The sequence below is a fragment of the Malaclemys terrapin genome, chromosome 9 (assembly GCF_027887155.1).
Source record: "Malaclemys terrapin pileata isolate rMalTer1 chromosome 9, rMalTer1.hap1, whole genome shotgun sequence".
Classification (NCBI taxonomy): domain Eukaryota; kingdom Metazoa; phylum Chordata; order Testudines; family Emydidae; genus Malaclemys; species Malaclemys terrapin.
In genome coordinates this window covers 31,768,475-31,912,653 of record NC_071513.1, presented here as the reverse complement: position 1 = coordinate 31,912,653, position 144,179 = coordinate 31,768,475, and positions in this window count along the sequence as shown.

Below are 144,179 nucleotides of genomic sequence, written 5' to 3'. Positions count from 1 at the left end.
AATGATGACAAATTAATGGCAACCACTGTTTTAAATATGTTGTGCCAATATATTGTTTACTGTGAAGGAACTAGAAAAATATATATTGGGTTATTAATTTATTTTTATTAATCTTTATATTTGTACACAGTAATTTGTAATAGCTACTTCTGGACCATCAACCCATTGAAGCCTTCATTATGCAAGGTACCTAAGCTGTACTTAATTTTAAGCATTGAAGCAGTCCTACTGAGGTGCTTAAAGTTAGGCACTTAACAACTTTGGTGCATAGGCCTAAATCCATAATTTATTATCTAAAATCTCTTTAAGTACACTGTCTACCATGCACCATAATAAGCCTTTATAATGTACATCATTTGCATTTCAAATACATTGTTTCTGTCAGTCATCTCAGTTTTTAGACACTTATGTATGAAACAAATACATTAATGTACCAAGAGAGGATGTTTTAATGATATTCAAGTTGAGAGTAACAAAGAAAAGAAAAAAATCCAGAAGTAAATCTAACACACCATTTTAAACTGATTTACTGTGCTTGCATATACGGCAGAGGTGTCAGATCACAGCATGTTATATATGTGCTGCCAAATTATGGAACAGCAGGATGAGTTAAGAGAGAAGGCTTTGACCTTTTGACTTTGAATTTTTGAGTTTTTGTCAGTTTTACCATAACTTAAATCCAGAGGAGGTGCCAGGGTATTTTTTTTTTAAATTACTAGACTCTTAATAATTTCAGTCTTACAAATAGGGATTTTATTGCATTGATTCTGACATATACATCATGTAAATTTAAATTCCCTCTTCTTTTAGTGGCAATTAAAATGTTGGTCAGCATTTATAATAAATGCTGACTGGGAAGTCCAATTGTTAAATGAGGCAGTCTCGTTTGTACTGAATTAGCAATTTATTTCTCTATGCAAGGATTAGCAGCCATTTCTGATCTTGATGTTTGATTAACAACTGGCACTTGCCCCCACTTTTTTTAAGTTTGGATAAGCAGGGTTTAATTGCCCATGAATAAATGGACCTGCATTTTTAGTAAGAGAATCTTAGGGAAGATTCAGTAGAGTGTTGTCTATACTTCTCTTTCTAAAGTGTCTCAAATTGTTAATTATGTGAGTCAAAATTACCTGACACAACGTCCATCACTGGCAGTGGAGAAGTAAGAACCAGCAATGAGAAAGTATCAGCTATACCAAATAATCATTTAATGTACTCCCCGCCACTCCAAAATTGTTTGATAGTTTTATACATGGGTGAGATAATCAAATCCTTATGTGGTTCTGAAACTTGGGGGTTGGGAATGCTGCCACACCCCTGTCTTGAAGTAGTAATAACAAACACCAAAGACATGATTTCCATTGCTTTCATCATCAGTACTCCCACTTTAAAAAATGTTCCAGCACCCCTGCTGATGAGTAGATATTTTAGCTGAAAATAAATACAATTTTTCTTCTGGAAAATGGAGACAATGAAGACAATAAAACTGCACTTGTAGAACTACCTGATAACATACTGTTCCCAGAAAAAAGGCAGATATTGTATATGGAAATAAAATTATATTTAGATTTAAAAAAAAATATTTTTCACTTAATCAACTAATGCTTCCTATTGTATTTTGGTTGTGGATTTTCTATGAGGGGAGCAGTTCTTTATATTATTTTAAAAAAAAGACAACCTGTTATTCACCTAAAGGTGAGCTGCAACCAAACCCCAAAATTTTGGGGTAGGTTTTTAGGTTCTGAATTTCAAAGCTGGCCCTTCTTTTTAGCTTGGGGGAGAAGGTTAAAATCTGAATCCAACTTTTGTGTCTTAGGCTTATCTCCATATTCATCTCTTCAATACTACAGAAAAAAAATGTGTTCCCTTAAAGCCTTTTGCTAGGCCAGTGAGCAGCCACAGATTGCAAGCTTTGTTTTATGTGTCAAAGTGTTTGTGCTGATCTACTCAAGGATGTCTCCCAATTACCTGGTATACTGAATATTTTGTATAAGAAGCATTGAATTAAAATTGTCAGTCCTTCTACATGTGGCAATGTAACAGAGCCTAGTGAAGCACTCTATGATATTACTACAGTAAGTAATTGTTTTGGAGAATTGGTGCTCATTATGCAGCTCACCCATGAACAGAAAAGTATTTGAGGGTATACTGAGGATATCTGTTTCAAGTATTGTGACTTTCCCTTTAACCATGTTTTTGTTTTATATCCAGGGCTATATAATGTAAACAGTTTAGAATACTTATATTAATTAAACTTTTCCAATCTTTACCTTAAGTGGTAGCTGGTAGCAGACTGTAATGAAGAGTACCAAATGTATGAAACACCTTGAGATTATCAAGTTTCATTTCCCCTAGGAAGATTTTACAGCTATCCAATATCAAACTAACTTTTCTCTTTTTGATACAATAACATTCAATCTGCAATTTCAGAACTACCATCATTTTCTAATGCTCTTCTTTAAAGAAGGCACTGAAACACGGCATTGCTATTCATTCAGGCTTCTGTTATACATTTTTTTCATACTGTTGCACCTCAAGGAACATAATGAATGTCCCAAACTTTGATTTTTAAGTGTGCTGAAGATATAGGGTAAAGCCAAAAGCATAAAGCCTATGCTTGCTGAGGAATTTATGTAGATCTTATTATTAAGTCCTGTCTGTAATAATGGATGACCTTTAATCCAGTATTTATTGAGTCCTCTAATCTCCCAGATTGTAACTGAGTGATGAAGATACAAGGCTTCATGAAAGAAAGGCAGATCACAAGAAGATAATGATTTTTGTGTAAATCGTGATTTTCCAATTATTCCTCTCAGCTGGGATGAAAAGCCATCTAATTGGCTGTGTGTTCTGATCCAAAAATTAATCCTTTTGCAAGTGTTTCTTATTTTGATTAAAGGCTTCTACTTGTGCTTCTGTTACCAGGCAAAATGTTCTTAGGACCCTGTGTTCATTTAAATTGTTTTTTTTTGTTAGTTTGTTTGTTTTTCCCCTGGGGCAACTGATCAGCATGTCAGTAAAAACAGTTTACTTGCTAAAATAATAGAAAAAATTATTGTGATAAATAATATGAAATCATAAAAAATTAGTATCCTTATATATTGTTTTTAAGAGAAACTAAATAAAAATTTGTTGATGATGCATTTAAAAGGAGATGTCTTTGGGTTGTGAGGACCTTTCCTAAAGCTTTTCTTTTTGAACCACACTAAACAGTTTTTTTTTTTAAAAAGAAAATTAATTTTATGTATGTATTATGATGGACACTGAATGTGGCAGCTGTTAAGAATTCACTAAAATGAAATATACAAAATGAAATATACAAAAGTTTCTGACTTTGCTTTTAGTACCTCTCCACAGTCCTGCATAATGGGAAAAGGTACAGGCTGCCAATTCTATATGCCCAAAGAACCCATTTGCAGAGAGCTAGCTGTAGCAATTGGGGTTAAGGAGTTCCTGGACAATATAGATGTAATAAAGTGGTCATGATAGAATTAACCATGTTACCCAGAGTATTTTGAAAAGGGGTCATGCTCCACCCTCCCTGCTTGTCTGATTAATCAGTGGAGCTCTCCTACACAAACACTGTTGTGATGCAGTTAAATAAAGCAGGAAGTTCCCAGATTAGAGTCCTGTGAGTAGATTTATTTTATGTCACACTTAGTGGTCCCTTTACAAAACTGGTGAGGAGGAAAACAGAAGAATGACAACTTATAGGAGAAATGAGGAATTTAATGCAGAAAATGAGGACTTGTAGCAATATCTTGAAAGACTGGTCCACTATTTTCTTGCAAATTAGATTATAGATTAGGACAAACAGAAAGCAATTTTCCTCAGTATCTGTGGCAGTAAAATCTGCTCCCTGTTAATGAGTTTGTTACAACCTCAGAAACCAGGAGATAAAAATTTAGAAGACCAGCAGAACATTTTAACAGAGCAGTACACACACAAGTCAAAGACAGTAGAATGTTTCAAGTTTCACAGCAGGATGAAGGGGCAAGGCAAAACTGTAACTGTGTATGAGGCAGAGCAAAAACGATTAACTGAATATTTCTCATCTGGAAATGTTCTAGAGGATGTGCTGTGGGACATCTTGGTTTATGGTATTAATAATGAGATAATTCAAAAGACGCTTGCTGGAAGAAGGCAATTTAACTTGGCCCAAAGCAGTAGAATTAGCAACAGCAAAGGAAGCAGTGGTGAGAAATTTACGAGATTTACACTTAAAATCTGGGACAATCAAACGGACTCAGAGGCGCTGGAACGATTTTTATAGTGGGGATGCTGATGAAGGAAACCGTGGAAACCATGTATTTGGAGTTCTTTATTACTACTTCAAGCCCTGGGGTGGGGCAGCACACATACTTACAGCACCACTGAACTGACTCAATAAATAAATGCACAGCAAACTGGAAGGGACTCGGGATCCAGAGATGTGTTTCTGGTGTGGAGCATATTGTTTAGTATCAGTATGTATTTTCAAATTTAAAATGGGCCTGTGTCATAAATGCATCAATATGGGACACTTAGCCAGGAAATTCCAAGGTGACTATCAAATAGCACCTCAACTGACCAAAGGGAAAGGAAGAAAGCAGATGAGAACCCATCCCAGTGGTAGGTCCTGTGCTTGTCTCTGTAAAATATAAAAGCCAAAAGAAAAAATTACAAGTCCTAATGATCAAAAGACAAAGGAAAAATCTGCTAGGCAGAGATTGGTTGCAAGAACTAAAACTGAATTGGGGGAAATGTTCAAATTAGAGCCTATCAAAACACAGCGCTCCAGTAAGTCCTGAACACTCACTCAGCCATTGTTAAAAAAGGGTTAGGAACCTTAGTTGGTGTGTCAGCCAGGATTTACACCCAGGATGGGTCAAGCCAAAATACTTTATAGCTAGACTAGTTATGTATGCCCTCAGATAAGAGCAAGACTGTGAGACAGGCTGAAAAGGGAGAGCATCATTTTACCAGTGGATTTTTCTGAATGGACCATACTGTAGTGCCTGTGGTTAGACAAGACCATCCCATCTACAGAGATTATAAACCTGTGGGTGAATCAAGTCATGAAGTTACCCCATTCTGCAGTCAGAGGACATGCTGGCAGCACTAGCTGGCAGGGGAAGGTCTCAAATTTAGTAAGCTGGACATGTTGCAGGTATACTAGCAGATGAAGTAGGAGGAAGACTGTAAGAAATTTAACACTATAAACACTCACAGGGGCTTACACCATACATAGCTTGCCATATAGAATATTGTCAATACCTGGAATTTTCCAGAGAACCATGGAAAATTTGTTTAAAGATATCCCATTTGTTGTATTCAGGATTAACAACATCCTGATCACGGGGATGACACTGGACAACTGGCACCACTGGAGAAAGATTGGAAGAAACGGGACATGACAAAACAAAGTGAACACTTTTTTATGAGATCAGAACTTGTGCCCTGGGGGCGGGGGTGGCACCCTGTGGCAGACAAGGTCACAGCAATTGAACAGCCTCAGCCCCTCAGAACATAACTTACCGGCAAGCATATTTATGTGTGTTAAATTATTATCAGATATTCCTCCCAAATGTTTCAGCCCCTTTAGAGTACTTGCATCGGTTCCTGAGACCTGGTCTACACTATGACTTTAATTCGGATTTAGCAGTGTTAAATCGAATTAACCCTGCACCCGTCCATACAGCGAAGCCATTTATTTCAAAATAAAGGGGTCTTAAATCGATTTCTGTATTCCACCCCGATGAGCGGAGTAGTGCCAAAATCAATATTGTCGTTTCGAATTAGGGTTAGTGTGGCCGCAATTCGATGGTATTGGCCTCCGAGAGCTATCCCACAGTGCACCATTTTGACCGCTCTGGACAGCAATCTGAACTCGGATGCACTGGCCAGGTAGACAGGAAAAGCCCCGCGAACATTTGAATTTCATTTCCTGTTTGCCCAGCACAGGAGAGCACAGGTGACCACAGAGAGCTTATCAGCACAGATAACCACACAGGCCGATAATCAAAAAAGAGCACCAGCATGGACCGTACGGCAGGTACTGGATCTGATCACTATATGGGGAGAGGATTCAGTTGTAGCAGAACTTCGTTCGAAAAGACGAAATGCCAAAACTTTTGAAAAAATCTCCAAGGGCATGATGGAGAGAGGCTACAATAGAGACTCAGATCAGTGCCGCGTGAAAGTCAAGGAGCTCAGACAGGCCTATCAAAAAATAAAGGAGGCAAACAGTCGCTCCGGGTCAGAGCCGCAGACCTGCCGCTTCTACACCGAGTTGCATGCAGTTCTAGGGGGGGCCACCACCACTATCCCACCTCCAACCGTGGATTCCGAGGCAGGGGTAATCTCATCAGCTACACCTGAGGATTCTGCGGACTGGGAAGAGGAGGAGGAAGAGCTTGCAGAGAGCACACAGCACTCCATTCTCCCCAACAGTCAGGATCTTTTTCTCAGCGTGACTGAAGTACCCTCCCAACCCTCCCAAGCCAGTATCCAAGACCATGACCCAGTGGAAGGGACCTCAGGTGAGTTTACCTTTTAAAATATAAAACTTGTTTTTTAATGATTATTTTGCCCTGAGGACTTGGGATGCATTCACAGCCAGTACAGCTACTGGAAAAGTCTGTTAACATGTCTGGGGATGGAGCGGAAATCCTCCAGGGACATCTCCATGAAGCTCTCCTGGAGGTACTCCAAAAGCCTTGCCACAAGGTTTCTGGGCAGTGCAGCCTTATTCCGTCCTCCATAGTAGGACACTTGACCACGCCATGCTAGTAGCAAGTAATCTGGTATCATTGCATGACAAAGCCTGGCAGCGTATGGTCCTGGTGTTTGCTGGCATTCAAGCAACATCCGTTCTTTATTTCTCTGTATAATCCTCAGGAGAGTGATGTCGCTCATGGTAACCTGGTTGAAATACGGGAATTTAATTAAGGGGACAGAGGTGGCCGTTCCTACTGGGCTGTTTGCCCGTGGCTGAAAAGAAATCCTTCCCTGCAGTTAGCCAAGCACGGGGGGGGGGGGGGAGGAGAATTGGCCCTGAGCTTTTCGCGTTTGGCTAGCAGGGATCTTCCCTGATACCAGTCATGCGGTGGGGGGAGGGGTACAGCGATCATCCCAGATAATTCATGGTGGGAGGGCAGGGCGGGGGGTTAGTTTGGTTTCTGCAGGGATCTTCCCTGATACCAGCCACGCGGTGGGGGGAGGGATAAAGCGATCATCCCAGAGAATTGGATGGGGGGGGCGTTAATTTGTTTTCTGCTGCTGAAGGTTAACAGGAAAACCGCAGCAGTCAACAGGTTTTGCTTGGTATGTGGGAAAGGAGGGTGCAGAAGCCGAAAGACAATGGCTTACCATGGCCACATGCAAGCTGAGTTCTGTTGCCCGGACCTGCGTCTGTGATCTCTAACACCAAAGCGACTGAAATCACATGTGCTATGTAATGTGAATAGTGTTGTTCACCATGAAAGAGTATAAGCATTGTTCTGTAAAATGTATCATTTAAAAACTTTTCTCCTTCTTTTCAACCCTCCCTCCAGCAGCTGCAAATTTTTCAAGCCTCCCTCCTCCGTCCCGAAGGCTATCTCAGATAAGGCGGAGGAGAAAGAGGATGCAAGACGAGGTGTTCTCGGAAATAATGGAATGCACCCGCAATGAAAGAACTCGTTTGAATGAGTGGAAGGACATGGTATCTAAATACAGGAAAGATGCCAGTGAACGTGAGGTCATGAGGGACGCTCGAGATGAGAGGTGGCAGGCTGCAATGCTGGGGCTGCTGCGTGATCAAACGGACATTCAGGAATGGCAGTAGGATAACAGACTGCCGCTGCAGCTGCTGTATAACCTCCCTCCCCGCTCACCATGTTCCATATCCTCCTCACCCTGACGTGTAAGAATGCAGGAGGGGAGGCTCCGTGCACCCTCCCACTCCACCCCAGTGGACAGCCCAACCAAAAGGCTGTCATTATATTGATTTTTTTCAGTGGCCTTTTACTTCCTTTTCTCCTCCAAACCTCACCCAGATTACCTTGTTGGTTCTCTCCCTATGTTTATAATCAATTAATAAAGAATACATGATTTTTAAATGATAGTGACTTTATTTCCTTTAAAAGCAAGGGGGAGGGTGGTTTGCTTGCAGGGAATGAGTCAATCAAGGGGGCGGATTTTCAACAAACAGAACTTTCACACCGTAGCCTGGCCAGTCATGAAACTAATTTTCAAAGCTTCTCTGATGTGCAGTGCTTCCTGGTGTGATCTTCTAATCGCCCTGGTGTCTGGCTGCGCGTAATCAGCAGCCAGGCGATTTGTCTCAGACTCCCACCCCACCATAAAGGTCTCCCCCTTACTCTCACAGAGATTGTATATCACACAGCAAGCAGCAATAACAATGGGGATATTGGTTTGGCTGAGGTCTGAGAGAGTCAGTAAGGAGCGCCAGCGACCTTTTAAACGGCCAAATGCACATTCTACCACCATTCTGCACTTGCTCAGCCTGTAGTTGAACAGCTCCTGACTCCTGTCCAGGCTGCCTGTGTATGGCTTCATGAGCCATGGCATTAAGGGGTAGGCTATAGGATAACTATAGGCATTTCAACATCCCCAACTGTTATTTTCTGGTCCGGGAAGTAAGTCCCTTGCTGCAGCCGTTTAAATAAAGTAGTGTTCCTGAAGACGCGAGCGTAATGAACCCTTCCCGGCCAGCCCACGTTGATGTTGGTGAAACGTCCCTTGTGATCCACTAGTGCTTGCAGCACCATTGAAAAGTACCCCTTGCGGTTTATGTACTGGGTACCCTGGTGCTCCGGTGCCAAGATAGGGATATGGGTTCCATCTATTGCCACACCACAGTTAGGGAATCCCATTGCAGCAAAGCCATCCACTATGACCTGCACATTTCCCAGAGTCACTACCTTTCGTAGCAGCAGCTCAGTGATTGCTTCGGCTACTTGCATCGCAGCAGCACCCACAGTAGATTTGCCCACTCCAAATTGATTCCCGACTGACCGGTAGCTGTTTGGCATTGCAAGCTTCCACAGGGCTATCGCCACTCGCTTCTCAACTGTGAGGGCTGCTCTCATCTTGGTATTCTGTCGCTTCAGGGCAGGGGAAAGCAAGTCACAAAGTTCCATGAAAGTGCCCTTACACATGCGAAAGTTTCGCAGCCACCAGGAATCGTCCCACACCTGCAACACTATGTGGTCCTACCAGTCTGTGCTTGTTTCCCGGGCCCAGAATCGGCGTTCCACGGCTATAACCTGCCCCATTAACAACATGATCTCCAAAGCGCCGGGGCCCGTGGTTTGATAGAATTCCATGTCCATGTCCTCATCACTCTGGCCGCCGCACTGCCGTAGCCTACTCCTCGCCACCTGGTTTTGCAGGTTCTGTTCAGCATAAACTGCACAATATCGCGTGAGGTGTTTACAATGTTCATGACTGCTGTCTTGAGCTGAGTGGGCTCCATGCTTGCCGTGGTATGGCGTCTGCACTGTTCACCCAGGAAAAAGGCGCAAAACGGTTGTCTGCCATTGCTTCCCTGGAGAGCGGGGAGGATGTACCCAGAATCACCCGCGACAATGTTTTTGGCCCCATCAGGCATTGGGATCTCAACCCAGAATTCCAATGGGCGGAGGAGACTGCGGGAACTATGGGATAGCTATGGGATAGCTACGCTCAGTTCAACGCTCTGGAAATCGATGCTAGCCCTGGTACATGGACGCACATTGCCGAATTAATGTGCTTAGTGTGGCCGCATACATTCGACTTTATACAATCTGTTTCCAAAATTCAAATTATATAAATTCGGATTAATCCCTTATTGTAGACATACCCTAGGAGACTCCCTAGATTTGGAGAAAGAGGCAGGAGAGAGCTTTCCAGGAATCTAAAAAGCTTCTTAATCCTTAGAGCAATTTGTTCATTTTTATGTCGGCAAAGAATGCTGTTATGTGATGTGATGCTCTGTCATTTGGGTTAGAGGGAGTTTTGTAATGTAACATGGTGAATGGCAAAGAAAGTCCAGGTAGATAAGTTTCCAGGTCACTGCCTAAATCTGAAATTAGAAAAAAAAATCTATCATTTTGGGAATAAAACAATTCTGTCAAAGCCTGTTCAGGAAGGCTTTTACAACTGATCACAGATCACAAACCACTTACTGGACTCTTCAATGAAAACAAAGGTATGCTGGCCATGGCAGCTGCTGGGCAACACTGCTGGGTTTTGACATTATCCACTTACAAGCATGGAGTAATCTATAACCTGATTACCAACACCAAAACAATCTAGTTTATGAAGCTTTCAGGAGAGATTGTTACACTTGGAATACCTTGACCAGATACCAGATAAAGACTTCCCAGATAAAGAAATGAACTAGACAGGATCCTATCCTGCCCTGGGTGAAGCAGCATATACTGCAGGGCTGGCCAAATCAGTGACAGAGGGAAGAGTTCTGCCTGTATAGGGCCAGGAGCACAGAACTGAGCATAGATAAATGGATGTCTATTGTGGGGCACAAAAATCATCATTCCCCCACTCTCCCTCCCCCCCCCCCGCCCGGACAAGATCAAGTCCTTAGAAATTTACAAGAAGCACATCCTGCAATTCCTTTGCATGAAATCTTTGCCTTGGAGGTATGTATGTAGGTCAAACATGGATGTGGACCTGGCCAATGTAATAAAGGAATGATCTCCATGTCAAGGACTCCTGTGGACCCTATGCACTAGCAACCCTTCACCTTGGGAATAGCGTGGACACCCATTGCTCGGTGTACATATAGACTTTGCAGTCCCATATGTGGGGGAAATGTTTTTAAGCACAGTGGATGCATATTCAAAATGGTTAGATGTCCATGTGATGACCTCAACATCCTTTGATGCTGCTTGTGAAAAGCTCATATGGACCTTTGCCACATATGGGCTAACAGTAGTACTTGTCATGTACAATAGACCAGTTTTTATGAGCATCGATTTTAAAGTCTTTCCGAGGAAGAATGGAATTATGCATATTCAAACATCCCCATATCATCCAGCTGTCGTGGTCAAAAACACCCACACAGTGATTTTAGTTCAAAGACTCAAGCCTGAGGCCAGTTTATTGACATACATACAGTGCACTGGGGTGCAGTCCGAAGACTGACACCCCGAGGACCGCTCGCAGGCGGGTTTTTATTTCATCAAACCGCAAGCAAAACACAAACAATACGTCATGAGTTAAGAAATTGGGGTTGGGGGTCAGCCCCCACCCCCCCAAACCACGAGTTAAGAAACTAGGGTTGGGGTCAGTCTCTCCCTTAAACTGAGAGTTAAGAAATTAGGGTTGGGGTCAGTCCCCCCTCTTCCTCCCCCTCCCCCCCCCCCCGGTACCTTCCTCATTAATTTCCGAGAAGTGCGTGTTTATTTGGGTAGCCACTTGGTGGTTTTCCCCAGGGGTGGTACTTGGCACCAGTTTGGGTACATTTCTCGAGACACATGTTATTTTCTGGGGTCTTTTGGTTAAAGATTGGGGGTGGGGGGGGTTCCATGGGACGCCTAAAGAGGATCTATGATTGGCTATTTTTGCAGATAGCTGGAATCACGGAGTGGATCACAGATCACCCAAAGGAGAAGCTGCATGAGTTAAGAAATTGCATTTAGCTAAAGTTACCTATTGCTTCACACAAATGGTTATTATATTTCATTAGTCATGAACATATTTAATTAGTGCTGCTGCTGGGGCTTTTATTTTTATTCTTTCCCTCCTTGCCTGCCCCTCCTCTGGTCATGACCCTTGACCGAGTTTGGCAGGGAATTGTGCAGTCTAGTCTAGTTCAGGCCCTGGCCTGGGCCCTGGCCTGTACTGCTTTGTGTAAGGGTAGTTAGCATAACAGATCTCTGTTGGAGGGTTTATTTTGGGGCCTTCAGATTCACAGCTCTGGCTATTAAAAAGAGCTCTATTTCCCCACACAGCCTAATGTAGCCTAGCAGAAAGAGCTGTTAGAACTTTTAAAGAGGGATGAAGATGATTAATGGGAGCTTGACAACAATGCTGGCTTGATTTGTTTTGAAATATAGAACGGCTCCTCAAACTATTATGGTGAGAACTCATTTGGACTTAATCCATCCTCGTATGAAGAAGCAAGTGTTAAGGAAGCAAGCTCTTCAAAAAACAAAACCATGACTATCCTGCTGACGACAGACAACTAGGCCCAAAGGTACTTAAGGTTTCAATATTCACCAGCCAACATGGATTCCAGGTACTATCCAGAGCAAATTGGTTTTTTAAAGTCTGTGTAAATCATGGCTGAGTCATAAGACAACATCAGGATCATGTCTGCTTGTGGAGTAACGTGTGAAAACTAAAGCCTTTGTCCTTGAGTGATGACCATCTGAGGAGTTTAGGGGACAGTTTTGGTGGGAATGCCTGAGTCTCAGTGTGCCATTATCCAGGGTACAATCTGGACTGTTGAACAGCTGTGTCCCCTTAACTGTCTAGCCTGGGGTGCCTCTTACACTGATTTACTCTCAGAACAGCTACTCCTGGCCTGCTCACACAGCCTCCAGCATGCAAATTCACTCCCAGCTAAACACATGAGCACTCTGGTCAGTCATTCATGAATTACATACAGGGCAACACCAGCAAATTCTTAGTCCCAGCCTTGTTCCCCCAGAGATGTGGGTCTTGTACGGTCAAGCACACTAATGAACAATACAAGCTCATACAAAGTCTGTCATTTCATCAAAGGAAAATGATGTATACACCAGCTTTGTTATCCCAAATGGAGTTTTCCACCCACTTTAATTCCAACACACTGGTTAAGATTAAAACAATGACATAAGTTTATCAACTGCGGAAAGGTAGATTTTTAAGTGATTACAAGTGATGATCCATAAAACTAAAGATTGATTACAAAAGAAAATAAGAGTAATACACAAGCTAATACCTAAGTTAACAAGCTAAGTGAACTTAAAAAGCAAATGTTTTGTCTCACCATACTCTGTTGTAAATTTCACAGGCTGGTTCTCCTTTCCACTCCCCCTTAGTTCAGTTCTTTGAGAGCTGTTGAGTCATGCCCAGAGAGATGGGAGGAGAAGAGGTGAAGTGGAGGCCACTGTCTCTCATATTTATACCAATCTCCCCTCTTTGAGGATTACCCCCAACTGCGGTGCAGGCGACAAGTAGTCTCTTGTGGATGTGAGGTTGACTGTCTCTGTGATGAAATGTACATTTCTTGTTTACACTTTCCTCTTGCTGAAGAATGGCTGCTTAACCTGATGATAGCTCTTTAGCACCTGGCTGGGTGAAAAACTGGTCTGGTCCTGCTTGTCTTAACCTTGGAATATGTTATAACAATGATAAATTATAGATTCTTATAACTTCACATACAATATTGATATACATATTTCACCAGGACAATAATTTTCAGCAGATTATGATGTTTCAAATAGTACCTCACAAGGCATACTTAGTACAAAATTTATCATAGTCTTGTAAAAGAGGTGAACATAATAGTATAGACTGTGACACTGGGGCATCTACAGAAGTGCTGGACCAGAAGTCTGGAGGAAGTGGGCCTTTGCCCCCAGAGGCAACTACAGGTGCTGAGAAGAGGTGCTACCAAGTGAGTGAGAGCAGAACCTCTATTATTTAAAAGACTGCATCTGGGTTGCCAATTAAGAGGGGCGAAACGTAGTAAAGTGGTCATTATTATGGTAGTATGGATGCACCACACCTTGCTTATTCCCCATTTAGTCAGTGGGAGTTCTCCCCTGCAGTGCTGTATGTGTAAACCTGCCCTTATGCAGGTAGAAAATGACTCAATAGTAGGGAATACAAAGTTATCTCTTTGTTTAGGCCACTGCATATAGAAGTATAGTTCTTTCTATCTCCCAGGTTAAACAAACATAGCTGATGCTGCCTAATGGAAGCACACAGTATCCTTCTAAAATGTGCTGTGGGCTCAAGAGTCACTGAAAGCATTGCTAATTACTCTACATACTGCTCCTTCTATCTCTACTTCTTTTAAGAAACTGCATTAAAACAACACCCAGCCTGAGAATTCTGCCTTGGTACACTAGGAATGAGGTCACTTGACTTCATGCCCTTTAAGATACAAGCAGATCCTTTTAAAGCCTGAAATACTCAAACTCTGTTCAACTTCTCAGAGTATGCATTATCTCAGTTCTGTTTGTTTATAATTCAACCAGTGGGTCATTCTGATACAAAAAATAATCCTTGCCTTTTAGACAAGAAAAAAGTTAGATTCTTCCACACACTGGCCACACATGAGGTTTGTTAACTAACAAAGGAGTAGAATAAGACAACATGCCAGCATGGTGGGTAAAGAAAAGCATATTTCCCCCAATGCACTGCAGAAATGTTTCACCAATAATTCTCCCTTATGAAAATGTCAGCCCTTCTTTTAGCGATGAGCTCATCCTCTGAATGCACCATCTCTCATGTAAGAGTCCATTCCACCTAGCAAAATTGCTCAAGGCTCCATTTACTTTTGCTAACCAACATTTTCCTAAAAAATGCAGAGTTACTAATTCACGACTCCAGTGTTCATTGAACTGACTTCTAAGTGTAAAAGAATCTGATTGTGACTCCAAATTACACAAATGCTAAACAAAGAGAAGTTTGCAGCATGAATTTCCAATACAACTTAAATTAAAAATCAATTGTGGTATGTAAGTTGTACACACATTGATTTCTAATCACTTGAGGTATTGTTTAAGCTTTCAAACTTGCATATAGCATGGCCGTATTAGTAAATTAATCTCCCGAGAAAATTGCTGCTCAACATACCCAGGGTTGCACTGCATAAAAGTATTTCTGTTATCTACAGATTGTCTTGGCATGCAAGATATACCCACAGGGTCAAAAGAATTGCCCTTTGATTACATGAACTATAATCTGTATATCCCAAGGTATTTAACTGGTTAATTAAATATCAAGTAATTGCTAAAACTACTAAGTGACATTTAATTAGTATGTTAATTGATATCAAATTTGCTTTCACTATCTTGTTTTATGTTAATAAAATCCCTAAACATTTCTTCGAAGTAGATTAGGAAACAATATGCTTCAAATGTATTAATACAAAGTAGCCTTAAGCATCACTGCTGCCTCCAGTGTACACAATTATTGGCTTAAATGTTTAGCCAGAATCAAATAAGGGTCAGGATAACTGTAAACAAATTTATAATTAACGATACATTTCATTTTGCAATGTGAGCATCTTTGCACTTGATTGCACATTTTTAAAGGAAAAAGTAGTTCTTATGGAATCATTTTTAAAGGAAATCTAGGGCCAGGCTGTAGCCAGAGCCAGAGCTGATGCAGAGGGATGAGCAACTCACAAGAAGCCCTTCAACCGCTTGTATCTAAGCCACATAGGAGCCAGCCCTATTGTAGTCCTTGAATGCCATGTCTGGTCAGAACTAATGAAGAGACTTGTACCTGCAGGGGGCACATGTTCCAGGCTGCGATGAAGAGGAGGTTGGACCATGGCTGCTTCCTTTTTCCCCTGCAGCCAATCAGCAGAGGTGGCCGGATGTAGAGTGGAGCATACAATGCCTCCCAGAGCTCCATACAGGATTGTGTGGCTCCATACCACCTCCTGCATAAGGCTGTGCAGATGGGGCATGTAATGTGCATACAAGCTAGAAAATTGCTGCCTATATGTTAAATTACCATTTAGTCTTCATTAAAAAAATGATGGAGGTGCTTGTTTGGTTGCACTAAAGATACTGAATGTGCTGAGGCTAGCCTCATCTTCAGAGCTCTCCCCACAGCACTATCCCACCTCACCCTTCAAAATGAGCCCTCTAGACCTCTCCAACACCTTGGTCTGTCTGCTTGAAGAGAGCAAGTTCAGCCCATATATTTGGCCAACTTCAATTTCTCTGCACATCTGATTTCAGGAGACAGCCCGCTTTTCATTATAACTTCATACTGGCCTCTTCTGCAGGCATTTTCTTTAGATGACCCCTCCCCCATGCTGGTTGCTAGAGATACAGTGGGACCTAGCTACAGAGGAAGGTGTCTTGCACTGAGAGGGCCAGCATGGAGCAAAGATGTTTTCAGGCATGAGGCAAATGAAGGAGGGCCAGACTCTATGCAAGTAAAAACCCTGAGCTAGCCCCTCCTCCAAAGGATCAAAGTATCCCAAGTGGCCTTGCCAAAACCATGGAAACGAGCCAGTCCCAATGTTGTACTTGCCTGGGAGCTGGCTAGTTTTCTAAAGGTTAAACTGAGTGACTACTGCAAAAGATGTGCCATGAATATTTATTTGAATTTTTAAATGAATTCACTTTGACTGTGTTCCTGCCCCTTGTGGGTTTGCTTTCTGTGAAGATTGTAACCTAGTTTTACTGGCGCCAGTGCAAACAGAGTGGATTTCATATTCAGGGTTGCAAAAAGTAAACTCTCTAAATTAGCTTTCCATAGACATTCATACCCAATTTCTTCAGAAGATTTACACCCATCAATAGGGGCATGACAATATTATTATATTAATAATCACTAGACTTCAAGTCTTCCAAACCTCAGAATCAAGAATATCCATACAAGTAACTTAGAACCACAGAGAAAACTAAATTCAAGGGGTAGTGGGTAGGTGGGGGATTGTTAAATAACTTTGACTCATGAATAATTTGAAGAAAATCGTGATCTATTTATTCATGGATATCTCACAGGGAAAAAAAAGAAGCCAAATTGGTTGAATAAGTTATTCGTTGAGAATTACTCAACTCTAGTGATGTGTCATCCAAATATTGCTGGTGAAAGGAAGGCTGAAATCTGATCATGATAGGCTAAGGGAGGTGATGATTTTTCAACTGTTTTGATTTAAAGAATATATATTTGCAAGTTCAAAGTTTTTAAATTTATAGCATTAATTTAGTACTCCTAAACAGTTTAGCAACACATTCTGTTGAAAAAAAAAATGAGTTTCCCTTTAAAGGTATAGCAATAATCTCCCCTCACTGATCTGAAAAATACTGCTAGATTGACAGTATAATATTTCTCCCCTATTATAATAAAAAGGGAATTAACCATTGTAACTTCTATGTCACATGGCATAAATAATTCAACATTTTTGTTAATTTTTTTTAAAAGTCTCTTATTTTATTATTTTTACAATTTCTACAGAGAGAAACACTGAATAAATTGAAATAATGAAAATGTGTCAATACTGGCTTTTCCATCACTGACATTTTTCTAGCCCCATGAATGTAAATATACTATACACAAACAATAGCATTTTTAAAGGTTGCATGGATTTAAAACTCTCAAAAATTGGGTAACAGTATAATGAACAGCATAAGGGGACACAAGCTAATCCAGTTCGCTCGTTTTAATTCTTTACAGTAAAAAATATTGTGATGGTGGGAAAAGATGCTCTCCACTCATGAGCCCTTACCTAGTCAACTTCCTCTGATTTTGTTACCTGCCTCCCTCTACTCCTTTTATCACAATGGCTCTTCCTCATCCTTGGTGACTTCAGTTTCCCTATTGAAACTCATCTACTCCTTTGGTCACCCACCTCCTCACCATTACCTCCTAACATGATGTTCAAACATAAATCAACTCTCCCACCTAAATAGCTCTCACTTGACATTCACTTCAACAAACATCAGTCTCTCTTTTATCTCCCAGTGTCTGAATTCCCCCTCTTCAGCTTCTGCCTTATCTCATTCAGTATTATCTATTTGCTTTGTGCCCTTGCTCTGTCACTCCACCCACTTTTGTGATCGCTAAGGTCCAGACCCTACCCTGGCGAGCCGTGTGCCAAATGTTGCTGACCCCTGGGCTAAGGTATTTAATGGTACAGCGTTTTTATTCTATAAAAGCTCATAGCAATCAATTCACTCTCTGGAACAGGCTTCTAAAGCATTGTGTTGCATGGATCTTGGGCACTAAAATTGTACATGGATGCACCCGGGAAGCAACTCCAAAGCAGACATGTGTTACTGCCCCTCATTGTCAAAGTGGTTCCTCAAAGCCTCTCTGATGTTAATAGCAGCCCTCTGGGTTCCTCAAACGGCCCTAGCATCTGGCTGTTCAAACTGTGCAGCCAAACGCTCTGCCTCAGTGCTCCTACACACTTGAGCAAACATTTCACCCTTAGGTTCACACAGATTATGAAAAGTGCTGCACGCAGCTATGATCACAGGGATATTATCCTCGGTAAGGTCTAGCCTGCCATTGAGACACCTCCAGCGAGCTTTCAAACAGCCAAAGGCACATTCACCTATTATGTGGCACCTGCTCAGCCTGTTGTTAAAACGTTCTTTGCTGCTGTCCAGTTGTCCTGTGTAAGGTTTCACGAGCCAGGGCTGTAAGGGGTAAGCCGGGTCTCCCAGGATTACTATGGGCATTTCCACATCTCCCACTGTGAACTTGTGTTCTGGAAAGAAAATCCCCACCTGCAGCTTTCTGAGCAGGCCACTGTTCCTGAAGGTGTGTCCGTCATGCATCTTTCCAGACCAACCTGCATTGATGTCCATGAAACACCCCCAGTGATCCACAAGAACCTGTACCACCATGGAGAAGTATCCCTACCTATTGATGTATTCAGAGGCAAGATGATCTGGTGCTAAAATTGGAATGTATGTGCCATCAATCACCCCACCACAGTTAGGGAAACCCATCTCTGAAAAACCATCCACTATTTCATGCACATTTACCAGAGTCACGGTCCTATGCAGCAGGATGCAACAGTGGACTTTCCTACTCCAAATTGATTTGCAACTGACCGGTAGCAGTCTGGATTTGCCAGCTTCCATACAGCGATTGCATCACGCTTCTCTACCAAAAGGGCAGCTCTCAATCTGGTGTCCTTGTGCCGCAGGTCAGGGGACAGCTCAGCACATAGCTCCATGAAGGTTGATTTACGTATCCTAAAGTTCTGTACCGACTGGTTGTCATCCCACACCTGCATGACAATGTGATCTCACCAATTAGTGCTTGTTTCCCAAACCCAAAAGTGACGGTCTACCATATGCAGCTGCTCTGTGAATGCACAAAGCACTGATAAGTTGCTGCCGTTCATATCACACTTGGGTGCCTGCAATTCATCCTCTGCTAACTTTGTGAGTAACGTTGTGAGTAACTGCGCTGCCATGCACGATGTCCTCACGACAGCTAACAGCACATAGGAGAGAAGTGCAGGATCCATCCTCTCTCACTGAAGATGTTGGCACGCACTAGAAAGGAATGACAGTTGGAAAAATGGCGCAAAAGGATTCCAGAAACCTTTGGAGGGGTGGTACACAAAGCGGTGCATGACTAAACATTTTGCACATCCCAGGATGCCGCGCTCCATTTCCGCACTCCCACAGCACCTAGCGACAGATGGTATTGCCAGGCACTGTGGGATACATACCCACAGTCCATTGCTCTTGTTGTTGACAAAGGTGCCCCACATGTGGACACGATCTGTTGACAGAGGGAGCAAATGTAGACATGCTTCGGGGACTTTGCTTTTGTCGATTTTTCCTTGTCGACATTAGTTTCATTGACAAAATTTGCCAGTATAGACAAGCCCTAAGATCTGTCCTTTTCTTTATCCCTATAGGTAAAACTGATTTAGGTCCTTATTTCCCATCTTGATCAGTTTCCATTTGGCCTCCCTGACACTCATAGCACCACCATCTAATCCATTCAAAACAGCACCTCTAAAATACTCTTCCTTGGCATTTCTGCCATGGTATTTTAAGGATATTGAAAGATACATATTCAAAGCCTGGGTGCATGCATCAAATCCTGTTGATAAAGAAAAGATTTTCAGAGCATTTGCCCCATGTGTTGATGATGGAGGAGGAAGTTGCAGGAGTTCTTGGACCCACAGTTGCCTTCTCAATAGAGTCTGTGAAATCTGGATTTGCTTTATCACATACATTTTTAAGGAGAAATGAAGCCGAGATTCTGGCTTTTCCTACTATAGCCCTGAATTTTCTGATAATAAATGGAAGAAGAGTAATGTCATTCTCATTCTTAACCCCTAGTTTCCCCCTTCAATACACATAGTTTTGTTTTATGCAACTCTATAACCCTACAAGAGGCTGCACAACCAAAACCTAAGTGGTAATTTTGAGCTGAACATGCATTGAAGCCAATTTTTAATCCCTTGTAACATTATTTATTAATTCTTATTATTATTTATTATATTAATTTTCTTTTTTATACTTACAAAAGTGATCTTTCCATAAGGATTAGCCATATGCAGAGTAAAAAGTTCTGATTTTCAGTGGTATGGGGAAAAAGTGGAGTAATATTTTTAAAATGCAGAAAATATATTCACCTTACTCAAAAATGACTGATCAGATTTTAAAAGAAAAATCAAGCAAATGAAGTTTTATCCCAAAAGGAAAGTTTTTGAAAAGCTTCCTGCAGCTCTCATTGGCTGGGAATGGCAAACCTGGGAGCTGCAGGGGGGCCGTGCCTGCGGACGGTCAACATAAACAAAATGTCTCACAACCTGCCAGCAGATTACCCTGTTGGGCCGCGTGCTGAAGGTTGCTGACCCCTGCTCTAGATAGAATTCTTTAGTATCTAGGGCAGTTAATCAGGCTTGTTTCATGAGCACTAGATTCCCATTAGAGAAAAATGTTTAAAACTCTTAGATGAGCTCTGCTGAATTACAATCTATACTACTGAAGAAACCTGAGCAAAGCAATGCTCTTTTGTACTGCTCCTTCACATCTGAAAGCATTCCTGCTGTAATTCATTCTCTTTACTTCTGCCTTGCTAGGTGGTGTTATAATCTAGTGAGTTTCTGAGAGTGGGAAACGTGTCAAACTTCAAAAGGAGCATTTGTGAAGTTTTAATGTTCTGAAGCTAAGGCTGGCAGTGCAACCTAAATAAGTTCTCAATGGGATTCAAGTTTCCTTAGTGAAAAAGTAGTAACAATCAAAACTAAAGTGCAACATCCAAGAGACTGGAGAGTAGAAATCTTACAAAATGTATATTAATGGATGTGACATAATATAGAGACTAATCATAACTCAATGCTCAGTGAGTGGTATCCTCTGATCATATGTCCTAAGCTATAAAAAGGATTTGGCTGCCCTTAAGAAGCCATTGTGCCTTTGATTGTCTCAGGTTGACGGTGGGCAGGGGAGAAGAGACCTCTTCTGAAAGAGCAAGAAAGCAGCAGGAAAAAACACTCCGAAAACACTTTACAACACTTAAATATTTTTGGTGTCTTTTTAACAAGAAATAGCATTATGGTTGACTTTGCGTGGACTCCTGATTTTCTTCCTGACACAGAGAGAAAGTGTGAGAGTATGAGCCAGATATAGTGACTGTCTAGCAAATCTTATATTCCATTTTTTCGTGTCACAATTCTCATTAAATGATTGTGGGTGTCTGCATGTGCACAGAAGAGAAATCAGTCTCACTTGCACAAGTTGTCTGAAAAAAGCAGGAAGTCAGAGTGCATTTTTGGAGCAAATTGTCATTTAGACCCCTCTACAGTTGTTCTCACAGACTAGGCAGCTGAAATATATTTGCTGTCTGCAGTTTCCTTCCCTGGAGGGGGCAGGGAGGTGATCCTGCATTTATGTGCAGACACATAATGGGCCCCCGGGTTAAGGCATGATTAAAAATCAACCCCTGTGGAAATCAGTAGTGGGAATGGGAAGGTTCTGAACATTAGTAGCAGTAGTGAGGGTAACCTGCAGTGGTAAAGCAACAATACCCGCATATTTGAATGAACTCACCACACATGTTGTGTATATGGATACACCCAGGGTTGTCCAGGAAAATAGCATTTTGACTTCTGTCTCTTCGGTATCTCTCTGTGATGGATGAAGTGACTAAAGAATCCTCCATACATTCTAACTGCACAAAACAAATTAGCAAGAGAAAAATTTCTAGTACGTTCACTTATCTTCAAACTGTTTCTCTTTGTTTATTCCCTTGTACTGTGCACATGTGCTGATTTATTAGAGGAAAAGGTGAGAGACTTCTGGAGAGATGTGCTATTGAAAACTTTGTGTGCGTACACTGAAATTATACATCCTCACCTTCCTTTCCTGATCTGATCCTTCTTGAGTGCTTGGTAGGATTTCCTCCTACTGTTGCCAAAAAATATGTTTTCTTCGTGGCAAAACTACTTGTATCAGAAAACCTTTTAAACTGTCTGATTCTCTACAAAATTACTGTTAATGACAATTAAAAAACATGCCAAAATGTTTGTACTGTGCATCAGTGAAGACCACAGATTTCTATGCTGTGTTCAAACTGCTTTGGGTGATAAGGAAAGAGTGTAAAAGTGACTAATTGTGTTAATTTCCCATTTTACAATTAACTTTAAAAAATTCTTCATTTTCCATGGCTACAGTTAAAAACAAAACACAAATATCCACTCAGGAAATTATGTAACACTTGGCACAGTTATTGTGGTGTAGAAGGTAGAGCTAGGCTAGGAGGAGTGGGGAATTATTTGTTAGTCCTAATGGTTTTCTAAAACTCATACAAAATGTTTCTTTTTTCTGATCCATACTAGGCCAGTCTTTGCCTACCTGGCATACATAATGGGTCTGTGAGCATACTCAGTGACATGGAAGTATGACCTCTGTGATTGAATACAGAAACTCTATGAGGCTGAATCGTGCTCAGTGCAAACTGAATGTTTGGAGATTTTTAGTAGAAAGCCTCTAAAAACTATGATGAACAGGTGCAAATGATGATTTTCACGGGCTTATAACTTGGCCAAATATAGATGGATAATCATAGAAACAGCAAAAGGTACCTCTCCTGTGCCACAGGAGCTTCTCTGCCAGATATCAAGCCATGCACCAAAGTGTGAAGGCAGTGGAGGTCTTCAGTGAAGGGCACTAAATAAAAAGAGAAGACATTGGCAAAGCAACCTATTTCCCACCAACTTCATTCCTGAAAATAGCTGAGCCATTTTGTTGAAACTTTACAATTTAAAGGAGATACTCATCATGGAAAACTTCTCATAAGTTAAAGTTTGGTGACGTTACAGGCGACTGAAATGAGGGCCGTATAATAAAAAGTGTTAGGCAACATTATATATTGATATTATTGCCAGCTACACCTATCATGCTTGATAGATCAATATACCTGAATATAATTGAAGTTAGAAGTTTAAAGTTTGAAATTTTAGTTAAGTGGCTCCTTGTATAATTGCTGCAGTACAAATGAACAATGACTTATTACATTGCATCGTTTTTTCTTTAACAGATTTTGAAGCTATTTTAAAAGCTAAATTGTGTTCTCTGGTCTCCCAGCGTTGAGAACTTGACATAATAAATTAATTTTTTATATTGATCCATTTATTAAATTATCAGAAATTAGGTAAGTCCCACATAATACTCTGTTCTACAAGTATACTTAAACACTCTATGAATATTCAGCTACAGTTATGTTTCTTTTAGAAAGATTGAAAGAAATGTTGTAACGTTTCTACTACATACATAGGGTTACCATTCGTCCGGATTTACCCGGACATGTCCTCCTTTTGTGTGCTAAAAATAGCGTCCGGGGGGAATTTGTAAAGCACTCACAATGTCCGGGATTTCCCCCTCCCCCGGCAGAGCGAGCGGCTGGGAGGGCTGCAGGAAAGTCCCGGGCTGGACTCCGGAGCAGCTTCCTCCTCCCACCCCCCCCTCCCTGCATTCTGAGCCGGCCGGCAGCTCCTCCTCCTGCAGCCCGCTCCGGCAACCCTGTGCAGGGCCAGGGACCGGGTTTTGTGTTGTGCAGGGGAGCTCAGCCATGTGTCCGGCTGGCACAGAGCCCAACACCCTGTTCTGAGCAGCAGGGTAAGGGGGGGCAGGAGAAGGGACAGGGAGGTTCTGGAGGGGGCAGTCAAGAAACGGGGGGGTCTTTTGGAGGGGAGTGGAGAAAGTTTTGGGCAGTCAGGGTACAGGTAGGGGGTAGGGTCCTGGGGGGCAGTTGGGGGGGGGGGTCTTAGGAGGGGGCAGTTAGGGGACAAGGAACAGGGAGTCTTAGGTAGGGGGTGGGGTTCTGGAGGGAAGTTAGGAGCAGGGGTCCCAGGAGGGGGCAGTCAGGGGACAAGGAGCGGGGGGTAGGGGGCTGGGAGTTCTGGGGGGGAGCTGTCAGGGGGCAGGAGTGGGGAGAGGGATCGGAGCAGTCAGGGGACAGGGAGCAGAGGGGTTTAGATGGGTTGGGAGTTCTGGGGGGGGCTGTCAGGGGGTGGGGAGTGGTTGGATGGGGCGTGGGAGTCCCAGGGGTCTGTCTGGGGGTGGGGGTGTGGATAAGGGTTGGGGCAGTCAGGGGACAAGAGGCAAGGAGGCTTAGATAGGGAGTGGAGTCCCGGGGGGCAGTTAGGGGCAGGGGTCCCAGGAGGGGGCAGTCAGGGGACAAGGAACGGGGGGAGGGTTGGGGGTTCTGGGGGGGCGGGAAGTGGGAGGGGCAGGGGCGGGGCTAGGGCGGGGCTCCTCCCGTCCTCTTTTTTGCTTGTTGAAATATGGTAACCCTAACATACATAAAACATTTCTCACAAGGTCAGATCAAGAGATCAGACCCAAGATAAATCACTCCTGGGAGGGGTTTATCACATTAGTATTTCTGTGTTTTTAATAGCTTTTAAAGGTCATAGTTTATGAGGGACAAATTTAATAAACAGGTCCCACAAGTATTATATTCGAGTTGTGTGATAACACTGGAATAATAAAAGTGGGGTTCTGCTACACTAAAATGCCACAGTACTTTCAGAGGTTTTGTCTACTAATTGTGAAGGTGGCCTAGATCTGACTATATCATTGATTGGCTATGGCCCTTTCCCAGGAAAAGTCTTATACAGAACCTCTAACGGCTGATTTTAGAAATTGTTAAAATAGGCAGCTTGGACCTGCTTGCTCCTCTTTTGTACGGAGCTTAGAATATACGTTACCAATAAAAGAAGCATAACATCTCTTTAACCACCTGCTGTATACTCAGCAGTTCAAAGAGTTTGGCACCTTTTGAGAAACCTTTGCTGGGCATTGCTGTCTAATGCAGAAAATGACCTGGTAAAAAGCTTTAAAAAATAAAAAGACACTTTTTCGGTGCCTTTTGATTGAAATAAAAAAAGCGTTCAAAACTCCAGTTTGTGACTGGTGATTTTCCTATCAGATAATGGGAATACTTAAAAATTCATGGAATCTCGCATGTCTGATTTCTTGAGGGCCCATTTTCACAGTGGTTACTGAAAGTGATGTATATGTTAATAAAACATCCCAAGTCCAACTAGAAGCATTACAAAGAAAACTAATGTCCACAGAATAAATTAATATAGTGTAATTCTTAAAGTATCTTTATGACTGAAAAGATTTCCTACTTGAAATACATTTTATGTCACGTAAGCATAGTGAATGGTTTGAAATCAGTAGTCTACTGATCTAGCCCTGCCTCTCACACAAACTCCTTCAGCAATGTTGGAGTTGTTCATTAAATGTATTGCCTTAGCTCCCTCATCTGTCAAACTGGGATAGAAATACTTACCTATCTCACAGGAGTATTGTGACTATTAATTAGTTAACATTTGTAACATGCATAGGAGGTGAGAAATGCTATGTAAGTGGTGACACCACAATTACCCTTTTGTACCCCTATTTAATAGAAATGAAAGTTATGAATTAATATAATTGGGCTAACAGTTTTAAGCATAATGTGAACTTTTATATGTTTCTTAATGAGTCTATATAAGTAGCTCTTTATCCTGCTGTAAGAAATAAGGCTAAACACTTAATTAATGTGTTACTTAACAATATTCTCTGTGTTACCAATAGACAGTAACAGACAATCCAGTCTAATACACCTATCTGATTACAAGTTGCTCTTTAGATGTAGGACAAATGACTACAAGATGCCATTGTCAAAATATGAAACATTTAGGCAATGAAATATTAATGAAAACTCATTGCACTTACCGCTCAATGACATCTCAATAGGAATCAGATTTCAGACCTAGAGTGCTTGCAGCAAATTTCTACTATGTACAAAAAAAAAAGTCCAGTGAACTTTAAAAATGTCAGCCAGCAGGGCTTTCAAATACATAATTTACTATTTTGTTGGCTGCTTATAAATGGATAATAATAAACTCCTGGCTGAATGCAAGCTCATAAATGCTGGATCAAAAATGTGAAGAAGACCATGAAATGATAAATGTGGAGCTTTATGATACTAATTTTCATCTAAGTAATTACAGTATGAACAGAAAATGTAGCTGTAGTTTTAAAAATGTGAATGGAAATTTTGACATTCTGCTTGTGCAGTGCAAGGTTTTTATAGAGACAGGCTCAGTGGCAATATTATTTTCTATACCACTATAACAATGCAATATCAGCATTGCTGGTATAGCTGCTTAGGTTGGATGGTCTTCAAAGGGCAATATATTTTCGTAACTATTCTCATTACTATTTGACTTCTTGATGTATTCTCATTTATGTAACCATCTGAGCAATGGACTAATATGTTAATCAAAGAGCACAATGCAGAGATTTCTCATTTGGAGTTTTAAAAGTAAGGCATATGTTATTCAGATGGCACTAACAGAACTGCTCAATATTAAGTTAGCTTACACTAAAAAGATTTATTATCCAGTTTAGCATAATTGTATATATTGAATATAACAAAAACATACATTCCATGTTGGATCTGGAAATTCTGACTGAAAATTTTGATTCTGATTTTCAACAATCTCCATTTTCTCTGCCACTGTGATCATGATCTCCAAAGACAGATACATTTCACAGAAACAATGAAGCTGTCAACCCACAGAAGGAGACAAGAAAATGAGGGAAACAGAACTTTGAGAAAGGTTGGACCTATTTCTTCACTCCCACAAGAAATAAGAATGACAAAACTAATACTTTTCAGAACTAAATTCAAAACTCTTCGTAGGTTTTCCCTCACTAAGGTCTTCACCGACACACATACCAGCATTAAAACAGACAAAAACAAAACATAAAACAAACACCTATATGTATTCTAAAACCGTCACAGCCATAAACTGAGTCTGAGTTACACAAATTGTTTCACACTGAAATTGAAACAAAAATTACACTAGCACAAGATGCTAACCTTAGCAAATTATAAAAACAAAGTCCTTCAAGTGGGCTGAGATTTGGGAATTGTTTCTGTTACGTGCCAGTTGCATCATAACTAAAAAGAACATAATCAACAACAAAAGATGTAATATACGAGCACTTGGCTAGATTCATTGCATATAAATAGGTAGCTTCTGAAACAATAGGACTGATTGTTACACCAGTGTTACTCCACTGTCTTTGGTTAAGTTATATTTCTTTTATTCTGGAGTAACTGAAAGGAGAATCAGGCCTATAATGTTAACTTTGTATGAATACTAGATCGATATTGCACAGTTTCTTAATTTAGAAAAATAAGCGTAGACATTTAGAACTATGTAAAAATCCTATCATAATTAAAACACTCTTATAACAATAATTTAATTGGGTTCCTTTTTCAGTTCACTTTCCAACTTTATCACAAAAATGAGTTACAGTATTATGGACAATCAATGCAATATATATTCTTATTGATATAACACATTGTCATGACAAACCTTGTATCAGGAAAAGAATGGTTCCATTAATTATTTTTTTTCTCCCAAATATTGGATCAGCAGAAACAGGCATAAAACTAATCTGTTATCATGGTCCTGCTTTCATTCTATACATGTGGTAATATGTTTAGCATTGCTGCATGTTTCTGCATTAACAGAAATTGATTTATATGCCATAAAACTCCGTGCTCTCTGAACTAAACACTGAATATTTAACACCATCATAAAGTCAGTTTTACTATATGATTCTGAAACTTGGAGACTTACTGGGGCCTTACTATCTAAACTCCAATTTTTCATAAACAGCTGCATTAGATAAATTCTCAGTGTCAGATGGCCAGAAAAAATCACAAAGAACTCTGGAGAAGAAGGATGAAACAGAGACTGATAGGACAGGAAATTATGGAATGAAAATGGAGATGCTTAGGAAATACTTAAAGGAAAGACCAGAATAACATAGCAAGACAGGCCTTGGACTGGAATCCCCAGGGAAAGAGATGATGAGTTAGACAAAGGGTAACCTGGAAACGCACAATAGAATAAGAATTGAAAGATATCAAAATGACACGGGAAGAAGCTAAGACTGCAGCAATGAGACTGGCAAAGATAGAAGACAGTAGTGAAGGCACTCTGTTCCACATGGAATAGAGAGGCATTAGAGAGAGAGATTCCATAAAACTAGTTTTATTATTTATCATTTGTGTTACAATAGAACCTAAAGGCTCAATTCATGCTATGGCCCCCTTGTGCCAGTTGCTATATGAATATATAAAACATAGAAAGTACAGTACTCAGCAAAGTTTTAGGTAAAGAAGCCTGAAACAGAAAAAATATTCCAAAAATGTAGGTAAATACATTTGCTAATTTTATCAGTTAATATTTTAAATGTTACTTGACATTCGGTGCATGTCTGAAATACAGGAGAATATAAATGGGAACTGAGCATCAGTGATGAATCCTTTGCCCCGTGAAGTCAACAGGAGATTTTCTGATAGAAAATGGTTCTGTCAATTTTTTTCTGACCAGCATTAAAATACACAATAGGGAACTGTAGGAAAGTACTGAAATGTTTTGTCTCCATTTTATTATGAGATAATATGTTTTCATTGAAATCAAAAGCAAAATTATCATTGCCTTCAGTGTTGACCATAGTGACCTTTACCGTTTGCTTTTCCATGAAATTTTAGGGCCTTCATTGTTTTTCATTTCCAAACATGAAAAAACACAAAAACAACAAAAAACAATCTCAAATGATTGTGCTTAAAGAATTTTCTGAGTATACGCAAGTGGTTATTGTGGTCCTATATGATTTTTAATTGTTGGCTTTTGGGCAACGAATGAAAGGGGAAAGAAAAAAAGAAGCTTGATGCCTGTTAATTGGTGTAGTTTGAGAACATGCTAGATTGTTTAGGTAATGCAAATAATAAATAATAATTTGAATGAATGAATGATGCTTCTATTCCTTCTTCCTCTGATCAAGTTTTATTGGCCAGTGCTGATATTGTAGGTTCACCCACACATATCCACTGTTGTCCCCATGTCTGTTGTGAGGTGAATTGTCTTATACATGCAGTGTCCATATAAGTGAGTATAGCAGTAAATCAAGCATGACCATTTTTGCTAGCATTGCATTAGGTACATTGCCATCAGAAAGGCCTCTTTTCTCTGTGGTAAACTCAACATAAATTCCATACCTGGGTTTCTTATATGAAGCAGCAAACTGGAAATTCTGCAGCAGCTTCAAAATGCACCAGTGTGCTACAGCTGTGATAAAAGGAAGTATTCAAGCTGAAGCCCTCTCAGTGTAACAAAACTTTCAGCAGGGTGGCCTCCATGAAGAATCCTCAACTTTTAAACATGCTCCCCTCTTAGTGCAAAGCAACTTGGACCATTTGGCCTTCAGAGCTTATTTATTTAGTCAAGGTTTTAGAAAGAGAGGCATTTGGGGTGGATTGTATATTTTAAGGTCATTTGATTCCCTGATTGTTTTGCTTTATAGGGTGATAAATCTGTATATTGTATTGTGTCATAAATATATTTTCAAAAGGTCCCTAGAACATGGGATAGGCACTTCTTTCTATTTTTTATTGTTAAATGGAAAGAAAACAAAGCAAAGCATTTTTAGCACCATCACTAGATCACTCATCCTGCTCCCCACCTGCTTTATTTTATTTTTTTATAATTCTTCTGACCTGTACTGCACACTGTATAATAAAGTATAATAAAATAATAAACATAAATCTTTAGCATTTTTTCAAAGACTGGGAGAGTAAGGAGTCTATTTTTTCTATCTTTAAATTATATGTAAATTATTTGCTAATTGCAGATTCCATATCAAGATGGATGATATGAAGTTAACTCTGACAGATCCATACCGTGTGAAAAAAAACATAGCCCAACGAGGAGGGGAGTAATGTGGGGAAGTACTGGACATGTATCCAGGATCAACTCCCTCTCACCAATTCACTAACTAAAACAGGAGGGCAGCATTAAGAAGAGCATACAATAAACTTCTTGTACATGTGCAGCAGCTGTGACATCAACAAGCTTCCCCAAGTGCCCCTGAAAGTATTGAATGTGAATTCAATTTTCAGTGGTGTAGAATAAATCAAGAGTAACTTCACTGAAATCAAGGGAATGCCACTAGTTTAAAATTGGTGTGACATCAGAATAAGACTTATAATGCCTTAAATGGGAAAAAAGAGAGCTGCCACTGACATTCAAATGCTACAGCTCCCATTGTATTGCTCCAATGGCACTACAATCCATAATTTAGCCCATAGTATCTAAACCCTATTAGTGAATATTCAGTGGCTCAACTGAAATTCAGAAAACAAAGGCACTTTTGAGTTATACATGCACAGAAGGTTAGCTTCAACTAGAAGACTTCTAATTTTGTGTATTTCAGTAATGTAAATTGGCCAAATTGATGTTATTTTTTTAAATTGCTTAAATGGACTCCAGAAGATAGACATACAGATGTTTGAACACCGAGCTGTTTCTGTTTTGCAGCTATTAGAAAGCTCTGCAAAACGAGGTTTATAGTAAGAATGCTATTAAACCTTAACAACACTATTTCCAGGGGCACTTATATTTCAATAATGATATTTCAATGTACTGTAACTACCTTAATAGAATTATTAAGTTTGAAATTATATAGTGGACCATTCTTAGCAGTAGAAGAATATATAAAGGCACAATAAAAAGGCACCGACTTGCATTTCAATAGAAGTGACAATCAGAGTAGAAGTCACAGTTGTTGTTTGGTGAAGCATAACATAGTGCCAATCTGCAAAATATTTTTCCTTATTACATTATAATCTTGATTTTGTGTTCTCCTTGCCCCCTTTTCTACCATCAACAGCATACTTTTTCCATGGTCTTTGTGAACTGAGTAGGTTAGTTGATGTAGTGTGCAAATTACTGTACTTGAAATGTAGATAGACATGTAAGACAAAAAAAACTAAAATAATAGTGTTCATCTGGAAACAGTTCTGCCAGGAATTCTATTTCTTGGCTTCTTCTGCTTCTATTGATAACTTTCATTACTATTATTAGTTATTATTTGTTAATAATAATAAATCATTAAATGCAATTCACACACAGTTTTTCCCTTTTGCTGTGGGTGGAATGAACTTTGTGCACTGTAGATCACAGATCTTTTTGCACCCCTTGCCTTCTAGAATGGCGGGGCGAGAGCTAGGGATGGGACATTGACAAGGCCAGGAAGAGGAATGGAAGGTTGTTGATGCTGCAACTCTGCAGCTCCACCAGCCTTTTCCATGCACATACAAGGCCAGAGCAAATTCTACTGTCACCTAGACCACAGAAATTACTACGAAGTGGTACCACTATTGATCTCCAGCCACGAGCCAGGTGTCCAGGCTGTGCACTGGAATAAGATATTGGGTCATTGGTTCTTTGTTTACAAGGGCGCTTAAAACACTTTATAGATTTAGAGGATAGATTATAGATTTAATTCACCCACATGATTGCTATGGGCAGCCTGTCCCATTTTCTGAGCTATGAGGTCAGCTCTAAGTTTCCCCAGAGTTGTGACTCAACATCAGAGCAGGCTTCCCTCCGCCAGGGGCCCATTCTGCCACTGGCACCTTTGCAGTGAATCTAGTCCAAGCTTTATATTGTAGGAATCTTTTTTCTTACTACTGAAATGAGCTAACTTTGAGTTGAGATGTGGCAACTGTTTCGCAGTGCCCAGCAACATTACATAGCACTGTAGAACAAGAAGTGAAGAAGAATATATTAGCCAATTGAAACTACAGGGGAAAGTTTTTAATTATGCAGTACTTAATTACCCATGTTGGAATTTGGCCAGCATAGGGGTTCACATACTTATACAGGCAGAAATGTCACAGTATATTCAGACAAGTCAAGACTTTGGTTTTACATTTCCCTGTTTCACATTTCAATATATACATCTTTATAAATGTAAAAAGAACAGGAGTACTTGTGGCACCTTAGAGACTAACAAATTTATTAGAGCATAAGCTTTCATGGACTACAGCCCACTTCTTTGGATGCATATAGTGTGGAATAAATATTGAGGAGATATATATACACACATACAGAGAGCATGAACAGGTGGGAGTTGTCTTACCAACTCTGAGAGGCCAATTAAGTAAGAGAAAAAAAAAACTTTTGAAGTGATAATCAAGATAGCCCAGTACAGACAGTTTGATAAGAAGTGTGAGAATACTTACAAGGGGAGATAGATTCAATATTTGTAATGGCTCAGCCATTCCCAGTCCTTATTCAATCCTGAGTTGATTGTGTCTAGTTTGCATATCAATTCCAGCTCAACAGTCTCTCATTGGAGTCTGTTTTTGAAGTTTTTCTGTTGTAAGATAGCCACCCGCAGGTCAGACATTGAATGGCCAGACAGGTTAAAGTGTTCTCCCACTGGTTTTTGAGTATTATGATTCCTGATGTCAGATTTGTGTCCATTAATTCTTTTGCGTAGAGACTGTCCAGTTTGGCCAATGTACATGGCAGAGGGGCATTGCTGGCACATGATGGCATATATCACATTGGTAGATGTGCAGGTGAATGAGCCCCTGATGGTATGGCTGATGTGATTAGGTCCTATGATGATGTCACTTGAATAGATATGTGGACAGAGTTGGCATCGGGCTTTGTTACAAGGATAGGTTCCTGGGTCAGTGGTTTTGTTCAGTGATGTGTGGTTGCTGGTGAGTATTTGCTTTAGGTTGGGGGGTTGTCTGTAAGTGAGGACAGGTCTGTCTCCCAAGATCTGTGAGAGTAAAGGATCATCTTTCAGGATAGGTTGTAGATCTCTGATGATGCGCTGGAGAGGTTTTAGTTGGGGGCTGACAGTGACAGCTAGTGGTGTTCTGTTATTTTCTTTGTTGGGCCTGTCCTGTAGGAGGTGACTTCTGGGTACTCGTCTGGCTCTGTCAATCTGTTTTTTCACTTCAGCAGGTGAGTATTGTAGTTTTAAGAATGCTTGATAGAGATCTTGTAGGTGCTTGTCTCTATCTGAGGAATTGGAGCAAATGCGGTTATATCTTAGAGCTTGGCTGTAGACAATGGATCGTGTGGTGTGTCCGGGATGGAAGCTGGAGGCATGTAGGTAAGTGTAGCAGTTAGTAGGTTTCCTGTATAGGGTGGTATTTATGTGACCATCGCTTATTAGCACAGTAGTGTCCAGGAAATGGACCGCTTGTGTGAATTGATCTAGACTGAGGTTCATGGTGGGATGGAAATTATTGAAATCATGGTGGAATTCCTCAAGGGCTTCTTTTCCATGGGTCCAGATGATGAAGATGTCATCAATGTAGCGCAAGTAGAGTAGGGGCGTTAGGGGACGAGAGCTAAGGAAGCGTTGTTCTAAGTTAGCCATAAAAATGTTGGCATACTGTGGGGCCATGCAGGTACCCATAGCAGTGCCGCTGACTTGAAGGTATATATTGTCCCCAAATGTGAAATAGTTGTGGGTGAGGACAAAGTCACAAAGTTCAGCCACCAGGTTAGCTGTGACATTATCGAGGATACTGTTCCTGATAGCTTGTAGTCCATCTTTGTGTGGAATATTGGTGTAGAGGGCTTCTACGTCCATAGTGGCCAGGATGGTGTTTTCTGGAAGATCACCGATGGATTGTAGTTTCCTCAGGAAGTCAGTGGTGTCTCGACGATAGCTGGGAGTGCTGGTAGCGTAGGGTCTGAGGAGAGAGTCCACATAACCAGACAAGCCTGATGTTAGGGTGCCAATGCCTGAGATGATGGGGCATCCAGGATTTCCAGGTTTATGGATCTTGGGTAGCAAATAGAATACCCCTGGTCGGGGTTCTAGGCATGTGTCTGTACAGATTTGTTCCTGTGCTTTGTCAAGGAGTTTTTTTTAGCAGATGGTGTAGTTTCTTTAGGTTATCCTCAGTGGGATCAGAAGATAATGGCCTGTAGAATGTGTTATTCATCCTAACAAAAGCAAGCTAACTGAACGTTACAGGCTATTTGCTCTCCAAGTGGCATTCTAACATCAAACCTCCCTTTCTTCACATACACTGTGTCAAATTACAACTAATATGTTTATATTCAATAGGAAAGGAACACAATAATGGTGAGGATTTATCTCAGAGAGTACATTCTGGCACATGTAATTGGCTGGTATTTTAGTGCCCTATCTTAATCTGATAGCAGCTCTGGTAGTCTGGAGCCTTGACTATTTCAAGATTTATTTATTTATTTATTTATTTATTTTGTAAAGTCAGGCGAGCTTTATGTCATGAGGTAGATTTACATCATGAGGAAACATGCCTGATCTTTTCAGATCTCATAAAATTTGCGTAGATCAGGAAGACAGGCAACTTTAATTAGAGTCAATGGAAAATGTAAATGGAGGGTAATATTATGTATATAAAATATTTGTTTAACTGAAATCCATCAAAGGTCTACAAATGCTCCTTTCTACTTGGGCAGTTTTTCTTCTGCTATCCTCTGACTTACTGTGTCTCAAAGGCATCAGATCTCTAAGAAATATAATATATTTCAGATAAATCAAAAAGGCATTATCACTCTTGAATGCTTTCTGACAATGAAAAGCAGAAGCAAATTCAGAACCTGCTCCTACTCTCATTCTGATCATCTTACTCACTTTAAGCAGTACGATATTCTGAGAAGAAGTCCCATTAAAATCCACTAGATTATCTTCAGCGCAAGGTACACTCAACATGAATAAGTGTATCAGAATCTGGCCCAACCAGGGCAAGATGGTCCTATAGGCATTATTCTGGTCCCCTCTTCTTCTGACATAACTGGCTTAGCTTCATACTCCCCTTTTCTGCATAAAATAATATTCAGAATCAGATCTCAGTACAGAATCTTATCCAAAATGCGATCTGTTCTTTCAGCAGTTCTGTTGCCTACCCAAGTTTGCAAATGTTTGCATTACTCACAGTCACAATGGAATGAACTTTCTTTTGCAATATATTTATGTTTATAAAATTATGAGCATATTATGTGAATGTTAGGAAGGTGTTTCCAATAGTGCTTCACTGAATGTTAATCTAGTTTAATCAGGTTGTACAGCACCCTTGGTTTTTTGACTAGAGGAGGGAAATTTATAAATTAAATTACTACTATTTGTAAAGTATCAGGGGGTAGCCGGTCAGAGTGACATTCGCACACACCTTCTTGTATGCTGCTAGTGAATGGTGAACTGCTCCAGATGATGCTTGTAGAAGCTCCAGGAGGGATATGTCCACCATCACTTGAGAGAGTAGTGCAGCATGTAACTCCCTCTACTTGGCTAATTCTGCTGGCCTAGGTAAAGATGGGTAGGGGTATGACCTCATCAAGTCCCTGACCCTCATAAAGTCTGATCCTTCACCCCTCATTTGTATGAGTAGTCCTTACTCACATGAGTAATTCCATTGAAATCAATGGGACTACTCACATAAATAACAGTTGGCAGAATTATCTTCTTAGGACTTTGCAGAGTTCAGTGGGACTCCTCCTAAATGAGTATGATTACTTACATGTGTATCTACAAGATCAATCCTTTAAAGAACTGTAAAGTCTTCAGGAATAATCTGATTTTATGAGTTGCTAAGACAGACAAGGTAAGGCTGAATTATTTTAATTATAGCTTCAGTTCTTTCATTCTCTATTCAGCGAACACTTTACAAAACAAAAGGCAAATCAGTTCACTATTACTAGTTAACAAAACTTATTGCAAATATCCATTTTAAACTGTAAAGAGAAACAATGCTCTTTTCTCTTGATTTAAGGTCAGATGAATGATATCAGGTACTTATATGAGTTCTGTATTTGAAAATGCCCCCTAGCACATCACAAACATGAATATTTTACACCTGTATTTGTTATTGTTTCAGACTTCCCAAAGACTTTCAACAACAGTCTTTAAATTTTCCCATGAAAATGTCATTAAAATAATATTAATGGCCTGCTATGTAACAACAACAACAAAGGGAAGGAAATCCAGTTAAAGATCCTCTGCCACTTTAATTTATTGTGCAGCTAAGGAGTAGCCTTTTGGGAGTAGGTGTTAGATGCCTTTTAGAGTATGACTAAATCCTATTCACATTATCCAAGTGTGTAGCTCCAGTGGGTTTAATAGGATTCTTCACAATGAGGATGGGCAAATTTCCAAGTTTTCCTCTCCACTTTAAATCCGTAATTCTTTTCCTTCTTAAATTTCATCCCTTAATGGATCCTTCAATTGTTTATCTACTGACATTCTAATATTTGTGTTTTTCAGGGTAACAAAGTGTAAAACTTTTGTAAAGCAAATGTCGTTTTATGGATTGTAGGATGTTAGCTGGGCTCCACGGAAACACCATTATCAACCTAAACTCTCCCTGTGGGTTATGGGAAAAGAATCTTAGGGCTGGGATACATTTGAAAAGGGGAGACATAAAAAGAATCAGAAACCATATAAATCCATACATTACAATATAAATCCAAAATCAAACTCCGTTCTAAAGCTGGGCAGATGATATAGTGACAGAAGAAACAACATTAACTGTAAAGTGAAAACCTTCACACAGTACTACAAAATGTGCTCACATATCTCTTTTCATTTTCTTTTTACCCACAAAAAATGAATGAATGAATAAATAAATAAATGTTAGAATGAGAAAGTATTTCAAATAATACTACGAAAGAAACACTAAGGGATAAGTCCTACCAATATGTTGAACTTTCAACACCATCTTATATGAAGTAATTTTTCTATTCTATTCTGTTCTATTTATTTATTGATTCACCAATAACTCTGGGATCTGAATGCTAGAGTGTGAATATGTCTGCTTAGCTATATGCATTCTTGGCCCCCACCTCTGGGTTAGTTCAGTAGGGTAGAATTTCAAATTATAGGCTGCATCAAGAAGGTTCCTTACATTTTCATGGCAACTTTCATCCAAGAATCTCAAAGCACTTCACATATGTTCACAAATTATAACCCGGGGGCTGCCAAAAGTGAACAACATCATCTCCATTTTACTGATGGATGTTAAGAAACAAGACAATTTAGTTATATGCACAAATAAGTCAGTGTCAGATTGAAGAGCAGAAGCTGAATCCAAATTTCCTGACTCCAATTTCTTGCTCTAACCTCACTAGATCACAGTACCTCACTATCTACTGCAGCTAGCCAAATAGATGTGTACTTTTATGACTAATGCTATATGGGATGTCCCCACTTAAAATTTGCATGTACTAAAGTGGCGTTGGAAAATGAGAGCACTGTGTCTATACATGTATTCATATTTCAAAACAGTGATTTCTAAGAGACTGTTCTATTAATTACTGTAGAAAATGTGAAGAAATTATTGCATAAAACCTTGAAATGTATGGTGTAATATACATGTCACTTGTTGGCAGTATGAAACCCACTCAAAATTGTAAATGTTTGAACTGGGTGTGTTGGGGTGCTGCCACACCCCTTGGCTTGAAGTGGTTTCCATTATATACAGGGTTTACCATTTGGTTTAAAGGCTCTCAGCAAGCACACAATACAAATTGTTCCAGCACCCGTGCCCAAAATATGCTACCATCCCAAGGCCCCTCTGCTGCAAATTTTGGCGTATAAAACATGCAGCTCAGCGTTCTAGTTTTCACAGAGTAGGAATCAGACACTTATTTCTTCTAATTATATAACTTAAAATCAGGATGATTTTACATCCTGCTGCAGGAAATACTACTTCAGAAGAGAACCATTTAAGGTCTGTGTTTCTGATATATTTATGCTTATTGTTAGATATTAATGTTTAAAAATGAATGAAGCTGTGAAGCTGGCACAAATCAGAAAGTGGTGGAAAGAATTCATTTGGTCCCATCATCATTGCTGAGCTGATGGATGTGATCATCATAAATGTTGTTTAACATTTTCAAATCATAAAACTGAAGCAAAAACAAAGAAATAAAGTGTGCCTGAATCTCCTTTCATTTAAACCATTTTTACACTGGAGTAATTCTGTTGACTTCTGGGCAGTTACTGCCGATTAACCCAAACGTGAGTGAGATCACAATTAGACCCAATAGATTGGCAAAACTCATAAGGAAGCAACAATGCAAATCTGCTTGTATACATTCTGGGCTTAATTCTCCTCTCACTCCACTTTTCAACAAGAATAACTACAATTGTGTCTTTAGTGGAGTTACTGTAGCCCCACACTAGTTTAAATGAGAGGAGCATCAGGCCTTTATATGCAAAAATGTGTGTGTGTGTGTGTGTGTGTGTTCACTTTTGAAAGATTCTGCTGATTTGAGAGAGATTCTTAATGAAATGTTCACAGAGAAAAAGCAATTTTACTAAAAATTCCAAATTTTCAGATAAAATGTCAAGCATTTATTTGTTTGTTGTTGGGTTGTTTTTTTTGTTGTTGTTTTTTTTTTTGGCAACGAGGATGGCAGTGGAAATGCTGTGAGAAAGTTTTTGTCTTACTTTTTCGGCATTCTGGCTGAGTTGATTGATTGTGACTGATCACCAAACACACTTGGGTTTAGGTCTGATTCTTTGATTATCTATGTGGTATGGAAATTTATCAAAAGCCATTTACTTTGATTCAATTTTGCAGAAGAATTAGCTCCATTTTGTGTTTACTAGGGAACTAGTCAGGGGGAAAAAATCTTGTCTGTGGCATCTGCAAGAAGCAGTGCCAAAACTGTTTTTCATTGGGAATTTGGGGGTTTTGACATTTTTTGTTGGTGGTGGTGGTGAAAAGTGTCTACTTTTCACAAACAAATTCAACTTTTTATCAAAGGTTTTCTATATCTTCCATTGAAATGAAATGTTTCTACAGTCCCGAATTGAAATGTTTCATTTCTGCTTGGTTTACTGCTTTTCTGAGCAGCCATGGTGCCTCACGGGAACTGTAGTTCAGGTGCAGTGTGCTTCCCACTCTCATATATCAGGTGGGGCTAGTTGACTGGACTACATGTCCTGAACAGATACTGATCCTGAGCAGTTGTTGGTCTCAGGATACTGCAACTGGGGTAATGGGTAAATGCAGTAGGGGGAAAGGATCTATGTGTCAGCCCAAGGTACATATATGAAGTTTCAGTAATTCGTTGAGGACAATATCAGGACCTAGTCAGAAAATGGCTCTTATACTAGAGCTTCATACTCCAACAACAAGTACAATTATGCTCTTAACCACAAATTCTCTTCCCTCAGTCCTGCTGCTCAAATTCTCGTTTAAAATCACATCTTCTCAGTGAGCATGGGCACGAAATGGCATAGATCTATACCTCTCTGGTCATGGAAACAGGTTGAAGATATGTCTTGCCTCTTCCATCCCCACCTGACACAGTGTGCTTTTGGGTGTTGCTTTCACATTTTCCCCAAACGCTATTGCACTTCATGATACTGAGTGGAGAAGCCTGTGAATAGTAAATGAAACACAGTCAAAAATACTTTGTATAGAGGTTACACTGCATGTAGCATAATGTGAATATGCATGTTAGTTTCTCTGTGTTGCTCTAGCTGTCCCTTACTTTCTTCTTTCCACAAAACTAAAACTTCTACAGTAAGGGCAGTGTGTTTATTCCTGCATTACAATTTAGTAATCTCACAATAATTCTGAATAAGATTTTATTACCATCCATAGAGGATGGTAACAAATAATTCTTACCAAAAAAATGAAATGAAAATGACAATTTGGAAACCCAGAGACTTCTATCATCTGGATTGTATTCATGTCTTAAAACATGAGATTAGCAATAACACTTATCTCTCAGAGCTGCACAGATTAATGTCAGCAGGAAGTGTGTGCATGTATGCAGAGCAGGATATCAGAGTCAAAATCAACCAAGAAGCTCTGAGAGGGGAATGTTGGGCAACAGTTTTGTTTTAGTGCATTCCTTTTTAAGGCATTTTGTTTATCAAGTTGATTTACATTTTATTATTTCTGTTTATTATAGAGTGTGGGGCACATTATCTTTAGGAAATTTTTTTGCACATTTTCTCATTATCATCTGAGCATTTAGTCACCTTCCCCGGGCCTGGCTTTATTTGTTTGTTTTAAAAAAAGAACAACTGGGAAAACCATAAAAATAAAATGTACATGAAATGAATTCTTTAGCAATCAGGTTACTGTTCATTAATCTCTGTGAAATGATCTGGTGGTCTCTTCACATACTTCCTAACATTTAGGTATCCTTTTTACAAACAGACAACAAAGCCATCTACATTTAGCACCAATTCCCCAACTCATTTGCAATTTCAGTAACTAGGTCAAGGACTGCAAAATCTAAGGTTGGTTTCTCCCAGTTAGGATGAGCCACACACATGGAGCAGCATGTGCAAAGTTTGCACTGCTTCTGCCGATACTTGTATGTTCTCTGAGTAAAGAATGACATCATTGTGTGCAATATCAAGCCAACAACTGCCATCACTGTTTTTGATTTGTTCCTTTTTATTAGTTGGCCCTATCTTTTTGGCCCCTCACCTCTATGGAGGTTGTGGCCAGTGTTACTGCAGTGGGAGGACTCTCATGGGAGATCTTCCTCCCTGAACTGGAGGTAAAATCAGTTATTATGTTCCCTTGGTATTTATTATTCACTTGGAATTTTAAACAAAACCAGCCATGTTAGGGGGAAAAAAATCCTAATACAATGCCCAGACTTTTATTTTGACTTTCCAGCAGGCTGGATTTAAAATGTCCCTATGTCCATTTCTTAGTTTGAACTACTCTTTCCTGGAAGTGAAGTCCTAGAAACCCTTCCTCCCACCCCCATCCTCCTGTGCTCTATTGATAGGCAAACTAGTCTAGAAATCAATCTTTAAAAAATGCAATATAGGGGAAAAGAATGAGTGCAACACACTCAAGTTAGTTTTCAGGGTAAAATAAATACTGAAATGCAGATATTGAGAAAGGTAATTATAATACATTTCTACTGATGATTTTTACCCAGATACAGACTGTATTTCAGCAATAAGCCTTTTCATGTCTGACAAGCTACTATAGGAGATAAGGATAATTATGAGTTTTTCTGTTGATAGGAATTACAATTAAGTATTTAAATTCTCTTTCAGCATGATTTTGCCCTAGACGGGTTACCTGTATCGACTTGAAACAGTTCTTTTCTTTTTTTTTAGAGCAAAAAACCTTTTGAAATCTGTGGGGTTGTTTTTTCAAAGAAGCCATTTCTTTAATGATATTTTTGAAAACACAAAGTGTTTTCTTAACACTTTCCAGATAACCTGTTATTTGAATGTCTAGCATGGCCCTTTGTGCTAGCAAATGGTGCACAGGATTAGAAGGAAACTTTGCATATTGTCAAAAATGTTCTCTAAACTTTTATTGAAAGTAAAATAATTTCAAGATTGAGAATAAACAAACAAGAGGCCTTCCTTTTCTAAGCGACTTTGCATGGGAAATGAGTCCCTTCTCCTGAGGTTGCCTTTTTATTATGAGCATGTGCAGTTGGTTAGTTCTGAGTCAGTTGTTGGCTATCAGTTCTTCTCCTGCTTCACATATTCTTTTTTGTAAAGTGTTGCTAAACAATGATATTAAATGGGAGTAGGAATCCTTAGGCTTTTGATTTAAAAAACCCCAAACCCCGAAACCAACCAAGCAATGAACCAAACAAAACCCATAATGCAACAAGCAATGAAAATTACTTGTTTTGAAGTCAGAATTAATTGTAGAGCCAGTTGAAATTTTTCTGATGGACCAGTTTCTCATCAGAAAATGTCATATTGTCAACATACAAACTTTCCATGAGAATTTGTTGATTTCTATGAAATTTTGTTGTGAAAAAAAAAATTAGACAAAGCATTTTGGTGATGACATTCTCTTTTGACATTGGAATAGAATGTTTCCATTTTTCATTTTGAAATGACTTTTTTATTTCAATTTTAATATTCATTTCTATTATGTAATAACATTCAAAAAGTCCAAATCAAAACATTTTGATTGACCCAAAACAATGTGTTGTTTTTTTCCAAAAATTTCTTTGCAGGAAATTTCTTAATTCTTTGTTTTTGTTTCAATTTGGAACAAAAACAAATTTTGAAATTGCAGGATTTCCTGCGAAACTCAAAATCGGGTTATTGTCCTGCTTTAGTCCCTAGATAATTGTAATGTTTTCAGGACAGTTCTGTTTTTTTAATGAAATATCTGCTTTTTGATGTTTTTTTGTTTGTTTGTTTTGTTTTCCCTCTGTAATATTTCAGACTTAATCTGGAATTGTGTGTGTGTGTGGCAGAAGGCTGAATTTGAAAGGCAGACATAACTGACTAATTAGCAAATATATTAGAAAAGTCTATGCAGGGCAGACAGTCACTCGCGGGTGATTGCTACAAGGATACAGGGTGTTTGTTTTTGTCACTCCAGTTCCTAGGAAGCAGGAATAAACATCAGAAAAGCAGATCCCTGCATGGCACTTATTGCAGGATTGAGACCCATTTTGTTGGCACTGAGTATTATCCTTATTGCCAGTCATCTCAAACTACTTGCCAACTACTAGACATAATCCCTCCGTGTCAAGGTTTCAGTATATGGATGGGATGGCTGTGGTAAAGTTCGCCTTGTTGCTGTCTTTATTCCATGAATAAACAGAGGAGATCAGTTTTCTGGTCTGCACAGTTTTTCATGAAAATTCAATATTATTTATTTAAAATAATGTATGGTCACTGTGGGCTGCAAGGTAACATTTCTGGAAATGATGTTATCATTTAAATGGAAAAAATGGTTAAACTTCTTCTCAGATTTTATCAAAAGATAGAGTTTTAGAAAAATGAGATTGGAGCGGATAAACAATTTGCCTGTCCTTTTCCCTAAGATCCCAGCAGACTGCTTGTGTGAAGGTGAAAATCCTTTTTTCTGTATCGCCTTCTGATGTAGAATCAGGTTTAGTTTACTAAAGATTTCCAGCACTCCCAAGCACCTGATCAAGTTGATTACTGCTGAAGATGTTGGCTAAACAAAACTGCACAGCATATCACTCTGACAAGAGAAACTGCTAGCTTGTAATCAAGACTATAATGAGTGATTTATTTGTTCCCTTCTCTCTGGGCCTACCCATCATTACATGTTCATTAAGTAATAATTGTCATTGATCGACAGGCCTGCGTATGGATGACGGTAAGAGAAACAGGGCTATTAAACCTTCACTGGGTAGAACAAGCGCATGCCACAACCAATAAGGTAGATTAATGAGAAGAATTAAACTAAAGATAGTTACATTATGGACCATTTCCTTTCTTCTCGTTTTATTTATGATTACTGTCAAATATATAACATCACAGAGACCTTCAGAAGTGGGAGTATAACAATGTAAAATAGAGGCATGGCTTTATAGTGTGTTGCTCAAATGCTTTGATCCTCAAAAACTGATGCTCATAATTTTTAATGTAGTAACAACTAATTGGGCTGGGAGTTTGGGGGACTGTGATGATGATGCAATTCGTTTTCGGAGATATTTTTATTTGTTATATGTCTTTAACACTTTCCTTTTAAGTTGAAAAGAGGAAAGTTTAATTCGGGACCTGGGAAAGCTGGCAGCGGAGACCCAGCTAAAACCTGTGGGTGTTGCAGCACCCCGTGCACACTTATGTCCTGTGCTTTTGCAACTAAGGGGAACTGTGGTCCACTTTCCATGGTAAAAACAAAGGAGGACAAATGCATCAAACAATTATGTGAGAGTGATGGGTTTTTCCTACAGGGCATAGATCAGGTTAAGGAGAAGAAAGGACAAAAGGGAGCACTGTAAATTCATTTCAAACTCAAATTCAAGATTCTCATGGGAAAATGTAGATGGGTTTTCCATTTCCCTGCATGAGCAATTTAATAATCAAAGGAACAGATTGCATATCAATAGAAGTCAATGACAAATCAATGCAGATTAGTATTTTAATGTATTCTTTTATTATTTTACTTCTTTATTTAGAAAGGTTTAGTGAACAGAGCATGGGAATGGGAATCAAGAGAACTCCTTGTGTTCCTCACTTTGCCACTGATTGCATGATCTTGAGCAAGTCACATAACCTCTCTGTGTCTTAGTTTCCCATCTTTAACAGGGGCATGCTGGCATAAAACCACTTGGTATAGCTCTATGCAGGGCCTGTCCCACAGCCCCAGGTTAGAACAGTCCAAGACAGTTCTAACTTAGGCTAGTGTGAAACTTATCCAATGGGCCAAAAGAATAGCCAGATATCTGTGTGGAGGAGAATCTCAGCCACTTCCCTCTAGTCATGACAATTCTTCCTGCTTTGTGGGCAGAAAAGAAGGGGAAAGGCATAAAAACCCTTATGTTAGATCAGGGGTTGGCAACGTTTGGCACACGGCTCGCCAGGGTAAGCACCCTAGCGGGCCGGGCCAGTTTATTTACCTGCTGACGCAGCAGGTTCGGCTGATCGCAGCCCCCACTGGCTGCGGTTCGCCGTCCCGGGCCAATGGGAGCGGCGAGAAGCAGCGCAGGCGAGGGATGCGCTGGCCGCGGCTTCCCGCCGCTCCCATTGGCCCAGGACGGCGAACCGCGGCCAGTGGGGGCTGCGATCGGCCGAACCTGCCGCATCAGCAGGTAAATAAACTGGCCCGGCCCGCTAGGGCACTTACCCTGGTGAGCCGCGTGCCAAAAGTTGCTGACCCCTGTGTTAAATCGATCTTAGCATTATACTGGCTAAGGGCAAGTTTACACCAGTAGAGGGATGCAAAGTGACCACACTACACCTGAACATCTGACCCAGTGTGTTTGCAGGAGGTGTCCTGATTTCCATTTGATAAATTGCATCAGAGAGTTAAAATACTTGAAATATTTTCCTAATTTTAATTTTCCATACAAGTAATTGTAATTGCTACTGAGATATCATCATAGCTGGATGATCACCAGCGGGAGGCAAGGTGGTTCACATGATGATGAGGGGTAAGAGATATGGCCTATGAGACAATCTCTCTTAAGATATGGCATGAGCTGGTAAGAACTTTTTTTCATCAAAAAACAAAATAACTAACAGCTGATTTTCAGTTTTTGGAAAAAAGATCTGTTTTCTGGTTGATGAAAATGAAAGAAATTTGAGAACACTAGAGACTTTCCAGGCATGTTTTTTTGTTAAACTGATTATCTAATTTTCTAGCCAAGGTTTTGATGGAAAATTTTCGACCCAGACATAGATATGGCCCAGGCTATGAAAGAGTTTAGGAAGCCTAGCCCCATCTGATTGACCACTTCCAATAGGCTTCTTCTTCAATAAGCCTCTTACAAACTCTTGTGTGTTCGTATTGCTGGCTAGGCAACAGCCAGCCTCAGATTTATTGCTCTCAATACTTCTACAGAGCAAGACACTTCTTTCCATTTTCTCATGTAGAAATACAGCAGCTACCTATAACCTTTATCTGAAATGAAAAACCAATGGACCTGCTCCAGCTGTATATTCAAGTCTGAATAGCATTATTGAAAGCTTTCCATTACACTGCATGTGTTATACTGTTCTGTAACACTTTATAGCATCGTTTAGGGAAAGCTTCATTTATTTATTTATTTTCCTTTGGCTTCTTTGAAACATTTTTTACTTTTGTTGCATCCGAAAGCAAGAATATGCTAATGCTACTAGCGGGCATGAAAGCAAAATGTCATTGGCTGTCTAACAAACTTGCTGTGTCAGGAGCACAGATTATTTTCTCCTTGATAAACCTCTTTTCCTTTCTTTTCATTGTGGTCCCAGGCCTCCTGCAATCAATCTTTTAATAAAAAGGGAAATGTCTATTTTTTTTTATTTTACAGACCAAAAGGTCAAGACAACACTTATCAAGAAGATAAGATGGAATAAAAACAACAACATGAAAAAATCTTTGGAGAAATAGGAGATGGCTAATAGAGTGGACTGATTGCAATCATTTTATAATCTCAGAAAGAATTGTCTCACTTTAGTGTTTTAAAAATGCAATTTTAATTATTATGATAGGTCAGAAAACCATCTCAGGGTAGCGTCTGCCTGTGCTTTCCAACTGATTGCTGCAAAACTCTAATATTTCAGTGGCGTTGCTACCATTACAGTCGAGATTGTCTGCAAACTTCCACTGTAACTCACTGTTTATAATTCAGAAGCAATATTAACTCTCAGCAGAAGCTTCCCAGGGTGGATCTCAACCCATGATCAATTTTAAAGATGAAAAGCACCAAACCCTCTCCCTATAGATGGTCAGGTTGTAAGAATATAAAACAAAAGAGAGAGATTGGTGGGGTTTGACACATTTCTATTTTCCTTTAATTTGGTCTTTACAAATAGAGAAAAATTATTGAAGGTTTTGAAGGTATTCTTTGTATCTGATTTGTGTAATTGGGACAGAGGAATGGGGAAATGACTTCAGTCAGCCTGCTTTGTCCCATGTTTCTTTGAGCATGTGGAGTGTCTGAGAGAGGGGAATTAGAGAGTCTGAGGAGCAATTATGTTAATATATGGCTAAAGATGTTTCATAATAAGAATGTATGTTCTTTGTTACATTTACTATTTTATAAAACTTCTTCTTCTTCTTCTGCCATGGGAGAGGGATACACGAGTGTGATCTAACAAAAGGAAGGTTTGTCCAAATCGGACAAATTTACTCTGTAGAAGAGGAAAGTAAGGGCCAATTCTAATGTGATAGCTGCATAAACAGTAGCAGCAGCCTCATCTAAGGCCCATGTAATTTTACTGGCATGCTGGCAGCAGCAATTCACACAACCTTTGGGAAACCACATCTCTATCTATTCCCTGGGAGCCTGACACCAAACTAAATGCTTATTTCATGGGCGAAAGGCCAATTCAAGTCCACAATTTGTGTAAAATTAATAACTAGGCTCTTTTCATATTTAATAAATTGATCCTTATTTCTCTGCTCTGTCAAAAAAGAGTCAAAATCATTAAACAATGAATTTTAGACACAGACATGGTATTTTGAAACATTGAAATGGTTTTAAGAAGAGACTAATAAGTAAGTATCAGAGGGGTAGCTGTGTTAATCTGGGTCTGTAAAAAGCAATAGAGAGTCCTGTGGCACCTTTAAGACTAACAGATGTATTGGAGCATAAGCTTTCGTGGGTGAATATCCACTTCGTCAGAGGCATCTGACGAACTCTGATGAAGTGGGCATTCACCCACAAAAGCTTATGCTCCAATACATCTGTTAGTCTTAAAGGTGCCACAGGACTCTCTGTTACTAATAATTAAGAATGACTTGGATCAGATTCATAGCTGATTGTCTTAAATAATAAAATTGATTGGCCAAAATGACCACAGCATTATAGGTCTAGAAACTCAGCTGGTGGAAATAGCCATAACTGCACTGGCCACAAGTGCTGTGGAAGACTCGGTTTTAGGAATGATCTCAGGTATCTCAGTGCTTAGGAAAATGGAGTTCAAATTCGTACCACATCTGTGCTCTGTGGAGAGCGGTAAATGTCTGTGTTGACAGCTGTTTTCAACATGACTACATTAGGATTGTTTGTGGTAATGCTTTCCACACGGAAAAAGAGTTTTGTTATCAGAAGAGCTCAAAAAATGTTATAAGGTCAGTACAGCAGGCTATAAAGTGAGGTAGTAAAGATTCTCAGAGATCTCTCTGGTGTAGCTGTGGCCACAGTTCACTTGGAAACAGGCGGAGAGAAAACCTGATCCAGAAATGTACAGAACTATAAATTATGCTCCAACATACTGGAGAAAAATAATGGACATTTTATGGAAACAGCTAAAGACATATTTCCTTGGCTGACCACATCACAGAAAAGCACATGTTATATTTATCCTAAACCACGTGTTCAAAGCTAGCTATAAAATATTTGTTCTTCTCATTCTTATAAACCATGCTATTTTCTATCATCATAAATAAACTCTCTCTGTGTGTGTATATATATATATAATGTTAAACATGGAGTATAAAATGTGTTACATTTACAAATCCTGCTCATCACACTCCCCATCTCACCTTACTTCATCCTATAGAAGTAAATGGGATTTCTGTGTGAGGATGTATCTCTTCTGCCCTATACAGGACATCACCTCGTCACTGTAATACCCTCCCAGTACTGCATTAAGTGACATTACCAACATGTCTCATGTGGGATTTGTTTTGTTTCTCTCATCTGTGTGTAAAGAACTGGCGGTGGAGTGGAGTGACTTAGAGAGAAACAGAGAGTTTTGTACCCAGATGGAACTCTGTTTTATTTCCAATCCATGTAATAGGCTCTCAGATACTATAGCAATAAGTGTAATGATAATGCATGTGATAACACTAAATAGTGCATGAAAATACTGTTTTAAAAATCATAAAATCTTATGTTAAAATATTTCTTCCTATTTTTTGTCAAAATTAATATTTTCAACCCAAACTTTTACAGAAAGTAATGAAATATGGAAAGTTTCAACCAGCTCTGGGAAAACCACTTAGACATATGTGTAACTTGGCTCATTGATTAGTCCTACTGAATTAAATGGGGCTACTCTGTGATTAAAATTCTGCACATGTGTAAGTGTTAGGAAGATCAGGTCCTTAGGGTCTAAGACAAAAGTGTGTGTGTGTGTGTGTAGAGGAGTGGATGGAGTGTGGAAACCATTGAGTGGAGAAAGGAGGAAGAATTGTTGCATTTTTGCTTGGAAAGAAATAAAATAGCTTGTTTCCCATATCAGATTAATCAATATTGTGATGCTATAGTGTGTCCTTTTTTCAGCACCTACCTTTTCAAATTTCTAACTCAGAAACCACTCAGCAAAAGAGATAAAGATGTGTTTCTTCCAGTTGTCCACATGACACTTTGACCCACTGTTATCAAAATATCCATCAGTGTTTTTTTTAATATTTGTATATGTGTCGATAAGGAGGTCACAGGCTTTGAGGACTGCCAAGGCTGGAGTTAGCAAAAGGAAATTAAATACATAAAAACCTATGCTTAAACATTGCAGTTAGAATAGAAACTGATTAAACTCAAATGATAGATTCTCTGGTCCACTACAAAGCTTTGATGCCAAGAGGCCATAGAGGCCCCACTATATAATGGTTCCCTGGAATTGGAGGAATCCCTGGGTGGTGATTGAAGTGGCTCTGTGCTACCCTTCTCACAGCCCTGGAGTAGGGGCATCTCTAGGCAAGAGATGGGCTTGCTTATGTGACCATAGAAATTAGCTATTGATTCACTCCAGCATTTTTGCTTTCCTCATTTGCATGAGCAAAAGAAGGCACATCAACCTTTATTTTACATTTCCTCATTTCTTTTGTTATGCTATACAAAGCACACAGGATCTTTTCAGGGGAAATAAGGCAAATATGCCGCATTTATTGAAAATACAACAGTTAGCATATGCTTTTCAGTCACACACACACACACACACACACACACACACACACACACTCACACTCCTGCCAGTTGGTGTTTATAGTTACCAGTCTGTTGTAGCTTGAGTCTATCTAATGGCCAGCTAGTTTGAGCATGAATGAGGATCTGGGCTCTTGTCGGTCGTGATCCGATGCTCCGAGGCTTTGCAGGACTGAACCCAGAGTTCCATGGCAAAACACCCCAGCTTTATAGTTGTAAATTCCTATTTGAGTCCATGCATTTTGCAATGTCATCCCGTAATCATTAGTCCTTAAATGGTGTTAATCTTGGGGTTTTCTGTTGTTATCATTTGATGGTTATTGTCGGGCTTCCCATCGTTATCTTCTATTTGTTGTCTCGGCTTCGGGGGTACCTGCCTCACCTCTGAAGTCGTCAATGCTGCTAACATGTTTAACATCGGATACAATGGATGTTTTCTGATTGTCTCCTGGTTTTTCCAAGTCTCTCACTTTTTCTTGACCATCTGGACATTTGTGATGGCTTTCACACCTTATCGTCTCCTGATGCATGCATTCCTCATTCACACAAACAATCTCTTACAGAAACCTTCAAAGGTATACAGACAGCAGTATTGTATATTCAGCAGAATACATTGTAAATCAAGCCTTGCTAAATCTTATAACTAAAACAATTCACATGGGGGCTTCAGGCCCTCAACAATTCTCTAATCTCCGTAACGTAGACACAATGCAAGATCCTGTCTCTTACTTTCTAAACCTTAAAACAAAGAAATGTATATTTAACTAGAGTGCCTAATTTGTAATACATATAGGAAACCATTGTGGACATTATAACTTATCCTAAAACAAAAGGGTGACCATAATCAGTCATAAGGATTGTTCTGGTCTGTCATTCCTTTCTGCTATTCAAAAAGGGTGGCTGGCAGGATGAAATCAAATCATACATTAATTCTCATAGTACAATTATAAAATCCTGCTCCTACAGTTTGTCACATCCCTAACAGTATTTAAACTTAACTTTTTGTATTTAATTATTTGTTATACTTTTACTGGATGCTTAACAGACGACTAAATCCTCTCTTTGTTTTAATTTTGTATTTATTTTCTTTTCTTTTCAATGAAGAGATTAAAATAAATACCAATTAGTGTTAGGTTGACCTTTACTAAAGAACTGCCTTATAAAATTGGCAAGCTGCCATACCTTCCCTCTGTCTGGAACCAAGCTAACACATTACAAAAAGGCACAAAAGGACCCTGCTTTAATCACATGGTGAACAAGTATTTTTGACCCAACCATGCATATTTTGAAGCCTCTGAACCCTGTTGTGACTAATTTATTGCCGTAAACAACAGTTACATTAAATTGTGGCACAAACATCACAATAGAATCCAGAGCAATTTCATCCTTAGCCCTGAACTTCAGCTCACTCCCAAAGAATAGCATTAACTAAATAAACTGTTCTGTATTTAATATACTTTTTTAAATAATATTTTCATGGGAAAAGGTTATAAAATAATCCATTACATTAAGTTGGTCTAAACTACTCCATCACCTTTGTAGAAAACCAAACCAGCTCTAAATGCAGCACACCTTTATTGCCTGTTTTGTCCTATTTATTTTCATTTGTGCTGTTCCTGTACAACCCTTTCAGGACATTAACTTGTTATTAGGTTTGGTAGTTACCATCTACTGTTTAGCATATTGCCCATACAAAGTGGAAAACTAGCTGCTTCGATGGCTTTTTGTGGAGGTGAGGTGGGCATCCTGTGGCTACACACCAGTTCTGCCGTACAGAACCCCCTGATGGACAGCACACAGAGGACAAGGGAGGCAGGGCCCATATGGGCCAGGGATGGTATGGACCGGATGATGGATTCTCTGATCTTCTCCAAGTGAGGTTGAGCCACATGATGACATATAGCAGTTACTTTAGTCATAGCGGTAGGGCTATCCATATTTGCTCAATGCCCAGATGAGCCACATGGACCAGACTCTGGATTTACCCCAATATTTCAGCTAAGAAAGGTGTAAATATAATCATTATTGTTATTTAACAAAGAGCTGATTCAAATAGATGGTCTGGATCAGCCCTAGTACGTATTTAGCCTTTTTCCTGGCACTGTTCTTTACCTCAGTTAATATATATTTTACTGAATAAATGTTTTAACGTTTTTCTGATCTGTTTTGATCAGTCCTGTAAAGTCCTCCAACTCTGTAGCCACAGAGACTGCCTGGCAGTGGAACTCATATTATTCTGCACAGAAACATAGGGCTGCTTTCCAGAGAGCCAGCAGGGATTACTACCTATACCTGGAGATTCCAGCTCCTTGCGGCTTCTCTTAAGGGCAGCATACAGGAATGAGCAGGCATGGATAAGCGATAGGAGAGGGGATGGCACCAGAGGATCTGCTGCTATGCAGTTCCTATTGCCCTCTTTCCTCTGGAGGGATTGTGTTGAAGATTAATCTAGCCCTTTCCCTCCCTCCTCATCTCCCCATCTGGCTGGACACTGGGGTTGGGGTACATATGGACTTTAGTCTATGTGTCGGACTTGTGGAAATGTATATTATACATTCCTGACATAAGTCCAGAGGAAGAGCTCTGTGTAGCTAGAAAGCTTGTCTCTCTCACCCACAGAAGTTGGTCCAATGAAAGATACTACCTCACGCACCTTGTCTCTCTAACATTCCTGACAGTGAGCTCAGAGGTCTTCTGGGCCATGCAGTCACCTCTCAAGGAAATTGATGGAAATGCCAGTGCTTGGAACATATAGGAAGACTGGATAAAATACAATTAAAAGAGCCATTTGGAAAGAACCTACATCAGCAGGGAGCTGCGTTGCAGTAGATGACCCCAAAAGTCATTTCCATTGCTCAAGTGATCAGCATGATGTGTAAATAGACAGATAAATAGTCATAGAGAGAGATTATTTTCCTGAATGAGTTTAGTGCCTTTGATTGGAATTAGAAAAGGTACAGGAAAGGGCAACAAAAATAATTAGGGGTATGGAACAGCTTCCATATGAGGACAGATTAATAAGACTGGGACTTTTCAGCTTGAAAAAGAGATGACGAAAGGGGGATATGATAAGGGAGAATATGATAGAAGTCTATAAAATCATGACTAGTGTGGAGAAAGTAAATAAGGAATTGTTATTTACTCTTTTTCATAACATAGTAATTAGGGGTCACCAAATGAAATTAATAGGCAGCAGGTTTAAAACAAACAAAAGGAAGTATTTCTTCACACAGTGCATAGCCGACGTGCTAGAGGATGTTGTGAAGGCCAAGACACTAAGAGGATTCAAAAAAGAACTAGATAAGTTCTTGGAGGATAGGTACATCTATGGCTAGTAGCGAGGATGGGCGGGGTTGGTGTCCCTAGCCTCTGAAGCTGGGAATGGACAGCAGGGAATGAATCACTTGATGATTACCTGTTACGTTCATTCCCTCTGAAGCATCTGGCATTTGCCACTGTCGGAAGATAGGATACTGAGCAAGATGGACCATTGGTCTGATCCAGTATGGCCATTCTTATGTTCTTAGATATGTAATAGTATATTTTAATGATTTTTTTTTAAATCCAGCACACTAATGCTTCACAGTTTATGAATTATTTACCTTTTATTCCTTTGCAGCCATTATGCTGCTATCACAACAATCTGGTTTCCTGGTATTCATTTCAGGGCCCTGTTTTATATCAAGTCTTCAACTGCAAGTATATATAATGGTTGGACGCATATTTAATATAGGCCCAATTATGTGCTGACTGAAGCCAAGGACAAAACATATTATTTCAGATTTGTTTTATATTAATGCCTAGAACCCCTATTGAGCCTGGGACACCATTGTGGTAGGCACTGTATAAATATGTGTGAGACAGTCCCTGCCCCAAAGAACTTACATCTAAACAATCAGAGGAAGGGACAAAGGAAGTACTATTATCCCTATTTCACAGATAGGGAACTGAGGTACACAGATTAAAGGATTTGCCCAGGTCACAGAGGATGTCTGTGGCAGAGCCAGGAACATGCTTTCACCACAAGATTGTCCCTCTCTGAGGGTATGTCTACACTCTGGAGACTATACTAGTATAGGTATGCCAGCATAGTCACATAGTGTAGACACAGCCTATGATGACAGAAGGGTTTTTTCTGTTGGTATAGAAACACAATCTCCCTGAAGGAAGGAAGAGAGCTACATTGGCTGTGGAGGGTGGGTGGGGGTCAACTCCCCTGACTGACATAGCAATGACACTATAGCTTTTCAGTGTACACCAGGCCTAAGCTGACTTCAGGGGCAGCAGAATCAGCCCCTGCAGTATGTAGTGCAGAATACAGAGTACAGCAACTGTGAGGTCATTCTGGTTCCAGAGTCAATGTGATTTGAGTTAACTTACTAGTGTTTCTGTGCTGATTTGTCCAGCTAGTTCCATTTCTTCCATTTTTTTTTTCATATTTTTATTCGTCCCTACTTTCTCAGTGAACCATTTTGACAAATGAGCAATTTCACTCCTGTGGCTTAGAATTAAAATAAAGGCTTGACTTTACCTGGGCAAGGGGTGATTGGTAACAGTGAGGCTGGTTGGTCAGCTTCAGAATCCCTGATGTTCAAAGGCAAATTTCTATTTCATGTCCTGCTGTTAAAATAGACTCTTCCTTTGATACATTATTTTTATTCATTGCATGCACTGTTTAAGAATTGCTTTTCACTTAACACAGGTGAATGTCATTGGTTGATGAAATGCCAAAGCTCTAAACTCTAAAGAATGTGCTTGCATAGAAATCTGGTAGGTGTTTTAATTTTTCTCTAATGCATTCAGACTGCCATTCAGTGTGTAATTAATAACACCAACCAGATAATCACAACATATTTACTTAAAATTTCAGAAGATGAAGCTACAAATTATAATCTATTGGAATTGTATCCATTGTTGCCACTTTCGATTTATCATACCAATGCAAGTAAGGAAAATGGCAGTTCCTTGAAACAAAAGCTGTAAAGAAAATGGATAAATATTCAGTCCTATGCTCCTCAATGTGCTTTGGTATGCAGAATCTATTCGAATTAAAAGGATTTTTGCACGACTTTAAATTAAATGTCTCAAATTTTACTTTTAGATTTCATCTGACTTGTATAATAATTAAATATCACTCAAAACAAAAACATCAACATGCCCATTAAAGCAAATCTGACACTTGTGTTTGATGAGATGTCAAGCTAAAGATATTCAAAGGACACAGATCAGTAAAGAGTGAAGTTGTTTACTGAAGTACTATTTAATGTACAAATTTCAAAATATTATGGCACGGCACTGGGAGTCCCAGCCTGCTTGCAAGTGAAATCAGTCAGTTTGCCATTGCCTTGAGTGGAAGCATAAGCAAATCACAGTCATGGAAAGAATTGGGTGTTTTTCTTCTTTCTGACATAGTTACATCCACATGCATACTGATATCAACCGTAGTTGCATAGTCATAAACTTCGTTGATGACTAACCCAATATTTCTAATATATACTTTACTGGCACTGTCTTGTTAAAGGAAAACTTCTGTACCCACATTTTGTATACAATTTTAGGGTCATTATCATATGCATATCACATTTAGGAACATATACTACCCACAGTCCCATTCAAAATGGAAGTTTGCTTGCAGATCAAGGGAACAATGTAGCCCTTAGTGACTTTGGTATCATTCACATAGTTAAAAGTTGTCTATATTTTTTTCATATATGCTTTTTGTGCTTTAAAAACTGTCCATTTATAAAAGTCAGTGCTTTATTAAAGCACTTATTTGTTTTTAATTAATGGGAAATTGGATGATTATAACAATTAGCTTAGAATGTTTTTTTTTTTTCTAATCATGCTGCGAGTAGTTGGTAAGAAAAATGAAAGATAGTTATATATAGCCAAGCCAGTGGAGTAGACTAAAGTACAGGGCACTTAATGATTAAATATATATTTCCTAGCTAGAGAGAAAAAAAACAAAGCATTAAAAAATTATAACAAAGCTAATATTCTCTCAAGTCTAGTGTCCTGCCCCCAGCAACAGTTTATACATGATGCTTCAGAAGTAAGTGGAGGAGAATAATAATAATATAAAAAAATAAGAAAAACTGTTTAAAATGCACCTGATCAACTTCTACACCATGAGGGTAAAATTCCTCCCAGACTGCAGCTGGTGACCAGTTTATATCCTGGTGCCTGAGAATTTATAACACTGGTGTAAAATGAAGAACTGTCCCTCTTGATGCAAATATTGAATCCTTCTGTAAATCACTTATTTAAAACATTTAAAAATGTATTTCCTATGAATTTTGGTGGTTTAGATCAGACAAATATTTCATTCTTCCTGTAATGAATGGCTGTTTGTTTGTGACATGACAAGATGTTCTATAATCTTTGTTTATGCACCAACAGCCTCAGTTAAATATCAGCACATTTTCTGCCCCTGAGGCAGCAGCAGAATCCTGCATGATATGATTAAAATATGAATAACTGCTTGGAGAAACGTGCTCTAAGTGGTATTGGAAGCTTTACTCTAGTGATTGTTGTTTAAATGACCCTGATTAAACTGTTTATTGTAGCTAATCACCAAATATAATCATTGAAATGTTTCAGAGTAGCAGCCGTGTTAGTCTGTATCTGCAAAAAGAACAGGAGTACTTGTGGCACCTTAGAGACTAACAAATTTATTAGAGCATAAGCTTTCGTGGGCTACAGCCCACTTCTTCGGATGCATATAGAATGGAACATATATTGAGGAGATATATATACACACATACAGAGAGCATGAACAGGCTGTATGTGTGTATATATATCTCCTCAATATATGTTCCATTCTATATGCATCCGAAGAAGTGGGCTGTAGCCCACGAAAGCTTATGCTCTAATAAATTTGTTAGTCTCTAAGGTGCCACAAGTACTTCCGTTCTTTTCATTGAATTGTGTTATTTATTGTTGTGGTTAATTCATATGTGTGATGAATAGATTTAAGTTGTAGGTATAGAAATGAGTAGGCTAGTATTATATGTGTATGAGGTTGAGAAGCATTTATAAGTGATAAGTGTGCATTAGGTAACTAAGCAAAGTAACACTGCAATGCAAGGCCCGCAGGGATGCCCTTTATGATTTTAGCTTAGTCACATTAGATCTTAGGCCTGAAGAAGGGTGGACATGAGGAGGTGACCCAGGAATAACCCTGAGCCAGTAAAGTAACAAAAATCCTCAAACTATGTGCTAAGAGGTGACGTTCGGGAAAATAACCACAATGTACCCTCAATACCACAAGGTGCCCAATTTAACATCAGGGGAAATTCTTGAGTGTCCGCAGGTTACCATAGCAACGTGTTGAGGTAGATGGTAATGAAAACAAAGGGAACTAAGGGTGTGTTTACACTGCAATTAGATACCCGTAGCTGGCCTGTGCCAGCTGATTTAGGCTCATGGGACTCAGGTTAAGGGGCTGTTTAATTGCAGTGTAGATGTTTGGGCTTCGGCTGTAGCCTGAGCTCTGGGACCCTCCCACCTTGCAGGGTCCAAGAGTCTGGGCTCCAGCCTGAGCCTGAGCATCTACACCACAATGAAACAGCCTCTTAGTGTGAGCCTGAGTCAGCTGGCACAGGCTCCGTGTTTTTACAGGCATCTAATTGCAGTATAAACGTATCCTAAGAGCAACGAGGAGTCCGGGGGCACCTTAAAGACTTATTTAACAGATTTATTTGGGCATAAGTTTTCGTGGGTAAAAAAACCACTTCTTCAGATGCATAGAGTGAAAAATAACAGATACAGGCATAAATGTACTGGCTCATGAAGAGAAGTGAGTTACCTTACAAGTGGAGAAGCAGTGTTGACAAGGCCAATAGTGGATGTGGTCCACCCAATAACTGATGAGGAGGTGTTAATACCAAGAGAGGGAAAATTGCTTTAGTTTGTGAGCTGGCCACTCCCAGTCCCTATTCAAGCCCAAATTAATGGTGTTAAGCTGGCAAATGAATAGTAGCTCTGCAGTTTCTCTTTGAAGTCTGTTTTTGAAGGTTTTTTTGTTAAAGGATGGCTACTTTTAAATCTGTTATTGAATGTCCAGGGAGATTGAAGTGTTCTCCTACTGGCTTTTGTATGTTACCATTCTTGATGTCTGATTTGTGTCCATTTATTCTTTTACATAGAGACTGTCTGGTTTGGCCAATGTACATGGCAGAGGGGCATTGCTGGTAGATGATAGCATATATCACATTAGTAGATGTGCAGGTGACTGAGCCCCTGATGGTGTGGCTGATGTGGGTGGGTCCTCTGATGGTGTGTAGATATGGGGACAGAGTAGGCAATGGGGTTTGTTACAGGGATTGGTTTCTGAGTTAGTGTTTCTGTGGTGTGGTGTGTAGTTGCTGGTGAGTATTTGCTTCAGATTGGGGGGCACTCTGTAAGTGAGGACTGACCTGCCTCCCAAGGTCTGTGAGAGCGAGGAATTGTTTTCCAGGATAGGTTGTAGATCGTTGATGATGTGCGGGAGAGGTTTTAGCTGGGGGCTGTACATGATGGCCAGTGTGTTCTGTTATTTTCCTTGTTGGGCCTGTCCTGTAGTGGGTGACTTCTGGGTACCCATCTCGCTCTGTCAATCTGTTTCCTCACTTCCCCCGGTGGGTAGTGTAGTTTTAAAAATGCTTTATAAAGATCTTGTACATGTTTGTGAGTATGAAAACATTGATGCTGGACAGCTTATGGTACAGGTCCATCTTCATTTATGTATCTATAACGGTGGCGTTGATTATCTGCGTCAGAAGGTTTTTAATAACGGGAAGATTGATGACTTCTGAATTTTTTTGTGGTCACTGCCTTTTTTCCTTCTGTGCTCCTAAAGTCTCCAGACCTAATGACATATCTAATGGTGGTTCTCAGTCTGTTAATGCTAACACTGTAGCCCTTAGGGAGCATGAACCTTTGACCCAGGTTACTATGGCTTAAGATACCGTTGATAATATCAACCCATCAGTAATATAAAGGTTACATCACAAAATTAGAGACCAGGAAGGAATTCCTCTCCCACACTCCCATAGCATATTGACAGTGACCTGGGGTTTCCTTCGCCTTCCTGAGGCACTAAGTGCAGATCACTTGTTAGTACATATCCCACAAGATAAGTTTCTGTCAGAGAGGTTGGAAGGCAGTGATACAAGGCACTATGTTTCTCGGGTGTCACTCATGGACATAGTTCCAGTACATATAGGGTTCTGTTATTCAACCCTTATTCACATTTGGGATTTCACTGATTTAATCAGGATTACTGGTTTAAGTAGCTTCTTGCCAAGGTAAGGGTGCATAAGGAGGCTCATAGTACTTAGATCCAGAGGATTTTCCCATCAGAGTAGAACTACTTTACAATAGGAGAAACTGTGAGTTTAAAAATGTAACAATTTCTCTTTCACTGCTACAATCTTGAATACTTTACTGGATCCTGGGCACGATCCTTAGCTCCTGAGTCCAATTTGCATTTCTCTGCAGCACAGAAGAAATGCAAAACTGGTCTAACGGGGCAGCTGGGATTTCTGTTTTGTGGTGGGACACTCTGCTGAGTGCAGACCCCACATGGGGGAGCGTGTCAGAAGGGAAAAGGGGCATGGCTGAAGTGCACCAGGAACCCCCAGTTATGTAATAGCCCAAAGAGGGTCATTAACAGATGATGTTAGCTGCCAGAAAACTGAGGCTGCTCTAACTTACATCAAGGATCAAAGTGACCACGGGAAGTCCGCAATAGGGTTGCCACCTAGCCGATATTTGATCAGCGGGGCCAGGCTTTCTTATGGATTTGTCAGTTGCCAGAAAAATAATTTAATCTGCTGGGTTTTTTTACATGGGTCTAAATATTTGCATTATTTTCACTAGGATATCTAATGTTAAAAGTTTCTGTGTCCAGCTAAAAATGTTGCAGTGTTCCCACTTCCGCAGTTTAAGTGATAACAGATCAAAACCATTGAAAATACAGTAGCTGTCTACCCACCAATATGCAAGCGCACTGCACACGTATGTGAAAGAAGGTTTGAGTCACACGAGAGTGAGGAGATGTGCAATCTCCTCAATCTGATTCACGACTAGGGCTCCTACGTGCTATGGTAATACAAATAATAAATTATAATAATTATAGAAAGTCAGTGGCAGTTTTCAAACTGACTTCAGTGGGCTTTGTGTCATGCCCCTCCCGGCGAGCTGTGTGAATAACTGTTTTTGTGGGGTTTTTTGGTTCAGTGGTTGAACTAAAAAAGTCGAAAAAAATTCTACAGCGTCAAACAAAATATTTTGTTCAACTTGATGGGATATGTTTAATTTTCAGGAGGCGGGCATTAATGTTATTTAATGAAAATAAACTAAATTTCAAAATAAAAGTTATTTAGAATGGGGAAAATGTTTCAAAAGTCAAAGCTAAATGAAAGAACTCAGTCAATTTGACAAAAAAATCACTAAATGTTTCAGTCTACCTAAATCTTCATTCATTATTAAAAAAAAAAAAAAAAGTCTTGACTGAAAAAAAAATTACCCCACTCTATCCTACTGTGAGAAGCAAATCTCAAAAAGTTTGGAAAGTGAGCCAGAAATCAAGATTGTATGGGTTTTAAAAAGGACTGGAAATCTAAAAAGAAAAGACAGCCTTGCAGTCTCTCTCTCATTAGGCCAGAAATAACACAAGAACAGACTGATATTTTTATACGTCCAGTTCCAGAAAATGCTGAATAAGAGAAAACAGTATTTAAAAATTTTTCTGAATATCATAAAGGTTTGGTTTGGATCTATACCTATCTCCTCCAAACCAGTTTCCCCAAACCTAGTTATGAAACTGATTTTTGTTTGTTTCTATACATTTCTGATATCTCATGTATGTCTGAATGATCAGTGAGAAATCTCTTGCTTTTCCCCCAAATAAAAGAAAATACTGAATTTATGAACTTTTGACATATTATTTTTGGTTAATGTATCTGAACACAATTTTAATGGGACCACACCAAAGCTCACATAATACAAATGGAAAGACCAGGCTCAATATCAGGTGATCACCATTCGTATTTTCCAGTGAAGTCAGTGGGAGTTGCGAGTTTGCAGCACCTTGCAGGATTGAGCCCATTATTTCTGAAGCAATTTCTAAAGAACTTCAGGGTACAGAAGCACCTTTTGAAATTCTGGCACGTAGGCCCTCTGACATCACACAGTATTTTACCTCAAACCCTTCATTTTATAGAATCACCAACAGCTAAAGAGCTGGAAACAGGGACCAGTTATTAATTAAGACACCCTGTATTAAAAAGAAAAATCCAAAGTATGTAACATTTTCACATTGCGGGTGAATCTTTGGTGTACTAACTTTATATATGCAAGTGACTAAATTGTGATCAAGTTAATCCCTAAAGGATGGGATGATAATATATAATTCTGTAGAACAAGATGTGCAAATTAGATCACTTCAGCTTGGCAATTTGGTATAAGTTTTCACACCATATCAAGTGAAACTCCACTAAGATTATTTTTAAATACAGGAGGCAAGTTTTCTATCAAATTAGATTGGAATCACCAGCCAAGAAAACATTGACTTTTGGAATGAGATTGAAAAGGAAAAATTCAGCTGTTAGAAAAATACTCTATCACGGATTGGAACTCTTCTCATGTCAGTAATTGTATGTATGGTTGAATACTACTGTCTGTCTGCAACGATTGTTTAAAAGCCTTAAAGAGTCACCATTGGGTTGGGGGATGTACTGTTCTAATTGTTTCCTTCAGCCAGTTGCCTCCCTTCTCTGTTTTATGGGTGTGTTGAGCAAATCTGCTAGACCATGTGAAAAGGGTCTTCCAAGTATGTGTGAAGAAAAGTAACCGCAACAGACAGTGAGACGCCATGCTGGAGAGAAGGCTAGTTTGGAAGAAAGCTATTGCCCACAGACCAGTAAGGTCCTGGGCAGAACCATGGGATTGGTGATTTTTCTGGAGCATTCAAAGATGCACAACTGCAGGATGGAAAAAGCCATCATCATAATCACTGCTATCACAAGCCCAAGTCTAAGGTAAAGGATGCATCCAAGATTTATGGAGTCAATGACAACTAAAAATATGCAGCAGGAGTTACTGTTGCCATTGGATTTGGGGGCTACTTAATATTTGTGTCTTCACGCAAAAATGAGGAAAAGTGATTATATTGTCTCTGCCTTATTATTGCCATTGTTAATACTGCATAGCACCCAGCAATGTGCTAAGTGCTTCACAGAAAACACATAAGAAAGGCCCACGCAGAGTTGCCAGCTCTCATCATTTTACCATGAGCCTATTGATTCTGCTGCTGAATTGAGAAGATTGCATGAGAATCTGTTTTTATTTTTTTATTACAAAAAAAAAGTAAGTTACTAGCCCCTATGGTTATGCAGAAAAGCTTGAAAATATTAATAAAGAGTATCTGTAAGGGTCAGAAACTAGAAGGCAAATAAAAGAACCCTACATTTACTATTTTAAAAATATCTCACGATTTTGGGATCAGGACTCATGGCATGTGAATTTTTGGGGTTGGAAGTCTAATCTTATAAAGTGGCTCTAGAGTTGAGGGGAAATTTCTAAGAAATGCCACAGTATTTTATTTGTGTGTGAATGAAGTTGGTAATTGAACCATAGCTGCAAATATCTACTGCCAAGTGATAGAAATTTAGGATTCAAATGCTACACACAGAGTGTTCAACATTAAAAATAAATACAAACTGCATTAAATGTAAAAAAAAAAAAGATTACAATTGACAGGATGAATTTTATAAACAAGTCAATATATATTGACTATATGCAACCATTCCTACCTACCACACTGTCTTGTGAATGATGATATATGAACTATCATTTTGCATCTGTAGTATCAGGAAAATCTCTTGTCTAACTAATTCCCAATCAGAGAAACTGTTCTATATTTAAGATATTTGCTTCAGAAGGCAAGAAACACAGAGAGAGAAACTATTCAATGGCCTAGATCCAGGGAGCCAGTGCTCATATAGTGCACTGTGTGAGGGGTATGATTGGAGAGAAAAATAATCTTCTTTCTGTTCTGAGGCCATGGATACAAAGGATACTTCTACAGAGTCACTGGAGCAACCCTCCATGATTCTAAATTGCCCCTGCCCCAGGAATATGATAGGGAGGGCTGGTGCTGTTTAGATTCTTTAAGTCCATCCCCTCCCTTTCCTCTTCCAGCTACAACCCCACTGCATGCCTGTCACAAGACCTTAAACCTCTTCAGCCCTTGTATTGGTGAAACCACATTGGGTCCACTGGGCAGGGAAACATCTGCTTTTCAACAAACAGCAAAGTGGGGTATGGCATAAACACGTATACTACCTGAATGCTGAATTGCTACAAATGATTGAGATGGCTTGTAGCACTGAGCATTTAGTATTACATGTAGCCACAATAACAGGAAAACAATGAGCATCAAACAAAATAAGTTTTGTTGGTTCAACTCTGCATTCAAATAAGGGGTCTTTCTTTCTTTTCTGTCTTGGTAAAGTTATTGAGGCAAATGCCTATCTACATTTAAATCATCAGTCCCCTAAAACTCTAACCAGAATCACTACAGTTAGTAGGAGGGGGCATGAAAAATTACTAATTTGGGAAATTAACCATTTTCAAGTGAAATCCCTATTGGGAGAAACACTGGTATAAAATTTTAGTTGAATTATAGACATACCATATGAGAGAGACAATAGCTAATTGTATGTTGGTTATTTCTTGTAGCTTTAGAGCAGATGGAACATAAATAGTCAGACTCTCAACTGGTGTAAATGAATGGAGCTCCATTGAAATCATTTACTCATTTGTAATGTCAATCTGTGTTCCTGTTCAGATAAATAGAAAACACAAAGCATATACAGAACCAAACAAAAGGCAAATTAAACTGAGCCTGAGATTTTTATACATCCCCTCTCTAGGAAAAAATATCTGAGATTCCACATCAATGTCAAAGTCAGAGTTGTAGGAAGTTTTATTAAAAATCTGTCAAATGAATATTATTTTATTTCAGAGTAGCAGCCGTGTTAGTCTGTATCGCAAAAAGAAGAACAGGAGTACTTGTGGCACCTTAGAGACTAACAAATTTATTAGAGCATAAGCTTTCGTGGACTACAGCTCATGCATCCGAAGAAGTGGGCTGTAGTCCACGAAAGCTTATGCTCTAATAAATTTGTTAGTCTCTAAGGTGCCACAAGTACTCCCGTTCTTCTTATTATTTTATTTGTAACCTAATAATGTATCATTTTCATCATTGCTTTTGGACCCACTGTTAAAATGTCTCCTGTGGGCATCTCAGGAACTCCTAAGAAGATAATACTTATGTCGAACACATTTATTGTAAAGCAAAGATTGTATGGTGCTGTCTATCTACTCTACCAGAACTGGAAAATGTAACTTGGAGAAAATAGACTGATTATGACAGCTTGATTATTGATTTTAAAAAAGTTAGTTTATCATTCTCTATATCCTCCGAAGGATCTGTGGCAAAACTACTTTAACACCCAAATAATAGGAAAATCTGCTGTAGGGGGCTTCATTACAATCTACATTAGTGAGATATGATTTGATCCTACAGCTGCAGTCTCAAAACACCTGAGCCATGACACTAATGATTGCATTTGCTGCCCATTAATGTTAATGTGTATATTAATGAATCTCCTTTCCCAGTCATCTCTACTCTGAGGGAGAATACAGGAAAGGTGTAGTGCATTTGGTAATAACTTTTTTTAAGAGATAAGTTGGACACAAAATATATAAACATGTTTCTTATCTTTTACCAGCCATGTTTCACAGTAGTTAACATCAATACCATAGGACTGCTGGGTTATATGTTTGATGCTTAGAGTATTTTTTTCCCGTTGTGAGTCTGGTTTGAATCTAACCTTGATTAGTGCAGAGGAGGAAATGGATAATTACCCAGGAAGCCAAAGTAAAATTTGCATTCTGAAATCTTGATTCTTGTTGAATTACATGCAGCACATCTGTTGAAAAAATTGACAGTGCTGCCTCAGAAAAGGACAAAGACTGAATAAACGCTCAGATAAAATGTCTATCACATTCAGCTCAGGTGGTCATTTAATATTAAGAGTGAAGAGACATCAGCATAACAGCACGAGGAAGCCCTCCTGCAGTGTATGTGTCTGTTCTGCACTGATTGAGACACTAGGGATCCAAAAGTCATTCATACACATGCACTGAGATTCTTCAATTAAATATAAACTACACAAATATATGCAATGAAAACAAAACTTTATGTGACTGGATTGGAATTTTACCCTCTGTTCTGCCAATGATTACTAATCATCCAAAATAAAGAAAATAAGCATTCATGGTTGATAAAACTAAGAGCAAGATGAATATTTACCCCATCATTTATGAGAATTGCTGGGATTCACATTCACATCAGTCAATGGCAGAGTAAACATGCTAAAACTATTACTGTGATGCAATGCATTTTTTCTTTAATGCAGCAGATGGGGGCAGTGTGTGCGTGTGTGGAATAGTCACAAATCTTGAAGTAACTAACACATAATCCAGGATTAAGACATATTGAAAAACAGAACTGATCAGAAAATTTTAAGTATTCATTTCCCCAATAATAGGACTAGCATAATATTGCTTTCATTTTTTAATGCAAGGCCTAAATTAAATCTCAGCAATGTAAAAGTGTATGTTAAGAGTGTCACTTACATTTTTGAAGGATCTCCATACTGTACAATTTTCTGGTACAGTATTATTCATGGGGAAGTGAAATGATTTTCGATTAATATGAAACTGGATGACAGTTAAATTTTGAAATTAGGCTCATTTTTGTACAGAAATTTATTTAAAAAAATCTGTTTTGCACAATGTAAGATAGTTTAATTCTCCCATCTATAAAAACAAATAAAGGAAGTTGCATTTTTAAATCTCTTTTTGCTGCTTTTTTCTATCTCTGCAGTAATTTTATTAGCTTGTAACACATTGCTCCCATGATAGCACCAGCTGGGTTTTAAGATATGATAGCTTTTTAACAATATTCTGTCATCGGTGACTGCACCTCTAAGTGCTCTTCTGTTCATTCAAAAGTTAAATGGACTCTTAAAGCATGAAAAAGAATAAACAGTTATTACATGAGCATTAATAAGACTGAACATGAAAACAATCAAATAAATTGCAATAAACCATATGAATATAGTTGTTTTCTGAAATCTGAGAGATAGGATTCAGAGATTTCTTTCTAATGCATTATGGGCATCTATCAAGACAATGGCATATTTCTCCGGTATGTTGCTGTCATAGAGAATTTTTACTGTTACACTTAGCAACAGAATGAATAGTCACAGTAGTTGTTTTACTATGCATTAAACTAGCTGTCATGTATGAGAGCTGGTAATTCATCTCCCAGAACCAATGCAATGCCAGCCTCTCAGCACAGATGTGCATTCAGAATAAGGTACCTCACTTGTCAAGCTGTGTCCATTAAAATGAGAATACTCTTTTATTAAATAAAAAGGAAAATGAACTTTTAGGCTCCAGTAAGGATAATATTAATTAGGGCAAGAGGGATGTAAAAGCACTCACTGATTCATTTGAATATACCTCATCTGTAATTAATTCTGAATTAAGAATGTTTTTTTTTAAGCTGAAACCCAGAAAAAAAAAATCTGAATAAAATGTGAAGTTCTGGTAAAAATACTGTTATTTTGAGGATGATACAGTTTCATGCATAAAACACTGAAAAGCTCTGAGTCAACATCTTATCTCCATCCCTCCATTTTTGTGCCATCAGAGATAACAGCATTTCTGCCTAGATATGCTGTGCTAGACAGTATTTCAAAATGCAAAGTTTAGGGAAAGGCATAAAACTCCAGCATAGCCCCTATGTTCAGCCCCTAGTAGTATGATATTTTTCTGGAGGAATAAAAATTATTCTCAAGCAATGCAACCTATCCCTCTAGGACACACTGTCTAATATCTAAGGCTGCCTTCCTTTCCAAAGGAGATATTCTCTCATGCTGTTGAATCTTCCCATTTAAGGAAAAAGCCTACAGAGAGTGTTTTAAGAAAAACTGCTACAGCAGTTACTTCAAGGGTAAGGGTGGATTTTTCTGTGTGTGGAAAAATGAATTAACATTAACATTCATATGCTCCTTCCCAGCCTTGGTCTGTCTGGTATTACAAAAATTTCCTCATTTACTGTGTGAGTAAATCCTAGAAATGCTCACTTACTGTGTCTGATTTTGGCTGTCATCCACACAGTGAGAGAGCACTTTATAATACTACAAGCTGCTAAACAGCCACTGCTGCAGCCTTAGAACAGTAGTAACTTCCCACTGAAGATGCACACCCTCACCTCCGGAGTTGTGTTGTGCACATTGTGGATCCAACAACAGTATCACCCTTGACTCAATTCACACATCCAAATGTGAATTCGGCTATGCTCTGTGTAGTGCAGGTCATATTGTTTTTCATTTAAACAAAAATTCAATGCATACACATTTTCCATAAACAGGAGCACCCAACTTTTACTCTAAGTGCCTGTTGGGACATTTTAAGAATGCAACTAGATAAATAGACTACTCTGCTTTTGCACAATAATAAATATCAATCATAACCCAGCACATAAAAACATGCTGTCAATCTTTATTATCTCCCATGAGAGCCCCCCTTTTCCCCTAGACTCTCATCTTGGGGAAAACAAAAGTTCCCTGATGTATGCCCTGAAAAGTAAAACAAACAAACAAACAAAACAAAAAAAACCCCACAACCCCACAACACATAATTAAGACCATTTCAAACCACAGTTCTAGTAGGCGACCAAGATCCAACACTGAAGAGCCCTCACAGCAAATGCCTTGCCACCAGTCCATTCTCTTTTTTACAAAATTGGGATTCCACCTCATATGCCTCCACTGATCAGTGTATTATGGTGAGAGAGTTTGCCCATCAGGGCCCAGGTCAATTGGAGCTTCACTGGTCAAAACCAACACCTTAACTTCAACCAAGTTCATAGTAAATTCCCTGGGCTGATCCAAAGAATTGGTATCACCTGCCCTCAGAAAGCTGTGTGTAACAAAATTCTGCACTAACTTCAGGATCAATGTAAATTGTACTTCCACCTTAGAGTGCACGGCAGTAGTCTCTTCGCCAGGTGGCAAAACTCTCAGGTCACAGGTGTAAGGGCTGCATCTGAAAGAAATGGGGGCAATGTCCTGGGAATATGTTAATGGGAGCAGGGAGTGTATATGGACATAGTTGCTCAGAGTCCAACCAAAATCACCATTTATGAGGCAGCAGTACAAACAAACCTCCTCAAGCAAAGGGGTGAGATTACCTCTGCTATCCCTCTGTTTGTTTCTTCCAGCCAACCAAAATCACCCATAGCTTCTATTGATTGAGCCATCTAGCTCTCATCTGTTTCTCCAGACTCAACCAAACACAGTGCAAGGCAATTAACTGCTTTGATTGAATCTGGGTGCCATCAGTTTAATGAAGGCATGACAGCCCTTTTCTCCTCTCTATCCTCCCAGCAGACCCACAGTGAACAGAATGGTGATAAAAACACCACTATCTCAGGGATATCTCAGGAAGGAATAATTACTGAGCTATGTATTTTGGTTTTGGACCTGTTCTCAGTTTTTTGTTCCTGGTGGCCTGTGAGGCTACCCAATTCAGATAAATTTCTCTCCATGAAATAAGCTTGAATTAGAGGTAGTTTATGTTTACAAAGTAATTTATAGTCTGGAAAAGTTTTTGGGGGCACAACTTGCTGATTGTATGAAAAAGGTAGATTAGATTTCCTCACAAGAGTGGTATAGGTTTGTAGAAATTCTTTGTGACTGAATGTGTCTTCTCATATTTTCCATCTCTGATGCTTGTTTTCTCCTTTCGTGTTTCTTTTTGTTATGGGTGATCCAAGAACTGTGGCAAGTTGTGTGAACAATGGATAGGGAATGTTCTTCAGTGTTGGTGTTTCTATAGCCACTGTCAGGAAATGGTTTTAATACCTCAATAATTCTTCTACTCCTTGGCTTCATGGTTGTGTAATGCCTGCCAATAGAGACACATCAAGTAATATATGGCAGGGAAGAACTTGAACAGGAATGTGTTTTTTACCTGATTTATTCTCTAGGGTTTGAGAAATTATGAGAGAAGTACAAAGTGGTTTGTAAATCAGTATTGACAGGCAAAGTTGATCATTTGCTCTGAGTTCCATTGCATGATTGGTTTTGATCTAAGCATCCCAAATATTCAGCATTGAGTTCCTCTGGATATGTCATTTAAATTGTATAAAAAGAGGTTGTCTGAGATGGAAAAAAGCCTTTTTGTAGAGTTTCTTAAGTTTGACTTTTTTATAATGATTACGTATATTGAAGTGACAGATAATAAATGACTTGTGCTATATTTTTATTAGGTTTTAAACAGCTAAAATATATTACCAGTTTAAAATGGTGTTCCTTTAAACTAAAAGGTGAGCTGGTTCATTTACTCTGCTAGAAGTACAGTTTGTTCCCACACTTGGGAGGTCTAGTAAGTGACCTTGGGATTCTTGCTCAGTGGCCCACACAGAGGGAGTACTGCAGAGGACATGATTTCCATAGCATAACGCTTTGGCAGTGGAATTAGGAAGATGTTAAGAAAAAATAAGGGATTATAGTTCAATTCACTGGCTTTGTGTGTCTGAGGATGATTTAGGTCAATCAAAGCTTCCAGGTCAAGAATTCTACTCTGCTCTGGGCATGTTATACCTAATAACTGAGACATAGCTGTAGCACATACATTAAATATCAAAGCTACTCCAAGGTTTGGTTTTGTTGTAAGTGGGAAAGGGAGACTTCTAACTTATCGGCTGTATTACTACTGGTAAAATGAGACTAAGAGATAAATCTGGATCAAGATTCAGATCCAAACTTTCCCCAAAATCAGTGCCACACTGTTTTGGGGGTGGAGGGGATTCAATGGACCCAGTATAAATAGAGAGGAAGTTTATGAAGTTCAGATATGACCGTTCCCAAAGTTTAAGGATGTTAAAATCTGGGCTTTTGGTTCAGACTCATCTCTGAGGACAGGGTGTACCACATGTGTTTTTGGATGTGCTACACATACTACTCACCATAGAATATCGGGGTTGGAAGGGACCTCAGGAGGTCATCTAGTCCAACCCCCTGCTCAAAGCAGGACCAATTCCTAACTAAACCACAATAATAATAATTAATAATAACAATAATAAAGGGATTGCAAGGATGAAAATTATGACGTAGGATTTCAAAGGAAGATAAATATACTGTATAGCCATTTGTACAAAAAATGTAAATAGTAGTTTGTTCACAGCATATATAACAACTGGTGCCCCCGTTAGATTCTGAGGACAAGATTTCCTGATTCTCTTCCAAAATAAGTAGCACACTACCCTAACGATAAGTTTGAAAGAAGCCTGCATCTATAACTGGGTAAATGCTGCAAAAAAACAATTTACAAATTGTTATGTTCATATAAAGCCATGCATATCCTGCTTTTGCTTTTATTCCTTTTCTGCAACCGTTCATGGAGTTGATCATAAACATGTTCATGTTTCTAATATTGATGCAGATACATCTTCACACAAATGTTCATCTGGCTATCTTGAAAGATGTGTGTGAGTTATCCCACCAGGGAGCAGAACTAATAAAACTCATTAAATAATTGTGATTTATAAGTTAGTAAAATCAAAGCTGGTTTGTGGAAAACCAGTCAATAAAAATAGGGCTATAGTAATGAAATTATCTTACTGCACAAAGTTGAACTGACGGGTGGTATATTTGTGATAGCATATTTTCCGGCAAAGAAATCATAAATTCTATAGCTCATATTTCACAGAATGTCAAGAAGGTAATTTAATTCAAGTGCAGTAGTAACTTTTTTTTTTTTTTAAAGTGGCCAAATATTCCTTTTGAATGATTTCACACAAATATTTAACTTCTAGTAAAACCTTTACTGTTCTTTCAAATGTAATTATTTTCAGAAAAGTGATGCAGTAAAAATGGCACTCCCTCTCACACAAGAAATCTGCCCCTTGTGATTATTCAGAATCTGATCTGATTACTGTAGTGACTAAAATTAAGCTATACTACTTTATCTCCAATTAAAGCAAACACAGCTATGAGAGAGCGAGCTGGGTTCCTTACTGATTTCTGAATCATCAACAGGACCAAATAATTAAATTCCAATTGCAAAATGTTTATTATTGGTGACACAGAAAGAACCCACCTCAACTTTCATATTTCAGGTTAGAGCTTGCAGAGCCAGCAATTAGGAAAACGATACTTTTACCTGTAAACTAAGAAAATGGTCTATGGAAATCACTGGGAGACAATGAACATGATACTTTGTGTGATTTTATTTTATTTTATGTCACATTTCAGAGCAGAGTTACATATTAAGGTAGGGATTTTTCAAAGCATTTCAATGGGATATAGGCTCCATCTCCTAAGGGCATATCTACACTGCAATAAAAGATATGTGGCATAGCTGTGGCCAGCCTGGCTCAGCTGACTCAGGCTCACAGGGCTCAGGCTGTGGGGCTGTAAAATTGCAGTGGAGTTGTTCTGGCTCTGGCTGGAGCCCGAGTTCTCACACTGTCCTCCTCTTAAGCTCTCAGGGTCTGGTAAATTCTGAGAGTAATTAAATACTCACAACAAATGCATAATCTCTTTTCCGTAACTCTGCCCTGTCTCTATCTAGCTGCTGAACGGTGACAACCTTCCAATAAGTACTGCTTTTCAGTATTTCTGCAACTGAAAGAAACCAATATGGGATGGTAAAATATCAATCACTACCCTATCTAGACATGACCTTATATTTTTTATTGTATGTCTGAAACAGAGTTTATAGATAATCTTTAGAAATCAAATTGTTGTGGTGAACAAAGTACATAAGCAAAGAAGGAAAAAAAAACCCACAAATATTTTCTCTTTGCTGCTGGAGACACAGAAATGGAGAGATGTTAGAAATCCTTCTGGAATTCTTTTCTTTTTAGGCTAAAGGTCAGCCTATACCTTCGTAAAGCTGGTTTTCATTTGCAACTGCTTGAGGTACTAGCTGGCATTTAATCCCTTAGATCATCATGCCATCTGGTATTCTTGTGGTGCTGATTCATGTCACTCAATAGAAGATTGCCAGGAGATTTCTGAAGGTGTTTAAGTTGCTAGGAGAAGACAACTTAAGCATACACAAATGAGCAGAAGCCAGCAATCAATGTCTCTGTGTGGCCTATATACTCACATCTCTCCTTCCTTCTAAATTACATAGCTCTTACCAAGTCCAATATTTCTCTGTGTTTCTGGCCTCATTCTATTAGGTACTGTCCCTGCTATTTTCTCTTACCAAATTACGTCTCTGAGAATCTTTTCAGTCATTAGCATAAGTTTGTGCAGGGTGACTGACAATTAGAAGTGCTCAATTCTAAAACTGGCTCCACTTATGCCAGTCCACACCCCCACACACACCCAAATTCCCATCTTATCAGCCAAAAACATTATAATAGAGGAAACTGAATAAATAACATAATTTTAGACACCAATGTAAGGTTTATCTCCTTTGGCTTTTTTCATTCCTTTCTCTTATTACTATATTTTTCTCTCTCCTTTTTATTATTCTCTCTCGTCTTCTATTTCCCTCCACATTTTCTAACTGAGATCCTTTCCACTCCATCCTCATCATTCCCATTTCTCTTCCTGGAACTTGCCCATTGCCTTCCCTCCCCTACTACTTTTGTCTCCTGCCTCTTTCTGCAGCCACCATTTAATTGAGAATCTCCATTCACCAGCAGCCTCCCACTGCACCCAGTGACCCAGAGGATGGGTTTCTTGCTCCAGAGTACACCCTGCTGGCTTTCATGCTGCCCATAGCAAGGCCTTTCAGAGCCCAGGGAAACCCTAGGATTTGCAGACAGGTACAATGGACTGATGTGTCACTTAGGCAACAAATAGCAGCCCATCTGAATTTCAGCACTATCATTCATGTTTGTCAAAGATCAATTATTGCCCACAATACTAACAAAGTTTCTGAATAATTCTTCTCCCTCTCTCCTCTAGTATACTGAGAATATGCCCTATTGTTTTCCATTTTCTCCTGTCACCCATTTTTATGCTAGCACTGTTCCTGTCATGTGCAAAACTAGATGCTGATTTCCTTTACCAAACGGGAGTTGTTACTGTGCCTTTTCTTCCTTCAGTCCCTCCAATGTCACTGAACTCTGATTCATCACCTTTAGCAAAAATATGCAGGGATTGTTTCAAGTTTTCTCTTTCATCTGCTGCAGAACTTTGTGAAGATGATTTTGATGTGTCTTGGCTGAAACTGCATGAGCTTGGCTACTAAAATCATCCTTTATCACTGCAGGTAATACCTGAACAGATGTCTTTAATGATTTGTACCATCCTTTCTGTACTTGATGCTTTTATCGTCTACTCTTGGCTGCATTTGGAGATATGATGCTTCTAAGCAAGGACTTCATTACAGGGCTCTCTTTAAAAATCTGTTATCCACTTTTACAATAGGGGCAGTACAAAGTGATTTTTTTTTTTAACTTCCAGTAAAGAGGGACAGACAGACATCTTACACATTTGAAGACCACAATGGTTTAAAAAAATGGCAATGGTTTAAAAAAATTCATGGAATTTATATTTTAAAAAATCAGTGTCTGACTTGGATAATTTTGTTAGGAGATAATATATAGCCTTATTTAAGAATATCCCAGTATTAGTAAATTTTATGCTTCCTTCAGAGAGACTAGTAAGCAGCTGATTATTCTGGGCTCTTCATTCTTTGGACTCCATGTGGCTGTGGTTCTAATTTATTCAGGTTCTGCTGCTGCTCTCTCGCCCATCGGAGTGCCTGGCAGACATGCATTCAGCAATGTTGACTAGAAATTGTGATTCTCCCTTTCTTCCTTCCTCTAACCAGGGGGAAAATAATGTGGGAGCTGATCCAGTTTAAATTTGCTTTACTATCTGGTTTTATTTTTGAAGAATGGTGAAAGAAGCAAACCTTGTTTTGAAATGGAAAGTGGAATAGTTTGAAGTCAATCTTTGATTATACAGGAGTTCATTCAATAATACTAGACCAGCCCCATTTCACGTTTGTATGTCCTGTATCTCTTCCCTTCTCCTCTGTACCATGCTAGAGGTTTGAATATTGGTCCTGATGTCAAATTTGTCATCGCTGTGCCTCAGACTGAAACCCAGATAGGTGATCTTCCCATGTAAATAACCTTAGAATTAAAGAGCTTTCCACCCTTTTTTCCCTTAAAAAAGAGAAATCTTCTATAGTGCTTTTGATATAGGAGTCAGGAAATCTCACTGCATCTAAGGAGCATGTCTCTGGTGACCACAGTAAGAAAATATGAACACTTCTGATGTAATAGAAAGCTGTCTGCAGAAGTCACCGTTTGTATGTTTTGTAAAGGCCCTAAGGAACTGAGGCACTAAGAATGCTCATGTGCTCAAAAAATGCACAGATGGAGCATTTCTTAAATCCCATAAGATACATAATTTAAAATCAAAGTAATTTAGAAAGCTCTGCAAACTCTCCTAATCCAGCAAGTCTCTTTAACATGATTTATGTGAGATGTTCATACCGGAGATTGTAAGTCTGCAGGGATATGTAGAACCTCATTGAATGCATGATTGGTGGAGCAGACCAAAAGCCCACTGTGTTCAATTCTTTCAGCAGGCTTGCAAAGCAAGTGTACGAATGAAGAGAGGATGCTAAGGAGCAGGGCACTGGAGTATCTGAGGTACTACCGCAATCAAGGGGGAGGAACAACCTTGGAAATAGAATCACAGTGAAATACATTTGTATTCATCCCAGTGTTATGGCTATCCACAGCCATCAACATAAAAGGAAAATATTTCCAAATGTGCGAGATACATGAAGGGGACTGTTTCAGCACCCCAAACTGTGCAGCACACCTGCACATTCCCACAGGGAGATCCAAAGCAGAAGCAGCAGTGGGAGCAGAACTTCATTACACAACAAGGCAGTTAGAATATTGAGGAACGCTTTGAAAATTGCTCTGAGGAAATATGCAGCCAAAGGGAGTTACTCACCTAAATGCTGACCAAAGCACATAACACAAGTATCTCTTTCCTTCTAGCACATATGTTACCATCACTGTTATCCTCCAGCCAGAGAAGCGATTATGAGAAATCTTTTCTTTTTCATTTGAAAAAAATGATTTTTTTTAAATTGTCAGGAGAAAAAAAGATGAATATTGAGAGCCACACAGTAAATGTAGTGAAATATAAAGAGGTCTTTTCGATTTTTCCACCAAATAAACATTAGAAGATTAGTAATAGAAAATTAATTCATTAGACCATTCATTAACAGTAAATCTGCATGTAGGAAAACACAGCAGTGAACTTCCACCTCTAGTCCATAGACAAACCAAGCTCTATACATGTGTAAGTGAGAATTAATATTGCTTATTTTAATATCACATTTCTCCAGCAGAATTAGCACATTTATTCATTTTTTGAACTTGCTGTGCTTATGACTCCCAAAGGGGTAAGCTGACTTCCAGTTTCATTTCCTGCATGGACAACTAGTGACAGTTGGATTGCTAAATGGATATTTTGTTTTGTAATCAAATCTCTCCAATCTATTTATGCAATCAATGAAACTGTGAAAAGTCTTTTAGGATCACCATGTATTTTCCTTCAGAATATTATACCTTAGCCTAATAAATTTGCCAGTTTGATGTTTGTCTGCTGAAGTCTTGCTTGGATGGCATAACCACGTATAGGAACAGGTGAATATGAGATAATACTTCCCTCCATTGCAAATGTGTCAGATCCTTAAAGAGGAAAACAAAAAAAACCTCCTTTCTCTGTAAGTGGAAAATCCTATCCTTCCCCATAGCACAACATAACTCCCATCAGACAATATAAACTCTATCCAGTTACAATTAGAATCCCTTGTGTTATTATAGAATTGATTATTTCTTTCCTCTTAGAGGACATAATTTTAGTTTTACTTATTTAATTGAGTTCTGTTTTTTTTTTTTTCTTTGCTTCTTCAGCTCTGTCTCATAAAGAAATCGGGAAATGCCATGAGACCGAAGACTGTCTACAGATGGCATCTGTGCTGAGAAGACCTTGCTTGATATTCCTCTTACATACATTTTGAACTGCTAAAGATTCCAGGAAGGACATGGGGTTTGGGGGAACCTGGTTACTTTGTGTTTCATATCTCATACCTAACCCTAAGAAGATAAGGAAGCCAATAAATGACAACACTGCCACTTGTTTGTGTTTGCCTTGTTTGGATCATCCATTCCTTACAAAGTGCAAGATGGGATCATAGTATAAGTAGTAAAAAGCAAACTTTATTTTAAATTCATTTGGTGACATGGAAGCTATGTTCATCTTTTATGAACAAGAGTTCTAGATAGCTGAAAAGCTTGTCTTTCATCAACAGAAGTTGATCCAATAAAAGATATAGTACCTCACCCACCTTCTCCTTCAGCTCCCAGTCTGATTGAAATGCCTATCTCTTAGATGCACAGCAAGACATGTGAATGTGATTGCTGATTATGAAGACTCAGAAAAATTTTGTAGCTCTGCCATTGTGGAAGCTACTCTGCATTCCATGTGGTAGGCACACTCTGTCTAATCCACTTTTGTGCCCTTGTTAGAAAATCTATAGCCATATCCTTTCTCAATGGAAGAATCTGTTTCCCCTCCCTTAGTCCAGCCAATCATCTATGATGATCTGGCTCTTGAGGATGATAAAGGACCTCACTAAGAACATTAAGGATCTCACCATTCCTATTAGTAACTAATATTGGGAAGGCGGTTACCCAACTCACAGTGAACCTCAGCCACATGAGAGAATTTCTAAAGGCCTATATCAGAGGGCTAGCCTGGATCTGTAAAAAGCAACAGAGATGCATCTGACGAAGTGGGCATTCACTCATGAAAGCTTATGCTCCAATACATCTGTTAGTCTTAAAGGTGCCACAGGACTCTCTGTTGCTTTTTAAAGGCCTATAGATCTACTATACAAGGAGTTCCCTACTAACAGCTCTGATAGGCAAGTGAGAAGAAAAGATGAACCACTTAGCTGGGAGCTGTTGCTTCTCTAGTATTCCTGCTTCCTATAGCTGGTCAGTGATTAATATTGGAGGTAGAAGTTCCTTGCAGCAGAGTGATCATTGGAGAGGACAACTACCACCTGCACATACTGCTGAACAGATGAGGACAATTCCCTTTTCCCTGTCTGATTTTAGTTTAGCTGATGGTATCCATCCATGAACTATCCTTCCATCTGCCAGCTTCTACACAATAAAAAGGTGGAAGGAGGAAAGTCTAGGGAGAGAGAAGGTGAATGGTTATGAGAATTAGGAGTTGGGCATATGGAAGGTGAGAGCTCATTCGCCTGTTTGCAGCACCTCATTTTTGCTTGTGGACAAGGATGATTGAGTGGAGATAATGTACTTAGATTTTCAGAAAGCCTTTGACAAGGACCTCAAGCTCTTAAGCAAAGTAAGATGTCATGGGATAAGAGGGAAGGTTCCCTCATGGATCAGTAACTAGTTAAAAGATAGGAAACAAAGGATAGGAATAAATGGTCACTTTTCAGAACAGAGAAAGGTAATAATGGTGTCCCCCAGGGGTCTGTACTCAGACCAGTGATTTTCAACATATTTATAAATGTTCGTGAAAAGGGGTAAACAGTGAGATGGCAAAATTTGCAGATATACAGAACTACTCAAGATAGTTAAATCCAAAGCATCCTACAAAAGAGTTACAAACGAATCTCACAAAACTGGGTGACTGGGCAACAAAATGGTAGATGAAATTCAATGTTGATAAATGCAAAGTAATACACATTGGAAAACATCCCAACTATACATATCAAATGACTTGGTATATATGAGGTATTACCACTCAAGAAAGAAATCTTGGAGACACTGTGGATAATTCTCTGAAAACATCCACTCCATGTGCAGCAGCAGTCAAAAAAGCTAATAGAATGTTGGGAATCATTAGGAAAGGAATAGATAAGATGGAAAATATCATATTGCTTCTCTATAAATCCATGGTACACCCACATCTTGAATACAGCATGCAGACCTGGTCAACCCATTTCAGAAAGATATATTGTAATTGGAAAAGGTACAGAAAGGGGTAACAAAAATATTTCCATATGAGGAGAAATAAGATTGGGACTTTTCAGCTTGGAAAAGAGATGACTAAGTGGGATATGATAGAGGTCTATAAAATCATGACTGGTGTTGAAAAAGTAAATAAGCAAGTGTTATTTACTCCTCATAACACAAGAACTATGGGTCACCCAATGAAATTAATAGGCAGCAGTTTTAAAACAAAGAAAAGGAACTATTTTTTTTCACACAACGCACAGTCAACTTGTTGAACTCCTTGCCAGAGGATGTTGTGAAGGCGAAGGCTATAACAGGGTTCAAAAACAAGCTAGATAAACTGATGAAGGCTAGGTCCATCAATGGTTATTAGCCAGGATGGACAGAGCTGCAGAGCCAAAACCATGGCTTAAGTGGATGCCCCTACCATTTTCCTGTTCGGCCATGGAGCGAGCATTAACAGCCCTCAGATATATTAGGCTAAATCAAGACTGACCCCTCAGTTAACAAGAAATCACTAATCAAACCACAAACAAACCCTGTCACTGAGAAGTCCTTTACACTTACGTGACTTCTCAGTCTTCTAGTAGTAGTATATTGCCTAGCTTGGCACCACTTGTATGTCTTCCAGTAGGCTCAGCTGTCAGCAGTATATTTCCTTCTGCTTTATTGTTCTCCTATCTGACAATGGGATTCCTCAGAGGTTCCCCTGTATGCTAGGTATCTTGTACATACATAAGAATTTTAAAAGTAAAAGGAAGTCAGTAAAGCCTTTTGGAAGTTGTAGCAAGTGTGCTGCTGTTGTTTAATGTCTATGCAGCATCCAGAGCACAGCAGCATACAGTTCACATAAAATGAAGACAAATTTGCCTTCTCTTGCTCTGTCATTTTTCACTGAAAGTGACTTAAAAAAAGAAAGAGTGAAAGAAGATAGCTCTCCTGACAGATAAGAATTAACGTAACTACTGCAAACAAGTCATTCTTAGCTCTTATCCTGGAAGTAAACTGTTGTGCACTTTAAAAAAAAAAATAGCTTTTGGCTTTTCCACCCTGTCACAGGCTTTGACTTTAGAATCATGTTTCAAAGAAGGATATTTTCTGAGCACAGGGAAAGTCAGACTGAGATGAAAATTAATCTGTACATGACAACTTGTATTATCTAATTTTTGCATAATGAGGTGGTTAGTCATTGTTGCTAGGGACAGAAGTGATCCTAATCAAAGTAACTACGTGACTCTCTTCTTTTTCTCCTTCTCCCCAAAATAAGAAACTCATTATAATCACTTTGGGTTCAATCTGGCTTTTAGAAATGTCAGCAGGAAGACATCCCCGTGTATCATGTAAAATCTGCTAATGCACATTTGTATGCAAAATGCAGAAACAGACTTTACAAGATTCACATATCCAAGAACTGGGTAGAGAGCACTTAATGTGCCATATATTATTTATACTGTTATTTTAGTTCACTGTTTAATTTGTGTGATGTGGCCTGAATTGGAATCTTTGGAGAATGAAGTCCTGTCTAGGTCAGGGGTGGGCAAACTATGGCCCATGGGCTGGATCCGGTTCACCAGCTGTTTTAAGCCAGCCTTTGAGCTCCAGCCAGGGAGTGGGGTCCGGGGCCGCTCCAGGCGACTCCCAGAAGAAGAAGCATGGCCCTGCTCTGTGGCGCCGAGCAGGGTCGGGGACCGCTCCACACCGATTCTGGGAGCAGTGGCATGACCTTGCTCTGGCTCCTATGTGTAGGGGTAGCCCGGGGACTCTGCCCCCACCCAAAGCACTGCCCTCACAGCTCCCATTGTCTGGGAACTGCGGCCAATGGGAGCTGCAGGGGTGGTGCCTGCGGATGGTGCAGCGCACACGGATGCCTGGCCACAGCTCCATGTAGGAGCTGGAGTGTGGACATGGCCGCTGCTTCCAGGAACTGCTTGAGGTAAGCATCGCCTGGAACCTGCACCTCATGCCCCAACACGGTCCCAGCCCTGATCCCCCTCCAACCCTCTGAACCTAGCCTGGAGCACCCTCCTGCACTGTGGTGACGACGCAGGAAAGGAAACAGAACGCCAGGTCTGTGGTAGCTAGAGAGCTTTACAAGACTCTTGCAAAAAGCCTCCTAGGAAAACTTTTCCTGGGGTTTTTATTTCTCTCCTTACTTTGTTTACAACTCTTCTTAGTGGTTACATTCTTGCGCATAGAAGAGCCAGGCAGTATACATGCACATAAGATAACGAACCCATCTCTTGAGCGCGTGAACACCAGCTGCGAGGGTACAATCAAATCAGCCAAATAAGTTTCCCAAACACAAACGCTGGATTGAAGGTCACTCCTGCCTCGTAGCCATGGGAGCAGTTTGCCGCGCCTGTGGACTGGCGATTCGGGAGCTATGCATCTCTACATCTCCCCCTGTTTTATTTTATAAATGCGGTGTTTAAACAAAACACTCTCGCAGGGTAGCATACACAATGCCACTAGATTGGGTATACATTAAACAAAGCAGCAAAGTAAAACGTCAAACATCAAAACTAGGACCCCATACTATAAAAGGGTCTTCATCCACTCTAAGGGTGGCTATAACTAAATATAATCCTACCAAGGAAGAAAAACGTCTTGGCGGATGACTTAAGCATAGCATTTCAGCATATCAATTTGCTATTGCATACAAAACTATTATCAGCAAGCTTAAAACAGCACATTTCTTTCACTGTCTCACACCCCAGATGTTGCTGGGTGGTTTACAGACAGGAACAAGGCAGGTACTTAACAGACCTTGCATTTCCGGGGCAACGGCCAGGCAGAAATCAGATTGATTTAATACTTCTGCCAGGTGGACCCAGGTGTTAAACTGCAGCCGCTGCTCCATCTGGGGTTCGCCTTGGCAGCTAGGGGCCAACAGGAAACTCCCCAATACACACAAAATAAGGAGTGAATTAGCATTAAGGCAAGCTAACAATGTCACAAGGTAATTTTCTGCGGTAGGTTCTAGCTGCTGCTGCACTCGCAGCTGCTCGGCCTGCAATGAAAGGGCTTTAACCTGTCCCCAGGTTATGCGCTGCGGGGGCCCCCGCGGGGGGCGCTGGCGAGGACGCTTGGGATCCTGCAGATGTAGGTTGAACTGTGGAATGGGGTTCGATAGTCCCTGGTGCCAGGCCATCGCCGTGCCACGGGCGGACGTTACGCGCCGGAACCCACAACGGACCTGTAGGAAGAGAAACGGCAGCATGCCCTCGTCCCCATGTTATAAGGGGCACTGGGCCATGCCACTGAGGGTCTGGGGCCTTGCGATATTTAACAAAGGGGCGGGGCAAGGCCTGGTAGCTGCGAAAATGACATTCTGCTGCAGAGTAGTTGTCAGTCAAATTCAAATGATTCAGGGTAAAAAGCACTGCAGCCAGCCATTCCTGGCGGGGAGGAAGGCCTACGGGAATCCCCCCTTTCTGTTTTTGGCAGACCAGGGCTTGTTTGAGCGCACGATTGGCTCGTTCCACAATGGCCTGGCCTGTGGGGTTATACGGGATACCAAACGTGTGGACAATGTCCCACGTGGTACAGAAAGAGGCAAAGGCCGAGCTACAGTAGGCGGGGCCGTTGTCGGTCTTAAGATGGGATGGGTGACCCATGATTGCCATAGCGCGAATCATGTGATTAATAACATGACGAGAGGCCTCACCCTTCTGGGGGGTGACCCACACATAATGGGAAAAGGTATCTACACACACGTGAAGATACTGCCAGGGGGCAAAGGGAGGGAAATGTGTAACATCCATTTGCCAGAGCTGGTTGGCCGAGGTTCCACGAGGGTTAACCCCTACCTCCGGGCTATTGGAGAGAGAAGCGCAAAGGTCACACTGGCGAACAATGGCCTGCGCCTGATACAATGGGAGAGTGAACTGCTTGGCAAGGGCCTTGGCGGATTGATGAAAAAAGGCGTGGCTTTCGATTGGGGAGGAAAAAATTGAGGCCACCGATTTGACCGCCTGGTCGGCCACCGTGTTGCCTTCTGTTAATAGGCCCGGTAGTGTGGTGTGACTGCGAATGTGTGCCACAAACAGTGGGCTAGAGCGGGAGGAAAGGAGCTGTTGCAGGGTAAGAAAAAGGGCCAACAAATTGTCATCACAGGAGGGCGACACATAGGAACCTGGAAGAGACTTAAGAACATTAGTAACATAAAGACTGTCAGTAATCAAATTAAAAGGGTCATCCTGGAAGCATCGGCAGGCCAGGATGACAGCAGCCAACTCTGCGCGCTGTGGGGAGCGCTGAGGCAGGGTAAAGCGGACTTGCCAAGTGCCTTGCACCTGCCAGCTGACCGCACCTCGTGTTGGGCCGCCGTCCGTAAAAAGGGTAAGTGCATCCTTAATGGGGACGGTTGACAAGGACGGCCGGAGGTGAAGGCAACGTTGTTGTAGGAATGAAAGACGGGGGTCAGGGGGAATGTGATATTTAACTTCCCCAACATAGTCAGCAAGAGACAATTGGAGGGTGGCACTGCAAGAGACAGTGCGTTCCCAGTCTTTAGCCGGGATGGGGACAATAATGGCAACGGGGTCCCAACCCAAGAGGGTACGGGACCGTTCTCGCACTTTAAAAATCAGCTCTGCGGCCTGTTGAGGGAGTGTCTGAATAGTATGCGGAGGGGAGTGGGTCAAATAAATCCATTCAATTAAACGAAGACGCGCTGCCGCCCCCTCCTGGGCGAGGACAGCTGTCGGTTGTGAGAGTGTGGGAAGCAAAATGGCAAAAAGGGGCTGTTCCCTTTCTCGGCGGTCGACCCACACCTGGGCCAGGGTCTGGTTAATGAGGGTGACCGCTTGGCGCTGTTCCTGGGAAACGGGAATGATATCTCCGGGGAGACGGCCCTGCCGAAGGCCAGAAAAAAGAGGGGACAGCATGGAGGTAGTCAGAGGGCAAAAAGGACGAATCCAATTAAGGGACCCCAATAACTGTTGAAGCTGTACAAACGTAAGAGGGTTGGGCAATACCAACTCGGGACAAACTGGACGGGCATATGACTGGAGCATGCGGTGACCAAGATACAAAAAGGGTGGCTGACGCTGGATCTTGTCCGGTGCCACAACCAGGCCACACGCCGCAAGCTGGTGGCGCAGTTCGTCCAGCCAGTCATCAGGGAGGACGGGGTGAGCCACCAGGATGTCATCCATGTAGTGGTAAATTAAGGCATCTGGGTGTGCTGCGCGGAAGGGCCGTAGGGCCTGCGCAACAAAATGCTGACACAAGGTGGGGCTATTCAACATGCCTTGAGGGAGCACATTCCACTGATAGCGTGGAGTGGGCTGGGAGTGATTCAAAACCGGAACAGTGAAGGCAAAGTGCACCCGGTCCTCAGGGTGCAAGGGGATGGTAAAAAAAACAATCCTTTAAATCTATTACAAATAACCGGTAATCACAGGGAATAAGGTTGGGATTAGGGGTACCACACTGCAGGGGACCCATAGGCTGTATAATTTTGTTAATGGCGCGAAGGTCCTGCAGGAGGCGCCACTTGCCAGATTTCTTTTTAATCACAAACACGGGGGTATTAAAGGGGCTAGTGGACTCCTCCAAACGTCCTGCCTTCAGCTGGTCATTAACCAAGTGCTGGAGGGCCTCCAGCTTTTCTAAAGGAAGCGGCCACTGCGCAACCCATACGGGTTCGTCAGTGAGCCAACGGAGGGGGAGGGCCGTATGCCTAATCATTGATATGGATGGTGGCAGTGAACTGTGTCAATAAATCACGGCCCCACAGGTTGAGGTGGACGGGGAGAATGATAGGCCGGATACGGGCGCGGCGGATGCCTTGGGGCGCCCTAACCTCCAACCATCGGGCACTTCGTTGTGAGTCCTGTGCCCCGCCCACACCCCAAACTGCCGGAGCCTGCTCTGTGGGCCAATGGGCGGGCCACTGCGCAGCGGCAATGACGGTAATGTCTGCCCCAGAGTCGATAACACCCTCGAACGGCTGATCGTTGAGGCAGTAAATGCGTTTGGGTTGGGGTGCTCCAATGTCTTTAACAACTGCTGCCACTTGTGGGTGAATAGTGCGCTGGTCGGTGGACCCGAAGCCTCCGGTTCGGGGAACGTTTCTTCCCCCTGCCGGAAGGGAGTAGGGCACAAGTATGAGTTGCGCCCAGGCATCTCCCTGAAACAGCCGTTTCGGGAGATGACTCCACAGTTGAACATGGATAATTCCACCATAGTCCGAATCCACCACCCCAGGCACCACAAACAGGCCCTGCTTGCTGGCGGACGAGCGGGGTAGGACAAGGCCCACCATGCCCTCCGGCAGCGGGCCCTGAATCTGGGACGGCATGAGGAGGACCTCCCCGGGGAGAGTGATATCCATATTTTCCTGATTAACAAGGTCAATCCCCGCACTGCCCCTTGTGGCGGCGGGGGCGTCGTGCACGGAGAGGGGCGCGGCCTTGGGTCTCGGGCTGGTCGCAGGCCCGCCTACTAGTTTCCCGGGGGGTTGTCTCGGTTAGCAGCCAAGACCCGGCTGTCACCCCCGGCCAAGCGACACTGCGCAGCCCAATGGTAGCCCTTTTTGCATTTCGGACACAGCGTGCGGGGCCTCTGGTCTGTCCGGGGCTTGGGTTTGTTTTTACACATGCCCCCCGCAGGGGCCCGACACTCCCGCCAAAAATGTCCGGGCTTCTGGCAGTTAAAGCAGTTCCCCTGAGGCTTCTGCCCCTTGTGCAGGGCAGCTGCCAGCAGGGCCATCTGATGGGTCTGAGTGCCTACGTCAGCACACGCCTGCAGCAATTCTGCCAGGGTATACCCGGGGCGCCCGACCACTGCCTGCATGGCACGGCGGCAGTCTGCATTGGCATTTTCGTAAGCCAATTTTATCATTAGTTCAGTCTGGGCTTGCGGGTTATCAATCTGCCTCTGGACTGCCTCTTGGAGGCGGTCAATAAACTGGTGGAATGGTTCGGTGGCACCCTGCCGAGTAACCGCAAAGGACTTAGAGGACTCGCCTGCAGCGGGGACCCTGCGGAACGCGCGACGGACACACTGGCCAATGATGGGAAAAGCTACCCGGGGCGTGCCCGCCGCCTGCTCGGGGATGCTCGAAAACTGCCCTGTGCCATATAACTGCTCAGCAAGATAAGCCCCCCCACCTTGCGCTGCTGCTGCAAGCGCCTCTCGCTGGTACTCGCTATCCCACACAACGTATTGCGCGGGAGACAGCACCATGCGACACATGTCTTTCCAATCTTGGGGGAGCAAGAAGTAACCGTTTGACACACCTTCCAAGATCCCCAGGGTGAAAGTGGACCGCACCCCGGTCTCACGAACTGCCTTGCGGAGCTCGCGCAGAACTGAGTAGGGGAGAGCCTCCCAGTCCACTATCTGCCCCCCATTTCCATTATCCCGCCAAGAGACGGGAAACGCCTCGAACCCACACTTGGATTCCTCATCGGTCAAGAGACCGGCCTCACGCGCTTGCCGCACCGCCGCGGCGACAGCGCCCCCCTGCCCGACCGGTAGGCAGGGGGGCGCCGCCACGGGCGGCGGCGCAGGGAGGGTCAGCTGTGGGCAGGAGGGGGGTGGCCCATCACCTGGGGGCAAAAGGGGGACCGGCTTGGGGCTGTTGGGGCCGATCCCCTCCAGTGCCTCCTTACAACGCTGCCAGAGCAGCAGGCACTGAACTGGGGCACGGGGTTTACTATACAAGGTGATCCCAATCTGTATCCAATCAAAAAGCTGCAATGACCCGCAGTCTGGATACCAGGGGCACTGGCGATCTATTTCCCTTAGGAGGTCCTCAATATGAGCGACCGGGACAGCGACACATGATCGCTGTCGTATAATCTCTTGTAACTCTCTTGCGTGCTCCTTCTGGGCACTGGAAAGTTTCCCCCCCATACTCACGAATAAGGGGCGGCAAACAGCCGCGGGCGCGCTCGGCGTATCCAGCCGGTGAGTAGAGGGGTATCACGTCGGGGTCACCAGCTGTGGTGACGACGCAGGAAAGGAAACAGAACGCCAGGTCTGTGGTAGCTAGAGAGCTTTACAAGCCTCTTGCAAAAAGCCTCCTAGGAAAACTTTTCCTGGGGTTTTTATTTCTCTCCTTACTTTGTTTACAACTCTTCTTAGTGGTTACATTCTTGCGCATAGAAGAGCCAGGCAGTATACATGCACATAAGATAACGAACCCATCTCTTGAGCGCGTGAACACCAGCTGCGAGGGTACAATCAAATCAGCCAAATAAGTTTCCCAAACACAAACGCTGGATTGAAGGTCACTCCTGCCTCGTAGCCATGGGAGCAGTTTGCTGCGCCTGTGGACTGGCGATTCGGGAGCTATGCATCTCTACACTGCACTCCAAACCCCTGAGCCTCAGCTCCACCCTAGAGGCCGCACCCCCAGCCGGAGCCTGCACCCCATGCCTCAACACGGCCCCAGCCCTGATCCCCCTCCAACCCTCAGAATCCCTTGGTCCCAGCCTGGAGCACCCTCCTACACCCCAAACTCCTCATTCCCAGCCGGAGCCCTCATCCCCCCTGCACCCTACTCCCCTGTCTCAGCCCGGAGTGCCCCCCCCACACCCTGAACTCCTCATTTCTAGCCCCACCCTGGAGCCTGCACCCCCAACCAGAGCCCTCCCTCCTTCCCTCACTCAACCCCAATTTTGTGAGCATTCATGGCCTGCCATACACTTTATATTCCCAGATGTGGCCCTCAGGCCAAAAAGTTCGCCCACCCCTGGTCTAGATGCATGCAACAGGAACAACACAGGTAGGCTGAGCAGCACTCTCCACTTGAGAGGCGAGTGTGTGGGTGTGGAGGGGTGTTTTTAAGGTTTTTGGAATCAAGGAACATTATTAGGATTTGACTTCTGAATGGCAAGAGACAAGCTTGGTGAAGGTCAGATGAGGCTTTCTCAGCATGAACACACAGGGCTAGATCTACAAAGGATCTAACTACTGTTTTAGGTGCCTAAATCCAAAGTTAAGAAACTCAGATTTCCTGATCAATTGCCACCTAAACCTGCAGGCACCTAAAGTCTTCTAAAGATTCATTGGTATTGAGACTGGAACCTCATGTGCATACCCTAATTACCAGGCTGTGTACAGTAATTCTTACCCTCTCTGTGGCCCAGTGGATATTTAAGTATTTTATACAGAAGAGAACAGCTTCAACAGTATAGACCAAGAGAGCCCTACTTCAGGATACCCTATAGTCCCGGGGTTAGGGCATTCACTTGGCAGGTGGGAGGCCTGGGTTAAAGTCCTTGCTCCAAATCAGGCAAAGTAGAGATATGAACCCAAGTTTCCCACAGTCTGGGGCAGTGTGCTAACCACTGGACTATTGGGTATATGAAGTGGGAACCAATACTACTATTTCATGAGGAAAGGCCAGACCTGACTTAACCCCCTACCCCAGGAGAGAGTTTACTGCTGTGAATCTTGAGTGGAGGAAGGCACCTCTCTTCAGCCCAGAACTAGCTAACTAATTCCCTCTGAAGGGTAAGGCTTAGCCCACACACCTCTCCTTGGAATTTCCTACTGGCTACCTAAGGCAGCTACTCACGCAATGTGCTGGCTTTTTGGAATCCCACTTTTAGGTGCCTAACTCTCCCTATAGATTATGTAGGGAGCTGGGGTACCTAACCTGGGGATGTAAATTCCACTGGGTAGCAGGGTGCCTAAACATTAGACATTGCACCACTGAGCCTACGTCACCACACTAGATCTAGCATCTTAGTACAAGAATTGCACATGCTTTTACAAAATGGGTTAGATGCCTGATGCAATGGGAAGCTACACGCCGCATCCTGTAGGGTGAGCTAAAGTTTGGGACCTACATAGATGGTGATGAGCTAAAGCATCCATGTATGGCTGCGATCTTTAACGTAGAGGATGCGCTAAAGCAGGTTGGCCTAGGGGCTTTTCTAAGTTCATACCATAAACTTAACAGGTACACCACAACTCTTGGAAAGAACTGAAATAACTGTTTAGCACAGAAATAACAAATATGATACCTAACCACAAAAAGGTCATGGTAATGAATGGACGCATATGATAATAAGTTGAGATCACTGATATACTAACCTATAGAAAAGAGACACTCCAACATTGGTAAGGTGAAGAAATACAAATAAGGAAAAGGGGAAAAAATCCCCTACTGAATATATATCAAACATAGTGGTGTCAGCATAACATATAAAAGTGGCATCTCAGTCTAGGGGTGGTAGGAGAGAGAGATGTAGTCCTAGGGAAGTGCCAGAATGATAGCCACTGGTGATAATGGGGAAGGTGATGGTGATGAGGAAGATGGTGGCTAACATTTCAAGTTCTACAGGAGATGGTGTGAGCATATGGATGTGCAAATGTACATTCTGTAGTATCTCTGCCTACTTTACTAAGTTGGGGTGTTTGTGCCTATGCTAAATGTACTAATAAACTATATTTATAAATATAAAAGTTCCTATAATGTGAGTGTTCCAGCTGTGCATGTCAGAGTTCCCAACTGTATAATTTGAATAATTATTGGGCCTGATCTTGGGCCTGACAACCCTCAAAGTGATAATTGGGGATTCTTAAATAATCAGTATAATTATTACATAATATAAAGATTGGGCAACACATTAGATGCATAGTAGTCATATAGGTACTAAGATGGACTTTCTATTCAATTGTAAATGTGTGGAGTGGACTGGTTTGTGTATTAAGGAAAAAGAAAACTAGTGTGACTTGAATGTTCCATTAAAACCATTCATTTGTATACAGAAATGGTTACTTCTGTTATACCTATCTCATAGAGCTGGAAAGGACCCTGAAAGGTCATCAAGTCCAGCCCCCTGCCTTCACTAGCAGGACCAAGTACTGATTTTTGCCCTAAATCCCCCAGTGGCCCCCTCAAGGATTGAACTCACAACCCTTCATTTAGCAGTCCAATGCTCAAACTACTGAGCTAACCCTCCCCCCTTGATGCTAATGTGATATGTTTTATTAGAAATATAAAACTGCCCATTTATTACATAATTTTATTCTTAATTGATATTTAAACTTGCTGTTTGACTTCTGATAAAATTTATTTGTGTATAAATGGATTTTATTAAGGCAACAAAATCAAGGCCAGAAATTGACTTCTGAAAGAAAAAAGTTCTGAAAGCAAAAACATTGCCCCCTTTCTACACTGTAATGACAGCAGAATCCTGGGTACACTGTCTTTTCAATTTTCACAGATCTCTTAGCAGATTTGGCTAGAGGACAGGTTTTCACTCCAGCATTTAAGAAACATCTAGCACATCTACTATATTATGCTGTGAGACTGGGCATTATTATGAGTCTTCTAAGGATCCTCCTCCTTCTAAGCCAAATCTCAAGATGCATTTTAGCAAAATGAAAGTACAATAAGTATTGACAAACTTGTAAGAAATCATTTTTAGCTGTGGGTTTTGTTATTATAAAGTTGATCTACTATAATACATGTTTCTCACTGCAAAGGATTTTGTAACTTAATTTCATGGATCTGTCCATGATCCACCTATTCTCAATTCATTTGATGTACAAACTTGTACCATTAAGTTAATGGCAGTTTTGTCTCTGACATCCATTATCTTGACAACAAGGATATGATCAGGATCTGAGCCCGTAATAAAATACCAAACTCTTCTCATACTAAATCCATTTGTGATGTATGATGTTAAAATTAAGATTAGTCTAATGATGAATAATATGTAGGCATACTAGCACATTTGGAAAATATTTGTTTTTAATTTTTATGTAGGAGGCTTGTGAGCAACAAGATTAACAATGTAGAGCTGTAATAATTTGTTAATTGTGAAATCACCATTTTTAGTTTTGTCATTAAAAACATTTATGTAGGTGGTATTGTATTATTCCAGTTTACTAGTTTATAACAATGTTGCCATGTATTAGCAACTTCTGAAGATGGTGTATGAGTTTATTGCTCTGTATAGTTTTAGTTTTTAAAATTATCACTTAGAATTGAGTTTAATAACACATTACATAACATTGTTTCATCTTAGCTGGTAATATACTGAACACATGTGATATCAAAATGTCTGACTTTAACTGCTTCACTGCTGGTTTTCCATTTCTGTCCCTGAAGATCTATCACATGTATCAACCTTGTATTAGAATATAATGATGTGCCTGCTAATTAGACAAAACTCTGTGTGTTTTGCTTGAAGTACCTGGCACATTAAGAAAGAGGTAGTGAGGTGGCTAATGAGCTTGAAAATCATTCTTCTTAGAACCAAAGGTCAAATTCTCTGCTGGTGTAGATTTGAACATCTTAATTGACTTCAGCCTATTTGGCTTGATTTTGCTTGTTTTGCATTATCACAATCATGCTGATCTAGCATTTATAGAGAGTCTTTTACAAAAGTGAATCACAAAGTACCTTAGTTATTGTTTTTTTTTTTTTTTAAATTGACCATGGATGGTGTGTAACCTCAACACTAACACCGAAAGCGTTAATGGGAACGTGAAGGCTTAATTAGTGCTCCTGGTTGCACCTACAGGGTGGGCCAGGCCCAATTAAAGACGAGTCACATGTAAGGGAGGAGCTGGTGGCTCTTATTAAGAGAGGAAGAACAGAGTGGAAAGGGGCTGTAGGACAGAGATGGAAATAACTATGCAGTTACTCTCTTGGCAATAGAAAGAGTAGTAGGGTTAAAAGAGAAGTGTAGGGAAAGAGTTGGCCTTAGGACACTCTTCCAAGCAGACAATTCTAGGAAGAGGTCAGGAGAGAGATCAAGAAGCTACTGGGGCAGAGCAAGCTCCAGAAGTGAGTCCTGACAAAAGGGCAGGACCCAGACCTTCAGGGAGGTTTTCAAAAGGGAACAGAGCACAGGGGAAAGTTAAGAGGGACAAAAGGTCAAGCCTAAAGAAGGTTGAAGTTTGTATATGTTTATATTTTCAGTTAGGATTTGTTGGAGGACTGCAGGGAGCCCTGTGAGCTTGGGCCATGAAAGGAGTCTGAGAGGAACACAGTGGGCCCCAAATGGTACTTTAGAAAAGGCCAGCTGATAGGCTGAATTAGGAAGAAGCCCAGGGAGGTTGTAGGGGCCAAGTCTAAATAGACATACCTGACCTGATCACTGCAGGGTCCCTTGGCTGGAACCCACAGGGAAGAGAGGGCTGGGGTTCCCCAACTAGCCACTGGTATGAAGGTCCTTAATATAAGAGGATAAGGACTTTTTGAAAGCCCTGAAATAGGAGGGCTTAAGGACCATGGGGCATTGAAGTGGGGGTCTGAAAACCTAACAATAAGACATTGGACTATTTTTGGTGGAATTGTGTTACCATGGAAAGGGTGAAACTATATGTGACCTAGTTGGAGGGCTGAGTCACCGGATGAGTCATGGCCTAGGTATACTTGGTTCTGCCTCAGCTCAGGAGGCTTGACTAAATATGATATCAAGGTCCCTTTCAGCCTTACATTGCTATGATTCTAAGAAGACCACCTCTGCAGGTCCTGAGCAGCTGCCAGCAGGGGGCACTAAATGAAGAGAGCCTGCTATGTCATTCCTGCCATTGGTGAGTCAACTCTTTAATATTGACACTTGACAGTCTTATGTCCTTATGCTCATCTCTGCTTTCTCAAGTCGAGGGGATCCTGCATCTGTGGCTCATGCACTGTGAATACAGCTGGGAGAAGTTTCACCTTCCCACTATACTCTACTTTTTGAACTTCTATTCTCTGCTGGCCTTGTGTCTGTCTTCTCAAGACTTTCCCACTGCCTCTGATCACTTATTCAGAGTTGTATTGGGAGGACCATTGATCCATCACAAGTCTTCAGCTGGGAGCAAGCTCTGTGAGTGGGTCAGGAGGAGCAGACCAAGCTCTGCCAGATTCTCTCCCCTCCCCTGAAACCTGTAGGCCAAGCCAAGTAATTTACTAGAAAATGAAAATCTCTGTGTGGGTGCTGCATGTCTCTGGCAGACGGCGGATCTTGAGGGCTCAAGGGGTTTGAAGAGTGGAATGGAATTCCACAATTGGCATTGGGGGGACAAACTTTGCCTCTCGTTACTAGGACTATTCACAGGAAACTCTGAGTTAACTTGAAAGTCATGGAGTTTCCACTCTCCTATGTGGGCCATTTCTGCTGGATGGAGAACGGAACCTGTGATTAACTGATTACATACAATTAATCCTGGATTGGATTTGCTTTATGCAGGCAAATTGTGGATTGAAAAATGGCATCTGATTGTTCATATCTATATTGAGAGTGTGTCTCCCCAACTATTAGCTATAGACAGTTTTTCATGAACAAGAACATAATCCTGTGGAGCAAGTAACATGAAATGCTGACAACTATGCAAGAGTTTAGAATAAGAGTTAATGAATAGGAGTGGGGCTAGTTAACATGTCTGGGGTGAATCAGAAGATTCCTATGCACAGTTAGGATCTATGTGGGGTTTAGAAGGTTAGAAAGTTGTGCTGAGCCAAGTCAATCAGTCTTAATGAGTAGGCTCTTCTTGTTTGTTATAGTCAAATGCTTTCCTTTCCAGAAACACTTACAGGATATGAAAGTCATTTTACTTTTATAAAGTATCTATTTTGTTGGTGCAGGTGCACCATTCAATTTCCATTTGGATCTTCTAACTATGTCAGCTATCATAAAAGCCATTTATAGACATGCTTTTCCTTAGGCATTTTTAAACAGGTGTGGGATGAAGAAGGTGGCTGGAGAAGGAATTTCTACATGAAAGTTTATAATGTATAATGCTAATAATTTTGGGGCAGAAAATTCTGAGCGTCTGTGCCTTCATGCAGATGCCCTTATGAATTAAAATGAAGCATGAGTAATGAAGATTAGTATGTGATATATGCTGGCCCCAGAAATAGCTCTAAATATATTTTTCAAAGGTTTTCAATAATGAGTCAGCATCTCTTTAAGGAAACTCATTTTCTCAGAAAACAAACTTAGTCAGCCAACTATATCAGAAAAATAAGCATTGACACATGAAAATAGAAACTTTGAAAATCCCTATCTGACTGGTCACTTTAAGAATTTGATGTCTTCAGAAATTTAAAGTAAATGTTCACAATTTTACTAGTAGGAATAGCATTTGGAGAAGGTACACAATAACCCTTTTTATCATTTATATTATTCAAATAGTAGTTATATACACCACTAACTTGATATAATGCGACCCGATATAACACAAATTCGGATATAATGCAGTAAAGCAGTGCTCTGGGGGGGTGGGGCTGCGCACTCCAGTGGATCAAAGCAAGTTCAATATAAGGCGGTTTCACCTATAATGCGGTAAGATTTTTTTTGGCTCCCGAGGACAGTGTTACCTTGAGGTAGAGGGGTGTGTGTGTGTGTGTGTGTGTGTACTGTATACACGTTATTGCTACTTTTGTTGCCCATACTACCTGAGTAGCTAGCCAAAATCCCAGGGCCTTGCAAAGTCCATCCTATTAGGATGATATCTGTGAAATGATGCAGATATATTCTTGGTATAATCCTATTTAGAAAAACATGTACACAAAATGTTGTTTCTCTGAACAAAATAGAAACCAAGGACAGCAGATAGGCTCCTTACTGAGCACTGGTTTACACTACAGAATTACTTTGGAATGCATACGTTGGTCACAGTTATACTGTGTCACAGTTATACTGACCTAAGCGCTGATGTAGACAGAGCAATGTTGGCGGGAGAGCTTTGCCTGCTGACATTAGCTACTGCCTCTCATGGAGGTGGATTAACTAAAATGACGAGAGAATGCTGTCCCATAGGATTGGAGCATCATCACCATTAACGCATTACAGCTGTACCGATGCAGCGTTTTAAGTGTAGAAATAATGTTAGAACATCCCAAGTCTATGTCCAATAGGGCCCGTCCATCTGCTTCCACCTGGGGTCACACTCAGAACTTTCTCTATCTCTCTCTGCCTCCAACACATACCGCCTGCAACCAGTATCTTAGCCTCTGTATTTGCAATCAGGGAAAAACCTTATAATTTAGCTCTGACCTGCCATGTAGATTAGTGCCTTAGGACACAGGTAGCCCCACAACCCCTGCCCTTTTTAACATATTAAGGGACTTGATTAAGTCTTCGGTTTAGCCTAAAACAAGGTGTTTGGCCAACCCATTAGCTGTAATGAGACCTGTGATTGTCTTGGAAGCCATTAGCACCTTTTAGCATAATGTTTTATTATTTGTCTTACAGAAGAGTCTAGCGTTTATGGCCCACATAGTTTAGAGCCCCATTGTGCTAGACACTCTATACCCATAGAAGAAACAATCCTCGCAGTAATGCATTCCCAGCTGTGACGGGGCAAGGCCAGATGGCTATAGAAAAGTAGTGGGAGATGGATAGATATAATAGCCCCAGGTTAAACAAATCCCTGGTACCAGGATAAGAAAATGGCAGCGGCTCCAGGTCAATTAAGACACCCAGGGCCAATTAAGAGCTTTCCAGAAGGCAGGAAGGATGCTAGGTTGATTAGGACACCTGAAGCCAATCAGGGGCTGGCTGAAACTAGTTAAAAGCCTCCCAGTTAATCAGGTGGGCGTGCATTTCAGGAGCTGTGAGAAGAAGTTGTGCTGTTGGAGAGACTGAGCTGTACACACCATATCAGGCACAAGGAAGGAGGCCCTGAGGTAAGGATGAAGTGGAGCTTGAGGAAGTGGGGGCTGCTGTGGGGAACTACTCCAGCCCGGAGTAGAAGGCGGGCCCAGGTTCCCCCCTTTTGTCCCCCTGATTAATCACGGAGACTGGGAGACAACAGAGACTGTGCAAGGGAGGATAGCTTCTCCTCACCTCCCTCGCTGGCTTATGATGAAAATGGCTCAGTAGACCCTTGTCTCCTTGTCCGTCAGGAAACGCAGGGCCCACAGAGACAAGGACACGGATTTGTCACACAGTCCTTTCTTTACTGAGGATGACCTCCTTGGCCTGCATAGTGCCACAGCAAAGTCAGCAGTGTTCCTCATGAGCAAAAGGAAGTGCCTATATGGTTCTCACTGCAGGATCAGTGCTTCTTAATTCAAAGTACTAAAGCAATGTAACTACATAGCCTATATTAAACTTAAATTCAATGCTGGTGCTTTTGGGTCCCCAGCTATGGGTCACCTATTGGTACTGGTGCTTCAGGAATTTGCCACTGATAATTAGATAATGGTCCTCCCCTCTTTTGGTGGTCTACATTCCAAAGCCTCCCATCTTGCAGCCTTAATTATGAAATTAAGGCCCAGCTGCTGTGTCTTGCACACTCATCCAGTTATGAGCATGGTAACTCCCACTAGAACTCCATCAGCTTTTCAGATCCAGTGGAATTTGGAGTGCCCTAGCCTCCACTGTAGGTTAGTGTGTATTACAGTCAAGCAAAGAACCTACAGCAAATCTACCTCACACTTTATTTGTTTCATGCATTGTCCAGATCTTGAGTTTAATTGTTGTTCAGAACATCAATGAATACTTTAATGATTTTTGTTTGTTGCCATTCCAAGTCAAGAATTCATTATTCTATTTATACTGTATGTACATATGTTGTATATTGACACTTCGTCAGATCAGGATCTCATTGTACAAGGCACTGTACCAAAAAAAGCAAATCCAGCTACATTGTTAAGTTGTGATTTAGGTCACATGAGAGTCTTTTACTGGGTTGGAGATAACATAAATCTTACCTGGCTACTGGTGCTAAAGCTCGTGGATTTGGAATTTATCTCCTGTAAGCATTAGAGTGCCCATTTCAAATTCATGTTAAGAGCATCTGTGAATAATAAAACCTAATTGTATGAAAGATTGCAAAATGGAGACCCAATAGGCATGTAAATACAGCTAATGCTGATAAAAATCAAAAGAAGCAGTTTTGCAGTTTTCCCCTATTTCTAATTTGCACAATTGAATGTGAGGCAGGAAGAGTTCTACTCATTTGACCCAGATGGTTACTGAATTCATCATTAAGGGCCACTTTTGCCTGAACCCCTGGATGTGTGCAAGAGGCAGAGGAGGGTGCAGAGCAACTTTGTTCCCCCAGGCTAGTAGCTGGGGACAACCACAGTGCTCCCCGAGCACCAGAATTGTGTGGGATTAGCACTGCTAGCTAATTCAAAAGATAGGAGTTACCTCTTCTTCACTATGACCCCACACATACAGTCCAATGGCTGAAGACACAAAGGAAGCCACTTTGTACCCCTGTGCACTGGCAAAGATTTGTGCCAATCAGAGGAACAATGATTCAGAGCTCTTGCTGGGGTGTTTTGATTCTGAATTACCCCCAATATGGTCTTGTGCATATTTGACACAAAAGAGCCCTAAAGCCAGATGTGGAAGAGGTATCTGGCTACATGGGATGAGTTTGAGGAGGCTGCTGGCTGGTAGAAGTGTAAATGATTTCCTTATCCAAAAATGATGGGGAATCAGTGTGTTAGTGTCATGTTCTAGGATGCAGTCCAACCTGGTGTGCGATTGTCAGCACCTTTCCTGTAACTGCTGGGTGCCATGAATACTCTGCTGCTGTGATTTACAGCCTGGACGCTTGCAGCCAGCAAACAAGCATGAGCTGAGTGTCCGTGTTAAGCAGCTGTGAACCAGCAACTCTGATTCCAGCAGCCTGCTTAGAATCATAGAATATCAAGGTTGGAAGGGACCTCAGGAGATCAGACAGTCCAACTCCGTGCTCAAATCAGGACCCATCCCCAACTAAATCATTTCAGCCAGGGCTTTGTCAAGCCTGACCTTAAAAACCTCAAAGGAAGGAGATCCCACCACCTCCCTAGCTAACCCATTCCAGTGCTTCACCACCCTCCTAGTGAAAAAAGTTTTTTCTAATAGCCAACCTAAACCTCCCTCACTGCAACTTGAGACTCCTTGTTCTGTCATCTGCCACCACTGAGAACAGTCTAGATCCATCCTCTTTGGAACCCTCTTTCAGGTAGTTGAAAGCAGCTATTAATTCCCCTCTCATTCTTCCCTTCTGCAGACTAAATAATCCCAGTTCCCTCAGCCTCTCCTCATAAGTCATGTGCTCCAGCCCCCTAATAATTTTTGTTGCCCTCTGCTGGACTCTTTCCAATTTTTCCACATCCTTCTTGTAGTGTGGGGCCCAAAACTGGACATAGGCCTCCAGATGAGCCCTCACCAATGCTGACTAGAGGGGAATGATCACGTCCCTCGATCTGCTCACAATGCTTCTACTTATACAGCCCAAACTGATGTTAGACCTCCTGGCAACAAGGGCACACTGTCAACTCATATCCAGCTTCTCGTTCACTGTAACCCCTAGGTCCTTTTCTCTTCCTCCTGCTGTTGATGCTGTCATTGTTGCCTTGGCGGTGCTGCTGTTTACCTTTTAAGTAAACTTCATTCCCATTGTCTTAATGTACCTTGGCAGTGCCTCCAAGATGGCAGAACCACATTTCTTTGTCTGGGGTGGGATAAATTCAGCCCTACCTGGAAAAGACACTTTGAGAACATAATTTCCCATATGTATAATTTTGAATTTGTCCTCTATACATACACCATGAAATAATATTAATGATCAGTATGCTATTAACTTTCTATTGGTATCTTACATGACACCTTTTAGTTACAAGTTATAATATTGGTGAGTTTAATACACTGAACTAGTCAGAGCAGCTGAAATGTGTGACCAGATACCAGTGAGTCCCCTTCGTTCTTGCATTGGGGTTGTTGCTAGGGTCATTAGTCATTTGTAATGGCAATAGTTGCTTGTTAAAATGCATGCCTGCTAAAATATACATGTTACATATTTACCTAGCCTCAATGAAATGATTTGTCAGTAGGATAATATACATTAATTCAATTCCAACTTTAAACTGCATTTTTTTCAGAGCTGTATGTGGTTTTAGCCTTTGTAACTATTAGCTTTTATGGGAGCAACTGAGCTGAAACTACATCATTCTGCTCATGTAAAAGAATATGCTGAATAGTAACATGCATGAAGAAACCGGGTGTAGATGTGATAGTCACCACCTTTTACAGAGGTGAGAATTTCTGATTGCCTAAATATGATAGAGTGAATTACTAACTATTGGGAGAGGAAAGATAAGTTTTGTATGGCTTCTCTCAATTTCCAGGGAAGGATAGTAAACTGGAAAAAATGTTGTCAATGATGAATCAAGTTCAAACTGCAGCAGGGATTTTTAAAAAGATGTTTAAAACAATCATAAAGATTCAAGTGGGACAAAACACTGCAAAGTTCTAGAAGTGTTTTAGAGAATCACAAAATATTTTTTCCAGATAGTTCTGCTCAAGTGATTCATATGGTGCATTGAACAGGAAGTGTCAAGAGCCTCAGGCCAAATAAATGACCTTTGTATGGTAGTCCAAAAGAGGAATCGTCATGGAGAATATTTCAAGAGCCAAAGGTGCTGGGTGTGTGACATGAAAACATGCTTAAGAAGAAAGTTTAAAATAACAAAGGGGCTGTTCGATGTCTTCCTTAAAGATACATTCATTAGGGCTGCATGTTGTAGGAAGTTGTCACTGAATTCAGTGACAACAGAATTTAGCCTTAGTTAACTTAGTAAGTTAACAATTAACTTTTTTTGTAAGTGCAAGATAGCTGCTGTGGTACATCCATTATTAAACTGAATTTCTTCTGCAAACAATCTGGCTTATAAAACATGGTATGCAAAATTGATAAGATTTCTAATTAAGAAATGACTTGAGAATTTATTATAAATGTTTTTGCTTCAGGGGAACCCCACCTTCCCTTCCTTTTCCTCTTCTTGCCCTGCCCCTCCTGCTTCCGATCAGGACTTCCCCCAATAAGGACAGAGCATAGATTACAGTGGAACAGTTGATTTTACGGGATAATAATGCAACATATCTCTCTTTTTTTGCATAGGATCTCCAGATTTCCAAGCCTTCATCCTGGGTAAGTCCCATAATTTCTCTGCATCAATCATACTCTTCCATGCTATAATGCTTACCTCACATAGAATATGAAGATTAACTAAAATGAGGCTCCAAATCCCTTAAACTGTTCTTCTCTCCCTCCCTTCCATGGCTTTGCAGAACCTTAAGGACTTTGATGCAATTCCACAAGTGTCCTGGGATCTGCGCTCTTGAAGCAACTTTAATGCTCTGGATCTTTAATGTTTGTGAACTACAGAGATCTTCAGATGAAAAGTGTAATTATTTTCAGTTTCTATTAATCTTGACTCCTGGTGTTTATAACATTATGTAGACCACAAGATGAGCAAAGTTAAAGTGGTGATGAGTCTGAGATTATAAATATGCAATCTTTGAAACATCTCAGTCCTATTAGCAGAAGCAACTGCAGGGAAGACCAATTGCTCAAGACATAGTCAACTAGATTTAGTGTGTTAACTTTGGAGAAATACTTAAGTGGAGACCAGGATGTTCTCAAATGGTGCAGAGGGCATTGCAATGGCTGAATGCATAGAGATGCTGTTGGTTTGTTGGATAATAAAAAAGGATAGTGAGTTTAGACTGTATCCAAGCAAAATGAAGAATGTGTGATAGGTGTAAAGAGAAGCTTATTTTGAGAAGAGAGGAAGTGAATGACTCTCAGGATATGGAGTAGTTGAATTAGTCAATGCTTTTCCTTCTCAGATTTCATTATGACTTATAAAAATGTGTGTATCCAGTGTTAAAGGCACGTTCACAGTCCCATTCTTTAACACACACACACATATTGTAGGCTGACCCAATGCCAATATGTACCATTGTGCTAGAAATAGGATACCATTGGTATTTCAGGTACTGCAAGGTGTCACTGAAAAGTTATTTTCATAGGGCCAGGCTGTCTCCTCTGCAAGGAAAAAGCCATGCATTTTATATTTATTTTGATCTATACTTCATCTACAGTCACCCATCATAAGTCTCTGGGGAGCCCTTCCAAAAGTTTAAAATTCATATGATACGGTGTTGTTCAGCCATTGTATAAACTGCCCTCCTTTCCATATAACTGTAGCTAGCCATTGGCCACAGGTGAATAAGAATAATGAATAAAGATGAATTAATTCCTTACAAAGCACAAAGACTTGGCATTTGTAGCTTATCCCAAAGGGTAACAAATTCAGGTTCTGGCCAACCAATATGGTGGGGCACAAATTCTAGATTCTGGAATCCAGCTCCCTCTCATTCTGTTATAAAGAGCTCCAACTAGAGCTCTCCACTGATCTCAACTGTGCCAATACTGCAGGGGGAGAGAGGAGGTTCTTTTAGGTAACCCAGATCTAAACCATTAGACCTTCATAGGCTAACACCAGCCATTTTAAATCTAGCTGGAAATTTACAGATAGCCAGTGTTCAGCTCAGTGCTCTGACTGTGATGCCCGACTCAAAGTATGCTGGCATAGTCTTTAGTTTCCAAAAAGCCTCAGGACTTTAGGCCCACTTGGAGCAGTCTCTCTCTTGGACATGACAATTGTAGTGAAGTCTGCATACCATGCAATAGTCACCATCTCAAAAATACAGTTTGAAAAGAACAATTTTAGTCATAGTTGTTACCTCAGCAGTTCTAGGCCTGGCACCCCTCTCCTCAGATTGTGTACTTGTGTTGCTAATGGCTGTTTTGCTCCATCTGTCAAAGATGTCATTGTAATTTTTGCCAGCTCTTCTGGTTGCTTCCTCCAGTGTATCAGCTTTATCTCCAGTTTGTCTAGACTGAGCATCTGCCAGCTAGCTTTCACACAATCCCTAACAGAATTGTGGAAAAAGGTAGGTATATTTCAATGGTTGTGGACAAAAGACTATTGTAATAGCCCACCAGACCATTGATCTATTGTAGTCTGTTAGCAAAACAGTACATTACCTCAGAGCCCTCTGAAGTCTAGCAGGTTCCATTAGTCTCAGTGGCTGGACCATTCAATCAGGATTTCTACCCAGGAATTATGCCCTGTCAGAATAGGAACATGTGACCCTTAAACTGTGGGGGAGGCCAAATTAAAGTAATTTGGAGCTCTAGGTACACCCTACGTGCCATCCCCATATGGCTGCACCCCTATGCAGTAGCAGGTTTACGCATTAAAGTGGATGAGATAGGCCTCTTAAAGCTATTGATACAGGCTCTGACCACAGCAACCGATTCTGACCTTGTGTGATTCCGAGAGCAGCATCTTAAGGAATGGGTATATAGTGCGTATGCCTTAATTCATTCGTGACTGCAGGAGGTCATAAATGGCCAGTGACAAAAGATTAATTTTATCTCCTCTGTTCCTAACTGTACCCTGTGATGCTGTATGATTGAAATATGGCTATTTATATCAAGAATATTGCCTCTTTTAGTCAATTGTAACAAATCTTATACAAATTGTCATGTAAGGAGTCAATGGAAAAGTTATTTCATAATATGATTATCCTGTTTATACATGTATAAATTTTGTAACTGAAGTTATAAGTATTGACTATGTACTGGCATCCTACATATGTGCTGTATTCCTTAGTAATACCCGCCAGGTAAAATCAACATTGAAACGAGACAACATATTGTGAATGGACTAGTCAAGTTGATGACCCAGTTGATGAATACTTAACTCACAACGGGCCATAGTAAAAGCTTGTCCCCAGCCAGTAAGCCTTCCTGTGAATGCTTTAGCCAGAGAATAGCTAATGGCTGCTCCTGTGAATCGTCAAATTATGCAAGGGCATGTGGCCAGCTCATGTGACCCTAGACTCCATTGTGTGCCTGTAATTTCTCACAAACTAAGACTGAGAGTGTTCCCTCCACATGCGAGAAGGTATAAAGGGCCATGGAAGCATCTCCCATTTTGCCTCTTTCCTGCTCTGATCTTTGGGCTATGGACTTAAACTAAAAGGAGTATTCCAACCAATGGACTGAGGACATTCCAATGAGAGACACGCAAGCCAGCAGTTTATCCTATCACTGCTTCAAACCTGGTATAAGAACTCTGCAATTATGTGCATTTGATTTTACTTAACCATTTTAACTCTCTCCTTTCTTTTTCTTATAAATAAACCTTTAGATATTAGATACCCAATAACGCTGTTGCCAATCCTTTAGTAAGATCTGAGTTGTATGCTGACCTGGCTGTGTGGCTGATCTCTTGGGATTAGAAGAACCCTTTGTTTGATTAAATTGATTTTAAATAACCACTCATCATAAAGGCTATTGTCTGGGTGGTGAAATGAGCACTGGAATGCTTAAGGAGACTGTATTTCTGACTACATGTTAACCAGTATGATGAGACAGAAGTTTACTTTTGTTACTGGCATGATGGTATACCTTATGGAAGAATAACCACCAGTTTCAGGGTGAGTCTGCCCTATCTCACCAGTTAGTCATGAATCTGTTATTCTCAGCTCTGGCCCACTGAGTCATGGTGACATACCACAACCACTAGAGCTGGAGTCTGGTCAGATAGACCCAGAACATCCCTACAATAGCCCCCAGGACTTATTGAATCCATCTAACCTGATGAAATATTTTATTAGTCTGATTTACACACTAATTTAGTTGAGGTGTGTGGGGCGGAACTTTGAAATGAGCCACAGCTGCAGAGCCTGGGATGGGCCCATAAAATGACAATGTGATCAGCTGGTGGGCCTCAGCTTTGACTGCAGATTTTTATTGAGGGGAAGGGGGGATGGTGCACAGTTTGTATTTAAGAAATGTAAACATTAATCATTCTTGCTAACCTGAGATTTGTCATGTTTCTGTAACTTCATGTCATATGATTTATATTACAATACAAGGAAATTATGATTGCTTATATCTTTTGTATATGCTTGGTATATATTGCCATTTCTGTTCTCAAGCACCACCACCCCCACCAAAACCTGAATTCCTACCCTCCAAGTTCACTTTCTGCTTTTGCATAGTTTTCTTTTGATATCCTGCAAAAAATAGCAAGTGAAGAATGCAAACTGTCAATAAGAAAATGAGGATTAAATAATTTAGCAATTAGATGAATTGTGTGCAATTTGTTTAACAAATCATGCTCCATAATTTGCAACATGACTAAATTAGAACCCTAATGCTCTATGCTCCCTCCAGATGTGTTAGAAAACTCAGAACATTTGTAATACTACAGTATAACTATGAAAGATAGAGAAGAATCACAGCACTCTCTTCATTCAGTTTTTAACCTGTTTTGAAGATTTAAATGGTTAATGCGTTTGAACAAATTTCCAGCTATTGGAACTGGATAATTTGGATACTTTCCTAATGTGGGTTGCCATTAGAAACTTTATTAGTATAAAGTCATTATTGCTAGTTGGTACTCTAAGAAGCACTGTTAAGAATGAATGACCACACAGGATATGAAGCAGTCCAATCAATGTAAAATTTCAGATTGTTATCCCCCACTGACAAAAATTGGTATTTTTGTCTATGGCTCACAACAGGCTTAATGGATATGGCGGGAAGACAGTGTGCAATAAAGTATGAAGCAAAACATTAACTGCAAATAAATAACAGAATTCTTCTTTAGTTGTAATAGTTTAAGGCTTTTAAATGGCAGTGTTCTAAATTTATACCATCATAATAGTTAAAGGTGTGAGGTTTTTCTACACTAACCAAAGACTGAGGTTGTTGCTAGAATCATTTTTGGTCTCTATTCTCAAAGCAACTGTTTATGCAACAGAAGTAATATATTCCAAAATACTGATTTGATATTGTCTAAATACAGAATTTATTCTTTATCTAAAAATTGACTGAAATTAAGGAACAGCTTGGGGAACTTGCAGAAGGAGTCTCATCCAGTCCTCCAAGGCTAGAAGGATTCAGTCTGTGGTGTGATGATGGAAGGAATACAGAGCAGGTAAAACCTAGAGCAGGACAGGAATTTTTCAACAATAGTCTTCCCTGCTCCCCCATTGGAAATGTCCATTTATCAAAACAAATAGGAAAAGGTTGTTTTGATAAATTTCCCATTTTGGAAGAAAATATTTTTAAAGTTTTTGATATTCTTCAAACATCCCATTTAGACTCTCTCAAAGGAAAAAGAAGGGAGTTTTCAGATCAAAACAATTTAATTTTTTTTATAAAAGTAAACTTAAGGTAAAAATAAACTAAAAATGTCCAAATTGAAAATGAGATCTTGAAATTATCAAAACAAAAGGTTTCAATAAAATTTTGGTTGATGAAAATTTTCCAAGGTTTTTTTTACTCTCCTGAGTCCGGATAGGAAACCTTGTAGAGTTCATGAAAACCATTCCCCATCCAGTTAGTAAAACCTGAAAAACCCTGAAAGTATTAGAAACACAAGCCTTCTTTATGGAAGAAAAAGCGAAAAGCTGCAGCACAAAGAGACTTTGGGTAAATTAAAAGCATAAGGATGAAGATACTTTTATCATGTCAATGGATATTCTGGTTTAACTTGATAGTTGTGATATTATTAGTCAGCTTTAAACTAGGGCTGTCAAGTGATTAAAAATCATGATTAATCATGTGATTAATTGCATTGTTGAACAATAATAGAATATCATTTATTTAAATATTTTTGGATGTTTTCTACATTTTCAAATATATTTATTTCAATTATAACACCGAATACAAAGTGTACAGTGCTCCCTTTATATTTTTGATTACAAATACTTGCTCTGTAAAAAAAATAGTATTTTTCAATTCATGTAATACAAGTACTGTAGTGCAATCATTAAAGTTCATTAAAGTTGAACTTACAAATGTAGAATTACATAAAAAAAACTGCATTCTAAACTAAAACAATGTAAAACTTTAGAGCCAAAAAGTCCACTCAGTCCTATTTCTTGTTTAGCCAATTGCTCAGACAACAAGTTTGTTTACATTTGCAGGAGATAAGGCTGCCCACTTCTTGTTGACAATGTCACCTGAAAGTGAGAACAGGTGTTCACATGACACTGTTGTAGCTGGCGTCACAAGATATTTATGAGCCAGATGTGCTAAAGATTCATGTGTTCACTCCTGCTTCAACCACCATTCCAGAGGACCTGCATCCATGCTGATGACAGGTTCTGCTCGATAACAATCCAAAGCAGTGTGGACCGACACATGTTCATTTTCATAATTTGAGTCAAATGTCACCAGTAGAAGGTTGATTTTCTTTTTTGCTGGTTCAGGTTCTGTAGTTTCCACATCAGAATGTTGCTCTTTTAAGACTTCTGAAAGCATGCTCCACACTTCATCCCTCTGATTTTGAAAAGCTCTTTCGATTCTAAAACCTTGGGTCGAGTGCTGTAGCTATCTTTAGAAATCTCACATTGGTTCCTTCTTTGCCTCTTGTCAAATCTGCAGCAAAAGTGTTCTTAAAATGAACATATGCTGAGTCATCATCCGAGACTACTATAAGATGAAATATATGGCAGAATGCAGGTAAAATACGGCCAGAAACATACAATTCTCCACCAAGGAATTCAGTCACACATTTAATATTTTTTTTTGATAAGCGTCATCAGCATGGAAGTCTAACCTCTGGAATGGTGGCTGAAGCATGAAAAAGCATAGAAATGTTTAGCATATCTGGTATGTAGATACTTTGCAATGCCAGCTACAAAAGTTCCGTGTGAATGCCTGTTCTCACTTTCTGGTAACACTGTAAATAAAAGGGCAGCATTATCTCTCATAAATGTAAAACAAATTTTTTTGTCTTAGCGATTGGTTAAACAAGAAGTAGGACTGAGTGGACTTGTAGTCTCTAAAAGTTTTGCATTGTTTTCTTTGAGTGCAGTTATGTAACAAAAAACTACATTTCTAAGTTGCACTTTCACGATAAAGAGATTGCAAATATTTTCACTCTAAAAATGATAAACAAAAGAAACAGTATTTTTCAATTCACCTCAAAAGTACTGTAGTGCAATCAAATATAATAGTGAGCACTGTACACTTTGTATTGTGTTAACTGAAATCAATATATTTGAAAATGTAGAAAAACTCTAAATTTAATAAATTTCAATTGGTATTCTATTTAACAGTGCAATTAAAACGGTGATTAATCATGACTAATTTTTTTGAGTTAATTGTGAGTTGACTGGGTTTAAAGTAAAACTGTCGATTAATCACAAAGTCTGGAAAGTTGAAATTATCATTCTGGCTTTATGACTTCTGCCTCAGTCTCCACATAAAAAGGGTAACTCTAGCCTCTCTAAACTCTAACACTTACCATGCACAGTAGCAGAGAACCATAGATTGCTACATACTCTCATGAAGCTACTACTTAGACTGCAGAACTTTGCCTTTTTCTCCCAAAAGGTTTGCAGAAAGATCAGTCAAATGATATTAGCCATGCTCTAAACTTCAGTTTTCATACTTTTTTCCATTCTGTATTTCACTTCTTTTCCCATCACTCTAGCTAATTTCCACAGGTTTCTTTTAATGAAGCTCAAACGCCAAACAATAAATGAAAATAACGAAGGAGGAAACTGTCACAAGCACAGCAGGGAATCTCAGCCTCATGTGCTCTAAGTTCTCTCGGTTTGCCCATGATATTGTATGGCCCTCTGGTGTCAATTGTTGACATGCTATCTGATTGACAGTTCTAGTTAACTGCACTGTCCAGATTTGATGATAGTGAAGACCACAAATAATTCAAAGGGACAACTAATGCAACTCCTTCCTTTTTGGAACAAATTCTTAGCTGGCTGACACCCCAGTTTATATTCTAGTATCACAGATGAAAAAACTTGCTGCAGGTATCACTTGCATTGTCTATATAATTCCAGCCAAAACCATTTGTATCAAGCTCACGATGGATAAGCATTTATGTACAAGGACAGGGTTATGTTTGTGAATCAACTGACAGTGACCTTGAAGTTTTGAAGTCTGGCAACAGATGAAAGTGGCTATTTAGGAAAGATAATCTATGACACATTTATGCCAGGCATTGACTCTTCTAATATCCATCTGTTAATACATCTGCAAAACCTAACAAATGCCTTATGATCTATATGCGTTTGTATAGCAGAGCCAGATTGGTCCCATGTTCCTTTCAAACAAAAGTCAGTAATTCAATGTGGTAATTCTCACTTACAACTTTACACATTACTTGAAAATGTGGATCACAGCAAAGGTAGGCCTGTATTTGCATCCTGGGAACAGTTATGGCTCAGTGTAATTGCTTTTTTTCTTGTTTTTATGTATATATTAGAAGCCATGGAAGTTTAAGTTATTTGGATTGTTAATATTTAATATGTTAAGTGAGGAACAAATTCAGGGTTCGGGTATATTGAGCAAGCACTGTAAAAACTTTCCACAAATGTCCATTCAAAACGTCAAATGAAATAGCTTCAACCATTATCACTCTTAAAGTGTCCACTTTTCCATGAATAGTTGTGCACTAGAATTGTATTTGAAAATTAATGCAGAAATCAAACTTCAAAGTCATGTGTGCAGGCATGTTGAAGTAACCAATTTCTAAATTCACATAAATGACTATTTGAGCAAGATGCTTGCATCCTCAGGCAGTCAGGGAGCTGAAACAATACCAGGTGAGTTAACTGAATAACCACAACTAACCAACACAGCTTGAATAGCAAATTCTGTGGCAACTGTTCACAATCATTTCAAAGAACTAATACAATTCTTCAAAACATTTCTAACAAACATCAGCTTGGGGACATTTCTGAGCAAAATATAAAGGCATTGGTATATTATGCACAGCAAATTAGTCAACATGGTTATCTCCTTTTATTTTGTGGCAATAATAATTGGTCGTGTTTACCTGACCTCTTTTTACATAGTGCTTGACTGGCCCCTCACTAATTTTGTATGGATGAAGCTGTGCCAACATATTCAGTGATTTTTTTTTTTTTTTTTTAAATGGAGAATTGTTTATATGCATCATGTGTATCAAAAAGAGGAATTACTGTTTTAATGAAAGCTGCATGATTTATGTCTGTGTTCAAATATTTGTTTTAAATGGTGTTTGAATCGTCATTTGAATCACTATCATTCTCGTCAAAAATTACAAACTGAAGTGCAAAGTTTTGCTGGCCACATGTTCATCCCCCTCATAACTTTTTTAAAACCAGTTAAAATGTATGTTCCTTGACAGAATATAAAAAGTAAAAAACAAATATTTTTCCCCTGTTAGTCTTGGATATATTATTGAAATCTAAAATTAACAAATAGGGAAGATTTCTCTTGTTACAGCAGTGTAAATCTTGAGTGATTCCATTTAATGCGGGGTCTTTCAAAGAGAATGGTGGGAGGGAATATCTGTTATTAAATGCAAATTTACATTATAACATAACTTACTACAATAGTTATTGATTAAACCTTTGTAGTGAATCAAAATAATGGTACAGTCAAACTTTGCAATAACACGCCCAATGATAACACAAATTCAGATATAACGCCATCATAAGTTGGCTCCCCTTTAAGTCTGTAATACTGTTCACATTTTGCTGGAATACTGTACTTTTTTTAAGACATTTGTAAATAAACCACGTTCTTCCGGTCTCATAGGATAAAGTGACTCATGGCCATTGCAGGCCCATTGCACTTGTACATGTATATGGTGTATGCCTATGAACTTGTTGTTAATTTCCTATATTTTTAAAAATATTTTACCATTATGGATACGCCAATTCGCAAACGCAAGTCGTTTTCTGCCCAAGAGAAATTGTACGCCCTGGATCAACTAAAGAAGAGGAAACAACAAACTCAGCTTACTAGAGATCTAGGAATTAGCGAGTCCACTCCGCGAGGGTGGAAAAAAGAAGATATTGGCATTTAAGCAAAACTATCATCACAAAATGATCAAGTGGATGGTAGCGGATAACAACTCCTCCAGTGACACATTACTGGCGTCACTCAACTTGAAAGAAGTCTGTCACCTCGGCGGGAAAGCTCGGGATGCTATCTCTGCACATTGCATTGAACTGTGCTGGATAAAGGGTCTTGGTCCAGCTTTTCCATCATCTACACACGATGATGGTAATGATGAGCCTGAATTTACAAGATTCATTGAAGATGATGTATGTTTAGCTGAAGAAGCACCCAGAGAATATGAGCACAGTCATCATGATATCCTCAACTGGTTTTCAGCAGATGACATCTGCCCCATATATGAACACCTCTTAGATGATGAAATTGTTACAAATGTCAGCGCGAAGAATGAAGCTGCACCACCAGAGCCCGAAACCAGTGGCGCTAATGACAACCAGTTGAAATGGTAAATGTTCGTAACCCTGCTATAAAGCGACCCCGCATTTATTGTGATCAAATTTTTTGGACCCCAATTATCACGTTATAGCAGAGTTTCATTGTAGAAGTACTAAATAATTTGGTATATTTATATTAAGCAGTTATGCCATTTGTCTATTGCAAATCTCATTTGGCAAAAGAGTTGTTGAGAAACTTTATTCATCGTGGGCATGGGGGAATATCTGTTCTCTTCTCCATGCCTGCAAATTATTTACATTAACATTAATAGGAGTGGTAGTCCATATTATGCATTGACCCCTTTACTCAAAGCAGGTGCCCTTAAAACTAAGTTGCCTTAGATAGAATAAGATAAACCTGCAATCTTCTCCGGGCCAGAAGAATCTCATAAAAATGATCTTGCTTTGCTTCATTGCAGCACCTGCTTGCAATAAGATGAAATCTTATGTATTTCTGTAATAAAATGCCATGCTAGAGCTGTGCTGGTAATTATCCTACTAAATAATGGGACATATTTAAAGCCTTTCCACTCCATCTCCCAGTGCTCATTAGTGTCATTGATGACTTATATTTCAGCAAATTATTGCTTTTTTCAAAATGTTAGGATCAAATATATATTGATATAAAATGAACACATAATTAAGAGTCCTGTCTGTTTCAGAATTTCTTAGTATTTTTTCTGCTATTAAAAACTTAAGTGTTTACTTTGCACTGTATTATCTTTCAGTGAATCTATGTATCAATATCACAATAACTTATATTGTTGGGAGAAGAAGTGGTACCCAAATACACCAGGACTATAGGACTATAACAGCGTTTAAAAAAACTGGATAAATTCATGGAGGTTAAGTCCATTAATGGCTATTAGCCAGGATGGGTAAGGAATAGTGTCCCTAGCCTCTGTTTGTCAGAGGGTGGAGATGGATGGCAGGAGAGAAATCACTTGATCATTACCTGTTAGGTTCTCTTCCTCTGAGGCACCTGGCATTGGGCACTGTCAGTAGACAGGATACTGGGCTAGATGGACCTTTGGTCTGACCCAGTATGTTCTAACAGTTCTCACAGCTTAAGCAAGGGTTATTAGCTAGTGATTTTGTAACTACTCATTTTCTCTTGGCATGTGAACAAATTGGGTATTTTACAGTTACAAAGGATTTAGGCAACTGACCTGGAATTTAATGTATTAAATAAAAATGCATGATAAGTTAGACTTGTACTTAAATCATTATAGTACACAGATTTTATGTCTGTCAAGGGATTACATTTAAAATGGCCACTAACTGGTTTAAAAACTGTCCAAAGACCTTTTTCACATTATCTATTGTGATATTACAGTTATACAACATCTAAGTGGGCTGTAGCCCATGAAAGCTTATGCTTTAATAAATGTGTTAGTCTGTATCCACAAAAAGAACAGGAGTACTTGTGGCACCTTAGAGACTAACACGGCTGCTACTCTGAAATCTGTTCTTAGCAACTGTTTAACAGTATTAAATGGGAATCAACTTCTGTCAATCCCTCCTATGTCAATAAAAATTTTGCACTGCCAATAACCACTTTACCAGTGGTCATTATTTGGAAGGTAAGCCTAAAACAAACCCACCTATCACTTCGGTGAGCACATAATGGATTTGTTTAATATAACTGGGAGAAATTTATTGGAGTTTCATTTTAAAAAATGCTTTCAATATTTCTGAATGTTGTGAATAAAAATAACTTTAATTCTCTGGTCAAAAACCAACCAGTCTTGTACTATTTGGGTGGTCAAGGATGAAAAAGGATATGGAACTTCTTTCTCATTCTCCATGGCATGGGTGGAATGCTGGATCAGCAATTGCTTTGCATGGTAGGGCTCTGAAGTTGAAACACTTCCATGCTTGACTATATGGGAACCTGATTCTGCATGGCCCAAGGAAAAAGACCAGCTACTTGCCTAGTGCCTGAGTGAGTGAGAGGGAAAACCTTACTGCAGCAGGAGGAGAAACTGATTGGACTCTTGTTTTCCACCAGTTTAGCTAAAGGTGTGTGTGGGGGGGCAGCTCCACTCCCCCACCCTTTCAGGCAGAAGGCTTATTAGGCCCAGAGGAGTGACCTAAGGGACAGATCAACACAAAGTCAGGCTCTGATAGACAGCCCGAGCTCCTTGCCTGACCTATCTATGGAACCCGCCAGAAAACCTGGCCAACCAGGAGTCTGTAGGGATTAAAAAGGAGCTGGATTGAATTCCCCACATGATTCTCCTTCTCTACCCCCCAACCCCCAGGAGAAAAAAACATCCCAGAAGCTACGGCACAAAATCCACATTGCCATTTAGTAAGTAAATGTAAACAAATAAAAGGTGGGGATGAGCATAGCCTTTGTGGCAAAGGAGTGGCTGAAATTGTTCTGCCCACCCTTAAGCCATCTTTGGCCTGACTGATGGACCCAAATGTAACAATAGCTACCCAGCCAGCTAAAATGTCCAGCTCACTCAATCCTGGACACATGGCTTCAACCACAAGTTTCATCCTGTTCTGCTGAGTCTGCAACTACATTCACTTCTTCCCCTGGAGAAAACTGATAAAGAGCATCAGCTTTTCTCCTCTCACCTCCTAAAGTGGGGTCCTAATTTTGGTCTCAGACGTTACTCCATTGAGGTCAATGAAGCTATGCTGGTGTAAAAGTGAGATCAGAATCAGGGTATAAATTACTACAGATTTTGCTTGTCTATTTACTGAATGTGTGTCACTGTAAATAAATCTAACACCATAAAATAAAGGGGAGAAAGGTTTGTGCACAAACCTAACAATTTAGAGCTAGTCTGACCTCATGTTTAAGGATCATTTGCAGGATCATTTTTGATACAGAAGTGTCGGTAAAGCCATCCAAGGGACCAGGCAGATACAACATAATTATCTGATTATAATGTAGCTTGGAAAAGAAAGTAGATACACTAAATCAGAACACAAAATGCAATAGTCCTAGAGAAACACTGGGTATCATGTAACATTACCAATGGTGTACGTTATCTGAATTTATCTTCTGGCTTTGTGCTTTCAGGTGTTTGCAATTTTGAAAGGAAAAGTGACATGGTATTTCTTTGCCAACTGATTCATGGATCTTGATATCACCAGGGGGCCAATGGTGGTTATTCCTGGTTAAAGCAGTTATTTATTAAAACTGATGTCCCTCACTACTGAATGTAACTTTTCTTTTATGCTAGCTTATTTTGGTAATATATGAAAGAACCTCCATGAACATGTGGCAGAAGTGTCGCCTGAAAAAAAAACATAGAAATAATATATTTTTTAAATAAATAAGACATATCAAAAACAGTTGTTGCCTGATTCTCCTTTCATTTATTCTGCTGCAAACCAGGCAACACTCCTGAATGTAATGAAAGCCTAGCAAGTACTACTGATGTATTAAATCAAGGCCTGACTTTGGTTTCCTAGAAATAACAACGTTGTTGTTAATGAAGTAAATCTGATGTAAAACTAGTATTAATCAGATAAGAATGAGGCCTTACATTATTCTAATAACTGCTTGCTTATTGACTGACTGTACAAGGTCCTGTACATACATATGGCTTCCTAGTAGGAAGGAAAGACAAGTTATGTGCAAGCATAAGGTAAAGAGGCTAAACTGGGGGACAACTCGTGGGTTTAAACATTTTCAGGATCAGACACTTGGCTTCTAAGTTTATGGTACAGGGATTCTGCAAAAAATTATACAAACTTATTGTGCAATATAAGCATTTGATAGCTAATGATGAGGTTTAAAAGAAGAAACCAAAAAATGCTGATACCAAGATGATGGGGGGGGGGGGGGTGGAGGAGGAGAGAGAAATGATTAGGAGCATTCACAAAAGAGACATATCAACATTGTCTGCAGAGAAAGTGAATTTAATAAGCTAAATATGAAAACCATTATCATGGATAACATCACACTTATTCTCCATCTAAAAAACAGCTTTGAACATCCTGATTTTGCCATTGTATCCCCACCTGGAAAACTAGAAGGAACAGGACTTAATTAAAAAAATAATAATGATAAAAAGTGCTGTGTGGAGCTGGGAAATCCTAGGTACATAAGTTAAAATTAAAAAAAAAAAATCAAAACACTGTACTGTATTAAGTATCAGGGGGTAGCCGTGTTAGTCTGTATCTACAAAAACAACAAGAAGTCTGGTGGCACCTTAAAGACTAACAGATTTATTTGGGCATAAGCTTTCGTGAGTAAAAACCTCACTTCTTTGGATGCATAGAGTGAAAGTTACAGATGCAGGCATTATATACTGACACATGGAGAGCAGGGAGTTACTTCACAAGTGGAGAACCAGTACTGTATTAAATACTTCACTGACAGTGGGAAACTAAAGTGATGAGGTTTTTTTCAGTACCTGCTTTTAGGCAGAAAATTCAACTAGAAGAAAAGTTCACGTGGCATTAGGTAATATGAATTTTCCATCTAGCAGCATGCATACAGAAAATCCTAATCTGCAATCATTCACTATCCATGTCTCTAAGTACCTCTCATTTGTGTTATATCTGCAAGTTTTCCATAGTATTTTCATACCTTTCCCAAAACCGTGTGCTTGAGTCAGACTGGGGAAAAATCATGGCATTTAGAAGTCACTAACAAGACTCCCACTGACTACAATGGGTACATCTATGCCTCGATAAAACCCTCCGCACCGAGTTTCAGAGCCTGGGTCAGCTGTCTCAGGCCAGCCGCAGCCATACCGCGGGTCTCTGCAATGTAGATGTACTTAATGAGGCCAGGATTTCATCCTGGGTCATCTTATCTTCCTCAGAAGAGGCTTCCCTAAACTACTTGTTTGTGTAGGCAGGCAAGATCTGATCATTTATTTCCAGCCAATCCTGCAATATAAAGATTGCTTGATTTCCAGCCAAATATAATTGGCCACATATAACACATTATCAAAATAAGGAGCTTAATGAATATACTCAGAGTTAACACATTATCATTACATGATATCCTACATTGTTAGATTGTGGTATATTGCTCTGGATGGTAGGAAAATGACATGTAGAATTTATATTCTTGTATATAGGTGAAAATAGGAAAAAAAGGGCTTGACATGATTTTATGTGCCTTGGAAATTATTTTAGATTAATCAAGCTGGAGATTTTATAAGAATTCAATGCTTTTAAAAGCCTCAGTATGGAAACAAAAGAGAAAAAATAAACTAACAATTATTAAAGTCTGTCATAAACTAAAGCTCAGTGTCTAATATAGAGAATTACAGACTACAAAATACCAAGGCAAAAGCAATAAAGATGTCTGCAATTCTAATGGTTTTATATAGTTAATTCCTTTTCAATATGAAAGGGAGAGAATACTTAGAAAACATGCTTCAAAGCATGCTACAAGTGTTAAAGAAAAAGGCATAAATATTTTTAATTTAAAAAATGTTACATAATCTATAAACAAAAGTTTATGAATGAGACTATAAAAATAGAACAATCTAGTCCATCAAGAAAATGTGTTAAAGTTCAGCAGTGTAAAACCATCCTGCTGCAGATTAAAATGTCTGTTAAACAATTACCAAATCATGCTCACTTTACTAATGCAAGCAGCCCCATTTAAATTGATTGGACAACATGTGAGTCAGCTGAATGATATGGCCAAAGTCTCTTGATATAGCTATCGGGAAAATAAACTGTATTCAGAAATGCAAGTAGCCATCTGTTAGCTTTGTGTCATGGAACAATCAAACTGTTTTCAATTTCCAGAGTGCTATTTATTTTCTCAAGAACTATTACTAAAGCAGGCTTAATTCATATCTTAAAAATAAAACGTATATCCTTCAAGTTTAATTTTTACTGGATACTTTTTCCAAGGGCTTCTGCATGGGGTCAGGATCCAGATTGAAACATCATCATGAAAGCAAGCTACCAGTGGTAGTATCTGACAACTGACTCCCAGTCCTGAAGAAGAGCTCTCTGTAAGCTTGAAAACTTGTCTCTCTCACCACCAGAAGCTGGTCCAATAAAAAGATATTACCTCACTGCCTTATCTCTCTAATATTCTGGGACTAACACAGTTACAATACTGCATTCTTCTGGTATGACAGCCAAAGGAGAAATGTTAGCAAGCACCAAAGAGATGAACTATAAAATAAAAGGTAGCTTGCAAAGCTTGGGCAGATACATGCTTTAGAAGGCAGAGAGTGGCAAGAGAACAAACCAAAACCTCCACCACTTCAGAAAGCCATCAGTCCGGAGGGGTTATTCAGAAGAGAGGGGGTAAGATTTAAGAACCCAGCACATAAAGTCTGCTCTCCCCACATGCAGTGACACTTTGCTCAGCAGTAGTTCCTGATACTCAGTGTGCAGAGGTAGTGATGAGGGGCAGGTTAGGCCAGGTGGCACTTTTCCACAAGTAGCTCTCCCTGTGTACCCCCAAAAGGGGTAGTACACAGTTTTCAGGTGTTAAGGAAGTCTTAAGGCTTGGTAGCCTCTGTGGAGAGGCAGTAGTGAGGAATTTCCTTTGGGCCATTTGGACTGTCCGCTGGTTCCAAGATTTGACCCTAACACGACAAACCAAAAGGAAGATATTCTCATTAGTGACAAATTTTGAGAAAGAATGGGTGGACTGTCTCATTGGATGAAGGAACTGAAAAATGGACAGCATTTATATGGACCTGGAGACCAAGAAATTTCAAGAGCTGTCAGAAAAAACAATAGAGTTGACATGTTAGGTTTTTGCAAGACTTACTTATTTCAGTTTGATGTTGGAGAACAATAATATTTGTTGACGTCATCTGTCTGTCTTCACCTTGTTTCATTTGAGATATCATGATGATAATCTAAATTAAAAGCTTTTTTTTTTTTGAGACAAGTTGAAATCTAATCAATACAGATTAATTTAGAGCACCTGTTATTCACTAAGCAGGGACACTTTAATCACAGGAGAATTTAAATCCAACTTACGTAACATAACCTGCAGTATATTTGAATACATTTTCTTGGTCTCTGCAGTACTGTAATTCTGTTAAATTCTGTGACATCTATCTCGTACAAACAATATATTGTAGATCTTCACTTGTTTATGTTCTCTGAAGTTGCTTTTTTCTTGAGACGTAGGTCATGTAAAACCATTAAACCCTCCAGTGTAGGTAAACAAGATGAAATGTATGGAATGCTGAACACTGTGCTCTCAGAATGAATCAGGATAGGTGCTTTTGTAATTATGATGCACTGGAAAGAGTCACAGTGTTCTCTGGCCTTCACCCTCACAATTCCATTTATGGCTGGAGTACAAAGTATGTACATTGTATTCACACTCACTCAAGGTTTGCTGAGGGTTCCCCCCCCCCCCTTTTTGCACTTCAAAATTGCATTTATCGACCTAACTCTTAAAGTAATATGTGGATTAATGTGTGGACACTTAAAATGTATTGGCTATGAGACAGATTTTAATGTTAATTAGGTGCCTAAAGATGCAGACAGGCTCCTAGGCACTTTAAAAAAATTCACTAGACACCTATTTACATTTTTTAAAGGTACCTAAATACTCTAAAATATCTGGCCCTCGGATCCTTTGTTGTGGCCAAGGAGTACTGTGGCCACTAGTCTGAATGAGTGGTGCAAAAGTGATTTAAAGTCACCTTTGTGCTTTCTCTGTGCTGGGCTGCCTGTGTCCCCCATGACAGAGGTGAGAGCTGTCTGAGCCTGTTTTAAATTACATTGGCTGCAGTGTTTCACCTGGTCAAGACAGAATCCAAGGATTGTTGGAAGCTCTGGCGACACCTTTTTTCCATCAACCTGTGGTTAATTATGCTGGCTTTGGGGCTTCATTGTTCTGAGCATGTAGGCAAAGCAGCCCAATCACTAGGGACTATCTGTCCCATTGGTTCCAATTAGGTTCTCATAGTGGTGTAAATCAGAAGTAACTCTGTTGTGCAACTTCAGTGACCATAACTGTAAAATTTGTGTAAGTGAGGTCAGAATTGTGTCCCATGAGTTCACAATAACATGAGGGGGCTTGGGCACTGCCACACCACATGAATCTGCAGGCCCTTCTCAAATATCAAATCCTCTTGGTGGGAGGGTTGCAGAATTGGTAGTAGTCAATGGGAGGGCTGCAGAATTGGGCCCATAGTGAATTATCATATATGTATGGGGCTACTCCATGTTAGTTGCAAATGGTTCCAATTCAGCTAGTCATGGACTTAGAAGTGAAATACAAAAATATAAGGAAAGTTATCTCCCTAGCTCTTGGATGCTGAAATCTTCCAATGAAACCAGCAGGAGTTTAGCATGCAAATGCAGGTTTGAGCCTAACTGTTCTTTATTGACCTCATTATTCTCTGTTTAACCCTGTAACCTGATTGACCTTGAGAGCAGTAGTATGTATGTATTTTTTCCAATCTGCACGCTCTTTCCCTCAATTCTCCCATTGAAATAGGGAGGTCTCTGCTATTAAACGGTTTGTGGTACAATTATTAAAGGCCAACATATGAAAATTTAACATTTTATATCTTACTGTTCTACAGGGGACTCTTAGGATAAACAGAATTCAAATAAACCTTCTAAGCTAGAAAATGAAAAGCAGAAAGCCATTCAGACAGAGATGTTTGCTTTTTTCATTCATATCACAGCTGAAAACATAGTCTTTCAGGGTGTGTTTTTGTTTTGTTTTCCTGAGTTGGCTGGATTCTTTTAATAAATCTTTAATAGGTACTAAACAAGTCTGACAAGGCACTTTTCTCTCATCTCAAGTTTCAAGTCTGGTCAAACAAGTATGGAAGTTAATCTCCATCATGTGTAACATTTGTTTACCAACATTTGTGTACCAAGGTGATGGAGCTTGCTCTTTAATTGTCATATGCAATTGATGCTGCTAATACATATTAATAGGTTATACTTCGAAAAATGGTAGCATTTGACAATGGATGGTTACATGCTCAAGTGTTCTGTGTGCAGGGAAAAGTAGAAATCTGCAGAGAAGAAATCCACCAGTTGTTGATGACACTAGAAGTAAAACTACGCTTGAATCAGTATCAGGTTACTTGTCCAATATAATATCCAAAGTTCAAACTCCTGCATCCTATTTATAAGTTAATAATCTTAATTTATTATGCTTTTATGTAAAAGTTTGGGAAACAATTTTTTTTTTAAGTGATGGTTGATTTTAGTGGTTCAGAGTTTTGGTTTGGTTCAGCCAAACTTTTGGCAGCTTGGACTCTTATCTGAAGGTTATGCAAACTATTAAATTACTTGAATCTGGTCCTTCAAGAAACTGAGTGCTTTCTGCTGAGCAAACGCAACATCCATTGACTTCGGTGAGCTAGTTTTCTTGATAAATACATTACATAATTTAGTACTGATAGCAAATTAACATAAGCCCAAATTATTTATGGCTATGAAGGTGGTGTGATTTCATTTTTCTGTTACATTCAAACTGAACTCATTAAACAATCATATATTTTTAAGGCCAAAAGTGACTGGTCATTGGATCATCTAGTCTGACTTCCTGTATAACGCATGCCATGGAATTTTTCCCAGTTGCCTCTATATTGAGTCAACTAACTTGTGTTTGCTAAAGCACGTATTCCAGAAAGGCATTCAGGGTTGATTAGCAGATATTACGAGATGGAAAATTCACAATGTCTCTTGATAGCTTGTTCCAATGGTTAAGAAACCATTAAGGTTTAAAATGTGTATTATTTCTAATTTGAATTTCTCTGGCCTTAACTAAGCATCGAAAGTATTCTAAAAGTTAAAGATACTATAGCAATAACACAAAAATCTATTTTTACAAACTAAAAGAATAAAATACAATTTTGAAAAAATTGGCTAATGTGAAATTTATCACTCTCTCATTCCTTCCCAGGGGAATTTTTGCAGGACAAGTCAGCACGTGTAACAATGAATATTAAATATTTTCCTATGGTACCCCTTAAAGTGCGGTACCATTAACCGAGCAGTAATTCCAGTTGTGCAAACTATTCACAAAATGCTGAGTATTGTAAGCCACCAGATCCATAATAACTAGATGACTGAATTCTGATGGTTCAGCAGAAGTCCACTTGATATCTAAATAAACACCCACATTTTTTCTCTAGTAGTTATTTGAATATCAAAACAGTGTTTCAAAGCAGATTAAGAAACAATTCAACTTCATAGTATTTATAGGCATGAAATTGGATAATTTGGATTTAATTACATTGCTATGTTTTCTTACATAGTTTGACAATTAAAAAAAACACACCTGTTAAGATTAAAATTCAGTACTTCAGTAGTTTTTAGTCCAAATGGTTGCTGGGAATATTTCCTGGGTTTTCAACAGAAAAACAGGGATATATTTGGTTGGGATTTGTAGTAGCAGAGTTTAGAGATGTAGACAATGATTTAGACAAATCCACTTAACTAAATTAAGAAATACAGTAACTATTTGGTATTTTGAATGGATATTTTCCCTATTGTCTAACAATAGAATGGCTTGAAACACCCGTCTAGGTTGGTTAAGTGTACCCAGTTTACCTATGTATACATGCAATACTATGAAGTAGCTATATTAGTTGTTTGGGTTTCTTTAAATATTTTCAAAACTATAGTATCCAGGAGTTTATAGAGAGAATGTGTATCCCACAACTCATGAATTCATTATCTTCTGGGTTTCTTCAGGATATTTGAAGTTCTTAGATAGTCATCCGAGCTGCTTAAAACTCTTGGGCCAAGTTCTGACCTAGTGTATCCAGCACAAATTCAGTCATCTAGATTGTGCCCACTTACACCAGGCAGGAATTTCATTTTTTACCTCTTCTGATAGCTAATACATAGCACTTTTCACCCTGAAGGATCTGAAAGCCATTTACTAATTTATTAATCTGTATACAGGGATTACTCTGCAACACACACTTGTTGAAATGCAGCAATTGTTTCAAAGATGTACACCGAAACCACATTTTAAGGCAGAGAGAGAAAAATTGCAAAGACGAGTGCAGAAGACTGGTGCATTACATAAAGAGAACTACCACGTACTGACTTTATTTGGAGTTAACTGTATTATTGACACATTATGGTCTTAGATTTTTTTCCCAGCTTTGAATCCTCCTATGACAGGTTATGAGAAGGTCCAAGGAGAAAATTGTGGTAACATTTTATTTTGACTCACTTATTTCATGATTCTTTTGATCATACAATCATATATAAAATCTCTGATGCCAAATTTTATATGTATCAATTATAATGTAGACAGACTAGAAGCAGCACAGGTATTCTGTAAGTTAGAGGTACTAAAAAAATTTCTTTCATGTATTTCAATGATGATCTCTCTCCCACTTTAGAAGTGGAAGAGAGAAGATTTTTTTATATATTACGTTGATTCATAAGATCTGCTCTCCATTAATCCTGTGGACTGAGTAGCTTGACAAAAATTACAATGAATGAGCCTGCCCTATGTAACAATTGGTTGACTGCTCATTCCATCAGTGATGAGATGAGCTTTATTGTGTGACCAGAAGATGAACAAATCCCAGGCTCTGCAGAGCCAAGGGGGAAGTAATTCCAGAGCCTTCATGAAGGCTCCACTGTCAGCAGCTACCTCCCTTTTAAACTATTGATCTGAACTATGGCATTATGGTTCTAGGAGAGATGCTGTGTCTTAGGAAATCAGAGTGTAAACCATGTTGGTGTTTTTGGCTAAAGAGGTGGAACTCTACCCAGAAATTCATCATAGTCAATAAACCTGCTGGAGCACTGGCACCATATTTTCCTGGTGGAAAGCTCCACTTGGCAACTGGGCCACTGACTTATGCCCCAGCTTCAATTTCTGAATGCTAAAAGATGTTAACTTCTATAGAATTTATTGCTATATTTATCCTTGAGGTGATAAAGGCATGGGTACGTAGTTAGGACCACAATCAAAAGAAATGGTCATACTTCCCACACCAAACACAGGTGGAAAAACTCTTGCCTATGTCTCTTACTTGCACATCTTGCACAGCAACCATGGGTTTACCTAAATCTCCACATTATGAACTTCAGTGGCAAGTGGCAGTTATATTCTCTTAATCAGAAGAGCTGATATAATAGGAAGGATGATTCAGAATTAGCCGCAGACAAAATCCCCTATTCTGCCACAGATTTCCTGTCCTTTGTGACCTTGTGCATGTCCCTTAGTGAGATGAGGCACACAGAGATTATCTGTAAAATGGGGATAAAAGCACTTCCCTTGCTCACAGGGTGTAGTGAAGTTAAATACATTAAAGTATGTGATGCACTCAGCTCATACCTATTTATTTACCTTAGAAACAGAGAATAAGAATAATATCTTCCAGCTACTTCCTGCAACCTAGGAACATTTCACAGGGGTGCGGGAAAGGGAAAATCTTTGTTCAGGGGTATGACATAATAGTCCACCCTTCTGAGGCTGCCACAATGATATAGAACTACAGTTTAGCCAACTAAAGTTAGCCCTTCAAATACACAGTTTCTGCCAATACACACATGAGAGGAGATTTTAGGACTAGAAAGAACAATTGTACACACAATATTATGATATGACATAAAAGTACATACCATGCATATTCACAATTAATAACCAAATATTATTATTATGTTGTATTATTATTATGGCAGAACATGTGTAGCACTTGAAAATGGCAAAGTGAAGGCATAGCAGGATACAGGAGTATAACAGATGTTAGGTAAAATTGGGGGTGAAGGGGAAGAGATAACAGAAATTTTCAGCTAGACAGGGTAGAAAATTAAAAGATAAGGTAATCTTACTGAAGTTTATTAAATCTTAAATGGTATCTATAAAATCAATGTCAGTATTGTAAGCACAACAAAGATGATAAGACTGAGAGCATAAAATGAAGTAAAAGAAAAACAATTTCAGACCACATAAGGGCAGGCCTTTTTCACTCACACTATAATATATGGTTAGACTGGCCTACTGGACAAAGATGTTGGAACGAGACATTGCAGTCATTCAGGAAGCAATTACCGTATATACTCGATCATAAGCTGATTTGTTTATAAGCTGACCCCCACTCCCAAGATGGATAAGCAAAAATGAAAATTTTTTATGATCCGTTCATAAGCCAACCCTATAATTCCGGGGTCAGCAAACTTTGGCTCTCCGGCCCATCAGGATAAGCCGCTGGCGGGCCAAGATGGTTTGTTTACCTTTTTTTACTCTGTGGTTCATGAAGGCTTCTTCAGTCATAACTTCTGTTTGGCAAAGACCCAAGTCTCTCTCCCTTCTGAGTGGTGTTTTTCCAGGCTGCATAGTTCCCTGCCTATACTGCAATGTCCCCAGTGAGCCTGACTGGCTAAACAGGCCAGCATCTTTACTTTGTTTTCTCTTTGTAGGCGATGAACAACATAATTGTCAGCAGTTTTAAGTTACCACAAAATGTGTTATAAGCAAGGTCAAAGTGTTACAGGAAAACCTATTAAAACAACAAAAGAACCTATATACATGCTAAAAGCTTACCAGAGCTTACCCATAAATCTTATGAGAAGTCAGTAGGCCAAAGTGTTTCCAACCCTTCCCAGGAAAGATTGGAATCCACCTCCTTGGACAGATGGTCCTGTCCCTTTGTGGGATCAGATGCAGGGGTGCAGCTGCATTCAGTGCTTTGTGAAGATACTACCTATGCCAATGGGAGAGCTGCTTCTGCAGGCATACTCCACCTCCTTGAGAGGTGGTAGCTATGTTGACGGGAGAAGACTTCCCCCTGAGCAACATAGTTCTACTAATGAAAGTCTGTAGCGTAGAGCAAGCCTTAGTATATGCAAGCCTCTCGAGGTGGTGGTACTTCTCTGGAGTTGTTACAATGTGAGAGAATATACCTCATCACCCCCCTGTTCCTATTTCCTGGATGAGCTGTGGCCACCATAAATCATACAGAAATTAAATACATTACCCAGGTGGGCCAGGGATTGTATGTAATTTCATGAGGTATGGTGGCCACAGTTTCCATAGATCTTAATGAAGATTAAGATTAATGTGCCCCTAGATCTTAATACAGTAAGATCTCCCAAAGTTATTGTTGGAAATTACCAGATCTGAACATGTGTATTTGCCAGGTTTCCATACACATTACAAATTGGGCCCTATACAATCTTCTACAGCAGTTGGAAAAGATTAAATGATTTAGGATGGAAATAAGAGGAGTAGAGGATATACTGAGAGAAGTACACAAACTAATGATATGGAGAACACCCAAATATATATAGTAATCATCAATCCTGTCAGAGTGATGCCTATATTCCTGATGAGTAATGGCAGTGACACAAATTATGGCTGCTCCTTTATGGATGCAAGTCACTCATTTGCACACAATATAGGGAAATGAATAGAACTTGATGAAAGTGCTAGGCAAGCTTGTTGTAACAGCATAGCATATCCCACTGCCCAGCACACTCTACTAGCACCTCCAGACTTCATGCGCCACCACTTGGGCAGTAAAGCAACTCCCACAAGTCTCTGCCTCTAGAGAGGCCTAATTAAACTCCTCATAGTCCATAAACTTCTGCCATGAATTGTGAGTTTCTATCATCTAATATATAGAGTCTTGATGTTGGGGGAAATGCAAATGTTTATCTAATTGAATTACATTGACACTCCAATTAGCCAGACTTCCATTATCCAAATTCATATGAGCTGAAATTCGGAAACATCCTGCAAAATCAGAGCTTAGACGTAGTGCTGTGTTTTGAATAAATCATACAGAATTTCAGAAAGAGAAACTTGTACTAGCATATCTGTGCACTAATGTGTCCTACAAGCTCTGTTATCCATCTCAAATTTCTTCCTTTTATTGGTGCTAATTCCCCTTCTATTGAACAGATTTTGAGCAACAGTACAGCAATAACACTGACTTATGGGCCATTTTTAAAACATCTTTTCTATTATTTTCATGGTTGTTTTAGGTCTCTGTTATCAACTCACTTTGGTTTTTCAGTTTCTGCAGTGGAGAGAACCATATTGGTGTAATCTGAGACAAGTGATATTTGCTTGTCAGCCTGCCTCAGAACTCTTCCAAAGTGAATACATCAGAAATGCTGTTCACTTCTTGGGTGTGTTTTTATTATTATTATTATTTATTATTTTGTGCCCCAAAGTGAGATTTCATGTTGCTATTTATCTCTTGAAATGAGACCAAACAGAAATCCAGCATCCAACTTTTGAGGAAAGGGATTTTGGAGCCAAATTGGTATCTGAACTTTGCTTCTCAGGCCCATTTCTGCTCTTTACTCCTAAGAAACATCATCAAACTCTGGATATAATCCACTGAGAAAGAACTAATGGCATCTGTGCTAATCAGTGCCAAATCCTGGAGGAACTGATTTGTTTTGTTTAATATGATCCCCTGGTGCTTGGGAAGGTTTGATTTTTGCAGACTTAGTTTGCACACCCTTTGTTCCTTTTGAAACGATGAAGCAGTAATCTGTGAGACTGCCCATTGATCTTTCTTTTTGTTACAATCACTGTAAAAGTTTTTCAAAGTGCATTGTGATTCATAGTGCTGACTTCTTTGCATAACTGCAGTAAGCTTGATGGGGAAACTTAATAAAGAGAATAAGTGATAAAGAGAATATTATGTTACATTATATAGTAAGGAGATGTGTCAACTTCAAATATTAAATCTAGATCATTATGCAAGCTTCTTTTGTTAAATAAATGATGTTTTAGAAGAAATGAATAGGAAAGTTGATTAGATACAAGTAGATAGTATACAAATATACTAACCGGTTTTGAAAAAATATTATATAAATGTGTATTTCTTAAAAAAAACACGAGGTGAATTTTGTGCTCTGGAAGGTGAACTATAAACAGTACCTACTCAACTGAAATGTTATATGCAGTTCAGTGCTGTTTAAAAGCTTTTTTTTAAAACTCTTTTGATCTACCTCTACTGTGGACAATAACCCCTCTTCTGTTCCATTTCTGGAAAGCTATGGGTTTATACAGAAATACCAATCTATTGCAGTGCTTGTTGTGATATGTAGGCATTTCCCTATGGACCTGTTACTAATGTGCTACTTTAGATGACTTTCTTGACTTTTCCTCTTCCATCGGAGGCCTAAGAAGAGTTCTGGAAAAGTGAGCGCACTATGATAGTGTGCTGCTAAAGAGACAGTGATAGAGTATTTACCAGGTGGCAGGTGGTGGCTTCTGCAAAGGAAGATTGATGCAGCACAGTGAATAGGTGAGTAAGAGTGTCTGAGACACAACAATAAAGAGGATCTCTGCAAGTGAACTTGAAGTTCCATGTGACTGTTTGGGGGTTGGAAATCCTGCTACGGACCCAATTTTATTAAAAAGTGTAGTTCTCTTTTGAAATGAGATTATTTAAAATCAGTGTCATATTACTGAACAGATCTGCTTCTTGTGTGTGCTCAGAGTTATTTTTGCTTAAGTCACCGGCAAAAGGAACTTTTTATTATATTTTCATCCTGTTAGCTTGCAGAACCAACCTAAAAAAGACAGTGAGATAGATTCTGTTCCCTCTAGTGGGGGCAGTGTAGTTCATTGGCCTTATAAGTGAAACTCAATCAGTTCCACACCTGGGTAAAACCATTAACGGCAATGGAGTTTGCAGAGGTGTCACGTTGAATGCAATGGGATTCATGGGCATGGATAATTAGCAATAGCACTTCCCCTTATTTTAACTACTATTCTGTGCTTAGCAACATTTTAAAGTCTGCTACTTTACACACAGTGCTTTCTTGCACTGACTGGCTTAGAAACAGAGACCCACTGGAGCAATAGGTTGTTGAGAGACCTCTGGCTAAGGTTATTTTTTTCATTGCCTTTTCTGTATTTGTTCTCCCTGGGATTAAAATAAAATGCTATTGGCAGCAAAAAAAGGCAAAGTTTTATTTGTGCAATCACTGAGCAATTAGGGTACATCTTATAATGGTATAGCCCTCAGATAACTACCTATAAGGGTTCTTTACCCCTAGAACATTTTCTTCTCTCATCTGGTTTAAGGGACCCTTTACCAATTACCTAACCATATCTGAATTCCTAAATTATATGAAATCACAACCTCTACCACAACCTGTTTTCTAGGAGTACTTCAATGGTTTTCTTATGGTTCACGCTTCACAGAAATTCCTAAATTCTGACAAAAGCAATACCTCTGGGACTGACATGTTAACATAGCAAGCAGTTCATGGCACATACAAGAAGGTGGATTCCATTTCTAAATCCTGATGCTCTCATTTGCCAGGTTTATCATAGAAACTTTAAGGTAATAATTACTTCGAGCATTCTGAATGTCATCATAGTGATTTTATGTTAATATGGCACCTTTTACGTGGCTAGACCTCAAAGTACATCACAAAGTAACAACTAAAATTGCTAAACAATCTATTTTGCCTTGCATTTTGCTTTGATGCTGGGAGTTCCTTTTCCAGACCTGAAGAAGAGCTCTCTGTGGCTCAAAAACTTATCTATCTCACCCATCAGTGTTTGAACTAAGGGTGCTGCTGCACTCCCTGACTTGAAGTGGTTTCCATTATATACAGGGTTTACAGTTTGGTTCAATGAATCTCAGCACCCCCACTAAAAATTGTTCTGGCATCCCTGATCTCATCAACAGAATTTGGTCCAGTAAAAGATATTACCTCACCCACTTTGTCTCTCTAAAATAACAACTAATCATCTGGCCCTCAACTGAAGTGCTGCTACAGGTTAAACTCAGCAGCTCTTTAATTCTGCAATGAAATTTGAGAAGAATTTAAAACAGCAAATAAGGAAAACCTTATTCCATTGAAATTATGAAGGGACTATCCTGAACTTTGACTGAGCCAGCCAAATGGTGTAGGGAAATGTGAGTATTTCTGAATAAGCTGTTTCCATAACCAGTACAAATAGTTAATTATAGTATTTGGCCAATCATTGTTACCCATTGGAATTCCAATATTTCACGTGTATTAACTCATTTGAATTGGCAACAGAAGGCTTTTAAAAAAAAAAAAAAAAGTCAATTTTCCTTGCTTTATATATACACATATACTCATGGACTTTTATTTTCAAGCATAGGCTTACATTCCAATACACATGTAGCACAGAAATGCTATTTGCATAAGTTCAGGAATCAAGTCAACTCACTGAATTAGAGGAGGCTCACCACATTCAAATAATACTATTACCAAAAACAAAGACTATTCACCTACTAGAAAACCAACCTAAACAACCATACATGTAAAAAGGAGCAAAATTAAATTATGGATTAAAAAAAAAAGAATATCCCTTGACACGGATGTTTTGGATCTGTTATTTGGGTGTTTTCAGCCAATTGTCTAATGTATTGCATCATGGGAGCTGTTTTAATTAGTTAGGCAAAAGATAAAATTGATGGTGACCACTGTGCAAGCAAATCAGAGCTTTGAGATACCTAAAGACACTGTTGCCCAAACAAAGAGGCCAGGCAGGTACAATATTCATTTACCAGTCTCTAAGATCCATTTTACTCATCTGTTACTCTTCCTTCTCTAAAGGAGCATCCCAAACTACCCCTCCAGATGTTTGACTACTTGATGTTCTCAATTAAGACTTTAAGCAACCATTATTGTTTCCTAGAGCCTCAAATAACTTTGATTAATCAATGTAAAATATAAGCAAATATTAATTGTTACTCATTTTGTATATCTTATCAAGAATACAGCTAAGTGCTCATGAAACACTGTGCCATGTTAATATTATTAATGTGCAGTTTTAATGGGTGCAATTCAATCTGAGATAAAGGCTTATGCAGTGAGTTCAAAGAGGGATACACCTCCCCAAAATTTCTTGTTCACAACAAAACATCATTTTAAACATAATTTCTTTGCCTTTATTGATTGATGCTTGGACTTGTCTTGAATATACAAGGCCAAATTCTGCCTTTGGAATATGTCAGTCATTTTAATGTTATTTAAAGGAATATCTTGCAATATAGGTTTTAACTAGTACTGGCTGGAAATTTTCCAGTGGAAAATTTTTTGGTTGGAAAATGCCTATTTATTGAAATAAAAATGTTTTGCAGGAAATTGTTGATTTCATTGAATCTTTTGATGGAAACCAGGCAGATTTCTAGTATGAAACCTGTCTTGTTTCCAGCCAATTACCCACCTTGTCAGCTATTAAAGAGTCAGGAACCTAGAAGCCCTGGGAACCCCCAACTTGATCTGTGACTCTCAGGGCTTCTAGGCTTCCTGTTCCATAGTGGGGAGCCTACCAGCTGTAGAAGCCCCAGTTTGAGCCAGAGCTATCAGGGATTCCAGGCTCCTGGCTTCTAGGTCACCCACAAATGGGCAGAAGAAACTTAGGGAGCTCCAGGTGGCTTGGGAAGCCTTATGAACTTCATTTTTAAAAAGTACAGAGTGTTGATTTGATCATTAATAATAAAAGTTTTGGACCGCCTCCTTTCTGCCCTTCCCCCTCAGTTCATAGGAAATACTGAAATTGCAGGTTTTGGTTTTGAAGTGAAATGACATTTAACAACAAACAAACAAAAATCAGAATTGCCAGCAGAAGGGGCATTCTGAGTTCCAACTAGCCCTCCTTTTAACCAATTCATTTTCATATATATATATAGGGCATACTATTTTTCAGTCAGATAAGGTTCAGCAGAGCAAAGTTTAATCTAAAAATGTATATGCTACCTTGAGATCGCTCTCTTCCTTCCCCTGCCCTCCTTTTTCTTCTTTCCTGTATTATATTTCTATTGTAGAAAGAAACTCCGATATCTTGTCTAGTCTTGTCAAGAAAAATCACTCAAATATCAAAGATGTATTTCCATGCCAATATTGCCATCTAGTTATTGTATACTTGTTCATATGACAACAATATTCCATTTCTGTATTTCATCATTATTAAACATGTTATAAAACTTTGCTCATAAAAATATGTTTTTAATTAGGAGGCTGGATTGTTGCTAAAATTAGCAGTAGCAGCATTTCAGAACATTTTGATGATCATACATCTGTAAATCTGAGGAGCGCCTGTGCACTGAGGGAGGCAATAGCAACTGAAGAAAGGGCCCACTTCTTCTCACCTTTGTGTTAATTAGTTTCTGTTTAATGCCATCTAATCCATGGGAGGATTTTGAGTTGTTTTGCATGTTGTTTGCAGACAGGTACAAGTAATTAGTTTAATAAATTCAGCCTGATTTCTTATTTCATTTATACTGCTAAGTCTGAGTTAAGATATAAAGAATTTATGAGCAAACATGGAGATTTTTTCATGGACAAGAAAATCCTTGCAACCCTGCCACAAACTGCTCAGAATTGGATTCCAGTTTTGTGTTTAACTAAGATAAAGGACACAGTGTGAATATAGGCTACTGAAAAAAGACTGTGTATTTAGTATGATATATTTTGCTTTCTGATATATAATATATGACTTTAAAGAAAACTCAGAATTTTCAAAGTGAGAAAAAATAGAAGTTGAAGCAGCAGGTGCAATTCTCTGTGTGCATTTCTCCAAATGCTATCCCACCCACTACAACATGGCTTTTTCACTCAGGATTGTTCGCAGGATTAATATAACATAACTGTAACTAGGCATACTGTGTAACACAGGCAGCAAAACCCTGTAATAAACTTTTATGCAAATGCCTTAGGGACTTAACTCAAAACTAGATCAGAGGAAATAATTTGTAACCGATAATTTAATCAACATACTTGCTTCACTATGGGAAATATCCATAAAGAGATTTTCTCATCTATGTTCATCGTTATTCAAAATTATTCAACAAAACTGTCTTCAAATTGTGTTTAGTCTGTGGCTTGGTTTTCAAAATCCAGGCTATGTTGCTTAAGACCAAGATCCAATTCTCTGGTCTTCCACAGACTTCTTGTGTGACATTGGGAAAGTCAATAAGTCCCACATCATCAAAGGTATTTAGGTACCTACACCCATTGAATTTTGTTTCAACTTTCCTATTTAACAGATGCACTGTGAGGATAAATACACTTTAAAAAAATTGTGAGGCCTTTAGATAGTAAGGGAATGGGTGACATATTAGCATCTAAGATAGGTTGGTAGATAGAGAGTGTCATAGTATTTTTTCTGTCCCATTAGATGAGAACTACTGTTGTAAATCAGGGTTTTAGTGTGAATATGAATAGACAATAAATTTAAGTTCATTTTCTGAGAATATTTGAGCATGCAAACTTAAAATTCACTTTCTGCAAACATCTGTGCTAGTTAAATGTGAATACACAAACGTCTCATGAAGGTGAACAAAAGAGGAGCAGAGCTGGCCAAAGAGAATGAGTTTAAAACTAAGAACAGATATTCAGTTTACATTAGTGGTTCTCAAACTTTTCCATACTGTGACCTCATATTATAAGAGAAACACATGTTGGGATCCTCTTCCCATCTATCCATATAGAAGGGGAGAAGGCAGTTAAAACTTCAAGTCGTAATCGACACACTGCATTTTTTTTTGCAGTATTTGTAACAGTAAGCACTGGCAGATCCTTTTGCATTTTCCTATTTTATTTTATTTTATTGTAAATAAAGAGCACCACCACTCAACAACTAACAACCACAAACCAATGCAAATAATTGATAGCATTTCATCAATGGAGAAGTGTCTGGGACCAGTAAAGAGAGTTCAGACTCTCACCAGCACTCCTGCATTTCACATATTTATTATGGTATTCACTCAGCTCTCCTTGAAATTGCAAAACCTTGAGAGAGAATTGGATTTATAAATGGTTCCATATAAACCTTAGTTCCTTTTGTAGCTAGCTGCATCTCAGACCTGTCCCTGCATAACCTCCTCCTCCCCCCCAACAGCTTTTTTTTTGGAGGGGGGGGGTACATTAATGAATCTTTTTTGGCCTAGTTGGATATTTCTATTGTGAACAGGCACAAACACACAGCAAGATTATTTTTCTTCCTACAGCCTTCAGGACAAGAACTTCCATCCCGAAGGCGTGGTGTTTTCTCCTCACCCACCATTAGCAGGAGCCATGTCTCCCTCTAAGGACAGCATTCCTGGAGTCAGCAATGCATTCCATATTTGTTTAACTGAGGCCCAGATTTAAACAGACCCTGTGTTGGTAGCTGTGCAGTACAAGCTGTGTTATTCACCCTCAGAGCTACTGATTCAGAGAGTAACAAATTGTGTATGGGTGCATCCCAAATGAAGAATTCCCGCTGTGTAGCAGCCTGCATGGGACTTGGAGTGAAGAGCACAAGTTGCAGGAGAGAAGAGTTTGGAGGCGACACCAGGAAGTTATTCTGTTTGCTAATGGCTGGAATGCTAGCTGCAGTTGCAGCACCTCTGTAAACTCTTCCCTTAATAAAGAGCCTGTTTAGTTTAACAAGCATGAGTTCTCTCATATTATTACCCAGCACACCCTACATAACCCACTCTGTGTTTACTATTCCCAAACTGGTCTCTTCTCCATTTCAGGAAATGTTGCTCTTCCTACCTCCCTATACCTCTTCATGCTCACCACGCAACTCAGCTAAAATCCTTATGCTGTTGACATATCTCCCTATTTCTCAAGTTACCAGCTCACTGTTAGTCCTCTGACTGAACTTCTTTTCTCCTCCCTTTGGTACCTGGCCTGAGGAGTCAATAAAGAAAAGAGCCATGCATACTTTAGGGTTTAGGCGTTTGAGCCCAGTGACAGGTGTGTGTGTGTGTGTGTGTGTGTGTGTGTGTGTGTGTGTGTGTGTGTGTGTGTGTGTGTGTGTGTGTGTGTGGAGGAGATAGGAAAAGGCAGAACACTTAGAGGGTTCCATTAATGGGACTCTCTGACCTAAACACTCTGACCTAAATTTCTTTGAACTGCATTATACTTGAAGATATAACACAGTGTTCTTATTTTGTTTGTTTCGAATTTTTATAAACTGTAATTAAATTAGATATGTTCTCTTTAAGGCCCCAATTAAATTAAAGCAAAATGTCAGGCTCTCAGCCTTATGTGGGTTTTGATGTAGAAGCATCATATATAATATAAAATTTTACTGAACTGAGCCCTAAAGTTGCAATTTTCTCTATAGAACTATTGTGAGACCAAAGGCTATTTTACAGTCTCATTGTCTTATTCTCTCTGCTGCAGTCAGAAAATAGCTGTTTGATATGTATTTCAAAAGGATTTCAGAGTTTTGTGCAGACTGGTTTTGTTAGACATGAGTTGCAAATGGAATAAGGTTTATCCTATCAACTCGCTATCTGTAAATGAGGTTCTTTCATTCAGAGGCGAAGAAAAATCTTGGGCATTGCAGAAGCATTTCACAAAGGCTATTTTGATATATTTGTTATTCATATTTCAGTGGTACTAACAAAGCGAACATCATGAACTCTAATGTGTTTGAACTGGTATTAGCTAACAAGGCATAAGAGGATACAGTTTATAAAATGATACAAATTAGACAGCTAACATCAATAATTTAGCAACTTTATTTTCCAGCAGGAACTATTTTGCTTTCTCATGTACTGCTATAAATGTAAAATAATGGCTTTATATAAAGGCATGTAATCCTTTTATCTTGGATACAGGTTTGGAGAACAGCAGATCTGATATGATATTCTAATATTAAAAACGATACTAGATATCCAAATACAAATTTTTGTCATCCTCTGTCCCTTCAAAATGACCATGAAAGATTACCAAGGCTAATTAAGTGTTCATTTTCCGCCCTGGGATTGTAATAAACTGTTGTTCTGAATGAATAAAAAGCTCTATTTATAATGGATGATATTAAGTTATGATCAATACTCATGCAAGATTTAGCATCCGATTTAAAAGAGACTGCTACAATGCTAAAATGTAAATAATTCATGAAGCAGCCTCTCCTACATGGCTCATACCAGTGAGAAAGGAAAGGTGTCCATTTATAACAACACCACCACTGTTCTTGCAGATGTGTAGATCCTGAAATAAATATTAGTGAGCTCAGTTAAACTAGCAGGAAAACTCTGTTGCCTCCTCTTTAATGACATATGTCTTGCCTGCAGTGACTTTAAATATCTTACATGCAGTGAGTGGAAAGAAGTGTGGCACACAATAAGAGCCTGATCCTTCAGCTAATGGAATTGTTCCTAAGAGTTACAGGACCAAGGCCTACATTTATTGAACTAGAGACTATGGGCCAGATCCTGCTCCTATTGATTCCATTTGGAGCACAGTTGGGCCCTATACTATAGTATTGTTAGAGTTAACACGACTTCACCATTTTTAGCTTCTGATTATGATTAAGAATGGCTATGCAGACAAAGTTCAGGCTTAGCTAGTCATTTAGAGATTTCAAAATATATTTCATGAAATATGTTCAGCTTGTAGAACCTATTTGTAAAACAAGGTTTCCTACTGTAAAAAAAAAAAAAAAAAAAAAAAAGTTACATTGAAATGCAACAATAAACTGAAGGACAAAATAAGGATCCACATTTCTTGTGTTACAGACGAGTGATTCAGTAAACACTGTTTACTGTACATTAGGCATATCAGATTAATACAAGAAAGTCTACCAAATGTAAGTAATCCTGTGTTACTACATTTTTAACAGTAATTGAATAAACACAATTCATTTCAAGGAATGGTGGAAATAAACATGAGACAAAAGAAGCTAATATTAAAAAAGGGAGATAGAAATAAGCTATATACTGTGTATTAGTCTGTACTTATTCAAGCCAATGATGGAGACTATGCTTCAGTAAATATATCCTGTGAGTGGTTTTCAGGGTAGGCAGAAAAAGTCCATTTTATGTAATGTTATTTCTTCCCCATAATGATAGGTCTGGCAATTTCTCTCTTTCATTCCGTTACTGAAGGGGGATTAAGATATTTCTAATGTCATAAAAGTACTTTTTGGACAAGAGTGATAGTTATTAGTAAAAGCATCCTAAAATAAAGTGATATAAGAATTGTCAGAATTCTAGCCTAACAGACAAGTTTAGTAGTAGGCAATGATTGGGATACTCAGGGCTTCTCAGCTACTGGTATAGACTCATATCCAGAAGGAAGCAATTTTCTCACAAGACAAAAGGTACATGGAACTCAGATGGAGAAGGTTGACACCTGCAGCTGGCTGTCAAGTCTAAGGTTAGCTGAATACGGTCTAGTTGGCAGTCCTAAAAATCTTTTATATTTCCCTGTTATTTAGCATTAGGCAGATAGTACCAATTGGAAAGGTTAATTCACCAATTTGCCCAACGGCATTCCAGTTTCCTTCAGTCAATGTTAGGTTATATTCTGTAATTTGGCTTTATCTGAGATGGGTGTGAGGGATATTAGAGGGCTAGTGTGCATCCAGTGATAACAGTGCCTATTAAAACATAGTTGTCAAGCTGTGAAACAATGTCTCCTAACAGGGAAGTGCTGAGTGTTGTATGTAGGACCACTTTGAGGAAAGGTCTGATTTGTAACTACAAGGAGGCTTCGGCGTCTGTTATGTCCTTTCTTTTTTTAATGTTACCGGTATCACAATTTTGATTTAATCCTTAGATGAGAAGGAGGGGGTGGAAAAATTTAAATAAGGGAAAGACTCTTTTCAGAATATACAAGAATAATTATATGCTGGGGGTAACAGCCTCACCCCTATTCTGGCCCCTTGATGTTGAGGGTGTGTGTGAAGCAACAAAAACATAAGACCCACATCTTATGGAGGGATTCCTGTGGCAAAGGCATTGTGGAAGACAATCATAAACCCTAAGGAGTCCCTCAACACCCCCAGCATATGTATGTTTTCAGGGGAGGAGCTGGGCAGAGGATAAGTGTGTCAATGCCATGGCTGCATGAAGCGCTACAGAAATTCCAGGAAATGCTGCAGCCTGTATGGTGGTCTGTTTTATCCTGGGAGCCCCCTCCATCTTCCAGAGCATCTCAGGATCAGGAGGACACAAAGGTCCATTTTAAAGCCTCATCCCCTGAGGCTGCTAGTTCTGTGCTGCACCTTTGAGAAGTACAGCACAGAATCTCACCATAGATTTTTCTTGAGAAGAGTTTCAAATGAGGGATGGAGAGGGATAGAGAAGAGCAGAGTCTAGCAAATTAGGAAGGTAATTTCACATTTGTCCTCACATTTGCTGGCCAAATGTGAACCATCTACCATTTTTTTTCTCTTATGATGAGGAAAAAATGATAATTTGTTTGTTAGGAAGAGGTTACCCAATTAATATGTCAGTGTATTTTTAATAAAATATTTTCATGCTGTAATGGCTGGCTCCATGCCTTAATGGTGCATTCTGTCCCAGACCTGCCCTTGCTTTAACAGTGCCTGGCCCAGGTCCAGTGCCCATTGATTCCAATGGTCACTGAATTGGCACCCTTTTTCCAAAGTCCCAGTTCATATTTCCTCATAGTTCCCTGGTTTATCCCCCATCAACATTCCCTGGTTTAACCCCTGGGGCCAGTAGGGTTTCCACCTGGTTACTTTTTACACTGGGACAGTACCAAAGGTGAGATGAGAGGGAGAATAGTTGCTTTCCTGTTCTCCAAAATTGAACCTCTTCTCCCCCTCTGACCATTTTGGCTTTATTTAAATGTCTGCACCTCTTAGAGACTTTCTCTTTTTCTTTAGCTAAGTGTCAGTTTCATTCACAGTTGAGAATTTTCCTTCAGATCTGAACTGCTTGAAGACTCTGATTTAAGAATACTGTAAATGGGATCTCTCCCAACACTCTCCAGTCAGCAACAAAAGAGAGACTAGTACCTGCAGGGTCTGTATTCTACAGACCCCCTGTTCTTCAGAATGAAGCTGGCACTTTATAGGAAGTCAAACATCTAATTATACTAGAAAGAGGCTGAACCCTGTTCTGACACTGTCTTTTCTGTTATTCTAATTTATACAAGTTCCTGGGTTTTCTTAACACAGGCTCTTTAAAATTATATTAATGCTTATCCTTGTACAGCATCAGTGCTGCAGTACTCTAAGAACAGGACGGATACATGGAACAACATTTATATTCAGGATCATGACACCTCATAAAAAGCATCACCAGTGCTTCCTATTTTCATATCTGTAATTAGTTTCTTAAAGGCGCAATGTGTCAAAGTTAAGGTGTTCATTCTTCTTGAAATTCCATAGTATTACTATGACCTGGAAAGTAAATTACTTGGTTACTTCAAATGCAAAGACCTTGGGTGATTGTTGAGGTAGGTCTACTGGGGCTAGTCATTCAGAATTTTTCATAATGTAACTCATTGCTGAAAGATTTAATTGTCTGCTGAAGCCTGGGAATTGGATCTTCAAAAGGTGAGAGACAAGGTTGTTGTTGGCACAGAGTCAAACACATGTTCAGAAGAAACCACTTTGTATCGGGGAAGTGCAGGATGTCAAGTTATTGCCACAGTCCAGATTCCAAAGCTAAATAAAAGAGGAGATAGGAGCATTCTTGTCTTAACTCTCTTCCTAAACTGAAAGTCAATAGAAGAAAGACATTATGTGTGAAAAGCTTAGTTTGCTGTGAGAGAATCCTGTGAAGATTATCAGATGCTAGTTTGCTTTTTATAAAGCCAATTTGATTGTATGAGTGAATGAAGATGAGTGAAGGAAGAATTTCACAGCACCTCAAGGACAGTGCCTGTGAATGTTTTTTATATGTTTGAATCTGACCTTGAAATTCCCACTGAAGTAGAACTAGTATTGACTTCAGTGTCCTGGTATTGTGAAGGGTAATAAGCCTGAAGTTTGTGCATGTAACAGAGTGGCTTGCCCCATGGGCTGGAGAGCCTTGGGCTAAGGCAAACCTGAGTATGGAATGAGTCACAACTGAGGGAAATTTAGGCAATTCCCCATAAAGAAGGGAGAGCTGAGAGGATTGGTTGGCAGGTCAGAGTGGGAGAGAAGATCCTTGGGGGTGAGAGAAAATTCCAGAGCAAAGTATGGACTTTAGTTTGGGACTGGGAGTTGCTGTAAACTGGTTCTGGCATTAAATGAGTTCAGGCAGGGGCACTGGTAATCAGAGAAAGCCTCTGCAATTTTTTAAAGGATCCTGAAGAGAGAATAAGACCGACATGGGGGGAGGGGGTGTCTGCAGACACACCGCTAGTCAGGAGGGGGTGTTCACTAAACAACCAGTTCTGTTATAGTCAGAAGAGACTATCTCTGCCTCTTTTGGCAAAATATTAATATATGGCCTCTCATCTCTGTTCACAGTTAAAATCACTTGAATTACTTGTTAATAGTTAAAACTGATAACTACGAAATAGATACAGTTATAGAAAACTCATAGCTTAAAAATATTAATGGAAATTTTCACTTTGCAAATACAGAAACCTCGATTAAAATGGCGAATCTCTCTGGTGCTCTCATCTTAATGTCCATAATATTTGACTTCCCCACCTCAATTTCAATCCTACCTGCATGCTAATTTTCTGGGAAAGGCAAATATAATTCACCTCTTCTGCATTCCATTGTAGCAATGAGGATAAATGACTGTACACTGATAATGCTTATATGGCACTTAGCTTTAAGTACCACCACTTAAATATTAGTGCATATATTTATGAAAGAATGAATTGAGGAAGAGTTGTCTGAAAAAAAAGTAGCAGTTGGTAAAATGGGGGTAAATTTTTTATGTTGAAGCCCAGTGTACTGCTACAAACCTACTGTAAGAGTCTGAGGGCAATTAAGCACAGAGAATTTTCTGAATGTATCAGTTTCAGAAACACCTGTGTGATTTATATGTATGCAGTGCTGATGCACTGTGAATATTCGCAAAACTATTCAAGAGCCACCAAATTTGTGTTACAGAGTTCTAATGGCTGAATAATGGGTTGTGGTATTGATCATGGAAGGAACAATCACGTGGCATGGTGCAGAGTGAATTCTCCTTCCGCTGCAACCAAAAAGGTGGGGTGGAAGGGGCTATGCCTCCATCCTCTACAGAAGCCAGATGGAGAAGGGAAGAGATCTCCATCCTGAGCCAACTTGCCATATGGTGGTAGGAGAGAAAGCTTGACCTAGGAACAACAACAACAACAACAACAAAACTGGTTTGGAAAAGAGAGCCATGGAAAGAAATAATATTCTCTAGGGACTCAGAGCAAGCCACTCGCACCAGCCCTGCATCCAAAAACTCCACACAGAGAACTGGACATAGTGGAAGGATTGTGGTTATATAAAAAGAGTTAGCATGGTGGGGTCCAAAATATTTTGGATAATTAGAATGATGTTTGCAGATGCATCTAATCATTTCTGAACTTTTCCCTAGATGAACCTGTTCTGAGAACATTTTGAGATTCACCCTTTCCTTGTAAATAGTCATTTTCATGGATTTTACTTTTTTTTTTCCCCCTTCATGGAAATGGGTACTATCAGCTTATGTCCTTCACTGCCATGCTATTATAAAGATTTCAAAAATATTAAACTGTAGCATTGTAAAAATGAATGACAATGGATCAGCACATTCTAGTATATCTACACCAAATAATACAACTGAATCTCTCTGTAGCTTATATTAGAGGGTATATACATTATTGGATTCAAAGGTCTCACATTAACAACATTTCTAAAGTATGAAGAGTTTATTATTGTATCAGAAAGACATTTTCAGGTTAGCGTTTTACCTACCTATGTTTTCAATATACTGCAGCTATTTGTGTAGTCTCTGTTCCACTCCAGGGCAGAGAAATAGGGTTTTAAATATATTTTTATCAAATCCTAGAGAAAATAGCATTCAAGTATAGAAGTCCACCTCTGTGCAGAGGTCCAGGATAAGCCCAGGTATCACTCAAATCCCATTTAAGCCCTCTCTTTTTTTTTTTTTTTGTATCTGGCAAAAATGAAGATGTTTGTTTCACACAATAGCAGATCAAAGAACATTCCTTTCACAGTCCAGAACTTAACAGATGAGCCCAGAAGGGAGACAAAGCCAGCAGTCACTCTAGTCTTCTGTATTGTTTAACATATAGAGGGAATATCATAATGTGGTCCTTTATCTTAGCAGGTGGAAATGACAAGCATGATTTGCCTTCAGTCAGACCTTCTCACCATTTCTTCTTTCCTGTTACAGGATCTTTGTGTTTGTAAAAGGTATCAGCTTGAAGTTCTGTTTATCCAGAGAACTGCATTGACAGGCCCAATGCAAGTTACCTCACATTGCCCCACCAACCTATCCCAAACCCTGATGTAGTGGGAGGGGTCTGCAGAATGCAGATGAAGAGTTAATTCATTTTCACAGCTCATGAAGACATTTGGCTTTTTTGTTGAGTCTGTCAGTGAGGGCTCCACTCAGACTTATTTCCTCAAACCAGGCAATGTATAAGAGACTGTGGGGAAACATTCAAAAAAGTAACAACACTCTTTCAATGTGAGTAAAATTGTGTAACATTCTATGATACGTGAATTAATACGGTCAATTTAAAAACAAACTGTCCCTATGACTCTGACTTTTATTCTCTTCTTTCTTCATTTTTTCCCAGTTTCTGAAGTGGTGGGGGGTTTTGTTTGTTTGTTTGTTTGTTTTGTCTAAATTGCTGCTCTTCCTCTCTTCTGTTATGGGCTGTGGTGTTTTTGTTTTTGTTTTTGTTTTTGTTTTCATATTCTGGGGGTTCCTAACTGTTCCTCTAATTTACTTATTTATCTTCTCATTTCTTTTTCTACCAATGCCCTTTTCAATATTTTACTTTAGCACTTTAAATATAATTTCTTTTCCTGTTTATATGTTTTATCCTTTATTGTCTAGAACTTTTTCTTCTGTTGCTGGCTGAAATCCATCCCTGTGCAGAGAGCCAACATAAGGCATATTTTTCAGTTAAACTTCACTTAACCTCTCACTTAAGTGGTGTACAGGGCTTGTGTTGGCCCTCTGCCAGGAAAGGATTTCACCTCCTCTGTTCACCCTGTCTCTTGCATCTCCCATGCCTTTCTTCTCCTCCACACTCCAGTCTTCTTCTTTACCTGTCTCTCTTTTACTTCTTTGTACTCTTTCTTACCTTAGTCTCCTATGGGCCAAGTCATAGTCCTTCCAGTCTATTAGCCAAATTTCCCAGGACAGCCACTATCTCCCTCCAACCAAATGCTCTCCATAGCTTCATTACCATTGGTCAGGTTCACCCCAGCAACCCAATGTCTTCTCCTAATTTGACTCAAGCCAGTGGGCTCCTATCAGCTAAATAGAGTTTTGCCCTTTCTTCAGGTTAGCCAGATCTGTGTCAACCAAGAGGCTCCATTAGACTCCACCAAGAGAGGTTTTCTTTTCTTTTCTCCTCCTAGCTGAAGTAGCATTAGTGTTTTGTATCATACAGTTCCATGAGTCATGATATGCCTAGCAGTATAAAAAGTTATGGTAAAAGAGAAAAAAATAATTAACTTTTTTTTAAAGTTATTGCTGCAGTTATTTGAAGAGTTTGATCTGAACTATTTTGTCACACTGAAGTAATGAGTGCCTGCAAATCAAGCATTTTGCTATATGACAGGTTTAAAAAATGAGCTCTAAGGTTTTGTCATATCTCCATCTATAATGTATGATGAACTGTGTTCCCTGCATCTAATGTAGATTACATTTTAAGGTACTCCTTAAAGCATTTACTGCATTCTTGCTTTTGCTGTGCCACAATCTTGAAGCTATATGTAACCCCTCTCCCACTAAGCCAGGGGTTCTCAAACTGCATTGCACCGTGACCTCCTTCTGACAACAAAAATTACTACAGGACCCCAGGATGGGGGACCGAAGCCTGAGCCTGCCCGTGTCCCACTGCCCTGGGCGGAGGAGGCTAAAGCCCAAGCGCTTCAACCCCAGGTGGGGGCCTGTTACCTGAGCCCCACCATGCAGGTCTGAAGCCTTCCGGCTTTGACCCCAGGCAGTTGGGTTCTGGCTTTGGGGTTCTGACCCATAGTTTGAGAACCGCTGAACTAAGCAGTAGAAGCAAGTGTTTGAGGGGCAGGATTCTTAAGTTAGAATGGTAGTGACTTCAGGCACTGTCTGTCTCTGTCAATGGGATTCAATATAACCTGATATTATTGGATAGTGTCTCTAGCTCTCATGAGGACACATACCAATGGGTGTCACTCTGCCTCCAGGATGACTTCCAATACACAATATAATTAACAAATGGCTCTAAGAGCTTAATGAATCAGTCAGCATACATACTGCACAGTAAGAATTCCTAGCACAAGGCAGTGTGTGTGTGTGTGTGTGGGGGGGAAGATGATAACAAAAGGAGAAAAGGAATACTTGGGTAAAGCAAACAGAGAATCAATCTTACCAAGCAAACAGTGAAACTGAGAGTACATTTTTGGAGGTCCATTCATCCAGATCCCTGAAGCATAAGAAGGCGACCCTCGTAATCATGCTAGAAAATGCAAGTACAGCTAAAGGTTCTTAGAAATCTGCTTTTCCCCGTGTTCAGTACTGGCAGACACATGTAGTCAGTTGACATGGGAAGCAGCTTTAAACAACGTAAGATTTCCATATGTAATGGAAATAGCAAGCTCTCAGATTCTTATAAATGCAGTCCAACACAGAACTCCTAAGTAGAGTTTCAGGCTGTTTGACAGGGTCCTCTACACAGCAAGGTCCTGTTGGCCAGGCTCTCCATCTGCTCAGGGCTCTGTAGACACATGGTTTCAGGGTCATGTCCTCAGATACTGACAAAAGCAGCTACAGTGGATATGGGAATCATTTAAGTGTTTCAGGAAGAGTGGCAACTCAAACCCTGCTGTGAGCTGATCTCTACCAGAACACTTAATAGCTCTGAGTGTCTAAGCAATGACACTTCCTCAGAGCAGGTCAGGTCAAATTTCCATGGATGGGACAGTAGATCAGCTAGCAATTTCCAAAGGTGGTTGGTGCTGTGGGACCATTTATAATCTTTTCTTTCTTTGTTCTCCCCTTCTTGGGGATAGCATGCTGGCTGGAGGAGAAGCGGAATGAAAGCAAGAAGCTTCAGAGAGCTCTTTGCTCCCTCCAAAATCCAAATCTGTTTTGCTGTGTGCTTCCTTGGTTCTCTCACTCACCCCTTCCACTACTTCCTTCAGAGGAGGAATAACGGGCTGCAAAGAGCATATGTTTCCACTTTCCGTACTTGTACTTGTACACAGGTCTTTGCTTCTTAGTTCAGCACTGAAAAGGATCTGTCTCTCACAGGACAAGAAATGATCCCAAGTGGGCTATATATATAAGTGGCCCTGAATTGGATTTATTATGCCTCTAACAAAATGTATGCACTGAGTGAAATTGGTGTTGAAAATTAAGGTTTCTGGTAAGGACGTGTAACTCAGTAGCATGTTCTAGCATTCTTATAGAAAGCCAAATGTATCTTGTGCCGGCAACCACCATACCTATAGTATCTGCTGAATATCCACTACCTGAAATCAGGGAATTTTTGCAACTGGAATTGATTTAACTTTTTTATTTTTATTTTTATGAAATGTTAAGCATTAAAACTACTATATTTACTTCTATTTTCTTTCTTATTCATCTTCCTTCCCCAGCCTCTCTTTCCCATTCCCTCCAGAAAGCTTCTAATTCTAGTTGATCTGCAAAATGGTAGAAGATAAACATCTCCTAAATATATTGGACAAATGTCTTATGCCAGCATAGATATTTTGCCATAGCCTTTATTGTAGATACGGATTACACCACCTCCCCAGATGATGCTAGCTATGTTATCAGAAGCACTCTTCAGTGCCATGGGTGCATCCCCCCTGAGGCTTTTGTCATCATAGCTATTTTAGTCAAGAGTGTAGGTATTTCACACCTCTGCCCTACATAGCTATGGCAATCTCTGTTTTAAGTGTACACCAAGCCTATGTTAAGGCACCCAACCAGAAATCCTGCTGGAGACAAACTCCAGTTCTTTACCTGTTTCTATTATTTAAAAATTAGGCTTGAAAAGCACTGCAGTAAGAGGGAATGAATTTACAAATATTGGGCCTAGTCCTGCAGCCCTTATGGCAATTTCCTGCAATATCTTTGGGAGAACATCCTGTTTTAAGTTTATTTATCAATGTGAGCCAGGGACTGTATGTAATTCCATGGGGGAGGGTGACCATGTCTCCTTCAGGAGCTAGGAACAGTGGAGGCGATAAGTCAAATTCATTCCAATTGTAACATCTCCAGAGAGGGACCACTGCATTGAGAGGCTCACCTATATTAATTCAAACTGCATTATCTGGAGACCAACAGGCAAAAGAAGGTGTTTTGGATAAATAGAGTTTAAATTGACTCAGGGACTTCTTTCTGATCCCACAAATGTTCAGGACCTTCTGTCCGGGGGTGAAGGGTGGGGGTGCTGGTGGGCAGTGCTTCCTGGGAAGGGTTGGAAACACTTTGGCCTATTGTGTCTATAGTAATTATGTTGTTCATAGCCTTTGAAGAGAAAATGAAGTGCAGATGCTGGTCTGTTTAGGCAGTCTGGCTTGATGCAAACATCACAGTATAGGCAGGGAATTATGCATTCTGGAAAAACCATGGTCAGCAGAGAGAGAGAGAGATCTTTGCCCAAGGCAATTGATGGTTGAGGAGCTGGGTGTATAGAGTGGGTGTCCTTGGTGGTCCATCGGGGGAATATAGATATACTTGCCATGAACTGTGATAATACAGTGTAACAGGTTTGGGAAAAAACCCAATAAGAATCCCAGTTACTTTATCTTACACATTCCTCTTAGTTGCTTGTCTACTGTTTCTATTTCCTATTGTATGCCCCCTAAATGCTTAAATGGTGTAAGAATTTTTCACTACTTTATCACTGACAGCCAATATGCAACATCTACATCCTTTACCTCACCAGTAAATTTGATCTATTGTTTGGAGAAAAGTTCACTTTTTGGTAACTGAAACCAATGGAGAAAGGTTGAAATCTAATTCAAATAAACAGTTCCAAACTGTAATTATCTACAATTCTCCTAGATCTCCTAAAATTTTGCAGCATATGCTGATTCACCCATTATTATTTCAGTTAAAATTAATTTAATGTAATGAGTCAATGACATTAAAGATCACCTTTTCTAGCAGCTGGCCCTGTTACAAATCAAGGTCAATGCTCAGTGTTGACATAATTGCACAACCAGTGAGTACTTGCTCTAGAGGTCTTGATCATGTTGAAAATAAGCACAAGAATTATGTGTCTTCATTAAGCAGCAGAAGCACCTACTTAAAAATAGGCTACATGAAAACAAAAGGATTCAACATGTGTACTGGTCACAAGCAAACAAGAGGCCATCAGCAGTTTCCAGTTAAAGTACTTCTACTTATTTTTAACTGTATTTGAATGTCCACATACTGCCCTGTCCTTTCTTGTTTGCTGTTTATTGTTTACAGGTTTTACATAGTAACAATCAATTTCAATTACTTTTGAAGATTATTGAAGCAATAGTCAGGATTCTTTAAAAAGCAAACAACAAAATCATGAAACAGCTACTTCAGTGGAATCCTGACTGGAACATGAGCTTAGTAAGAAAAACCTTTTGTCCTCAAGCAAGCACTATACAAATTTAACTGAAGAAAAGAGTAATCCCCAGTTGGTCTTTTATCACTTCAGAATCTAAAGGTAACCAAAGTGAAGATTTACTGAAGTGAAACTTTTCCCATGTGCCTAAACACAAATGTGGCACACAAATATTTTTCATTTAAAAATATTGTGTTTGTCAGTATGTGTCAGTAGCCTCAGCTAGAAGGTGTGTGGAAAGGTCTGCTCTGCGGTGACAAGTCTGCCAGCCTGGGAGACAGCATCACGTATTCTTCCCTCTACCCCCTGGCCAGCTCTACGAGAGGACATGCCCTCCCACCCTTTTCAGGAAATCTAGCACCTCTGGCAGTGCCAGCGG